Source organism: Dendropsophus ebraccatus, chromosome 10, assembly GCF_027789765.1.
Source record: "Dendropsophus ebraccatus isolate aDenEbr1 chromosome 10, aDenEbr1.pat, whole genome shotgun sequence".
Lineage (NCBI taxonomy): Eukaryota > Metazoa > Chordata > Amphibia > Anura > Hylidae > Dendropsophus > Dendropsophus ebraccatus.
In genome coordinates, this window is record NC_091463.1 from 23,282,193 (window position 1) to 23,394,469 (window position 112,277).

General features: G+C 44.4%; 4 protein-coding genes across 5 annotated transcripts; 1 reads left to right on the top strand and 3 right to left on the bottom strand.

Annotated features, from left to right (window-relative positions):
- Positions 1-5,931: 5,931 nt before the first annotated feature.
- On the bottom strand, positions 5,932-62,569 carry F8 (coagulation factor VIII). The gene is made up of 26 exons (XM_069986570.1): positions 62,384-62,569; positions 60,437-60,528; positions 59,240-59,362; positions 57,839-58,051; positions 57,038-57,109; positions 55,988-56,065; positions 48,725-48,946; positions 48,358-48,613; positions 47,206-47,335; positions 45,874-45,961; positions 43,625-43,836; positions 42,468-42,603; positions 40,771-40,977; positions 39,439-40,099; positions 38,402-38,558; positions 36,903-37,091; positions 36,149-36,419; positions 34,053-34,232; positions 33,574-33,687; positions 31,764-31,835; positions 29,711-29,796; positions 27,706-27,861; positions 27,470-27,614; positions 25,455-25,603; positions 12,649-12,828; positions 5,932-7,697 (listed from the first exon to the last, which is right to left on the bottom strand). Exons 1-26 carry the CDS (start codon positions 62,515-62,517, stop codon positions 7,554-7,556), a joined length of 4,467 nt encoding a protein of 1,488 aa, XP_069842671.1. The 5' UTR covers positions 62,518-62,569; the 3' UTR covers positions 5,932-7,553.
- An 8,775-nt stretch (positions 62,570-71,344) lies between these two features.
- AIFM1 (apoptosis inducing factor mitochondria associated 1) lies at positions 71,345-89,573 on the bottom strand. The gene is made up of 18 exons (XM_069986128.1): positions 89,445-89,573; positions 88,529-88,665; positions 87,390-87,468; positions 86,106-86,132; positions 85,972-86,004; positions 85,741-85,868; positions 84,398-84,528; positions 84,208-84,298; positions 83,319-83,403; positions 81,686-81,762; positions 81,490-81,598; positions 81,292-81,399; positions 79,303-79,391; positions 77,540-77,680; positions 74,399-74,541; positions 73,639-73,763; positions 72,306-72,505; positions 71,345-71,728 (listed from the first exon to the last, which is right to left on the bottom strand). The coding sequence occupies exons 1-18, from the start codon at positions 89,527-89,529 to the stop codon at positions 71,657-71,659; spliced, it is 1,860 nt and encodes a 619-aa protein (XP_069842229.1). The 5' UTR covers positions 89,530-89,573; the 3' UTR covers positions 71,345-71,656.
- Positions 89,574-89,597: 24 nt separating this feature from the next.
- MARS2 (methionyl-tRNA synthetase 2, mitochondrial) lies at positions 89,598-93,285 on the top strand. 2 transcript variants are annotated; one of them, XM_069986129.1, is made up of 3 exons: positions 89,598-90,000; positions 91,645-91,979; positions 92,085-93,285. In XM_069986129.1, the coding sequence occupies exons 1-3, from the start codon at positions 89,784-89,786 to the stop codon at positions 93,198-93,200; spliced, it is 1,668 nt and encodes a 555-aa protein (XP_069842230.1). In that variant the 5' UTR covers positions 89,598-89,783; the 3' UTR covers positions 93,201-93,285. The 2 variants fall into 2 exon arrangements, with proteins under 2 accessions (XP_069842230.1, XP_069842231.1); XM_069986130.1 differs by lacking the exon at positions 89,598-90,000 and adding an exon at positions 90,031-90,201.
- Positions 93,286-95,004: 1,719 nt separating this feature from the next.
- RBMX2 (RNA binding motif protein X-linked 2) lies at positions 95,005-100,369 on the bottom strand. The gene is made up of 6 exons (XM_069986236.1): positions 100,298-100,369; positions 98,073-98,188; positions 97,384-97,435; positions 96,209-96,338; positions 95,960-96,131; positions 95,005-95,676 (listed from the first exon to the last, which is right to left on the bottom strand). Exons 1-6 carry the CDS (start codon positions 100,300-100,302, stop codon positions 95,339-95,341), a joined length of 813 nt encoding a protein of 270 aa, XP_069842337.1. The 5' UTR covers positions 100,303-100,369; the 3' UTR covers positions 95,005-95,338.
- Positions 100,370-112,277: the final 11,908 nt, after the last annotated feature.

Sequence of the window (112,277 nt, forward strand, 5' to 3'; positions counted from 1 at the left end):
TATAGTATATATAGTATTTTTTTTTTTCTTAGAACTACCATCTGGGCCTATATTTTTTTTTCACCAGTACCGTATGTGCCTATAAATGATAGAATAAATATTGGATGTCTTAAAAGAAGACGAGTGCTTGAAACGCCCTTTTTTTCCTGCTATTGTTGACCTGGTCCGTCCGGTTTTCTGGCTCCTGCGCTTCGTCCTATTAAGGGGAAGATCCTCTCCACAGTGATTTGTGGCTAAGCTGAATATTGAACTTTGCCTTTCTTATAGAAAAGTATAAACAGGCTTTTCGTGCTCTGATATGATGATATCCAAACAATAGACAAAGTAACTCTGGCAGCGTTGTACATTTAAGAAGAGATAGAGATCCGCTGGCACGTGTTGTGCAATCTCCAACGCATTTCGAGCTTTTGATCACAGCATAATTGCAACTTGGGGGAGAACCCAAATCCCAAATCCTTCCCATTAAGATAGCAACACCTGTGCGCACAAATTTATTCAATTAATCAAATAAAACATCAGCAGTCTATCATATGTGTAGGGGTCCATTTACACAGAAAGATTATCTGCTCGCAGCCGGGCCCCCCGCTCATCTGCAGCCCGGCCCCACGGTCAACCGCAGCCCCCTGAGCCGCCCCCGCCGCTGCTCTGATTGCCACCCCCGCCGCTGCCGCTACGATCGCCACCCCCCCGTCGCCGCCACCCGGCCGTGAGCATAGGTTACGCGTAGCAGGTCTTCGAAATCCCCGACTCCACTCTTCAGTGCATTGATTGGCTGAAGAGGTGAGCCGGGACCGGGTGGGGGGGGGCGATCGGAGCGGTGGCGATCGAGCCGGCACAGGGGACTGCGAGCGGAGGGCCGGGCGGCCGGACTATCGCGCGATGACTGTTTACACGGAACGATCGGCGAATTTTTTGCGAACGATGATTTAAGAACATGTTAAAAGATCAAAATGAACGATTTATCGATCGTTCGCTGCGTTTACACGTACGATTATCGTTCAAATTCGATCGTTATCGCGAAAATTCACCCGATAATCGTTCCGTGTAAACGTAGAATAAGGCTGTGTTTACACACACAGATAATTTACCAATTTATATGATGGATTTTTTAAGTCAAAGCCAGGAACAGACTATATACAGGGAACAGGTCATAAAGGAAAGACTGAGAATTCTCTTCAAATCCAGTCCTGGCTTTGGCTTAAATAATCTGTCAGATATAAATTGGTCAATTATCTGTGTGTGTAAACGCAGCCTAATCGTTTATTTTGATCTTTCAACATGTTCTCAAATTGTCGCTCATCGTTCGCTAAAAATTCACAGATCGCTTCGTGTAAACAGTCTTTCAAAGATTCACCCTATGTAAAAGATGGGTATAAGCGATCTTAAAAACGATTGCATTAACGATTTTATCTTATGAATTTTCTTACAATTTTTCTAACGATTTATTCGTCTAAATGCTGATCGTTATAAAAACCAAATCGTTGCTTTAAAATCGTTAAACAATCGATTGGGCGAATTATCGCTTCGTGTAAACGTAGCATAAGGGTGCGTTTACACAGAAAGATTATTTTACAGATTATAAACCAAAGACAGGAATGGATTGAAACAGAGGAGAAATCTCAGGCTTTACTTTATGACCTGATCTCTGTTTATAGTTTGTTTCTGGCTTTGGCTTCAAATCTTTGGCAGATAATCTGTCAAATAATCTTTGCGTAAATTGACCCTTAGGCCTTGTTCACATGCTGCAAAAACAACGGCTGTTTTGTGACACGACCAATACAGCATCACTTCATGTTAATTGGAATGCGAGCACATTCGGGTGACCATATTAAACCATGTATAGTACAGCCGTGAGCCGCACTTACATTGTGTGCACTGCTGATTTTGTGCGGCCACTATTCACTGAATAGCAGCCACAAAAAAGGAACGCCTGTTTTCTGTGTTGCCGCACAGAACATTGGCTGCAGTGTATACAGAGTGTATACATTGCGGCCGTTTTTCCATAGGAAACAATGTTATTTCAGACTTTCAATAAATATCCTCCTGTGTTGCAATCTGCAAGAACGGACGTTATTTATTGAAAAAATTCAGTGTGTGATCAGGGCTTTAGGCTGTGACAGTACTGCGCCTTTCTTTTCTGCAGTACTGCAGTCATTTCTGTGAAGACGCTGCAGTACCGCAACTGTAGTGCAATGAAACCACAATGTGTGTGAACACAACCTCACTACAGATTAAAAACCCTATTACACAAAGCGATTATCGTCCGTTACAGCTGATAATCGCTTTATGTAATAGAAGACAACAATGCTGAAACAGCAACAATTATAACAGTTATAGAGAGACATGCGTATAGATAATAAAGCAGCTATAAACAGATCCACATGTTCTTTATCACATTAATATTCTTAATAGCCACACATTATATTTATTCGATATTACATTGCCACAAGAGCCTATACCTCTGCATTGTTATTATCTATACATGTTACAGGCGTCACACTGACACTGCCTAGGCTATACTGACACTTGCTTTTATTTGTACAATTTACAGACATGACACACATTATGTTTGTTATACTTTCCTATACTAACACGTTATAGGCTTTTGTGGCAATGTAATATCTCGTAAATCTAATGTGTAGCTATTAGAGGACTATTAGCATGGAAAAGAACATGTAGATGTGATTATAGCTTTGTGTTATCGTCTATACTGACGTCTGGCCTGTGTGTACAGAGAGAGAGAAGGTGTTTTGTGTAATAACACATTGACCTCTGCCATTTCTATTATCACACTACAATAGTCTGTATGGATACATATACACTGACTGAGAAAATACAATGAACCTGTCAGAACTGTAGGTGGAGTGTGATAGAGAAGGGACGGGGAGAGGACACAGACAGAGAGCCTGAGCCTGGTCCCGCCCTGCTGACCCGGCCTACTTCCCTCAAACAGCCCTAGGCAACTGCGGACAACCACGGAGGCTATAGTGAGAAAACTGAGACAAGACAGACCAACACCAAAGGATAGTCGTACAGGACGGGGTCAAACCAAAGGGACAATGCAGCACAAAATCAGAAGCCAAAAGGAAGCCAGATAATAAGGCATAGAAGGATATGGCGCTAGTAAACTAGTCTGAGGGTACTATTACACAAAGCGATTTTTCGACCAATTAATGATAAACAAATTCAAACTAACGCGATGGCGAACGACCTCAAATCGTTAACCCAAATAAACAGAACGATGATCGTTACTTATGATGTTATTGCGTTCGTCCTGTCGTTGCCACTGCGTTTGCCGCTACTGCGAATGACCAAACAACGTCTTATTACGTGCAAATGATTTGCGAACGGCCGACAATAAAAATAGGTCCAAATTCTATGAAACGATTTCTTGGTCGTTTAATCGTTGTCTGCTATTACACTAAATATTTATTGTTCAAATCCAAACGATTTAACGATTTTTCTAAACCATAATCGTTCCGTGTAATACCACCCTAAAAGCCAGTGAGTATTGGGAAAACGAGGGGACGTTATGTAGGAGGTCATGGACTCGGTCCAGAACATGATTGGAACGCCCCCTGATCCTCACTACAATCACCTGTATAGACCTATATTGTCTGCCAGTCACAGACACCTAACCACAGCACAGCTGCAGCATTCAAACCTGCCCGACGGGTGACGCGGACCCGCGGTGCCGATAGTTAGGGGCGCTGGCGGGTATCCTAGATGCCAAGTGTCCAAGAGTGCTGCATGGAAAACCCAGAGCACGCTCATTGTAAAGCTGCCGGAGGAAGGAGGATGTCCCTGACACGTTGGAATGTAAGCATCTGACAGTACCTAGATGTTGGATTACTGACATTATACACTGGGATTTGCCACAAGACGGCATACAAGTGCCTCTTAGAGGCTACTTTTGGGTAGTGTACTTGGTGAGAGATTGGTGACTGCTACACATGCCCCTGTGACATACTCAAAAGACATTTTGCCCAGTTAACAGACTTTGAGAGGCAGACATCATTGTATACAGAGAAGCATGATGGTGGTTTCAATTACTTCCGCTATTGGTAACATGAGGCCATGCACACGTGGTGAACAGACCACCGGTAGAGCTAATCGGTCCATGTGTATTCTTGCTGTTTGGATGATCTGATCTTTTATTTAATTAAAATCATTGTTATCGTCTGCACATGGCTCCATTTAAACGGGGGACGTGCGGCCAACAGAGATGGAATGAAGGGGCTTCATAAGGATCCAACTGATTGAGCCATGTAAAGTCGCCGATCATTGAGCTCAATACTCAATAGGCCACACGCCCAGAAGTGCAGGGGGAAAAAACATGGGGGAAGATTTATCAAACTGCTGTAAAGTGAAACTGGCTCAGTTGCCCCTAGCAACCAATCAGAATCCACCTTTCATTTTCCAAGGAAGTGGAATCTGATTGGTTGCTAGGGGCAACTGAGCCAATTCTACTTTACACCAGTTTGATAAATCTCCTCCCCATGTGCAGACATTTTTTACATTGTGCTTTATAAGCAGCAACTGGAAAACAATATAACAGGCCAATCACATTGCAGAGACTGGACAGACGGGGATCCAAACATGTAACGAAAGAAATGCTGCAAATGTGGGAAGACGTCCTGATCAATCAAATAGCATAAAACAGCAACGGCCAAGGCTTAAATTACACAGAGAACACTGCCTAATCTTCATCCCACAGCGAGGGGCATACAATAAATCATCTGTGCTGTGGATGAGCGGCCTACTATGCTAAGGAGAGGGCGGTCTATGGGTGAGCCCACACCGCAGCCAGGCGGACTAATAGTGCCCAACACAATTCTTCCATGCAGACTGGATTTGGTGCATTTGTGATTATTGAGAACATATAAAACACAGTTTTTTTGTGTGGTAAAAACATTATTATTACCCATACAGGAAAAAAATGGATTAGCCTCTGTTTGGACTTAAAAGAAAAAAAAAAAAATCTTTTAAATCAACTGGTGTCAGAAACTTATATAGGTTTGTAATTTACTTGTTTTTAAAAATCTCAAGTCTTCCAGTACTTATCAGCTGCTGTATGTCCGGCAGGAAGTGGTGTATTTTTTCCAGTCTGACAGTGCAAGCAGAGTTATTATGGGGCTATATGTATAAATCATTGATACCGATGGAGTCACTGTCTTTCATAGTCCTTTCTGTATATAGTGATCTACTAAATAAAGTAAAAGCAAAATAAAAATAATAACTTTATTTCTATAGCGCCAACATATTCTGCAGCACTTTACATGTTAGAGAGTCCATGTACAGACAAAATAACATGTAACAAAACCTTAAAAATTATATATATATTTAGAATCTATAATTAGTTATGAACAAATGAAACAACCAAACAGACTATTCAGTGTGAAAAATGCCAAGTGCTAGTACAAGGATCCTACAGTGCCGACTGTAGTGTGAAGTACCGGTTATGTCCCCCTGACCCAGCAGCCAACTACAGTGATATGGGTCTGACGTTAGTGGCAAGATTTATATACTAGTTTATATGTTACTATAATAAAGAGGAGAGCCTTAAAGGGGTACATTGGAGAATTTTTTTTTATTTTTTTTAATCAGTTGGATGTTAGAAACTTATAAAGATTTGCAAATGACTTCTACTTAGAAATCTCCAGTCTTCCAGTACTTATTAGCTGCTGTATGACCTGCAGGAAGTGGTTTATTCTCTCCAGTCTGACTTGGTGTTCTCTGCTGCCACCTCTGTCCGTGTCAGGAACTGTCCAGAGTAGTAGCAAATCCCCATAGAAAACTCATATGTTAGCTTGTTGTACAAACATGTTTACTGTTGGCACTAAATTCAGTGCTTATAGATTTTCTCTTTTGTAATATGTTCTTAAAAAATCTAATAAAAAACATTGAACCAGAAAACCTCTCCTTCTGATGCACTTGTGTGTAATCCGTTTTCGGGTACATTCACACTTACCGGATCCGCAGCGTATTTTCTGCTGCGGATCATCAGCAGATCCGCAGCAGATTTCATTTAAATAACTGAACGCAGCATCAAATCTGCACCATCAAATCTGCTGCAGATCTGCTGCGGATCCTGTAGGTGTAAACGCACCCTTCATCTGTTTTTCCATTGATTTCCATTATAAAAAAGGATCAAAAAACGGTTTAAAACGCATCTGTTTTTTTTAGCCTACACAAAAAACCTGGTTGACCACGTTTTTGTCTCTGCTGAAAATAAGGATGTGTTTTCATCCATTTTTTTTTCTGTTTTTTTTCTATAATGGAAGTCAATGGAAAAACGGATCAAAACCAATTGAACACAAATGCATGTTTTTTCCATTGTTTTTTCATAGTTTTTTGTATAAAAGAGACAGGAAAAAAAACGGATTACAAAAACGCAGTCTGAACCCAGCCTAACCAATTTCCATAGGAAAATTTTAAGGGGCTTTCCAAGTTATCGAAATAAATTTTCTGTTCTGCAATTTTGGGGCAGTTGTTTACTCATAGTGAGACTACACGTTCCATAAACAACATGATAGGCCACGAGAAAGAAGAACAGGGGCACGTTCCAGATTGTAAATAATAAGGACAGCAAGTTAAGTTTGTAACAGTTAAAAAAAAAAAGGGAAGGTACACACATGGCAGATTCTCCACCTACGTGCATATTTTACTATGGGTTACCCGTGACCTTTGTAACTTCTACATGAAAAGAGGTGAAGACTTTGATGAAAATCTGCTGTAAAAATGTACTTTTTGCAGATTTAAAAAAATTTTCACGGCATGTCGATGAGAATTGTGAAATCTGTATATCCTGCTGTGTGTAAATCCATAGTACAGAGAGTGTTAAAGGCGTTATCCAGACTTACAAGAACATGGCCGCTTTCTCCCAGAAACAGCACCTGTCCTCAGTATGGGTGTGGGTTTTGCAGCTCAGTTCAATTAAACTGCATGGATCTGAATTGTAATACCACACACAACCTGAGGACAAGGGTGGCACTCTTTTGGAAGAAAGTAGCCGTGCATTTTTTAATCCTGGATAACCCCTTTATTGTTTCATGTTAGAAATTGAGATACAATTATTTCCTGTAACCACATATAACCCGTTTAACACCTACCACATGCCAAGAAAAACAGTAAGAAAATTGCACATAACATCAAGAAACAATACAATACTGTGTATTATAACCAATATAATCAGCCATGAAGCCTGGTCATGGAAAGTGTTTTGTACATTCATGCCACACACATTATAATGCAGTAAAATTTAAAATATAACTTGTGCTTTGAACATAGGGGACAGGTAGGTATCTGTGATATGTTTTCTGTTACAGTGGATGTAATATACATTACAGGCAGCACACATATACCAGCTGTGCTGCCTTCGGACTCGAGGAAAGCAAAATTACAGATAAGACAAATTTTCTGATTCCTCTTCGTCCTCAGGCAGCACAGCTGGTATATGTGTGCTGCCTTCGGACTTGAGGAAAGCTAAAAAACAGGTGAGAAAAATTTTCTCTATAATGGGGAGATGTAACATTATATATTCCGGTATCATGTTATATGTCACATCCTATGACCTCCATCCGCAGGGCAATGCCGCCCTTCCACTTCTCAGGGTGCAGTCTTATAAAGCGAGATAGAATTGGGGCATCGAAGGTGATCCACGTCGGCGTGTCGGTATCTGTACTCCCCTGAAATATCTGAAGAAGAAAACATCCATTGAAGAGTTAATAAAACAGTGAAGTAGGTTGAGTTTTATTGATTGTCACCATTGTATACTATAGACACCATAGTGGTGTGGGCGTGCAGGGAATTCCAGATACAGTTCAACTCTTTTACATTGCAAATAATAATTCTGAGGGAACGTCATAAATATTCATAGTGTTGGGGGAAGCTTTGGGTGGTCACTCATCGGCAACCGCTGCTGGGAAAATATAGTGTTATATGGCAGCCTATAGTACTTGAGACAGTGGCTCTATTGCTGAGACTGTAAAGTCCCCCATATGTCTTTAAAGTGTCTCTGTCGTTTAAATTTTAAGAAACTTTGGGTTTATTAGCCGAAAATGCATTTTTATCATAAAAAGCAGTTTGAAGCTCTTTCCGCTGTCTTTATTGTTCTCTATGGAGAGGGGAGGGGGTGGAGGGAGATGAGGCACCAAAACAGGACAACAAAGAGTTAATTTACAGCTACATCACCAGGCTATCTCCTCTGAAGTCAGCACTGACCTCTATGACCTCTTAATACAGGTAACACTGTGTAATCCTTTGTTCTCTGCTGGCGACTAATCTCCCTCCTCCCCCCCTCTCCATAGGTTACACAGGGCTCAACTGATGTAAAAGAGTCGAGATTTCCTGATAATGAGCAGTGGATGAGAGAGAGGAGGGGGGGGGGGGGGGCTGGGGAAAGTCTTTTTGAATGCAGATAATGACTTATTTGCCTAATAAACCCAATTACAAAGTTTCTTAAAATCGTCTGTACTATTGATTTCTGCAAAAAAAAAAAAAAAATAAAAAAAATAAATATGACAGTGACACTTTAAGGTTAAAGCTTTGGCTGTCCAGGCATGATGGGAGTTGTAGTTTTGCAACAGCTAGAGGGCCAAGGTTCCCTACCCCAGGCCTTAGGGGTTTCTGACACAGCCGGACCCTTGCCCGACATGATCGCCTAGATCTGTACTTATTTACTGAAAGGGCTTGTTTTTGGCCAGACAGGGCAGTATCACTGATTCGTTCATTCGGCTTTATACTTCCATCATTTGTCAGCCTCATATCTCCTATTGTAGAAGGTGGATGCAGCCATCAAAGGAGAATTTTTCAACAGATTAAACCCAATCGTTCTGCGTGAGAATAAGACACAAATGAGATGAAGGCAGAGCGATGGTCGGGGCAATATTCTCCTGGGTTCTGGCTTCATATGGATGGGTACCATCTACCTAAACACTGTCCAACGTCCCCCCTCCCTAATGTCAGTAAGTGGCCTCTTTCATTAGGATAATGCCGAGTCGTCTGAATAGGTTTTACAGAAATCAATGGGATTGCCAGAATAACCCTATTCACATACATTGATTTTCACTCCCAGAAATGTCTGCGTGAAGTCTTCCCCATGTGAATCTACTCCTCAGCTTTATGGTTGGACCAGGACTGGAAAGCTCCAGTAAAAGATGAAAACCATATATACAATCCTAATTGTAAGGGCTTTGGCCTCCCTGTCTTTGTAAGACATTGTCCCAGTACTGACATTGTATCAGCCAATGGGCGCCGTTTCCCCAGTAATGTGTCAGGCGGATATTGTGTCAGGCGGATATTGATTTCCTGTCCCCAGCGGGGTCACAGCGTCCAATGTTCAATGTAAACTCCACCCAGAAAAAATAATAATGAGGTTGTATTCCTTTCCATCCGATGATTATCAGGCCAGATGCTGACTGCTATCCCATAAGGGTGCATAAGGGATGGATCTTAGTGCAATGAATGCGGCCATGCTACGGTAATTGTCCTGTGATGCGTACAGGCACATGGCGTGTAATTACTTGCAGTGAATGTGTGTGATCTGCTGTGTTTTTCCTGTCCTCCCACTCCTTCCAGGGTTTCTTTAGAAACAGGCTAAATAAAACTCAATCATTTCAATGCATGCACAGCCACTGTGTTCTGTGCTGGATTTACAGAGAGGAGCAGGATTCCCAATACACGCTGCCCGATCTGGAGCTGACATAGATTTCTGCTGCCACTTGACCCTGCAATAAATGTTAGGGTTGTCAGGGCCACGCCCCTTCTGCTTGAAGCCTCTCCTCTTCCCGCCTCTTTTGTATGTGCACTGCAGAATGTCAAAGTCACAACATTTTTGGGCAAAATAAAGGCTTGCAACTTTTGATCACTTTATAACCATTATATACTTATATGTGCTACTACAGTGGTCCCTCAAGTTACACTATGAAAGGGTTCCAGGACGACCATTTTAAAATGAAAACTCTATCGAAAACTGGTAATTGGTACTGAAGCAATGGGGGGAGGGGGGATTCCTCAGGGTTTGACTTAGGGTCTTATTACATGGCTGATTAAGGCCCGATCAATATTGTAAACGAGTGCCGATCTGCTAGATTTACTTGGTCTATTACACGGCCCGATAATTGTTTAGCAAGGACTGCACTGACATCGTTAGTGATGTCTGTGCACCCCCTGCCCAAACAGTTAAAGCGACTCTGTACCCACAATCTGACCCCCCCAAACCACTTGTACCTTCGGATAGCTGCTTTTAATCCAAGATCTGTCCTGCGGTCCGTTTGCAGGTGATGCAGTTATTATGATAAAAAAATTACTTTTAAAATTGCAGCCTCGTGCCCTACGGGCGCATCTGTGTCCTAACTTTGCACCACCCCTCCGTCCCTCCTCCCCACCCTCTTCATCATTAGTAATGCCACTGGAACATTTACTTCTGATTAAACATTGCACAGGTGTCTTAATGATCCAGCCCATGGGCCGTGCTAACACAGGTGGTGAATAGGAGGCAATCTGCCTGGAGCATTCCTAATGATGAGAAGGGTGGGGAGGAGGGACAGAGGGGTGGTGCAAAGTTAGGGCACAGATACACCCGTAGGGCACGGGGCTGCAGTTTTAAAAGTAATTTTTTATGACAATAACTGTATCACCTGCCGAACGGACCGCAGGACAGATTGTGGGTACAGAGTCGCTTTAATACTTGTCTATGTCCATGCTCCCGTTCTTCTCCTGCGCTCTGTATGCGTCCTGGCACTGCATGCTGTGTCCGATGGTCCCGGGCAGTAATTGGCTGAGGGGCCTGTCAGCTCAGACAGGCTGCTCTGAAGCCACAGGGCGCAGTGCCGGGACGGATACAGCGTGCAGGAGAAGACCGGGAGCATGGACAAAAGTATTAACTGTTTGGGCAATCGTTGGCGGCAAATCACTATTACATGTAGCAGTGCACATCGGCAGCCGATAATTTTTGGTCTGGGCCTAAAGAAACGATCAGCTGATAATCGTTTCATCGGCTGATCACTGTCTCTATTACAAGGTGTGATAATCGGCCAATTCAATAATCGCTCCATGTAATAGGGCCCTTAGCTACATAGTTTGGGTTCAGCCCTTTTGTTTTCCTGCAGGACTAAATTTGACTAACCAACCTAACCTCAACCCCATCCAAAAACCCTTGGGATGAACAAAAAATAGAGATAGTGGGCCCAGCTCTACCACCCAACATTAGTGTGTGACATCACAGAATAGATTCTTTTTGATAAATGAGCAAGAATTCTCACAGACACCTCCAACATCTTCAATGATGTCTTCCCAGAGGAGTGGAAGCTGTAAAGCGAGGAGCAAATATATATTAAGGCTTATGTATTTAGAATATGATAACCCCTGTAGATTTAACATAGAGGGAGCAGAGTACTTTTATCCATCTAGTATATCTGTGCATAGACCTAGTTGGGAGCATACCGTACCCTGCCTGCTAGAAGAAAGAATTATCTGGCTATAATACATATATTACATTCAAATGAAGAGAGCTTATTCCTAGGTGAAGCCTTCAGATGTATTTCTAACAGCCAAACCTCCCAATGGTTACCATCTGGGTCAAGTGAGTAATTCTGTTGATGGAGAAAACATTACACACAGATGTTGTCAAACTAAATAAAGCGTTCTGCCTCCTATTTCCTGCAACAACCCATTTCCTTTATACACGTAAAAAAGTTATCCCGATAAAAATATTATATTTAAAGGGTACCTGTCGTAACTCCCCATAAGAGTGCAGTCTCTCGAGTCACTTTAATTCCAAATTCCCAGCCTTATTTTAATTATTAGGGCTTGTGCACGGAATTTGGCTGGCGTGGGATGTCTACAAAGAAAACCTGATAATTTACAACAGCAGCGCCCCCTAGTTTAACTCTCTCTTTTTAGCTCCTAGAGTAAGGGCCCTATTGCACAGAACGATATATCAGCCGATTACCGCTCCGTGTAATAGAGACAACGATCAGCAGATGGACACGATCATTGGCTGATCATTGGTTAAGGTTTGGACCTGAAATCGTTGGGCGCCGACCACACATCCATACGTGTAATTGCGATGCACAGACGACGGCTGTTGATTGCCCAAACACCTGATACCTTACCTTTCCCCGCTCCCACTCTCCTCTCCTGTGCTCTGCAGCTTCCCCATCCCGGCAGCTGCAGAGTGTGAGCTGCCTGTCAACTGACAGGTCTGCCGCTGGGTCTGGGGCAGCAGAGTACAGGAGAGAAGAGCGGGGAAAGGTAAGGTATCAGGTGTTTGGGCAAGGGCAGCATGGACATCGCTAATGATGTCCATGCAGCCCTTACTGTCTGATTATTGGGCCGTCTAATAAGCCCGTCTGATTGCAAGAATATGAATTACAGTGAACGCCAACATTTTGACCCTGACATGTGGGTCTTCTACAGTTGGCTGCATCACTAGATGCCGAGCAGGAAATTAGGAATCTCATCACACATGTCTTCATCTACCTTGCTGGTAAACATGGACATAGGATTAAGGTTCTTTTGAAAATCTGGGGGGCGCCACCACTAAAATCAATGTAAGTCATGTAGGCAAATAAAATATTTTAATACCCATAATATATATATATATATATATATATATATATATATATAATGTGATCGGCGACATACCTTTCGTTCAGCATTTGGTTCACGTACAAATGTCCAGGTTTTGCTATCTTTACTGAAGCTCACAAGGAAGTGTGTGATGTACATAGCAGTGAAGGATGAGCGAGCGCCCTGTATGACAAGTCCCGTCACCTTCATCTCATTCGTGAGATCTACTTGAAGCCATTCGCCACGTGTATCTGCCTGTAATTATACAATATATAAATAACCATTTAATATAAAGGATATCCAGCTATATGGATTAGTTGAATTATTAGTGTTAACATTTCGTAGTTCTTCAAATTGGTCTCTTGGGGAACATCTCTGCAGATCTTACAAGGAAATGTTTGTTATTATGACATGGCACTTTCTAAGTTTAGAGTCCCAGTAGACAAATCTAGAATGGGCACTCCAGCGTACATAGCTGATACAGTAGAAGAAAACACAAGAGGCCATCTAGGGGTCTGACCAGTGGAAACCCTACCATTCATGAGAATGTGTGTCCCATGCCCTCTGAGTGAATGGAGCGCTGGTGGAGCATGAGCCTTGCTACGCCATGCACTCTCTATAGGATTGTTGCACGAGGCTCTGACAGTCCTATAGTAAGTGAATGAGGCAGCAGCATGAAAGCTTGATCGCTCCTCCATTTTCATTGCGGGTCCCAGCAATCAGAACGCCAACGATCAGATACTTTGCCCCTGTTCTGTACCCCTTTAAGTGTAGGTTAAAGGGATTGTGCAGGGAGCTGAAGACAGCTCAAGCTTTCTGCTTCCTAGTGTCACGTCCTATATTTCCAGGTCTCAGAAGTATATCCTCCCGGATGGAAGCGGGCAGGTGTATATCCCAATAGTTGCATGGTGCTAAAGGTGTAGTTACAGCCAGAGACCATGACATGGGGGTGTATGTTCTATGCAAGAACCCACCCGGCCGGTCTCAGAAAAGATCATCCCAGCCGTTACTCCATCTTTGCCTCCGCTGAATTCGGATGCGGGAGCATCCGTGCATGCCTGCATCCGAATTCCCCACTGCTCACAATGGAGCGTGCGATCGGAGGCGCACACTCCATTGTGTGAACTGACAGGGTTTTCTGCGACATGTCAGTTATTCGCGCGGCCACTGGGGATCCCGGCCGGAGTGTATACTATGGGGGACACTTATTAAGTCCGGCGTTTTTTACGCCGGACTTTTAAATGTCCCCGCATCTCCAGCGCCACGGAGATTTATGTAGAGGCGGATTGCCTCTACATAAATCCCGTGCGCATCAGTGAAAGGTGGAGTAGGTTTTCAGCGTATCTTTTAGTTGAAAAAATGATAAATCGAGCAGACTCTGAGTCCGCGCCCCCCGTTCCGCCCCCTCCACACCCCCTCCCCGCCCCCCGGCGTACCCGGCGTAAAGTGCCGATAATTTTTTTTTTGTACGAAGCAGAACATTCACTTTAATAGAGTACTTTATACTTATAATACATTTGTAACCTTTAATTGTTTAGTTGGTTACAGATGGTGATGAAATCACTAAACCATTACATGTTATTAGCTGAGGAAGCTGCAAGGTCAGACGGAATGGGTGGTGACGTAAACGTTCCACAGAATGCCACCTGCCTTATTACTCATGGAATGCACAGACCCACCTTAAAGGACTAAAATAGACGAGTCACCAGGTATCACGTCACAGGGAGTGATAGGGACACTAAAGGGTAAAATTTACATGGTAAAGGACTTAAGCTGCCCATTCTGTGTCTCTTAAGCCGCCCATCATTCAGTTTAGACAGCTGTTGCCTGAAGGCAGCGAATACCCCGGCTCCACCTGGGAACTTCAGTGTGGGAGGGGAACAAGGAGTAAGCTAAAATTATTATGTTAATTTGTTTTCCCTAAGACCCATTGGCATCACAACATATGGGGTAAATTCGCCCCTGCGAGCCCCTGGGACGAAGGAATATTTAATGAAAAAATAACAATTAAATTTTAATCCCCTCCTCCATGAGGTATAAATAGGCTCCACCTCCCCCTAGACCTCAGTCTAATTATAAAGAAACATAAAACACAGGGAGGGAGTCTTGTGATGCCAATGGGTCTTAGGGAAAACAAATTAACATAATAATTTTAGCTTCCCTTACGTCCCATTGGCATCACAACATATGGGGAATTAGCAAGCATTATCCCCAATGGGCGGGTTATTTATTACGTCCGCATTAAGAACAGATCTTGCAAAGGTTGTTCTTGACAAGAAAGAAGTATCCAGCCTGAAATATCTCACAAAGGTTGTCAAAGACGACCAGGTAGCTGCCTGGCATATGTCCTCAAGTGGCACAGCGGCACGCTCTGCCCAAGTGGAGGCCACAGCTCTAGTAGAGTGAGCCCTGGTAAATTCTGGTGGATCCAGATCAGCAGAAGAGTAACATAAGGCAATGGAGTCACAGATCCATCTGGATATTAAAGGTTTTGAAGCCTTTCTCCCCTTGTTCTTTCCTGCGAAAGGGATAAAGAAATTCTCGTCTTTACGAAAATCACCTACTCTATGTAGATAGATCTTGATAGCTCTGGATACGTCCAATAAAGAAAGATCCAAGTCTTCTTTAGATGATCCAGTAGGAGAAAATACAGGCAATACTATTGGCTGGTTGATGTTGGCAAATGAAGCCACCATAGGCAGGAATCCTGGAAGGAACCTAAGGATAACTTTGTCTTGGGAAAAAGTCACGTATGGAGGTGCGGAGCCAAGGGCTTGAAGTTCTCCAACTCTCTTAGCAGAGGTAATGGCTAGTAAAAGAGAAACTTTCAATGTTAACTTGAAGTCTACTTCCTCCCAAGGCTTAAAGGGAGGAAGACACAGGCGTCTCAACACAAAGGATAAGTCCCATGGGTCTACCTGCTTTACCAGGTTAGGCCTAGTCTAGCCTTAACAAAATTCTTTACCTCCAAGATCTGAAAGAAACGTGAGTTTAGGTGTGCAGAGAGGGCTGCTATCTGCACCTTGATGGAACTAGGTTTTAATCCTTTATAGAAGCCTTCCTGTAAAAACTCCAATGACTGTGGAGTAGAAGGTTTAAGTCCATCAATACTCCTGCTTACACACCAATCTTGAAAATCTTCCAAATCCGTGCATAAGATTTATTTGTAGTGCAACTACGAGCGTGAGAAAGGGTATACTATACCTTCTCAGAAAAACTAGAGTCCAATACGGTCCTCTCAGTCTCCGAGCTGTCAAGCTGAGGCTGGAAAGATTCCTGCACAGATGTTGACCTTGGAATATTAGATCCGGATGCAGAGGTAATCTCCAAAATTCCCCTCTGCTCATATTCATGGGCAGGGTGAACCATGCCCTCTTCGGCCAGAAGGAAGTTATTATTATCACTGACAACTGATCTTCATCAAACTCTGGGAATCATGGCTATGAGAGGAAAGATATACGCCAGCTGGTATGTCCACGGTATTGTCATTGAGTCCACTACCGTGGGATTGTCTGCCCTGTAAAGGGAACAGAAATTCCTCAGTTTGGCATTGCTTGCTGATGCCATGAGGTCTCTCTGAGGAAGCCCCCACCTCTGGGTTAACTGAATGAACACTCTCCTTGAGAGAGACCATTCCCCCGGTAATGTCAGGCCTCGACTCAGTCAATCCGCCAATATATTGTCGACACCCCTGATATGAATCGCAGAGAGTCTGGTTATTTTGGTTTCTGCCCAACAGAAAAATCTTCTCTACTTCCCTGAGGAGAGAAGGGGATCTGGTACCTCCCTGTTTAGGTACGCCACACAGGTCATGTCGTTCATCCGGATTCTGACTGCTCTCTGTAAAATAGGAGGAGAAAAATTAAGAAGAGCTAGGTAAATCGCTCTAAGCTCCCTCACGTTGGAGGGCAGAGCGGATTCCTGTTGACTCCAAGATCCTGCAGTCGTGATGACTGTCAGATGAGCCCAACCTGTTCCTGAAGCATCTGTCGTGATGGTTATCCAGTGTGGTTCTGAAAATAAACTCCATGTTTGACTTGTCTCCACCACATTAGAGAATGTCTTGTTTGAGTCGATAGAACATGCATCGCATCCAAGTCCTTCAGTCCTCGGTTCCATACTGTTAGTGCTTCTCTCTGAAGAAATCTCATGTGCCATAACGCCCATGGCACCGCGTCCGCAGCTGAGGCAAGGAGCCCTAAAAAGCGCATTTATGTTCTTATGGATACCTGACGAGGAGGAATTAGGAATTAAGTCTGATTTCTCTATGTTGATAAGCCAACCTAATTGTTGAAGTATGTCCTGGACATAGTTCAACTTAACTCTCAGAAGATCCTGAGTCTGAGTCATAATCAACCAATCATCCAGGTAAGGGATAACTTTATCCCCTGTAAACGGAAGCGAACCATCATGGTGACACTACCTTTGTGAAAACAAAGGGTGCGGAGGTATTCCGGGTGGAAGGACTTTGAATTGTAAGTGTCTTACCTTCCCCTGGATTTGGATGGCGAAGGCTCTCCTGTGAGCCTTCAGAATCGGTACCTGAAGATATGCATCCGGTAGATCTATGGTGACCATAAAATCTCCCTCCTGGAGGATAGATTTTACCGATCTTATGTTCTCCATGTGGAAAGTCTTCTTTACGATGCATCTGTTGAGATATCGCAAATCTATAATAAGCCTACAATTTCCGGATGGCTTCAGCACTAGTAACACTGGGGAGTAAACTCCCTGACCGATCTCAGATAGAGGAACATCCTCTAGAGCCTCAATGGAAAGGAGGCGAAGAATTTCTGTCTCTAGGACTAAGTGTCTTTCTGGCTTAAGATTTCTTGACAGAAGAAATCTTGGAGGAGGAAGAGATGATAAATGAAGGACATAACCATTTTGAATAATATTTAACACCCAGTGATCTTTTCTTAATTCTTCCCAGGCAGGGAGAAACAAACTCAGACGTGTTCCCACTGGACAGCTTCTGCGTCAGAAGTCTGGTTTCTTGTTGGTGTCCTTATTCTGCTGCTTCCCGGAACCTCTTCTGGAATAGTTTCTTCCTCGACCTCTGTACTGGTATCTCCCTTTGCCTCGCTGAGGAGATTTTGCTCTGCGAAAGGAATCACCGCTCTTATAGGACAATGGTAGGGACTTCCCCTCCTTGTCAGACAATTCCTCCATTAATTTATCCAGCTCAGAGCCAAACAGCCTACCTGGCTGGAACTCCATATTACAGAGCTGAATTTTGGAGTTAGCATCTCCAACCCAGGGTTTTAACCATAGCGCCCTTCGGCAGCGGTTGAGAGCGTACTAGTTTTTTTACGCTAACCTGGTTCCCTGAGATGCATCATCGCAGAGGAAGTCAATGGCCATAATGACCTTTTTTAAGGAGCGAAGGACCTTGTCCCTGCTAGCTCTACCTTCCAATTTTCCTGGACCTTGGTCAGCCATCTTCTTAGGCTTCTAGAAACCTCAAAAGAAGAAATGGAGACTGCCCCTTGGGCTGCCGCTGCCGTATATGATCTCTTGAGGGCTACCTCCACCCTTCTATCCATCGGATCCTTAAGATTGGATCCGTCCTCCGCAGGCAGCACAGTACATTTTGACAGTTTGGCTATGGCCGGGTCCACCTTTGGAGGCTCAATCCAGTCCTTACATTGTTCTTCCTTGAGAACATATAAGGTCTTAAACCTCTTGCTCAAACCCGGAGCCTTTTCCGGTTCCTTCCATTCCGCCTGTAACATAGACACTGAAGTCTTACCCACAGAAAAAGCCCTAGGCTTTTTTGAGGAGGACCAATCCTATCCTCTTCTATTTCCTCAGGGTGTATTTCAGCTTGCACAGCTTAGCAGAGCTTGTGAATTCTATCAGCTGTGAAATACCCCCTGAATAATTCTTTCTCATTTTCAGAAGTAGAAGAGGTTTCAGAAGAAGATGATGAGTTAACTTCATCAATCACAGTAAAACTGAAAATGACCATAATCCTACAGCCATAAAGTAATATACTCAAAGGCTGGGAGTAGAGAGGGAAATACTCCATTTGGTCTTTAACTTAGGACACGGGCGGCGATTCTCATTAGCCGCTAAAGTCTTTTGCACATAGTCCTTGACCCATACAGCTACATCCTGAACATCAGGCTCCTCATAGGTTTAGGTCTGCATGAAGGACAGCGTACTTAGGCATTATAAATATTTTTAGGCATTCATAAATATTTTTATGAAAGAAAGGATGAATCTTATCTGGAAAAAATGATCCTCCTAGGGTATCCATAGCCGTCAGGTAGAGGAGTCTCACACTCGGTACATGAAGTGCTTCCTTAGAAGGTCTTTTGCCAGCAGCAGGACTGGTCTCCATTTCAGACATCTGCAAATAATCAATGTATTACAATACATATAAACCACTAGCCTGGCTAGAGTGATATCGGAAAGAGACACTAGGTGGCAGCAACACTTACTTTTAAGTCTATAGAAGAGAGATCACAGCACTTTGCACTCAGATGTTTTCTATTAGATCCAAATGAGCCACAGAAAATCCTTCCAGAGGAAGACAGCCAGACCTAGAGGTAGCAACAGCTTACCTTCTGCCTTAAACACACAGCTAATCCGGCATGCAGAGAGCGCGCGCCGCTGCCGGGCGCCGGAAGTGACATGACGCCGACGCCGCAGTGCTGAGATGCACGCAGCGCCGATGCGTTCCACAGTCGAACGCGACTGGAAGAAAAGCCAGCGGCTCGGGTGACACGCAGAGTGCGTTCCAAGAAGCACTAGGTAAGAAAAACTTAAAAGCTAAGACCTGCAGAAGCAAATATCAGGATACTACCTGGACACCGGCTCCAGCGGCATCCCAGCAATCATTACCTGGAGAGAAAACCTGAATGCAACAGGTTAACAAAGCATAAAAATGGAGGAGGGACAAAGTCCCCTAGGGCTAACAGCAACGAAGTAAAAAAAGACTGAGGTCTAGGGGGAGGTGGAGCCTATTTATACCTCATGGAGGAGGGGATTAAAATTTAATTGTTATTTTTTCATTAAATATTCCTTCGTCCCAGGGGCTCGCAGGGGCGAATTTACCCCATATGTTGTGATGCCAATGGGACGTAAGGGAACCCAATATACTCAACTTTCTTTTCTTCAACATCTACTTAAACATCTAGGGAAACCATCAGCAGGTTTGTACATATGAGACCTACTCATAGGTACCTGTGGCAGCGTCGATCTTCTTATTCTTCTATATATGTACAAACCCCTCCTTAAAGGGGTACTCCGGCAAGTTTTTTAAATCAACTGGTTTCAAAAAGTTGTATAGATTTGTAATTTACTTCTATTTAAAAGTCTCAAGTCTTCCAGTACTTATCAGCTGCTTTATGCCCTGCAGGAAGTGGTGTATTCTTTCCAGTCTGAAACAGTGCTTTCTGCTGTCACTCCTGTCCATGTCAGGTACTGTCCAAAGTAGCAGCAAATCTCCATAGAACTTCTCTCCTCCTCAGGACATGGACATAGACAGGGGTGGCAGCAGAAGCACCGTGTCAGACTGAAGAGAATCCACAGCTTCCTGCAGGATATACAGCAGCTGATAAGTACTGGAAGACTGGAGATTTTAATAGAAGTAAATTACAAATCTATATAACTTTCTGAAACCAGTTGATATGAAAGAAAAATATTTTTGTTGGAGAATCCCTTTAAGAGTTGGGCGATCCTCATACAAGCTAGTGGTCCTATCCTGGCAAAAACAGTGTGAATGGTCGGCTTTAGGGGATAGTAAGTTGAAGTGCAGCAACCTGTACCAGGCGACTACTGCCAAGGCAAATCACTTTATGACAAAGGGAAATAAATGCAAATGATAGAACCTTAGTTTTACCTTTCTTCTTCTTCTTCTCCTTTGGCTAGTTTCATGTGAGACCAACTAGGAGCCTGTGATACTGGTAGTGCAGATCATTAGACTTGTGACCATCAGTTCATTTTAATTGGCATGCAGGCACATTCAGGTGTGCCTGCGCTCCAATTAGACATAGAGCACAATGTAAGGTACGGCCGGGAGACGTACTTTACATTGTGTGCACAGGTTATTTTGTGCGGCTGCTGTTCAACGAATAGCGGCTGCACAAAATAGACCTGTCAGTTAGTTTGTACGGCCACAGAAAACCCCAGCCGTAGTGTATACAGTGTGTATACACTACGGTCTTGATTCCATAGGCAGCAATGTAATTGTCCGCTGTCATTAAACAACGCCCGTTGTGTAATGATAAAATACATAATGTGAACATGGCCTCAAAGTGTTACCATACAAGCCAAGTTTTGTTCGGTTGGGGTCTTAGTGTTTAGACTCTCACTGATGTTTAGATAGAGATGAGAGAAGCACTTGGCAAAGCACTTCACTCCCTGGCTCTCCATATCCCATTGCAGAAGTTGGGTACTCTAGTAGGTGTATGGAACCCCGCTCCTGCATAATGATGGGGAAAGCAGAGAGCTGGGGAGAGAAGCGCTAAGCAGTGCACTTCTTCTTAGGCAGTATGGCCTGGGTGCATCTATAACCAGTACCCCCCTATAGCTCTGCCCCTGCTCCCTATAGCTATGCCCCTGCCCCCCTATAGCTATGCCCCTGCTCCCTATAGCTATGCCCCTGCCCCCCTATAGCTATGCCCCTGCTCTTACCTTTGCTCCAATAGGATCCACACTAGCACTCGAAACACAAAAGAGCATAACTGTTATGCTAACTGTGAGTTGGGTCATAAAGAAGCATATAAAATAAGTAGTTGTAGTGTGTATGTGTTATAACCTGTAATCTCTGTGACTATAAATGTGACGTACTCCCTGTATAATCCAGAAGACCAGACAGATCTAGGTAATATTTCCGCCGTAATTAGTTTCCTATAATTATCTTATCCATCTCTGTAGCAACCAATATTTATTAACAACAAGGGCACGGCCGAATGCAAACCAGGCTGAGTAAGCAGCGAGAGGCGAAAGGGAAGCGCCAGCCCGTGTGTGTGTTATCTGCACAGGATTATAGAACACGAATGATATGTATTATCAGCCACTACTTATAATAACCTGACCTGTCCTTATAATAAACAGCCCAATAGAGAAGAGATACAGCAGCAGCTCCACACGCACCAGCTTGTTATATAATATAGGAGACCTGTATGAGGTGCGAATACCCCTTTAATAAATAAATTGACAAGTGGGTGTAAACCTTCCCTGCTCTGACATTGGCCAATCAGAGAGGACAGGGAGATGGCAAGGACTGGCAAGAAGGCCGGCTGATAAAGTGAGCAGCAAGAGCGACAAACCGCGGGATTATGTGATGTCATGCAGATATCATGTGATCTCACTAGTAAGGCGGCTCCAGCCGTCTCCTTATTATGCAGGAGGTTCAGCCCTGAGTGACATACCTATTTGACAGCCCTGAGTGACATACTGTACCTATTTATCATCTCATTCATTATGTTCACATGATGCTGCTTATTTATATACTGGCAGTCAGAAATAATACGTCATATCAAAGGAATGGACCTAAGGAGCAATAGAAGCTGCATAACATGAGGATGTAATACATATATATATATATATATATATATACATTGAATTTAAAGGGTGATTTGACCGAGGTGGGCTCACAATGTAAGTCTATGGGATCATCTCAGTTGCATACATACAGAGCGAGTGTTTAGTCGCACACATCTCCCCCTGATCATTCTAGGAATCAGTTGAGGTCTGAACGCTCAGAACCCTACCGATCAAAACTTTTGATATGTCTCTATGGCTATATCTAAAGTCTTTTAAACGGATTATCCAGGATTAGAAAAAGCACAGCTACTTTCTTCCAAAAACAGCGCCACCCCTGTCCTCAGGTTGTGTGTGGGATTACAATTCATCTCTATCCACATTAATAGAGCTGATCTGAAACACTCACACCCAAAATGATGACAGGAAAAAGTGGTGTTACCTTGCAGCACGTTTTTATGTTTGTTATGAAATAAAGCATTGGATTTTAACTTCATTGAAGTGCCGGAACCGCTACTATTTGCACATACTATGTACCTCACGACTGGCTTTCGTTGGAACCGTGCACCCTCCCAAAATAGACTGTGGCCAACACACATTTAGGCTATGTTCCCACTACGTATGAGAGCAGCCGTTCCGTGACTTAAGTACCGTCCGGATGATCTTTCCAGCCGCAGAGCTCTGATGCGAGTGCATCGTCGCGCGCCCGCATCAGAGCTTCCTATAGCACACAGTGAAGCGAGCGGCCAGAGCCGCTCCCTTCACTGTGTAGACTGACAGGGTTTCCTACGGCCGCTATTCATTGAATTGCGCCCGCAGAAAACTGACATGTCAGTTCTTTGCGGCGCCGCACGGGATCCCGGACGGAGCGTGTACGATGTGTATACGCTCCGGCCGGGATCCCATTGAAGCAGAGGCAATTTTCCACTCCGCAGAAAGTACGGCTATTGTTGCCGTAACAACGGCCGTACCTTTACGTAGTGTGAACATATGTAGCCTTATAGAGGTGAGCTGACTACAACTGCTACTTTCTCTTGATGACAGGAGAGGTGCTGTTTTTCGACGAAAGCGGCCATGTTTTTCTAAGGATGGATCACTCCTTTAAAGTGATGGGAACTTTTTCAAATGTTCCAGTGAATTCAGCACTTTTTTTGAGTAAAAGATTTCTTTCTTATTCTTTCTTGCAGATCCAAAACACAATACACACAATGGCATGAAATAATAATAATAATAATAATAATAATAACAACAGTTCTGTGGTGCTGTTTTTGGAAGAAAGCTAGATTTTTCCTATCCTTAAAAAACCCTTGAAATACACAGAGCATGCCCACTACATGTGACCACACCCAATTTTCCCCATTTTCAATTTCTGGTGAGAAAGTGGTGTAAAAAAGTGCAATTTTGGTGCAACGCTGGCATCGATAAACAGGAGCTTATGTGTCAGGGTTACAAAGTGAACCGGAGAGAGAATCCCTGAGAAAGCTGCCTCCACTGCGTTCCATGTGAACCCGCTCATCTCCATCTCTACAAACAATGCGGCCATTATTATCTCCCGAAATGCCCAATGAGTCTGAGCGAGTGTGGGAGCTGTGGCATTTAGAGGACAGAACTTGTGAGCTCCGCTGGTTCTCGCTTTATCTGCAGTACAGCACAGCGGTGGCTTTGTCTTCCTATGACTTCTGCCTCCAATGACTCAGAAAAGGCGTTGTGTTAAAGAATGAGCGAGCGCGCTCTCTATTTCTGTACATTATGCTATGTCCTTTGATAGGAGTCAAAACAATGAGCTCAGACTTTCCACCATACTGAAGATCTGCCATGTGCGATTACATGGACACTTATCTTCTTTACTTTCTTCCCACCCATCCCTGCAGGACCCAGTCATGTTTTTTTTCCATTTTAAGTATCTCACTAGTAACCTTTTATATAGTGAAGGGTCTGGTGATACAATGCAACTTGACTATTAAGATCTATAGGTTTTGTAAAATATTACCAGGGTTATCCAGGTTTAGAAAAATCACAGCTACTTTCTTGCAAAGACAGCGCCGCCCTTGTCCACAGGTTGTGCATGTTATTACAATTCAGCGCTATCTCCTTTAATGGACCTGAGCTTTGATGCCACGGCCAAACTGGGGACAGAGGTGGTGCTGTGTCTGGAAGAAAGTGCCCATGTTTTTTCTAAGTCTGGAGAACCCCTTTAATGTTTATGTTTCACAAGTACTATAATAGGTCCAAGGGTCTCCGCACATGGGAGTATTACGGTTACATTTTTTGTTCCTATATTACAGCTGTACTTCCCGGCCAGATCACAGGACTGGTGTCTAGTGTTGAGCGGACTTGCCGAAGTGTTCGGGTTCTGCAACGTTCTCCAAACCGGAACACTTGGCTTTTGGCCAAGGTTTAGGTTTGTACGAACCTGAACTGTCGGTTTCTGATTCCCGCTGTCTGCCCACTCCGTGAAGAGAGTAGGTTACGGCCTGAGGACTGCCTGGAAAACTGTGATACAGCCATAGGTCATGGGCTGTATCCAGGCGGCCCTCAGGCTGTATCCACCCTCTCCATGGAGCGGGCAGACAGCGGGAATCAGAAGCCGATAGTTCAGGTTCGTACAAACCTGAACCTCAGCCGGCTTGCTCATCTCTACTGATAACCCAAACTGACAGCTGTCATTTCAGCTTATTAGACCCATGGTCAAAGCAATAAGTCCCGTATCCCAATCACCCTGTTGTCTCTGCTGCCTGGTCCATTTGTGAATTTCTTTATGGCAGCTCGTGCTGTCATTCCAAGACCCCCCCCCCCCCCCCCCCCCCCCCCCCAATAAGTGAAAGGATTCCAGAACTTGACTTTATCCACCAAATGGAATCACTAGTGGAAGACAACACTGATAGCAGCGAGAAAGTGTTCCTGGCTCTCTTGGACCTCATACATGTCCGACCCACTCTTTGCTAACCATCCCAAAACATTACAAATAACAGCTACAACAACGCTACTACATAGTTAACACATATTCGCTATATTTAAAAAGGGCACTGTTACTTTAAAAAAAATTTACATGATGGGGTCTGGGTGTTAAAACCCTAACCAATCACTAGAACAGGGGTGTCAAACTCAGGCCCCCCAGCTGTTGCAGAACTACAACTCACATCATGCATGGTGGGAGTTGTAGTTTTGCAACAGCTGGAGGGTCTGATTTTTGACATCCCTGCACTAGAACAAGCTGAGAAAAGTGTGCGCTAAGTCAGCCACCTGTTCTAGTCACTGGTCACGGTCTGAACACTGGGACTTCGCAACTGATTAAAACGGCTGACCACTCTATGACAAGTCAAAAGTTTTTTTACATTAACAGGTAGACTTTATTGAAGCACTGTGAAATGTCACCTGTAATGTACCTTTGGTCTCCATGCATTAACGCGGCCTCGCAGGTTAAGTCTTGCTAAATTTGGAGCCCATGAAGAAAATATGGAATGAGAATAAGAGGAAGCAGATATATGATAAGAAGAAATGGCCCCAGACTGCATACCGAGGGGCAAGGAGCAACCTGCAAAATAAGACATAACATAAAATTATACATGAATCCTGCAATGTCCATGGGACTAAGCTCAGCTACATAGAGAGACGTAGTTTGTGAGGCTGAGAAAAGGCGATGTCCATCAAGTTCAGCTATTGTTTTGTTGATCATGACAAAGGCAAAATATTCTGAGGAGTTAGAGAGCGATTTTCCTTATGTCAGGGGAAGAAAATTCCTGACTCCAAGTATTATGAGGAGATGTGCAGAGTGGCTTCCACCCCCAGGTTCTGCAGGAATTAAGTACCAGGATAAGCAAAGATATTTATTTTTAATATTATAAGAAGGACTCCTACGTGTTTTTTTGCCCATATAACGCACATCCACCACTGCTATTCCTCCAGTGTCATCTGTTCCATTGCAGCTCTGATGCATCTAGACATTTCATTACTGTATTTGGGTCATGTGACCTCCAATCAGTCTTAAAGTGATACTGTCACCCCAGGTTTTCAGTGGGCTTTTGTCATTGTGAAAGTGCCACTAAGGCGGGGCTTAGCGTCCTTTGAACCTCCTCTCCCTGCCTCATCCCTGAGAGAATGTGGCTAACAGCACTGGACCGAGGCGGTGAGAGGGGGCTCAATGGATGCTAAGCCCTGCCTTAGTGACAATGATAAAAGCACACAGGAAAACTGGGGTGACGGTATCACTTTAAGGTGGCCATACATATTGGATAAAAGAAGGTTGCTGGCTGAATAAACAGTCCTTTTTATAGACACTACCTTACACATCTTAGGGCCGTATTACACGCTAGATCGGCGCTCGCTTACTGAGTCTATTACACAGCTTGATGATCATGCAGCAGCAAGGGCTAAATAAATAAATATATATATATATATATATATATATATATATATATATATATATTTAGCGACGGACATGCAGCCCTTGACTTAAGTGTAAAATAATAAACGTTATACATTTAATAAATGTGTTCCTCTAGCTTCTGTCTGCTCCTCGCAACCACCGGTGGAGCCTTTGAGACAATCTCTAAAGCGAAAGGCCGCTCAACCAATCACTGGCCGCGACTCTGTCCCATATCGCCCAATGATTAGCTGAGCAGTCTGTCACTTTAGTTTCGGTGGTGGGCGCGGGGAGCGGGCAGAAGCTACAGGAACACCTGGGAGTGTGGACTGGTATGTATAACGTTTTCTTTTTTTTTTTTTTTTACACATTTATCAGCCGTCGCTATTACACAAAGCAGTGTGCACCCAGCGGCCAATCATTTTTAGGCAGAATTGTTTCATCTGCTGAACATTGACTTAATTACACAGGTCAATAATCTGCCAAATCTGCCTGATTCAGCTTATCACTCCGTGTTATAGGGCCCTTAGTCTATGTTGACCATTAAACTTTTATATAAGGTGTATGTACACTTTAAGGGTTTTGCCTTTATCTGGATTAACATAAGAGGAAATGAAGCTGAACTGGACTTCCGTTTTCTTTAACCGTGGCCTACGCACCTTCAATAACTGTGGCAGAACGATTCTAGGTCCCACAGTTATCTCACCCAATATCCCCATGCACCTGAATGTTTGGCATAGATGGACATTCCTGTGTTCTCTATTGGGAGGGGTAAACTGTGGACATGCAGCCCTGGTGGCACCATACAGTCATGGTGGGGCAGTGATATTCATTCCAACACGCCCGATCCCTATCTCCACCAACACTGTCAGTGGAGCCTCGGGAGATCCCCATATATTTTATACTGACAGTTTAGCTGACATGAGTATAAAGTGTATGGGAATCTTTCCTATGATGGAAGATAGATAGATCTTCTATAAATACATATCTATTAGGTGTATACAGCACAAAAGAAGGTCACTATATTTAGTCTCTTACTCGTAAGGTCACAGCCGAAAAGTTCCATTCTCAGTCCAGCTCTTGCTCCTGTATGTGTTGGGTGGAGTCGTAGGAAACGAGCAATAATCGGAGGATGAAAGTGGTTGTCTCGGATAGTAGATGCATCCACATTCCCAAAAAACACCTAAAATGTCACAGGAACTAGGTAATATTTATCATTTGTACCTATGTATTTTGCCCTGCTGTAATCTTATTCTCATCCGCTGATCACGTACCATCTGATTATTGCTGGTGTTACCCTGGTATGGGCTCCACTTCTGCCCATTTATGCTGTAGGATATAAGGAACTGGGAAATGTATATAGAAAGGAGACGTTGGCGAGCGCCTTGCGTTTGGATGCTGTGGACCAGCATAGGTGTTAGGAGGTCAACCTGAAAAACAGATCATATCATTTCACTAATTAAGAAAAGAAAAGGGTTATTTGTACTATTCAGCCCAGGTTTTATATGTACTTTATATGGCAGAATACACAGGCTTTAGAAAGGTACTCCCATCTGAATGATTCCCTATCTGCAGGAAGCTGATCAATGGGGGTCCGACATCTGAGAATACCCCATTAAGGAAATATACATATACTGGAGTGTCACTTTAAATTATAAGAGTATTTAATGGGAACTTTCATGCTGCCTTAACCACAAGTCGACAGGCGGTCTCTGGTGGCTTCTGCCTATACTGTCAGCCATAATTGATAGATCTCTGCCTATACCCAAACAGGGAAAGATCCATCAATCAAGTCTGGTGCGGGTGATAAGAAGTCACCAGGGACAGTATCAATGACTCGCAGTTTAGGTGGCATAATAGTGGAAAATGTTGAATTAATGAACTTATTGATGCCCTATACACAGGAAAAAAAAAATAAAAAAAAAATATATATATATATACTTATCTACCCCGGTCCCCCCAGCTGCATCACTGCAGCCTGTGATTGGCTAAGCAGAAAGGTCCTGGCATCACTGCAGCCTGTGATTGGCTAAACAGACAGGTCCTGGCATCACTGCAGCCTGTGATTGGCTTAGCAGACAGGTCCTGGCATCACTGCAGGCTGTGATTGGCTGAACAGAAAGGTCCTGGCATCACTGCGGCCAGTGATTGGCTTAGCAGACAGGTCCTGGCATCACTGCAGGCTGTGATTGGCTGAGCAGACAGGTCCTGGCATCACTGCAGCCTGTGATTGGCTTAGCAGACAGGTCCTGGCATCACTGCAGCCTGTGATTGGCTTAGCAGGCAGGTCTTGGCATCACTGCGACCAGTGATTGCCTGAGCAGACAGGTCCTGGCATTACTGCAGGCTGTGATTGGCTGAGCAGACAGGTCCTGGCATCACTGCAGCCTGTGATTGGCTGAGCAGACAGGTCCTGGCATCACTGTGGCCTGTCATTGGCTGGGCAGGCAAGTCTTGCTCTAACATGTAGTGTCAGAAGTAGGGAAGAGCACAGCCCGGCGAGGGACTGAAAGTTGCTGGACCAGTTCCTGTGGGGGACCCAGGTAGTATAATTTATTTTTGTTTTTTTACCAATCGCCCAGCAACATATTAAAAATGTTGCATTCTGGAATACCCCTTTATTGTTATGACTAATCCTGTCTATGGTCACACTGAGCACCACCACCATCTTTATTAGTCATTCATGTTACTAAATGTCAGGTCAAACCTCTTTCTAGTTAGTGTAAACGGTAGCCTCGATGGAGAAGCTTCTGCTACATTTTATCTTATCTTCAGCACACACAAACCTCCTGCCAAAAACCGAACTTTGTTCCCCCGCTGCCTGACAGTATTTTCTCTACTCCCAAGATTCTCTATCTGCAGCAACCATACTCGTTTTTTCCATGACTCTAATTCAAAGCCACTCTACATTCATTCTTAGTATAGACAGTATCATTCCCTCTGCCTCACGCTGCCCCATGTCTTCCCGGTATAAATCCTGATTTCAAAATAGATATTGAACAAATCCAAAAGAAGGAGAAAAAAAATAACAGGACTACCGCACTAAGTGCTCCAATCCGTCCCCAAGCTGGCCAACCCCTTCTAATGAATATTCAAAAAGAGTTGTATTTATGAGAGAACCACTTTAAGTAAGACTGAACCTTTCATGAATAAGTGATGTAATAGATGATCATTATATTTCAATACAGATTTTAGCCCTGTAGAGTTTTGCAATAAATAAAAAAACAAATATCATGTAGGAAAATAAATAAGTGCTGCAAAGATGGTGTCACCTCTTACCTGGATCCAGGAGTCCACGCTGTCTACGCTCCATGCATTAATAGATCCAGTGTTTCCCAATCTGGCCAGTGATGGTAACCAGTGACCTTTGGAAATAAAACATTAGTTTTGATTTTATAACTGAAATTATATTTATTGAACGGCCTAAAATGACTCACAAACCACTGTTTTTATCAGGGTTGTTTGACAAAAAAAAAGTGTGTCTGTGATGGACTCAAAATTAAAGAAAACTTCTACTCACCTGCTCACCATCCCCCTTCACATCTGTCCCACAGTGCCCAGACCTGGCTAAACAGCACTTCCTGCTTCTCTTTTAAAGGACAACTCCGGCCAATATGAATTACATAAGCAAAGTTAGACAAATTTCTAACATATTTTTATATGTAATTCCTACATATACCACGCCCCCTGCTGGACCCTTCAGGTATAGACCGGATCGTGACATCACATTTTTTTTTAGAGAAATTGAAGCCTGTCTGATCTACTAAATTGAGAGAAATTATTGCACAAATTATTGTACATTAGGAATTTGTCTAAGGCTATGTTCACATCAGCGTTTTTCTTTTTTTCTAACGGATCCGTCTATATTAATTAAACATAATGAGCATAAACTGATGAGCAGACTGATGCAAACTGATTGCAAAATGTTCATCTTTTTTTAGTGGTCCGTTTGTATTTTGGCTTAAAAAAAACTGACTTTTGTACATCAGTCAGCATCCGTTTGCATCAGTCAGCATCCGTTTTTTTTTCTGTCCGTTTATTTTTCTTCTTTGGTTTCTTGCTGCTTCTGCACATGCTCAGTGCATAAACAGATGAAAACAAACGGATGTGAACGGAAATACCTTCCGTTTTAGATCCGTCCTCATTGACTACAATGTAAAAAAAAAAACGGAAGTGCACTTTCCGTTTGTGATCCGTTTTTTGAAACGGAAAGAAAAATACTGCAAACACTATTTTTTCCTCCGTTCAAAAAAAAAACGGATCTTGAACGGATTGCATGCAAACGGAGCACAATTAGGGCAAACGGAGCACACTAATATATCATGGGAATATATGGGGATTTTAATGGATCCGACAGTTTCCGTTTTGCTTACTCCAAAACAGAAAAGGTAGACGGAATGGTGCCGGATGGTCAAACACTGATGTGAACGTAGCCTAACTTTGCTTATGTAATAACATATTAAAAAATACATTTTGGCCGGAGTTGTCCTTTAACACACAGAGTCTATTGAGGGTGGGGGTGGGGGGTTGGAATCTATCTCCCAGTTCCTGTGACATCACTGCCCCACAGGAGCTGCCCACCACTGCTTTCACTGGGAAGTTCCTGTGGTGTTATGATGTCACAGGAACTGGGGACAAGTGGGAGACAGAGGGTGGCGGCGTGGCTGCTGCACAGAACCGGGACAGGTGGGAGTCACTTATTTATTGTGTTTACACCACCCCCTTCTACCCTGTATTTTTAATTTGTCCCGAAAACCCTCTTAGGACATCTTTTTTGCCCTCATGGTGGGTTTGCCTTCTTGTCATTTTAGGCAAAAGTTTTTAGCCGTATTTAATCTACTATTTACATACACATTTATCAGGTCTCCTTAGACATCACTTCTCGTGACTAAAATAGATCTTTGCTCATAGCTAAGATTCCCTGTGCCTCTGTGTTTTATGGCTCTTTTCCAACTCTGCAGCATACCGGTAATAATTCTAAGATCTACAAGTACAAACAGATCCTTCTCTAGAATGAAGTAGGCAGATTATAGTTTTTTTTCTCGTTTAGTCACAGTCCCTCCCCCCATCTAAGTCAACCTGTAAGGTATAAACCTTTTTCATAGATATACAGTATATAATAAATGGTGGTAATAATATTGGTTTCAGGACTGAACATTGGGGTACAGCACCTATAAATGAGGACCAGGCTAAAAATGTCCAATACACATAATAAAGTTGGTGCACGTCGTGTACTCTCATTTTTGGTGCATTTTTTTCTCCAAGAACTCTGATTTGGAAGCAGTTAATGGAAATGGACACAGACAACAATGGTAATATCAGACTCCCTTACCATAGTGCCCCGATGCAGAAATTTGAGGGTCTTTAATTCTCTGAGTTTCTAAACCGAGAGGTTGGTGACACTCTGTGGAGAAAGCATGTATTACAAGAGGTACAACTAAAATCTCCTTCATGGCTTACAGGAAACTACAAGCAAAGTTACTAATAGAAATATAATATGAGGATTAAAATAGCTAAGGTAACTGCCTAAGGGATCATTAAAAGGGGGGGGGGGGGGGTTGGGCATGACACCTCTCAAGGGAAATGTAACCCTGACCCTAGTAGGAACAGGGACAAAATAGGGCAAAAATATTGCTAAATGAAAAAGTTTCATTTATTCATATTCTTCCAGAAATGATCTTTTTATCCAGGGTATAATTGGTTTACCTGCTGGAGGTTCTAGAATATCTTAGGTGCTACCAACAGTAGCCATATTTGCATTCTTCTACAAGTGGCTACCTGATTAAACTCTTTTTTTTTTTTTGCTTTTTTTCAACATTTTTAAAAAATCTAATATGGTCTACTTTGTTTTTTTTTTATTGAAATTCAGGGAACTTCTTTCTGTTTTCCGGAGAACATCAATATCATCTGCTATGCAGTATTCACCATCTTGAGCAGCAGAATTTTCTGCTCCCCTCTTCTCCCGAGATTCTTATTGAGAGGTTTTGGACTCCATCTCTGAATTTGATTCCAACACGACCAGAGTTCTCGTCAGTTCATGCTCCTCAGAATTAAGTGGCTGGTTTTGTACAAATAGCACCAGTGAGGTGACTGGGAGCTGTGCTGCAGTGACCCCTTACCACCACTACACAATGGATGGCGCTATCTTCTTCTTGTATGATGGAACTGTAGATCTGCTGAACATGTGTATGGAGGCCTCTCATCTAAGGGTCCAGGCATATGTCTGTGGCCATTTCTATGGTCAGGAAGCCTTTCAGGAGGCTTCAGGGAACCATTGATATTTCCTGACCGTAAAACCCAAGTAAAAAAAAAAGTCATACTCACCTGCTGCAGTGATTCCCTCCTCTGGCTTCTTCCTCTCTCTTCCTTCTCAGCAAGTGTACGAGTGATGTCACTTGTGCGCAGAGCAGCCTCTTGTGGCCGGAGGCATAATGCAGTCAGGAGCCACTTGCTCCCGGCCCAAACACAGCGCTGCATTTTACTGTATGCGCTACTGATTAGGAGCGTGTACAGTTAAAGGTCCCCGGTAGCCCAGATGCTGACCCACACTGGTAAGCACAACATCCAGAATACCAGACAGTATCAGGATGCCCATCCGGAGCTGTTCGGAACCCTGGTTGCTCCTGTAGGGTCCTATGTGCCATCCGTGCTGGAATTCTGGACACAAATAGGAAATGTCCTATAGTGTGTGGACCTATTTTCTGGCACAGACGCCCTTCAGGAATAAATCCAGGGAATCCATGCCCGATAGAACCCAGTGGGTCAGGAAATCTATACAGATTTACTGATAAGAAATGCAGATAGCTTTTTATTTGCACGTTACCTAACCGATGATGTCAGGGAAGAAAAGAATTGGAAGTGAATTTCAAAGCCTTATCCTTTTGTTATACCTAGAGATAAGTCACTGGCAGAGGAGTCCGGCAGTGGCCTTCTCTATTCTTTTTACATAAACCCTAAGTTAAGCCGAGTATTCGTGTGCATGGTGGAAACAGGACGAACAGGTATTTGACTAAACGTGAGGTACAGTATATAATTACTTCCATATAATAAGCCAACTATGTATGATCTCTTGTATGAATGTGAAATATCTGCATGTTACCGCTATCAGCTAATTTTATATATTGTTGCTAGTATGGACTCACGTGGATCATATACAAGGTAAAGCGCTTTCAATTTATAGTCTTCAAGTACGGCTTCCGATTCTATGTGCCACAGACCAGTTGTATGAGCCTCCATCTCCAGGGTAACACCCACACCTGCGGTAAATCAGAGATTTATTGACGATCATATCCATTTTAAGGTGAAAACTTATACACACAAACTACCTATATAAATGGGTCCATACAATATAAAGCTAAATCAAAAATCCCATCATACATACATAGGGGGAGATTTATCAAACATGGTGTAAAGTGAAACTGGCTCAGTTGCCCCTAGCAACCAATCAGATTCCACTTTTCATTCCTCACAGACTCTTTGGGAAATGAAAGGAAGAATCTGATTGGTTGCTAGGGGCAACTGAGCCAGTTTCACTTTACACCATGTTTGATAAATCTCCCCCACAGTGTTTAAAAAAAAAAATTAAAAAAAATTTGGACTAAAAAGAAGTTTTCCCGCTTACCAGGGTATAGGTTTACTATATTGATGGGATGATCTTTGTGACTCCGTTGTGTAAGGATATTCCCATGAAACTGAATAGCAATAATTTCTTTCCTTCCTATACTTAGTAGATGCCATCGTACTTTTCTGTGCAAAGACAGGACCAGGCCGGGTGTTGTGTCACCAATATATCCATTGATAGCTGCAATGCAAAGATACCATTAAGATATACCATAGTTTAGTTGTTAATTTTGGTAAAAACAATAATAATAACTCACAAAGTATCCCAGGTTTTCTGACTAAGTTTTCCCATTATAGAACTGTATTTCCATGGTTAGAACAATAAAAGCTAAAATGTGGCTAGATGTCTTAAAGGGGTACTTCAGTGAAAAAAAAAATTATTTCAGATCAACTGGTGTCAGTAAAGTAAATAGACGTGTAATTTACTGAAAATCTCCAGTCTTCCAGCACTTATCAGCTGCTGTATGTTCTGCAGGAAGTGGTGTATTCTTTCCAGTCTGACACAGTGCTCTCTGCTGCCACCTCTGTCCAGAGCAGGAGAGGTATTGTGTGGTGAATTGCTACTGCTCTGGACAGTTCCTAACATAGACAGAGGTGGCAGCAGAGAGCACTGTGTCAGACTGGAAAGAATACACCACTTCCAGGATATACAGCAGCTGATAAGTACTGGAAGTACTTTTTAAATAGAAAATCTTTTAAATAGATTTTTAAATAGAAGTAATTTACAAATCTATATATCTTTCTGACACCAGTTGATTTGAAAGATTTTTTTTTTTCCAAAGTTCTCTGTACTCTGGGCATTTGTGTTTTTCATATATTAATGAAATATATTGAATAAATATTATATGAAAATGAGGTCTTCTGGTGCCCCAAGGGCAGTCCTAAGTCTCAAGTACAACACTACTGCCAGTGCCGCCTGCTGTGCTCGCCTCCTCAATAACATTCATGATGGGTTGTGCTACTGACATTGTAGAGGAGAGAACCTAAACTTCAGGAGCGGTGGCCATATTCATCCATGTAAGTGATCTCAATACAAACTACACGATCAGATGACAAATGGGCACCATTACAGCACACATAAGGCTGGGTTCACACTACATTTTTTTCATCCATTTTTTGCAAAAAACTGATGCATTTGTGTGCATCTGTTTTGATCCGTTTTTTCCATTAACTTCAATTATAAAAAAAAAAAAACGGATCAGTTTTTTTTGACGCACACAAAAACGTAGCTGACCCTCCGTTTGTGTCCGTTAAAAAAATGGATCCATTTTGATCCCTTTTTTTTTTACAATGGAAATCAATTGAAAAACGGATCAAAATGGATGCACACAAATGAATCCGTTTTTCATCATTTTTTTGCGAAAAATGGATGAAAAAAATGGATTGCAAAAACCTAGTGTGAATCCAGTCTAACAGAGTTCGCAAGACTGGCACCAACATAAGCAGCAGAGCCCGTCATGCATATTTATGAGACAGGTGCAGCGGGCAGCAGTAGCAGTGTACCAGGGGCTTGGGACCACCCTCAATGCACCAAAGGACCTAATGTGAATACAAACCTTTTTCAGAATATCTTGAGAACAGAATGTCGGATTACAAAAACATAAACGTCAATGTCTTCAGGATCGAGGCTACTACATCATACCAAAATGCCAGGAAACGGCACAATACAGCATTACAACCTTTTTATATATTATGGCTGAATTGTTTGCTCGTTTTTTTATTGTTTTTTATTTTTTGAATAGAAAGAATTGTTAACAGTGAATCAGTAACTTACATAAAGCCTAATATGTTAGCATTGATAGATTCAACTTATCCCGCAAAAAACAAGCCTTCATACAGCAACATCAATGATGGAATAAAATGTGGCAATTAATAAGTAAAAATTACAATTAGACTATATGTACTAACACAGCTACTGAAGTATAAAAGTGTTGAGTGAATTACTTATAAAGAAAGAATCCTATAACCCACTATACATATAATAGCATATATTGGATAACCGCAGATTTTTTTTTTATGAATATGACCCAATACTGGACATATGCAGTGAACAATGGCGACCATTCATGTATATAAAGAATTGCTCATTTTACATACCATGAAAGATGTGTTCATCCCTGGAATCCTTTGACTCTGTGTCCGTTTTACAGGCTGCGGGGCAGGAAGCTGTTGAACTCGGTTTAGAAGTGCAAGCCAAAGGGCAATTGTTCTGCCGGTTGTCACTGAAATACCAGCTCTCTGTCTCATCGATGTCCATAAATACAAGAGAGAAGTCCTGCATTGATAGCTGAAGGACATTGGATCGCTTTAAGACTTTAGGTCGACAGACAAGTAGAGGCCCGAAGAGTCCAGAATGGAAGTCCTTGTACTTGGAGAAGGGAAAATAAATTAAATTAGGCCACAAGACATGTTGAGACATGAACTGTCCAGAGCAGGAAAGGTTTCCTATGGGCATTTGCTGCTGCTCTGGACAGTTCCTGTCTCAGACTGAAGTGGCAGCAGAGAGCACTGTGTCAGACTGAAAAGAAAATAGCATTTCCTGCAAAACATACAGCAGCTGATACGTATGGGAAGTATGGGAAGATTTTTTTTTAAATACAATTAAATTACAAATCTATATAACTTTCTGAAACCAGTTCATTTTAAAGAAAAAGAGAAGGGGAACCTGCAGCTCTCCAGCTGTTGCAAAACTACAATTCCCATCATGCCCTGGGAAGGCAAAGCTAAAGCTTAGAATTTATAGTAGGATTGTTGCCAGTAGGACTTGTTATAGTAGTTTTTATATAAGAACGTTGAACTCTTTTGCTAGACAGTAAATACATTTAAGAAAATGTAAGACTAAAGTGATTACCGGGTGAGCATTAGAGGTGTAAAACCAGGTTCTGCATTCTTCTTCAGTATCTGTGGGTCCAAACTGAGCGCTGACTTTCCCTGTATATGTGCGAGTCTGTTGTGGGGGGACGTTATCTTCTCTCCATGGTACTGCTAGAACGTTGGAGTAGAAGGAGTATGGACGAGAGGCCATGTTCTTAAATTGTACCTATAGGAGAGAAGCATAAGTATATACATTGGAGGAGGAGTAATGCATGTGTATAAAGAAATAAAAACATGTGTCTGTATTCTGGTGATCTTGTCATTGCTCTTGTATCTATCAGGTAATATCCAGTACTTAAAGTGAATGATCTTTTTCTTGTTCTTTCTTGATCTGTTTTTATAATTATATATATATATATATATATATATATATATATATATATATATATATATATACACAGTGGTACCTTGGTTTAAGAGTAACTTGGTTTAAGAGCGTTTTGGTTTAAGAGCTCACAGTTTTTCAAAATTATAACTTGGTTTAAGAGCATTGCTTTGGTTTAAGAGCTCCCTGTACTGGGTGGGAGCGCGAGTGGGGGAGGGTCATGGTCTGCTTAATGTGGTCTACAGCACTGTACTCTGACCCAAAAGACTCCCTCACCTTCCAAATCATAGCATATCCACATCAGGCTGGGGCTTGCATCAGGGGACAGGACTGTGGAGGTAATCTCTCCATAGCTGTAACCCCTCTCTCCCCGGACAGAGAGCGCTGCATGTATGTGCCCACATCTGTCCTGCTCATTTCTTCATGCTCCCCGCAGTCTCTGTCAGTCCTTGTGTTTCCTATCCTCTCCATTACTGTACAGTAACTTATAATATCACAGATTCTGCTGTTTCTGAATGTTTGTTTCATCTATTTTACATGTTATTCAGAATAATAAATCATTACTTTTGGGGTGTGCAACCAATTGTTTGAATATCAATGATTTCTTATGGGAAAATTTGCTTTGGTTTAAGAGTGGATTTGGATTACAAGCACGGTCCTGGAACGAATTATGCTCGTAATGTATATATAAATCTAAGTGATTTATTCACCTGGATGGCAAGATGGCCGCACTATAATAATAAGCAAGAAAAATAATATATATAATTTAAAAGAAGAAATTTTGCCTATTATTATAGGGCAGCCATTTTGCCTGACCTATTTTTTTAACAGCGCTCAGAATCTGAGAATAATTGTCATAATCATTACTTTGATGTCTGCACAAACAACGTCCGTTATTCAATACACTTTGAGCATTGGGCGGCCGTCATTCCATTGAGGTCAATTAAAATGCTGTAGTAACAGACGTCATTTTAAAAAGAAAAAGCGGACGCCTTTTCTCTCTTTTTTTTTATTTTAACTTAGTGTGAACATAGCCTGATATATACTTTACAACAAGCCCCATAGACATAGCCGCAATAGTCTGAACCAGATCCTATTCACTCTCCATTATTAAATTACTATTCTGTTAGACTATATAGTCTTTCACTTACTATGATTTCGTCATTTACTTCTGCCCGGATACAAGGCCCCAGCAGCCCCAGGTGAGCATCTCTCTCTCCGCGAAGTGCCGGCTCTTTAAAACTGCTGTCTAAATACTCACGAAATACCACTTTCTTATACTCTTTGAATCCATGAGAATTTACATTTCTAAAAAGTAAGTGTAGTTTTTTTTAGCCAAGCTGTTTAAAAAAAAAAGTGCACAAAAAGAGCAAGAATATGCACAGTGTGTAATAAGTGACACCATCATTGATACATTCCTCTCATTAGGAACAGATGGAATGTAATGCTGGCGTATGTTCCTATACTGTCCTCAGTAGGGGCCCCACACAGGGCGAACACTCTGTGTAACAGACGATTGGTCGAAAACCATTGCTCATTGGCCGCTAAAATCGCTCCGTGTAGTAGGGAATAGGCGGCCTACGAATGATGGCAACGCAGGGCCACATGAATGATGCAGCGATCGCTTGAGCAGCCCTGCCCGCACAGTGGTTGATCTTTGTAATAGGTTTGGATCAGCCTATACTATCCTACTTTTCATATTGTAGTCTTTTTTTTTAACATAGCATATTAAAGGCGTACTTCAGCATAAAAAACCTTTCAAATCAAAGGTTTTATAGAGTTATAATTTACTTCTATTTATGCAGGAAGGGGTGTATTCTTTTCATGCTGCCACCACTGTTTATGACAAGAACTGTCTAGAGCAGCAGCAAATTCCCATAGAAAACCTCTCCTGCTCTGCACAGTTCCTGACATGGACAGAGGTGGCAGCAGAGAGCACTTGAAAGTAAACACCACTTGCTGCAGGACATGCAGTAGCTGATAAGTACTGAAAGATTTGAGAGTTTTAAAATAACTTTATATAACTTTCTGAATTCCCTGGAGCGCCCCTTTAAGCTCAATAAGCCTCAGGCTACAAGTGATTCTGCCTGCCACAGGGGCCACACAACCTGTCACACTGCAGTCATGTGACACAAGTGACCCATTTAATTCCAGATAACCAAATTTAAGTAAACATTATGGGACTCACTTTTCTTTTATAAAGTACGGTGAGCTTCCAGCTCCATAGTCCCAGGTGACTTCCACAGCTGCAATGAAATACGTCCGCAGTTGGCCTTCAGAACTACGAGGGTCTTTTTCTGGCAGGTCTCCATACATATCAATGTCTTCTATATCACTGTTGTTGTAATCATAATCGTAAAAGTCTGAATGAGCTCCGATCGTCTTAATAAATTCGGATTTATTCTGTAATTTTTTATGTGAGAGTTTGCCGTCCTCTTTTTCATCTTTATGTGATTTATTTGTATCCGGAAATTCCTCTTCTTTTTTTATTCCTGTTATCTCTTTTTCATGTGTTGTACTGTGCGCTATTGTAGCTGGACTGGATAAGTTTATAAAGAGTCCTAGAGCGTCGTCCTCATCATAATCAACATCATCATCACCGCTTGGAGCTTCCAAAGGTCCGCCATTTTTCTTTTCACTAGACAAGCTCCGCAGACCGAAGGGATACATCCTGTGAGACGCCTCCAGAAAAGTATCTTGATACGATGGAGAATCTTGCTGAAAATCCTTCAGATCCTCGTGATCATAGTCAAAGTAATCATCTTGGATATTTTCACAGTGGGAAACACTCAAGGTTGCTCTAATACCTAAATCTGCCAATGATGATCTAGAGGTCACAGGCCAATACCCTGCATTGAGAAAAAAAATCAATAATTTACAATATATGTCAATATCTATTTAAAAAAATATCAAGTCCTCCAGTACTTATCAGCTGCTGTATGCCCTGCAGGAAGTGATGTATTCTTTCCTGTCTAACATACCGCTCTCTGCTGCCACCTCTGTCCATGTCAGGAACTGTCCGGAGCATGAGAGATTTAATTTTTTTCTGGCAGGTCTCCATACATATCAATGTCTTCTATATCAGTGTTGTTGTAATCATAATCTTTCCTGTCTGACACAGTGCTCTCTGCTGCTACCTCTGTCCATGTCAGGAACTGTCCAGAGCATAAGAGGTTTGCTATGAGGATTTTTTACTGCTCTGGACAGTTCCTGACATGGACAGAGGTGGCAGCAGAGAGCACTGTGTCAGACTGGAAAGAATACACCACTTCCTGCAGGACATACAGCAGCTGATAAGTACTGGAAGACTTGAAATTTTAAGATAGAAGTAATTTACAGATCTGTATAACTTTCTGGCACCAGTTGATCTGAAACAAATAATGTTTTGCCGGAGTACCCCTTTAACATGAAATTGTCCCCCTTTTAATTGTGGATTGTGTATGAACACCACAGTATATATTATCATATTTTATGCTAGACCCACATAACACATGTTGTTGAACACGCTACCTCTACTGACCTGTTTTCTCCATGACAATAATAATAGTCTTCCCGTTCATCGGGAAAAGCGTCAGAGTTTCTTCATAGCTCGAGTCCACAAAAAATGTATTGCCTCCAAAGTAAATGGATAGCAGTTCTGTGTCCTGAACTAGATTCAAGACGTGCCATACGCTGACCTCATTCTGGCAGATATCGAGGCGGAGAGAACTCACAAAGCCATTAATCGCTGGGAAAGAGGAATACTGGTTACTATAACATATAGGAATATATGACATTCATTATATCTAACACATAGAGCAATGCCTGATGGTACGCTATGTTGTCGTATGGGCTATAAAGTTACATACATGAAGGTGGTTTGGTGTAACCCCTCTATCTTCATGGTTAAAACAGGTAAGTATTGGATGGACAAGGACATTTTATGATTAGATTGTTGAATTAAGGCATTTACATGGCTGTCTCTCTCTAATGGAAATGTACACTTTACATTTCTTTAACAGTTATATGTAATAATATTAATAAAAAAATATAATAAAATATTCTATCTATATATCTTCGTATAACTTTATTTTAAAGAAAAGTATATTTTCTTAAATTATTATTATTTTTTTACATTTTAACATTGTCAAAGCAGAAAGGGCCCTATTACATGGAGCCAATCGGCCGATTCAGGCCGATACGGATGATTATTGCTTCGTGTAATAGAGAGAACGATCAGCTCCTGTAACGATCATCAAGTCATTGGGCGCACATGGCTATGTGTAATAGCGATGCGCAGCCGATGGCTGATGATTGTGGTATAAAATAATATAGTATTAACACACCTTACCATGTTCCCTGGTGTGCTTGGGCCCTCCCCAGTGTCCTCGGGGGACTTCCACGGTGTCTGCAGCTCTACCTTCTGTTCCGGTCCCTGTACTGACTGGCAGCAGCTGCTCAACCAATCACTGGCCAAGACAGGCTGGAACAGAAGGCAGAGTGGCAGACATCGGGGATGGCCTCTGAGGACACCAGGAAAGGCCAGGGCACACCAGGGTACGTAGTAGGTAAGTTAATACTTTATTATTTTACACTAAAGGCAAGGGCTGCACGGACATTGCTAATGATTACCATGCAGCCCTTGTTGCCCGATAGTAGCAGATCTAGCAGATCGGCGCTCGTTTATGATTAGGCTGTCTAATAGGACCGTAAGAGGGAGCACAGCCTCTCTGCTGCCACCAACGGCTGTGCTGGCAACTGCAGAGCTGCTCAAGCCCTGATCCCAGAACATATCTATCACATAAAGCACTAGTGACACCGGGCCTTCCCTGATGTGTATTCTAAGGGTGCCTTTACACAGAGAGATTTATCTGACTAGATAAGAGGACTAATTACAAAAGAGGAGGAATTTCAGTCTTTCCGTTATGACCTGTTCTCTGTTTTTAGTCTGTTCCTGGCTTTGGCTTCAAAAATCTGTCAGATAAATGTCTCTGGGGAAGCTGTCTGTGTCATGAGAGCTGCAGCAGGCACTGCACCCTGTATCAGGCTGACAGTTATAGCAGAAATCAGGGGAGGCTGACTATCACTTACACTGCAAGCAGCTGTGCAGCCCTTCAATTCCTGGCACAGCCGTGTTAAGCCCCCCCACCCCCTACCGCTAAAGGAGATCTCTGTCTTCAATCAGTGAGAAGTTACAGGGAGAACGACCTGAGGGCTATGACATTACAGGATACTTACTGTACAGCAGACTTTCTCTCGGAGCCGCATCACTTGTGATTTTATTCTCCGAGCTTTGGATGTTCTGCTCTCGGTACCAGCTCAGCCTCTCATCAAATACAGAGAAGAAAAGGATGTGTTCCTTATCTGTAACTATCTAAATTGAAAAGTGAATTGTGGTTACATGACTGACACTATATACAATAGATCTAAAGCCTGTTGCATTGCTGCTTAGTGGATTTAGCTGGGTAGGGTCCTATGAGGTAGGCAGACTGCTGCCCGATAAAATTATAGATTTTATACAATCTATAAAAAGGAGCTTATTTACAACTCAATTATAGTCAGTGCATTATGGGATCTTGGCCACTGGGTGTCTCTTATTGCTGCAATCTGCTGTTCACTGTCTGTTGTTAGGAGAAATCTGTCTCTAGTGTCAGAAAGACAGCAAGACAGATACAGAAAGTTGGGATGGGTCTTAGTTACTGCTATGTGCAGGAGTGAAAGGGAGAAAACGTGATAGTGTTTGTCCACATTATATTGTTTAGTGTACAGTGTATTCAATGCACTTACTGACAGCTGCTCCCTGTGTACTTCATAGAGCTAAAATCAGGCTCCCCACCTCCAGCCTGTGCTGTCCTGCTCTGTGGGGAGTCTGTCCATAAGATGGCCGACATGGAAGAATTTGTGACCATGACCCGCCCCCGGTGTCCTCTACTGAGCTTCTATAGGCCAATAGTGGGCATCAAGGGCGGAGCATGGTCACATGATCCTCCATGTCAGACATCTTATGGACAGACTCCCCACAGAGCAGGACAGCACAGGCTGGAGAAGGGGAGCCTGATTTCAGCTCTATGAGGTACATAGGGAGCTGCTGTCAGTAAGTAATGTGAATATACTTACTTATACTACACGCAAAACAATTTTACTATTGTGCAGCTGTGCTGCTGCTTGCAAAGGCACCTTGAAAAGCCAGTGTACTGGTAACCCCCTTCTCCCCCCACATGCCATTGATAATAGTGTACTCCAGATCATCAGTGCAGCTGGTTCAGTCCAGTGCACTTATACCAGAACTATATTATGACATAGCAGAGAGGAGTAGGTGCTATGCTGTGATTGGCTAGGCAACTAAGGGTGTGTATATATAATAGTTGTGTCTCCGCAGTGTGTCTCCCAAGTACCTGATTTCCCCTCTGATCCAAAGTCTGTTTAGAACAGATGAGAAGTGGTCCAATGAGTCCCGATGCCAGATCTCTCTGCGGGTTGTGGAAACTACCATAATATCTGGTAAGGCATCGTGGATCGGAAGAGGCAGGGCTGTCGTATTTGGTCACTGGCCATATATATGTTATGGACTGATTTGGCTGGATAGGATAATCCTTCAGCTGTTCTCCTGAAAAAAAAAAGAAGAGATGATCATTTATGCAGTAGTCAAAGTCCGAGATGATTTACTAGTGTTTAGGGTCACAGTCATGGCCATTGGTGGGTCACAATGCAACCCCATTTACTTATAAGGGTCGCAACCAGAAATAACTGTGTAGCCCTAGCAGTTTGGCTTAAAGAGACTCTGTCAGTAGGTTTAGGCTGTACTATCTCAGGGTAGCATAATCTAGTGACAGAAAAGCTGAACAGAATGATATATCACTTACATTGTTCTGTGCAGTTGATCCAGAGATATCCTCCTGAACAGGGCCGGCGTCAGCACCCGGCATACTCGGGCAAGTGCCAGGGCCCGCGGCCGCCCAAGGGGCCCCCGACACTTGCCTGAGCAGTGAGCCAGGCGCCCGCCACATCACCGACCCCCGGACACCCGGGGGGGGGGGGCGGGTGCTGCCGGCCCCAAGTCCGGGGGAGGGCTGGATGGGCTGGGGAAGGACCTGCTGTGTTTGCTGCACTGGGGAAGGACCTGCGGTGACGTCATAAGGGGGCGGGGCTGAGAACGGGAGAGGATGCAGGTGGATGAAGGACCTGTGATCATTGTCACGTGTCAGGAGGAGGCGGGGCTCACTTATACCTTCTTTCTGTGAGTTTTAGTCCTACTCTTATATCTCCTTTTGTAATATCCTCTGATCTCCCATAATAACAGGCTGTCCATGATGGGAGTTGTAGTCCTCTTATATCTCCTTTTGTAATATCCTCTGATCTCCCATAATAACAGGCTGTCCATGATGGGAGTTGTAGTCCTCTTATATCTCCTTCTGTAATGTCCTCTGATCTCCCATAATAACAGGCTGTCCATGCTGGGAGTTGTAGTACTCCTCTTAAATCTCCTCCTGTGATGTCCTCTGATCTCCCATAATAACAGGCTGTCCATGATGGGAGTTGTAGTACTCCTCTTATATCTCCTCCTGTGATGTCCTCTGATTTCCCATAATAACAGGCTGGGTATGCTGGGAGTTGTAGTCCTATTATATCTCCTCCTGTAATGTCCTTTGATCTCCCATAATAACAGGCTGGATATGCTGGGAGTTGTAGTACTCCTCTTAAATCTCCTCCTGTAATGTCCTCTGATCTCCCATAACAGGCTGGACACGCTGGGAGTTGTAGTTCCCCCTTGTATACCTCATGTAATGCCTCCTGATTGTAACTCCATTCTAGCCTGCTCTATGGTGAACAAGCTAGAATACAGACTCCAGGGGGACGACCTCCTTCTAGCACCTCCATTCTAGTTTCTGCATGGATCCGATCTCACCAGCAGGCACACAGCGATTACGTCATCACGCCTGCTGGTGGATCCACAAGGCGCACACAAGGGAGAAGATCCCCGCCCGGATTAGTGAGTGTGATTTTATTTTTTTATTTTCTTGTGCTGAGGGAGATCAGGGGGCATTTCTATGGGGACAGAGCAGGGGGCATTTCTATGGGGGCAGGGGACATTCCCCGAGGTGTGCTACGTGTGCCCCGAGGTGAGCTATACAAAGGGGCCCGCTGAGGCTTTCTCGCCCAAGGGCCCACAAAAACCTGGAGCCGGCCCTGCTCCTGAATAACCTGGACAATAGGTAGTCCTCTCAATTATGTGCATGAGCCCAGTAGTCCTTGATATTCATTAGAAGCAGAAAACTCCGCCCACCCGCTGCTGGTTGGCAGCTATCTATCTGTGTATGGCAGTCAACTGTCAATCAGCAGCTAGAGGGCGGAGGGAGGGGTGTGGTAAGAATTCTATTCTCCTGCATATTAGGTGAATGGCAGAACAGGATGATGTAAGAAATACATCGATCTGTTCAGCATTTCTGTCACTAGTTTATGCTGCCCTCATTTAAGGTGGAATAAACCTAGTGACACATTTCCTTTAATGACTGATATTATAACAATATTTTTGCTTTCATCAATAGTGCCGCTGTATTTCATGGCTGTTTCCTTGTTCGTACCCTTCAGCAAGCATTTGCCTTGTTACCATTGATACATTGGTGTCATAAAACTACTATAATACCTGTCATAAACCGATGAGTAGAGCTCACATTACTCAGTCCTTGGGGATATATATTGAAGGGATGACGCGCCATATTCTTGAACACAATCTGGAATCACAGACATAGCAGCCTCAGACTTTTATTATATGTCATCATTTTATAATTTGAAGCGAGTCTCATAGTGTCCCATATAACTTGCATTTTACCGTTTTTTAAGTCTAGCCATATAACGCACAGCATACGTTTAGGATACTAATAACATGGAATGAAATGCAAGTGGTGTCAATGGTTATTGCCCCTGTCTGAGTTACTGATCACTGCGTGTAAATGGTCTGTAAAGATGTAGAAATAAGCAACATTTTCGACAGTTGTCCTTCGGGAAGGATAAAACAGATACTGGCAAATGGTGAGTATACATCTAATGCATACAAATAATGCAGACGTTGTTAAAGGGGTTGGCCACTTTATAGTAAAATTGTTCAGTGTACTGTTCTAATAAGTGTACTCACTGTATATACTGACAGCAGCTCCCTATGTGTCCCATAGAACTAAGATCAGACTCCCCTTCTCCAGGCTGCGCTGTACTGCTCTGTGAGTCTGTCCATAAGATGGCCGACATGGAGGAGCATGTGACCATGCCCCAATTCCAGTGTCCTCTATAGACATGTACAGGCTCAGTGGGGGACACAGGAGGCGGGGCATGGTCACATACTCCTCCATTTCGGCCATCTTATGGACAGACTCACCACAGAGCAGGACAGCACAGTCTGGAGGAGGAGAGTCTGAGTTTAGCTCTATGAGGTACACAGGGAGCTGCTGTCAGTAGGTGCAGTGAATACATTTACTTATATTAGACACAAGACAATTTTACAAGTGGCCAACCCCTTTAACAATAAAAAAAAAGATGCAGACAGCTGAGAAACCAGATGAGAGCACAAACAGTGTATTGGGGTCCTAGTATGCCAAAAGTCGATCTAGGGGTCTAACTCTACAGCACAGTCTTATTAGAAGACCGTTTCGCTACTCTCTGAACTATTTAAGGCCCTTGGGGCCAATAGGGACTGGGTAACAAGCAATGTTATCACTGATTGGCCAGTCATCGGGAAACAAAGGTTTCATTGAGCGGCCAAAAGTCAAAAATTGGTAACATCGTGCTTCCAGAGGAGCGAGGTTACTGCTTGTACCATGAGCTAATGTACTAAATATACAATATCTTTTCTTATTTCACCTTCTTGTAGACAGATACAATTTTGCCATGTGTTAGCATTACACCTGGATCACCACACAGCTGTAATCTAGCTTAGAGCTCCAAGGAGCTGACACACAGGATAATGTATAAGTGTATTATGTACCCGGATCTGATCTCCAACTTCTCCTCTGAGGACGGGTCCAAGGATCCCTGTGCCGGCCATTTCTGGTGCTTTGGGTTTGGTGAATCTCGAGTCGGTAAACTCTTTGTACACTGCTTTAGTGAAATGTGTCCTGAATGAGATGAAAAGAAAAAATGAAATGAAATATATCAAATTAAAGGGGTATTCTACCCAAACATTACTTTTGATGTGTTGCTGCTAGAGATGAGTGAACCCCGAGCATGCTCGCGTCCCGAACGTTCGGCATTTGATTAGTGGTGGCTGCTGAAGTTGGATAAAGCTCTAAGGCTATGTGGAAAACATGGATATAGTCATTGGCTGTATCCATGTTTTCCAGACAACCTTAGAGCTTTATCCAAGTTCAGCAGCCCCAGCTAATCAACTGCCGATCGTTCGGGTTCGGATGGACTCGAACCCGAACCCGGTTCGCTCATCTCTAATTGCTGCCCATGGTGAGACTAACAATTCATTCCATACTTGTTATTAGCTATTCAGTCTCCTTCCCCCAGTTCTGAGCTGTGGCTTTCTGCTGTAGACACAAAAATCTGTGCATGAGCCTTTCTCTCTGTCTCCTCCTCCTCCCCCCTCCCTTCTGAGACCGCTGATGTAAACAAGTCCCTGACTGGCTGTATCTGGAACATTGAAGTTTCTTCATAATGCCGGGAGGGTTAATCACAGTGAGTTCATCAGCAACTTGACCTCAGAATAACCCTCCCACCATTACAAAGAAGCTACAATGTTGCAGATACAGCCTGCCAGGGAATAGTTTACATCAGCCGTCTCAGAAGGGAGGGGGATAAGACACAGAGAAAAGCTCACACATAGATTTTTGTGTTTTCAGCACAAAGCAGCAGCTTAGAACTGGAGGAAGGAGACTGAATAGGTAATAACAAGTATGAAAGGAATTGTTAGTCTCACCATGGGCAGCAACATATGAAAAGTTATGTTTGAGTGGAATACCCCTTTATGGTGCGTTCACACCTACAGGATCTGCAGCTGATTTTCTGCAGCAGATTTCATTCAAATAACTGAACACAGCATCAAATCTGCTGCAGATCTGCTGCAGATCCTGTAGGTGTGAACGCACCCTTAAACATGTAATTCATAGGACAGTATGTGTACTTCCCAACTAACCTTGTGTCACTTCGTTCTTGGTGATAGTCCCACTCCATCTCAATGGCTGCAATATAATGTGTCCATGTGACTGGTTTATGTTTCCCATGAGATCTTATATCAAGACGAGGTTGATCATTATCCCCATCTATATCAAATACAGTGGACTCGTAATATTCATCTTCATAATCATCATCCTCGTCGTTATCTAATACGCGCATGCGTTTTTCAGACTCGGTTACGCAGTCTTCTACTTTGATCAGAGACATCAGCTTTCCTGTTGAGCACAGTTACCATCACTTTATTAGCTGACTATGCCATATATATTGTATATACAGTATGTATTTTGCACAGTCATGTATATAGTACAGCATAAGCGTACAGGTACCTTCTGGATGTGTCCACGTCTGGCAGGATAGCTTGTAGACGCCTTTGTCTCCTGGGTGCACTATGGCTGTCTGAAAGCTAAAGGCAGTAACAGGAAGGACAGGGACACGTTGGTCTCTGATCACAAAGCTGTGTCTCTCCAGAGATATGCTGTGAACCTCGAAATGGGTCCCAAACCCGATGACATGAAAATGTATAGGCTTCTTATGACATATGTTCTGCTCTACAGAGTGGAAAGGGGAGAAAACTTTTTCAGAGGCTCCTATTAAAAAGTTTGATCACACAGGAAAAAACACTCAAACCTAATAAAATCTAATTTTCTCATTTTCTTTTTAAACAAACAGCAATATAAAAATTGCCAAAAACTCCTATCATTTTAAGGTACGGACACATATAATATTTAGATGCATGGATTAGGCTAAGTTCACACTATGGGGGAGATTTATCAAACTAGTGTAAAGTAGAATTGTCTTAGTTGCCCCTAGCAACCAATCAGATTCCACCTTTCATTTTCCAAGGAATCTGTGGGGTAAGAGAAGGGGAATCTGGTTGGTTGCTAGGGGCAACTGAGCCAATTCTACTTTACACCAGTTTGATAAATCTCCCTCTAAGTTTGTTTCATCTGTTTTTACAAAGAACGGATGGAAAAACAGATGCATTTGTTTTCTATTGACTTCCATTATAAAAAAAATGGATCAAAATGCACCTGTTTTTAATGTAACTGTAAATGTTTGAAAAAGGACGCGTTTTGATCCGTTTTTTTTCTTTATAATGGGAGTCAATGGAAGAAACGGAACTCAAATGCATTCGTTTTTCCATCCGTTTTTTTGTAAAAATGGATTTAAAAAATGGATTGCAAAAACGTAGTGTGATCCCAGCCTTATTCCAAGATTAAAACATTAAAGTGACTCTGTACCCACAATCTGATTCCCCCAAACCACGTGTACCTTCAGATAGCTGCTTTTAATCCAAGATCTGTCCTGGGCTCCGTTTGGCAAGGGATGCAGTTATTGTCCTAAAAAACTACTTTTAAACTGGCATCCCCGTGCCCAATGGGCGTGGCCTACATTGTGTATGCATTAGGCTGGCACAACCTCTTTGTCCCTCCTCCCCACCCTCCTCATCATTAGGAATGCTCCAGGCAGATTGTCTCCTATTCATCATCTGTGAGAGGACGGCACATGGGCTGGATTGTTAAGGACCTGTGCAATGTTCAGCATGGAGAAAATGTTCCAGTGGCATTCCTAATGATAAAGAGGGTGGGGAGGAGGGGGTGGTGCAAAGTTAGGGCACAGATACTCCCGTAGGGCACGGGGCTGCCAGTTTAAAAGTAGTTTTTGAGCACAATAACTGCATCACCTGCCACAGATCTTGGATTAAAAGCAGCTATCCAAAGGTACAAGTGGTTTGAGGGGGGGGGGGGGGGTCAGATTGTGGGTACAGAGTCACTTTAAGATATTGTGGGGGTTCACCCTCTGGGATCCCCACTGATCACAAGAACGGGATCCTATGTCCTCTGGTGTGCATGGAGTGGTGGTCAAGCATGTGCACTGCTGCCCCGTTCACTCTGGGGGAAGTGAACCCCCTTCTCATCACAGGTTGGGGTCCGAGCAGTCAGATCCTACAGACACACCTATCTTGAGCATAAAGGGCACCAGCTTTAGGCCATGTTCCCACTCTGTAAGGGAGTACTGGCTGGATGATCTTCTCTGCCGCTGAATTCTGTGCCTGCATTTGAACTCCCCCCTGCTCACAATGGTGTGTGCGACCGGAGCATGCTCCATTGTGTGAACTGACAGGTTTTCTGTGGCCTCTATACCATGTGTAAACACTCCGGCCGGGATCCCATAGACGCCAGCACTACGTCAGCTACAACGTCTTGTAATGCCTGGAGTCGTGGATCCACTGAACTGTCACTAGCGATGGTGGTAACCGCACCAGGGAGCGGAGTCTAAGGGGCCGCTGGTTTTCACCAGAGCCCGCTGCAAGGCGGGATGGACTTGCTGCGGCAGGCGACCCCCAGGTCGCTACCCATGGCTTGGTTGCTAGTGACAGCAGGCGAGGCGTGGCAGGAGCAGTAGGCAGATGGTAATGCAGGCAGAGGTCTGTAGGCGTAACCGCAGGTGGCAGGCAGAGCTCAGGAACAATGGTAAAGCAGCGGACAGGGACCAGGGACCAGGACAGTGGACAGGGACTAGGAACAAGGACTGAGGTCAGGAAAAACAGGGAGCTGGGCCAAACGCTATGGGAAGCATGTAGAGGCTCCAACACCTGTAGTGGGGCAGGGCTGGAATTATAGGAGAGTGTGATGTGCAGCAACCAATTAGGGGCGGACTGCCCCTTTAAATCTGAGACAGCCGGCGCACGAGCGCCCTAGGAGGCGGGGACGCACGCGCCGGCCGGCACAGCGGGTGACAGGAGTGGGGCGAGGTAAGGCGCCCCCCGGGGCCGAACTAGTAGCAGCGCCGTGTCCCTGCACATGGACCCCGGCGGCTGCATGGAGAGGTCGCGGCGGCGGCCCGGAGCACGGGACGCCGCCGTGGCCGTGACAGTACCCCCCCCTTTGGCCTCCCTCTCTTTCTTGCCTGCAGATGGAGGCAAATCAGTGATGAAGTCCATCCCTATGTGGCGAGGGGATGTGGATTTGCGGATGAAACCCTTCTGTAAGTTCTCCCGGATGGAAGAGGACATGGCCTCAGTCTCGGGTACTGAGAGAGGGTACACCCGACCTTGTGGAGGAGAAGTTCCAGGAAGGAGGTCTATGGGGCATGATGAGGTGGTAGAGAGTCCGCCTCCGTGGCAGAGAAGGCATCAGGTAAGTCTTGGTATTCCGCCGGTAGGACGGATAGAGGCTTGGCGGGGTCGGGTGACAACATAGAGTACTTGGGCTGAGGTGACCTCAGACACCGGTTGGAACAGTCCTGACCCCAACTGAGAATCTTCCCAGTTCTCCAGTCCAGCTTAGGGGCATGTAATCGCAGCCAAGGGAGTCCCAGGAGGATGGTGGAAGAATGGGGCAGGACGTAGAAGGAGATCTTTTTCTGATGTGAAGTGCCCACCTGGAGGACTAGAGGTGCGGTCTGGTAGTGCACATGGTCGGTAAGAATCTCGCCCGTGACCAAGGAGATAGTCAGGGGTCTGGCTAGTTGGGTCACGGGTAACCGCCATCTTTGGACCAATGTAGCTGCAATAAAACTGCCTGCTGACCCAGAATCGAGAAAGGCAGTAGTCTGGTGATTTTGTCCCGTGGGTGTCTGGATGGAGACTGGCACAGACAACCTTGGAGAGGTGGCATTCACACTTAGGGAGGCCTCTCCCAGCGGACCTAGGTGCTGGCGTTTCCCGGACGCTTGAGGACGTTGAGGACATCTCAGCCGAAAGTGATCCGGACCACCGCAGTAGAGGCAGAGATTCAGCTCCAGACGACGAATTCTCTCATCAGGCGTCAGGTGAGCCCGTTCCACCTGCATAGGAACCTCAGGAGTCGGCTGGGACACCGGAACGACAGGATTCTGGAAGACCGGCACCAGCTGGTGATGGCGACGGGACAGGCTTAGTCGCCGTTCATGCCAGACCTCCTCCTCTCTCTCAGAAAAACGAGTATCGACCCTGGTGGCCAGTAGGATGAGTTCGTTCAGGGAGGTAGGTAGGTCTCGGGCGGAAAGCACGTCTCTCACCCGTCTGGACAGGCCCTTCTTGAAGGTGGCTATTAGAGCGGCCTCATTCCAGTCTAATTCTGCTGACAGGGTGCGGAACTGGATGGCGTAGTCGCCAACGGAGTAGAGCAGTCTCAGCCGAAGACGCACGGGCAGGTTCCTCAAAGACGGAGCGAAACTCGGCCAGGAAGGTTTGGAGATTGGCAGCAGCAGGGTCATCTCGGTCCCACAGCGGCGTGGCCCAAGCCAGAGCTCTACCCTCCAATAGGCTGATGATGAAAGCCACTTTAGAGCGCTCGGTGGGAAACTGACTACTTAAGAGTTCAATATGCATGGTGCATTGAGTCAGGAATCCTCTGCACAACTTGGAGTCACCACCGTATTTGCTTGGGAGAGCCAGTCGAAGTGTCAAAGAAGCAGCAGGAGGTGGTGTGCGCTGGGCTATAGTATGCTGCTGTAAGACGGCAGTGAGTTGCTGGATCTGCTGCGACTGTTGCTGGATTTGTTGAGCCTGTTGGGCGACCACTCGGGCTATGTCGCGGATATCAGGCACCTCGCCGGGATCCATGGTTGGAGCCTACTGTAATGCCTGGAGTCGTGGATCCACTGAACTGTCACTAGCGATGGCACTAACCTCACCAGGGAGCGGAGTCTAAGGGGACGCTGGTTTTCACCAGAGCCCGCTGCAAGGCGGGATGGACTTGCTGCGGCAGGCGACCCCCAGGTCGCAACCCCTGGCTTGGTTGCTAGTGACAGCAGGCGAGGCGTGGCAGGAGCAGTAGGCAGATGGTAATGCAGGCAGAGGTCTGTAGGCGTAACCGCAGGTGGCAGGCAGAGCTCAGGAACAATGGTAAAGCAGCGGACAGGGACTAGGAACAAGGACTGAGGTCAGGAAAAACAGGGAGCTGGGCCAAACGCTATGGGAAGCATGTAGAGGCTCCAACACCTGTAGTGGGGCAGGGCTGGAATTATAGGAGAGTGTGATGTGCAGCAACCAATTAGGGGCGGACTGCCCCTTTAAATCTGAGACAGCCGGCGCACGAGCGCCCTAGGAGGCGGGGACGCACGCGCCGGCCGGCACAGCGGGTGACAGGAGTGGGGCGAGGTAAGGCGCCCCCCGGGGCCGAACTAGTAGCAGCGCCGTGTCCCTGCACATGGACCCCGGCGGCTGCATGGAGAGGTCGCGGCGGCGGCCCGGAGCACGGGACGCCGCCGTGGCCGTGACAGTACCCCCCCCTTTGGCCTCCCTCTCTTTCTTGCCTGCAGATGGAGGCAAATCAGTGATGAAGTCCATCCCTATGTGGCGAGGGGATGTGGATTTGCGGATGAAACCCTTCTGTAAGTTCTCCCGGATGGAAGAGGACATGGCCTCAGTCTCGGGTACTGAGAGAGGGTACACCCGACCTTGTGGAGGAGAAGTTCCAGGAAGGAGGTCTATGGGGCATGATGAGGTGGTAGAGAGTCCGCCTCCGTGGCAGAGAAGGCATCAGGTAAGTCTTGGTATTCCGCCGGTAGGACGGATAGAGGCTTGGCGGGGTCGGGTGACAACATAGAGTACTTGGGCTGAGGTGACCTCAGACACCGGTTGGAACAGTCCTGACCCCAACTGAGAATCTTCCCAGTTCTCCAGTCCAGCTTAGGGGCATGTAATCGCAGCCAAGGGAGTCCCAGGAGGATGGTGGAAGAATGGGGCAGGACGTAGAAGGAGATCTTTTTCTGATGTGAAGTGCCCACCTGGAGGACTAGAGGTGCGGTCTGGTAGTGCACATGGTCGGTAAGAATCTCGCCCGTGACCAAGGAGATAGTCAGGGGTCTGGCTAGTTGGGTCACGGGTAACCGCCATCTTTGGACCAATGTAGCTGCAATAAAACTGCCTGCTGACCCAGAATCGAGAAAGGCAGTAGTCTGGTGATTTTGTCCCGTGGGTGTCTGGATGGAGACTGGCACAGACAACCTTGGAGAGGTGGCATTCACACTTAGGGAGGCCTCTCCCAGCGGACCTAGGTGCTGGCGTTTCCCGGACGCTTGAGGACGTTGAGGACATCTCAGCCGAAAGTGATCCGGACCACCGCAGTAGAGGCAGAGATTCAGCTCCAGACGACGAATTCTCTCATCAGGCGTCAGGTGAGCCCGTTCCACCTGCATAGGAACCTCAGGAGTCGGCTGGGACACCGGAACGACAGGATTCTGGAAGACCGGCACCAGCTGGTGATGGCGACGGGACAGGCTTAGTCGCCGTTCATGCCAGACCTCCTCCTCTCTCTCAGAAAAACGAGTATCGACCCTGGTGGCCAGTAGGATGAGTTCGTTCAGGGAGGTAGGTAGGTCTCGGGCGGAAAGCACGTCTCTCACCCGTCTGGACAGGCCCTTCTTGAAGGTGGCTATTAGAGCGGCCTCATTCCAGTCTAATTCTGCTGACAGGGTGCGGAACTGGATGGCGTAGTCGCCAACGGAGTAGAGCAGTCTCAGCCGAAGACGCACGGGCAGGTTCCTCAAAGACGGAGCGAAACTCGGCCAGGAAGGTTTGGAGATTGGCAGCAGCAGGGTCATCTCGGTCCCACAGCGGCGTGGCCCAAGCCAGAGCTCTACCCTCCAATAGGCTGATGATGAAAGCCACTTTAGAGCGCTCGGTGGGAAACTGACTACTTAAGAGTTCAATATGCATGGTGCATTGAGTCAGGAATCCTCTGCACAACTTGGAGTCACCACCGTATTTGCTTGGGAGAGCCAGTCGAAGTGTCAAAGAAGCAGCAGGAGGTGGTGTGCGCTGGGCTATAGTATGCTGCTGTAAGACGGCAGTGAGTTGCTGGATCTGCTGCGACTGTTGCTGGATTTGTTGAGCCTGTTGGGCGACCACTCGGGCTATGTCGCGGATATCAGGCACCTCGCCGGGATCCATGGTTGGAGCCTACTGTAATGCCTGGAGTCGTGGATCCACTGAACTGTCACTAGCGATGGCACTAACCTCACCAGGGAGCGGAGTCTAAGGGGACGCTGGTTTTCACCAGAGCCCGCTGCAAGGCGGGATGGACTTGCTGCGGCAGGCGACCCCCAGGTCGCAACCCCTGGCTTGGTTGCTAGTGACAGCAGGCGAGGCGTGGCAGGAGCAGTAGGCAGATGGTAATGCAGGCAGAGGTCTGTAGGCGTAACCGCAGGTGGCAGGCAGAGCTCAGGAACAATGGTAAAGCAGTGGACAGGGACTAGGAACAAGGACTGAGGTGAGGAACAACAGGGATCTGGGCAAAACGCTATGGGAAGCATGTAGAGGCTCCAACACCTGTAGTGTAGGCGGGGACGCGCGCGCCGGCCGGCACAGCGGGTGACAGGAGCGGGGCGAGGTAAGGCGCCCCCCGGGGCCGAACTAGTAGCAGCACTGGGTCCCTGCACATGGACCCCGGCGGCTGCATGGAGAGGTCGCGGTGGACCGGAGCACGGGACGCCGCCGCGTCTGTGACACGTCTGTGATTATTAGGAAGCTTACGAAGTGAGAACATGGCCTTAAGGAGTATTAATCAAGAAATAACTCATTGATACATTAAGAGAATGAAGCGAGAGAAGAGTAAGGGGATCATAAATGTGTTATATTCTGTCCATTCGTTTTCACTTACCTGGAATGGAGCCATTTATATGTCCGTTTATAGTATGCAGCGGCTCCATAGGTGTATTATCTGCATAGTGGCTGTGTCCTGGATGGAGAGACCATTTTTAGAGTTAATTTCTTGCTGGGAGTTGTGAGATCTACATGCCATGAAGAAGGCCAAAGGATTGTGGCTATCCCAGCCGACTACCCAATGTGTATGAGGGCATAAACAGGAGTTTATGCAGACAACAAACTTTATGCAAACTTTGTATAGATCTCCCTATCTGTGTCTGCAGCTCTGAGTAACGTATAGAGCTGGGCGATTTCCTATAAAGAGGACCTATGGTCGGTATTAAAACATTAACATTTTGATATCATTCGTAGCCTTGGATGCCCTTGGAGTCCAATGCTGACTTTACTTTGTTGATACACCCCCATGTCCCCAAGTTATTGGGATTTTAAAGGGTTACTCCTGCAAAAGTATTTTGCTTTTAAATCAACTGGTTTCAGAAAGTTATATAGATTTGTAATTTGCTTAATTTATTTTAAAATCTCAAGTCTTCCCATACTTATCAGCTGCTGTATGTCCTGTGGTGTATTCTTTTCAGTATGACACAGTGTTCTCTGCTGCCACCTCTGTCTATGTCAGGAATTGTCCAGAGCTGGAGGGGTTTTCTATAGGGATTTGCTACTGCCTTGGATAAGTATGGGAAGACTTGAGATTTTTCAATAGAAGTAAATTACAAATCTATATAACTTTCAGAAACCAGTTGAAAGAAAAAGATTTTTACCGGCGTACCTCCTTAATAATTTGTTAGGCTATGCACACATTTCCCTGAGTAGTCAGGTGGGTAGGAACTTCAGTTAAAAAAAAAACGGGTGTAAATGCTAGGCTTTAAGGGAAAGGGGGGGTTGAGCCTGATTTCCCTCCTTCCCATGAACCTAGCACTCATAGCCCCTTTTTTAAAAAAAGTTTTCATCCACCTGACTATTCAGGTGCATATATATATATATATATATATATATATATATATATATATATATATATATATTATTACAATTCCTATTATTTTTTTACCCTCATCAAACACAGCCAGAGCAATGATCTTTTCCTGCACTCCATGTTGCTGTCCATCCTCTGTGAGGGATCCTATAAATGTAAAAATACAAGCGTTACTTCATAAGCTTGTAGTTATATCAGTCCAGTGTATAACTATTATTTAAGCACTGTTTGGCAGCAGTATTTGCACAGCGTATTGTGATATTACATGTTTGTATTATATATTGTATTTCGGACAATACCGTTTCCAGACAATTTTTTTCAGAAACAGCACCACTCTTGTGCTCAGTTTGGGTGTGGGTATTGCAGCTCAGTTCTATTGAAGTTAATGGAGCTGAATTGTAATACCACCCAAAACCAAGTCTGGATAATCCCTAAAGTTTTTATGACTTATAATAAAATATATTTGCTTTTTTTTGTAGCATATTTTACTTTTTTTTTTACCTTATTATAAGGGATGGAAACCGGTTGGACACATGGTGCATAAAATAATATTTTACCATTTCCAAACATTGACATGATCTTTTTGGGCTCTGGGAATCTGACCCCATGAATGGTAGCACATTCTCTTTACCAGCAAGGGCACACACTATTGGCAAACCCTTAAAGGGGTTATCCAGGGTTAGAAAAACATGGCCACTTTCTTCCAGAGATAGTACCGCTCTTGTCTCCAGTTCAGGTGTGGTTTGCAATTAAGCTCCATTCACGTCAATGGAACTGAGTTGCAAACCTGGACCCTAACTGGAGACAAGAGAGGTACTATCTCTGGAAGAAAGTGGCCATGTTTTACTAACGCTGGATAACAAATACCCATCTTACCTGGTTTACATATAAGGATTGCTCCCACCAAACCAGAATTAATGTCATAGGAGGAGTTACTGTGAGAGTAATAAGCAGAGGTTATACAAATGGGGTCAGATTCAGCTGGTCCATAATTTTCTGGAATTTTCCAAAAGTAAGTGTATGCTTGTCCAGGTGGAACAGCATCATCCACCTTTTCCAGTTTGCCTGTTCCATCACTGTATCCTGCACCTTAAGAGAGGAAAGTTGGAAATTATTAACTCTGGTTACTATTGTAGCAGAAGCTAAGTGACTTATAAAAGGAGCTGTCACCAGGAAGTGTGTCAGAGTGTGGCTGAAGCTACACGGCATGCAGAAGCCCCCTGTACTGAACAGAGAAAAGAACAAGGCTGAGAAATGGTGCAATTCCCAAAAAGTGGCCCTAACAAAGAGAAAGCTTTGAAGTAGGTGTCACAGGCACTGGTGGAGACCTGCATACATGCCAAGTATTAGTTCAACCCCCAGAGGCAGAGGCAATTTAGTGAGGTACTGTCAGGATGTTACTGACAAGCAGATGGTATGATGACTAGTGGAATAGCTGCCACTTTAGGAATAGTGGAAAAGCTACCACTTTACTGGTGGCTGGGAGAGTACTAGCAGTACTTTTTGGGTTGTTGTTGCAGTGGTGTGGGCACCAAGGTTAACCAAGGCTAAAACTATGAGAGACTGGTGTCTTGCAAGAATATGGCTGCCGTAAGGACTTCGACTTGGTCTGTTCGGTTTAGTTCTCTGATACAGTGTACTGGCCAGATGTGGGGTATGGATTGACACAAGGAGGATTATCATTAAAAAATCATATTTGGAGAGTTCCCCCTTTGTTCTCTTCTGGAAATAATCATTTGCTGTGTATGACCAGTTTATGTTAACTTAGGCCGGACTGAGCTTAGAGGTTTGTGTGTGAAAGACTGCCGAAGATGGATCCTGGCGTGAAGTTAACACTGTGTGAAAGCAACACTGCCCGAGGCTCCTGTGAAGTCAACAGTCATCAGTTCAAGTAATGTTCTGGAACATTCAAGGAATATTACCATCTAGAGATATCTCTAAGCATTACACATAAAGTGCAGTGTCAGGAGCTGTTGTGTGAAAAAGTACTGTTACAGTCAGTAAATATTTCTTAAAGGGGAACTTCACAATTCCGACACCCTTTTACAGGATTACAGATTGAAAGTCACACTTCAGAATTAATGGCCTTAAATGAAGAACACTGCTGAGAAAGTGATGCGGGAGGAAACCCAGGGGCATAAGCTAGAAGACTGAAAAAGTGAGAACAGATTCACACGGAGCACCCACTAAGCGCAAAGCTTGAATCCATCGATTTACTGTATACAATATAGAAAAAAAGTAAAGAACAATACAGGTGCTATACAATAGCTAGCTCACCTTCTGACCGTTTACTATATGATACCCCAATGCCATGTAGACTGTATGGAATACTTGCACTATTCTTAAAGTGAATAACAACATTATCAAATGTTTCAACACGAATTGTGGGACCCAATAGACCTATCAAAAATAGAAAGAATAGAAATTGTAGAATAATTCATTTGGGAAAAGAAAGTTAATATGAATTCACTAATAATATCGCTGAATCAGACAACGCTGAATCAGAGCAGGGGAGTGGGAACCAGGGCTTAGTCAGCCCTGCAGTTCCTGACACAAAAATTGGTGGCGGCAGAGAGGCTTGTGTCTAGGGATACTTGGTGTCTAGGGATACTTGATGTCTAGGGATACTTGGTGTCTAGGGATACTTGGTATCTAGAGATACTTGGTGTCTTGGGATACTTGGTGTCTTGGGATACTTGGTGTCTAGTGATACTTGGTGTCTAGGGATACTTGATGTTTTGGGATACTTCGTGTCTAGGGAAACTTGATGTTTTGGGATACTTGGTGTCTTGGGATACTTGGTGTCTTGGGATACTTGGTGTCTAGGGATACTTGGTGTCTAAGGATACTTGATGTCTTGGGATACTTGATGTCTTGGGATACTTGGTATCTTGGGATACTTGGTGTCTAGGGATACTTGGTGTCTTGGGATACTTGGTGTCTAGGGATACTTGGTGTCTTAAGATACTTGATGTCTTGGGATACTTGGTGTCTAGGGATACTTGATGTTTTGGGATACTTGGTGTCTAGGGAAACTTGATGTTTTGGGATACTTGATGTCTTGGGATACTTGATGTCTTGGGATACTTGGTGTCTTGGGATACTTGGTGTCTAGGGATACTTGGTGTCTTAAGATACTTGATGTCTTGGGATACTTGGTGTCTTGGGATACTTGGTGTCTTGGGATACTTGGTGTCTAGGGATACTTGATGTCTTGGGATACTTGGTGTCTAGGGATACTTGGTGTCTTGGGATACTTGATGTCTAGGGATACTTGGTGTCTTGGGATACTTGATGTCTAGGGAGACTTGGTGTCTAGGGATACTTGATGAGGTTTACCACAGGAGCATTTTCCTTAGAATACAGCAGATTTACAGCACAACAGTGAGTAGAGCATACCTGTGTATAGTATAATAACCTGGATTTACAGCATATGAATTATTTACATGCAGTACATATACTGAACATTCATACCTGTCCACTGCTCCTGCTGTTTCACGTCTATGAACGTTTCATCTGTGTACTCCACATAGAGGGCTTTTTTATATACCTGAGAATCAGGTGGTCTGCAATATACAATGAGAATGCACACCTTAGACATACATGTATACTTACACAGGCACTGTTCTCTCTCCCCAATACCATTCATTTAATATCACTTAAATATCAGTAACCGCTAACACAACATTATATACGTGCAAGATTAGCCCCTTCACTATTTATGTTACTGCTGATAGTAATTTTACACTCATCTATGATATTTAGGGTGAACAACTGACATTGGCTTGCACCAGTTTATTGCACAAGATGGGGGCTGTAATGGACAGTCATAGCATTTTATGTAATTTATAATTCTTTGTATTATAGTATTCTAATGTAAAGCTCAATTAGCTTAGTCAATGATGTTCCTGTGACGTTCTATTCCTAACACTATAATGGCGGCGAGTAGTCTGATGATGTCACAGGAAGTTTATTCAGTCAGTGATACTCAAGGTTTATAGTAGCACTTACTATGTAAGGATTGTATAGTCTGCAATGTCTTTATAACCTGGTTGATTGCATGTTAGTGTTCACAGCCAGACATACAGCCATATAAAGATACGTTAATACAGCCATATAAAGGTTCATGTATACAGCCATATATAGGTTAGTGTATATTTACACACGACTAATACAGAGCTCCAAATTTCCTGTTTCCTGTTAAAAAGCCACAGGCTACATTCACGCACCATCTTATTCAGCCATCTTTTAGGACACTCAATCCAATTATTGTATAATAACCACTATGCATTTTAAATAACGGCCAGTATTTGACCTAAAAAAGACGGCCTTTAAAGGGCCAAATAAGACATAGTGGGAACATAACCACAGAGTGAAAAAATAAAACAATAAACTCCTAGCACCACTAGGTTTACAGAAGATACATGTTTAAAGGGAATATGTCATGAGAAAATTATCTTCTGTTGTCTATCTAAAGTTTTATGTCAAAACATTTTGAGTCTTTTTTTTTTTGGCATTTCTTCTTCTTTTTTTTTTACTATCTACAGTATGTTATAAAATAATCCTGAAAACATGCAGCTTTTACTCTGGCCACTAGGCCTAATATTAGGCAAATACTTCCTGTTCTGTTTGTGATGATAAGGAGGAGAATGCTGGATAGTGATCTGTACAGAATTACAGCAAAATATGACACCACTGTATAGAGAAAACAAAAGGGGCTCAGCCTCTCCTTCTCTGTGTAATGACCCTTGCACAGCTCATACAGGTCACACAGCATGCTTACAAACCTGCCCCATACAAAGAATAGGGTCTGGAGAGGTTCGTTGCGTCTATGTCCATGAGGCTTGCTGTAAAGCATATCACTAAATGACGTTAAAAACAGCACAGGTAGCTCGGCCATTTTTTTGGAAGGCTAACATTTAACGGCAAATAACAACCAGGTTAGGGTAAGGATTTTTTTGCCGATGTATTCTCTAATTTTCCATTTTACTATCTATATTACATAGCTAAAAGACTAATCATAACTTGAAATACTTCCTATTCCCCAAAAGAAAAAAAAACAACAAAAACTTTTGCCATGCATGCTGACACCAGTGTATAGATAAAATAGGGTCAGGCCATTCACAATAGGTAATGGTCACAGCTTACATCTCACTGTATAAGGCCCAGATGATGTCTAGAATCAGAAGATTGACATCCAAGCAATCATATATAAATAAAATAAAAAGTATAAGCAGTAAACTGTAGGATATTTCATCTACTCCATATTTATTAGAGGTTTGCATGAAAACAATTGGCAGCGGATGACTTTCATAATTGTTGATCCAAAAACTTTTGGCACCATAGCAAAATTGTAATCTTATAAATCAAAATAAAAAAAATTAAGTAAAAAAATCTAAACATATTTTAGAAAGGTTTTACCTTGGTTCTCCAGAAAACACTGTCCCATCCCTGTAGTTCCACAACTGCTCCACTGCAGCAATATAGAAGATTCTTGTGATGGCCTCACATGTGTGCCAGAAGACTGACAGCTGGAGGAAGGTCACCGGCCTCATTGTGGCCACCAGCAGACAGAGAAGAAGGTCGCACTTCTGGATGAGCCTTAATGTTCCTTTCATAAGTAGATGCGCTTCCTAGAATTTTTTTTTTTTTCACAGCCTTGAAAAGGAAGGAAATTTCACAGCAGGAAACCAAGGGTGTGACATAAAATTACTTTGCACTTTGATGTCTACAGTGGGGAAAGTGACATTGGTTTATTTAAAGAAAAAACTTCCAATAAATACTGATAAATAACCAAGAATGAATGTTGGAAGATTAACGTCACAACTTCCCCCAGTGATAATGCAGAAATTGCATGTTAAGCTCCATTCACTTCAAGGGAACTAAGTTGCAAAACCTGCACCCAAACTGGAGACAAGAGTGGCGCTGTCTCTGGAGGAAAGTGGCCATGTTCTTCTACCACTGGATAACCCCTTTAAAAATCATGTTTTCCACCCAGAGTTTCCAATACAAATTAATATGTGCCTCTATGGAAAGAGACTGCAAAAAATCTGGAGTAGTCTGTCCCTACACTTATAATATCTGGCTGGTTTGGCTTGTTGGCTGCACATCTATCATACAGAGATGCATGGCCAATGAATAATTGCTCAGTCGTCTACTGATCACTGGATGATGAGAGTAGGGCTCTGTGCGGACCTTAGTATCACTTTTAAGGACTCCTCCTTCTTCTTCTTAAAGTTCTTAAAGGGGTACTCAGGTAAAAAAATCTTTCAAATGAACATGGTGTCAAAAAGTTATATCGAGTTGTAATTTACTTCAATTTAAAAACCTCAAGTCTTCCAGTACTTATCAGCTGCTGTATGTCCTGCAGGAGTAGGAGAGGTTTTCTATGGTTATTTGCTACTGCTCTAGACAGTTCCTGTCACAGACAGAGGTGGCAGCAGAGAGTTCTGTGTCAGACTGGAAAGAATACACCACTTCCTGCAGGACATACAGCAGCTAGTAAATACTGGAAGACTTGAAATTTTTAAAAAGGACTAAAGTTCAAATCTATATACATTTTTATAGCCAGTTGATTTGAAAGATTTTTTTTTTACCCCTTTAATGACATTATTGGTGTCTTTGGGGCTGTTGTCCTGCTGCTGCAAAAAGATTGAAGCCAATCAGATGCCTCATATAATTTTTTTTTCTACTACAGCACTAATAAAATTCTTATCCGTCTATTTATGCGTATGCATATCTTATGTATCTGCTTTGGATTGTATGGCTGGTAATACTGCTTGTATAAGGGAATGAATAACTATATAATATATTGATATCTAATCCTCCATGTCAAGTCTCTATCCTAGACCCCCCCATAGTCATATGGTTCTTTTTTCTTTTATCAATGGAGAACCCCTTTAAATGTGTTGCCTTAATGATTCAACATTTTGATGCGTTTTAAACAGTTTTGAGGAATGATCCTAGGAAGAAAGTAACAATTCTCCTTCATATTAGCAAACTGATTATTGTATAGTACAAATTTACAGTACTAGCGAAGAGAAGTGATTGCTAGGCTCGGTGCTCGGCTTGTCAGCCTGCTGCCTTTGATCTCTGTGCCGCTCCTTTCCAGGTGTTTGGAAAAGCTGGATCCAGTCCTGGGAAACTTCTTCCAGTTTCCCAAGATCCCAGGACTGGATCCAGCTTTTCCTTGCATGCGGAGAGGAGCGGCATGGAGCGCCACCGAGTTCAAAGGCAGACAGAAGACAAGAAGACTGAGCCTAGAAATTCGCTTTTCTTCGCTAGTACTGTAAATTTTCTCATCCCTAATAGTCACCTCTCAAGTCATCATTTTACAGGTAATGAATGTAATGTGTCACAGCAGCACAGAGGACATGTTATAATGCAGCGATAGGGAACCTCTCTCCCTTCAGCTGTTGCAAAACTACAGTTCTCATCATGCCTGGACAACCGAAGCTTTAGCTTGATGGAAATTGTTGTTCTGCAACAGCTGGAGAGTCGAAGGTTCCCCATCCCTGATCTAATGTGATAGGGAGCTGTGCGGATTTTTTTTTCTAGTTACTCATAAATAGCATATTAATCCAGCGGATAAGCAGTCTGGGTGACAAGATGGGATTAGTCATAATCTGTGGTCTGACATTTACTATAAAAAATACTCAGATCATCACATTTATACATTTGTGAAATAAACCTTTATGAATGGTAAATATTTATAGAATGATATTCTATCTCCATGGAAACCGACTTTACATTCTATGATATTCAGGTCTATTGTAGAACTTGTTCCTATTATTTCTATATGGATCCGAAACCTTCATGTGCTAAAGTTGTGATTATCATTATTATATGATTATTTATCTACAGTTATATGATCATTTACTATTAACTGTTGCTATACTATTTATCTGCTTGTATGAACCATATTCTAATCAGCCTTTATGTTTCCTTATGTTTCATGCATGAACTACATATTCTCAGGCAGTATCTGGTGCCACCTCCTTAGCTGAATCACGGAGACCTATATATTACAATGCACATCATCATTCAGCCAAGGTTGCACTATCCAAAAGGCAAGATGAGAACGTTGCCTCGGGCAGCAATTATTCCCTGGCTGCACGGGACAGCAGCAGATTTCCCATCACATTTCTTCTCAGGCAGCAAAAAAGTTGGTACAGGACCTTGCTTACTTTTATTTTATCTGAACAGGATATTCTACCTTATTCTTGTCCCCTTTAGAGGAAAAAGAGCGAAGTTGATCTTAATAAGGGTGGGAGGAAAAATAAATAAAATAAAATTGTATCAGCCTTTGTGAGCTGTCCTCCAAGGTTTCTCTCCCTTCTGTCTACTACTGTGTTTCTCTGAAAATAGGACCCACCCCAAAATAGGCCCTAGCCTCATTTTGCAGCCTTTTTGGAATAAGTTTTAAAGCGACTGTACCATCAGTACACATGGATAGAACGGCACCAGTGTGGGGAAGCCGATGCTGCGGTCCTTTTTTGAATCGTGGCCCGATTCCCACGTATGTCCCCCTTCTATTCCCAGGCACCAGCCAGGTGTGAAGCACTGGAGGCGGGCTGTCCCGCCTCTAAGGGAGAAAACCCACACTCCTCTATGATGCGGCTCCATTAGAATCTGTACTAATGGTACATTTGTTTTAAATATAAGCCCTACTCGAAAAATAAGCCCTAGTTACAGTCAGCTGACCAGATCCCTGACACTGGGTGGCTGAGCATCGGTCAATCAGTGCTAGACTTGTTATGCTCCACCAGTAGGGGACATTGAATATGGGTGGACAGACGCTACACGGGCCAACTTCAGAGGGGGGAGGGAGGTATAAAGTTTGGGTATAATGTTAAATCTTCTTCCCCTGATTTGGATGAAGCACCCGGTTTATCCTGCACAGCTCATAGACTGACAGATGCCCATGTCACTGGGTACAGGACTGTCACCCTGCCTCCATTGCTGCAGCGCCACTGAGGGGACCACCGATGGAGTGCGGACAAGTAAATGTGTGACATTAGCATTTCTATTGCAAACTCCATAAAGTTGCCAGAAATTGTACCCACGACCCCACTGCTGGAAAGGAACAGTGCTGACCACTAAGCCACCGTGCCAGCCACATTTCTAGAGAAACTGTAAGACTGCAGAATGCCTATAGAGGAACACATTCTCTTTCATGGAATTTTATTATTGCAAATGCATCCTGAGATTTTATCATGTTTCTCTTTCACACCAAAAAGAACATGCAGGTATTCTTTACTGTAAGAGCAGTGAGACTGTGGAACTCTTTGCCACATGAGGCGGTCATGGCTGATTCATTAAATAAGTTCAAGGGAGGCCTGGATGCTTTTCTTGAAAAATATAATATTAAAAATTATGGGCACTTGACATTTGGGAGTCGGGAAGGAATTTAGCATCTGCCTCATGGGGGTTTCTGCCTTTCTCTGGATCAACACAGTAGGGTTTCTATAGGTTATACTTGATGGACTCTTGTCTTCTTTCAGCCTTATTAACTATGTTACTATATGCGCTTCCTCATCTCCAGTCTCTTCCCTATTCATCTTACAACTCAGACATTTGTCACTGATTTCACGGTCTATGACCTTGCCCCCCTCTGTGAAGGGAATGTGTCATCCAAAAGTGACCTTTGGTTTAGCTCTTTAGTTCTTATGTTAAACATAAAATGCATTTGGAACATCTTCAGACCTTTTGACTTCTTTTTTTTTTCACATTTTGTTATGTTGCAGCCTTGTGCTAAATAAAGAAAACTTTCTCGAAAAAATCTACACTGAGTATTTCCATAATGATAAAGTAATTTTACAGAATATATATTTTTTTTACAATCAGAATTTTTTATTGAAAGTTAATGTATAATAAAACAACATTGAGCAGTATAAAATCTTATAATCAGGAACACGCAGGTCCATGCACAAACTAGTTTGATGTATGATGCTCAAACAGTAAATATTATATATATTTTTTACTTTTATGCCAAAAAACACTTCAACAGATATTGCACTCAAATCTTTGCTTAATCTTTTATTAAAAGGAAAAACTAATATGGCATTGTCATAAGTATCCAGAGACGTTATTCAATACTTAGTTGAACGCCTCTGTCTGTGCTGTATCCATGTTTTCTAGGGCTGCATCCAACTTCTTCAGCCACCAATATTAAAATGCCGAACAATGGGAGTTAAAGGGGTTATCAGTGCTACAGAAACATGGCCACTTTTGCACCACTCTTGTCTTGGGTGGGGTTTGAAACTCAGTTCCATTGAAGTAAATGGAGCTTAATTGCAAACCACACCTGAACTGGAGACGAGAGGGGGAAAAGTGGCCATGTTTTTGTAGCGCTGTATAACCCCTTTAACCCCTTAACGACGCATGACGGGTATACCCGTCATGCGGCCGTTAAGGGGAATCAGAGAGGGCTCCCGGCGTAAGCCCTCTCTGCAGCCCGCGGCCCCCGATTGCTATGTGCAGCCAGGGACCGCGTGCATTAGCCGCCGTGGCTGGCTAATTAACTATTCAAATGCTTTTGAATAGCAGCTGTGCCCCGTCCCTGGTGTCTAGTGGCAGATCTCCCCCCGTGATGCGATCGTGGAGGGGAGATCCCTTGTACTGAACCAGCTGGGGCTCAGCGTCGCTCTGAAGCTGATCCCAGCTCAGCACTCCATGTATGTGGTCTGCAGCAGACCAGTATAATGGAGCAATGATCTGATGGATCATTGCTCTATTATATACACAGCATTGATCTCAATGGGAGATCAGTGCTGTGTATATAGAAGTCCCCCAGGGGGCTTCATATTAGTGTGAGTCAGAATAAAATAAAGTGTTTCTATTAATAAAAAATCCCCTCCACTAATAAAAGTTTAAATCACCCCACTTTTCCCATTTTATAAATAAAAATAAATAAATAAACATATTTGGTATCGCCTCGTGCATAATCGCCCAAACTATTATTTTATCACATTCCTGATCTCGCAAGGTAAACAGTGTTAGCGCAAAAACCCGCCAAAGTGAAAAATTGCGCATCTTTGTTTACATCAAATCCAGGAAAAATGTAATAAAAAGTGATCAAAAAGTCGCATATATGCAGAAGTTGCAATCAAGGTACGGAAAGAAAGAACAGATCATGGCGCAAAAAATGACACCTCAGTCGGCCGCATAGACCAAAGAATGAAAGCGTTATAAGCCTGGGAGGTTGCCATTGTCAGTTAATTGTGTATGTGACTCAATGCATATGTTTTTGCCACCTGCTTGAGTCAGTTTATTCCTAGGTCAACCCACCACAGTCTTCTCAAGTCTTCCAAGACACCACAATGAATTCCAAGGTTGTCAGGACCCCTTACAGAAAACTACAGTACCAAAGGGACAGTGCCCTTGTCCCCAATGCTAAAACCTCACCTAAAGTCTATTTAAGTCACAAGTCTATTTCTCAAATCCAGTCCACCTGCTAACGCAGTTATATATGTATCCTTAAAGGGATTATCCAATGCTACAAAAACAGCACCACTCTTGTCTCCAGTTTTGGTGCAGGTTTTGTAACTCAGTTCCATTGAAGTGAATAGAGCTTAATTGTAAACCACACCTGAACTGGAGACAAGAGTGGTGCTGTCTCTGGAAGAAAGTGGCCATGTTTTTGTAGCACTGGGTAACCCTTTTAAAGAGAATTGCTGACAGACCAAATCTCAAGCTTACCGCACCTACAAGGACTAACTGCACCTGGGACTTTGCCTACATATTACACTGTGAACTTGAAAGACTGTTAAGTAAAATTCATTGTTCTGCAACTACTCCTAAACTCTATGTTTGAGTATCGCACCATGACAGCGCTGGAGTGTGTGTTGGGACCTAGGGAGAGCTAGCTACCTATGGACAAGTGCCACAGCAGTACCACAACATCTTTAGCTCCTCCATTTAACCCCCTGCAGCCCTTTGGGTTACTTTTCTTCCTTCTGGCCACTCTGCGCTAAAACCCAAATTGGTGCAGTGACGGTAAACCACAAAAGCCAACAACCTCCACCCCCTATCCATGCCCTACGCTTTACCTTTGACTTGTGTTGCCAAATATTTATTTCACTAGGGCTATTAATTTTCTGATAGTCTTATAAATATACAGATTGCTAGAATATAGCAGAGGGCATATTGTATCTACACCTCCCAAATCATCTTACCAGCTTTAGATGGTTCGGACACTACAAGTATACGAGTACATGTGACTATTGTTTCAAATCTGTTTAAATATAACAATAAATCGCAGGCAATAAAAAGAGAAAATAGGAGGAAACAGAAAGGTAAACATCACATTACAAAGCAAATAAACGGCAACTAATTCCTTAGAATAAAAAAAGGGAAGGAAGGTGATTTTGTCACGTCTCGGCCCGCTATAATAAACGACAATGTTATCTTCACATCTTGGCGGTCTTTGGTCTTGTTATGAGTTATTGAAATTAATTGGACTATTGGTTTGTCCCGTTGGACACAAGCGGGTCTGAACTTAAGAATAGGATTGGCGGCAGCAGACCGCTGCTATATGCTATCAAGATCAAGCGATCATGCGGGCAGCACCCCCTGCTCTCACCCGCTTGCTGCCTTCGCGCGTAATGGCCGTCGCTCTGGTTTGCTTCGGGGGTTCCCGGTTTCTGCTTGTCCCGCTTAGCCATTCAGTTGCTGTGGCGGGGCACCACAGATTGGCTGAGCGGGACGAGCAGACGCCGAGAACCCCCAAAGCAAGCCAGAGCAGGGAGGAGGTGATGTATGCTCCGACCGCTGGGGGTTAACTTACATACACGCAGCGGAATATCAATCCCGCTGCGAGTATGTATTCTCATAGAGATGCACTGACACTGGATCCGCTTCAGATTTAGCTCCGAATCCGTAATGATATAAACAGGCACCCGTAATAATATAAACTTCTCTCTCTCTACCCAACCATTGCTTAAACGTTCAACAAACCTCTTACTTAGAGGCATATTGTTTGTTTTAATTTATGGGGGATCTGGGTTTTTAGACCCCGCCAATCACTGGATGAAAGGGGAAATGGTGTTTGGAAAGCCAACACCACTCACTATGGATTCCGTGAAAGTTCACTTTTTTTGAGTACTCAGCTTTTTTATGGGACCCAAACAAAAATGAATGGGAACACTGCTCAGCCGAGCCCTTTGTTCTAGCGATTGGTGGGGGTCTTAGCACCCAGCTCTGTATCTAATATATGAGATGAACTGCAAAATACAATGTATTGTGTAATGATTATAAATACATTCACTATATTTAGTTATAATTTTTTGATTTACTTCCTATGAATCATCATATAATCAAGTATTTAGGCAACTGAAATTAAAACTAAACGTTCATCTGTAGGTCAGGAGGACCCCGGCCACGAAGCAGAAGCATCATCCTTCTTTTTAGACTTGTACAGCAGGAAGTAGAAAAGGGTCATTGTGCAACTATAATCTAAGAAATCTTGTGTGAGGTCTTACTCAAAACTTGTGAAATTAAACTGTGCTGCTAAGTAAAAGTTATATAAATAATATAGAAACCCCACTGTGACAAAATAAAAACTATACATAAAAACAATATGAGTATGTTAAATGTGGTTTGTAACAGACATTCCCAGTAAATCTATTACAGAAAACAGCAGGCTGACGTTCTCAATTAGCTATATAGCAACATGTAAGGCGTTACACACCAGCTAAAAGAATGGACAAAGGGAGAGAAACCTTGGAGGGCAGCTCCCACAGGGTGGAGGGAGAGAGAGAAAGCAAAGGACACAAAAAGCAGTTTGCAGGGTGGTGGAGCAATTTCATTAAACCACAATGTACCAAAAACCGGTGGTTTCAAATAATCTCGGGGTATTTTAGTCGCCTACCTGAGGCAATTGAGTGATTTTGAACTGTACTTACTATTGTGTAGTACTAACTGTTTTCCCATCTTCCTTTTTTTTTTTTTTTTTTTTTTGTATCCTTTCTTCAGCCAATTTTTCTACCCAGTTCTCCCCCTTGATTCTTCTAGTAACTGTTCTTTGTAAGTACGGAGAGAGTTATTGCCATTCACTCGGCATACTTATACTGGTTCAGTTTGTTGTGAGGGTACCCAGTGTGGCGTTAACACTGACTGAGAATGGGAAATCTGTTGAACAGCACCACTCCAGTCCTCAGGTTGTGTGTTGTATTACAACTCAGCTCCATTCAATTCAATGGAACTGAGCTGCAATACCACCTAAAAACTAAGGACATGGGTGGTGCTGTTCTAGAAGTAACCAGATGAGGTTATCAAAGGTTACAGATAAATGTTTTAATGGTAAGTCCTCAGAAAAGGCTAAACAAGTAAGATACCCTACAATTTTACTCTTGCTAAAGAAACTGGACACCATCCTGCTGATATTTTCCAAAACATTTATTACAAATGATCAAGATTTTATACAGTCCTCAACAAGAACGTTTCCAAATTTCTTAACTTAAGCCACAGACGTTGAACCTTACAGAACATGTACACCTACAGTATGTGCCGCTTTATTCTTGTATTGCACCTGAGCAGATTTACTCCTTCCAAGGTCACAATGGCTTATCTCGATTTTCTACAGACGTCAGGACCGATTCCGATGACACGACCGGATTGAAATTTAAGTCCAAAGAGCCAATTATTTCCATTAAGTGCTTTTCATTATTTATAAATTAACATTCATTGAACCATTTACTCATCATGGATGTTAAAGAGCTTGGCCACCTCACTCAGGTCTGCGTGCTCCTCTCCGTCCTTTATTATCTGTGGAGTAAATCAGACAGATAAGAAGTCAATGATAGATGGTCGACGATCTAGTGGTGTATGTGTATAGGTCTAATCTTGACCCTGTTTTAGTGATTAGTGCCAGTCCAATCAGCATGTTATCACCCTTTTCAGCTGCTGAATGTCCTGCAGGAAGTAATGTATTATTTTCAGTCTGACACAGTGCTCTCTGCTACCATCTCTGTCTGAGACAGGAACTGTCCAGAGCAGGAGAGGTTTTTTATGGGGATTTGCTACTGCTCTGGACAGTTCCTGTCTCGGACAGATGTGGCAGCAGAGAGCACTGTGTCAGACTGGAAAGAGAGTACACCACTTCCTGCAGGAAATAAAGCAGCTGATAAGTGCTGAAAGACTTAAGATTTTTGAATAGCAGTAAATTACAAATCTACATAACTTTCTGAAACCAGCTGATGTGAAGGAAAAAGCTTTCTCTAGAGTACCCCTTTAGAGGGGTATTCCCAGGAACCCACAGGGCCAGACTGCTGACACACCTAAAGATCATGAGAAATATTGTAATCTTACTATCTTTTTCATAACCTATAAATAAATGTCTTACCTTGCGTGCGATCGGCATGCGGTTGAAGATGTTCCACAGCACAATTCCTACCACCACATTATCTCGAAGGTAGAACACTACTCCCTTCCCATAGGACTCTCCCTGTTGTGCTGGAGCGGGCGCTGATGGTGTAACATCCGGGCTGTCACTGGCTGGTTGTATCTCACCATGATCAGTAGTCTCAGAGCGGATCCCTGTACCTAGTTTGTTAACGGAAAAAACAACACACACAAAGTGACCAACTCCAATCATGTGATCAAATTTTTACATAAATATACACAGGATATATTTGCCATGATTTTAGACTTCAGAGATTTGCAGTATTGCTCTGAATATACATGAGAATATGAAATATATATTTTATTTTTTTCTTTCTTATGAAGTCCTTTTCTCTTTATACTGCACTGTAGCTCTCTTTCTAATGTCTATAGTTATATGAATGGAGGAGACAGGAAGCTGAACCACTAGTATCCAGCTTCCTGATGCAGGCAGTGGAACCTAGAAGTGGTCACATGATAAACCACTGGGATGACATGTGAAAGTAGGTGGTGCTTAGGGATAAGTTAGAGGGTGGAGCAGTTCATGATAAAGGTAGCATAAGGAGCAGACTGTGTGAGAGTGGAGACCTTGAGGAGGATTCTGTGAGAGTCTGTGTAGCCAAAGGAGTTTTGGAGAGCATTTTGTGTAAGTGAAGGGAGATATTGAGCAATCTGTGTAACAGGGAGGAATCAGGAGCAATCTGTAAAAAACTGGGGTATTGGAAGCAATGTGTGACATAGGTAAGGGTATTGGTCTAAATAAGATACTGGGAACAAAGGGGGACATAGGGATCAGTCTATGTAAGGGAAGGGGGCATGGGAATCAATCTGTCTAAGATGAGGGCAGTCTGAGATTTAAAGCGAATGTACCATTAAGTATGTACGGAGGCGGGCCTGCCTTCAGTTGGAGGAAACCCCCGCCCCTCTACGATGCAGCTCCATTAGAATCAATGGAGCTGCATCATAGAGGTGCGGGGCCTGCCCACCTCCAGTGCTTCACTCCCAGCCGCTGCTCATGAATAGAACAGCGCCGTACACAGGAACCGGTCCGTGGTTCAAAAAAAGGACCGCGGCACCAGCTTTCCCGCACCGTCGCTGTTCTATCCATGGGACAGCCTAAAGCGAATGTACCTGGTAGTACATTCGCTTTTAAAAAAGCCATTAATATGCTATTTCCAACTTTTAATGGGAAGTGACTTCCATTGGTTAGCTTTCTTCTTTTTTTTTTTTTTTTTTTTTTACTTGGATTCTATAAAACTATGTTCATTATTTGAACCTTTTTATCTCTTCCTTACCGCTTTCCTCGGCTGCTCTTTTCGGGGTGTCTTTCTCAGTTGCCTTGCCAAACACGCCAACCGTTATAAGTGTACTGTCAACAATGCCAATGGCCTCATAACCAATCTCAGGACCCAGGTCGCTCCTGAAGAGAAATGCATGGTGACAAATATCAAGGCTGGATTTTATTATATAATATATATATATATATATATATATATATATATATATATATATATATATATATATAAAATTATTTTTTTATTTTTTTCAACTCACATAGTGGTGTAGACTACAGTTGAGTGGAACTTACAGTAAAATTCACTGAAACTAAATCTAATCGATTGGTCATCGCCTCATTTAGCCTTGTAAATTTCTTTCCAGACTTCTCTACATAATCAAAACATTTGGAAAATGGGACAACAACTATTACAAGACTAAAGTCATCTTTGGCCGATTTCTTCTCGCAGATTCATTTAACATGAAGGCTCTATTACACAGCCTGATCACACTGTAAATTTTATTTATAGACTAAATCTGCCCCCTGAATACATGTTCCACCAGATCACTGCCTGTAATATGACATAATGGAAGAACGGACGCTAATACTTATCTTGATCACCCGAAAGTCATTAATAAGAAAGCGTAGTAACAAAGATAGTAACAAGAAACGCCGCATCACTGTGGTTTCCCGCTGCCGGCTTTAGCTCTACGTTCTCCACTTATCTTCTCATGAACACACTTTCCTTAGCCTCAGATATGTTACACATGAAATATTACCAGAACATTGACTGGTGCCAGTAAGGTTTAGCTGCTCCCGTCATGTTTTCTCCCGCAAGACGTCCACTAACTACAGCGTGATCGTGGTGCTCCACTCTCCTCCGGCCGAGCTTTATGTCATAAAAGCAGGCGGCATCCCCTGCCTAATGAAAAGCAAAGAGACAACTAAACACGAGGGGGAGATTTATTAAGCATAGTGTGAAGTGAAACTGGCCCAGTTGCCCCTAGCAACCAATCAGATTCCACCTTTCATTTTCCGAAGGGTCTGTGAGGAATAAAAAGTGGAATCTGATTGGTTGCTAGGGGCAACTGAGCCAGATTCACTTGATAAATCTCCCCCAAGATGTGTAAATCATACCTAGAAACATCAATGTATATAAATCAGTAGTAGTAACTAGAGATGAGCAAACCTTGGGTGAGCCTGAGCGCTGCCCAGAGAAGTTGGTTTTCAAAGAGTTTTCTTAGAAGTTTTTTATATAAGTACGCATACAAATAGCCTAACATAGGCGTAACAACAAGGCCTAACATAAGGCCAACAACAGGCAGAAGCCATAACAGTGTCAACAAGAATAATCACATCATGCCCCGTAATAGACATAATCTAACAGTCTCATTAAGGTCTAACGGTACCCCAGAACCAAAATAAAGGGAGGAAGACTCTTCCACCCTTGGCAGACACAATAATATGGATCCAACACAGAACATGTATCGAGCATCCACACACACACACACACACCGACAAACACAAGACGAGAGACACAAGAAAAAGGGAGAGGCAAAAGGGACGCGGAAGACCCTCACGACTTCCTCCACCTAAATAAACCTGCTTCCAGTAGATGTGGGATCTAAATAGGACATCCAGGGCTGCCAAACCTTGGGGAATAGTTCTTCTTTATTATTAAGAATAGCATGGAGTCGGTCATTAACCATTATCCAGTGTAGTTTAGATTTAACCAAGTCTATTGGCACCGTCGCCTTTTTCCTTGAAGTGGCAATGGCTATTTTGGCAGCCAAAAATAGGAAGGAGGCAAACCTTGAGAGGTTATCGGCAGACCTGGAATCTTCACATTTAGCAAAGCATAGGTGGGTGACATTCGTACATTACATTAGGTCAATGAGTATAACATGTTAAAAATCCTATTACAGAACCGTTTAACTTTCAAACAAGTCCACCATGTATGATACATCATTCCTTCTGCTCTGCAATGCCTGAAACAATAAGAGGGCTATTCCGGCACCACCTTAGCTACACGTGCGGGAACCAGGTACCATCTTAGGAGGATTTTATAATTGGGTTCTACTAGGGCTGCATTTGTAGATATTTTAGCTGTATGAAAAGCTATATCTTGCCATTCATGAGTGGAACAGATACCGATAGATCACGTTCCCATTGCATCATGTAGCTCAGTTTGCCCAGTGGAGATATTATGCCCAGAGAAGTTGGATGCAGCCCTAGGATACAGTCTATGGTTGTATCCATGTTTTCCAGGACATTGTACTGTTCCTCAGTTACTCCTCTTGAAAATTTCAATGGATGAATAAGCTACCAAATTGGAAACTGCCCATTCAAGACTGACAGTGCCCGCACAATGGTTGTAACACCCAACTGGTCACACATTTCCAGGAGGAACAACCGAGGAAAAGCTAACCCAGGATTGCTATTTCATTTAGAGAACCTAGACATTTAGAATTGGTCTCACTGTGTACATAGACTTCTAAACAGTTCACACTCAGGCAAGTAAGATTACGACAATGGAGTGCTGCATGTCAGCACAGTATGCACTTATTTAATATTGGCAAAGATTGCAGAAAAACATCAGGTGGTGTCCAACAAAAGCAAGAAAAGGAAAGGTGGCTGTGTAATGGTGCTGGAATGTTCTGCTGTTTTGTAGCTCCTGATAAAACTGGCCTTAATGGCAGGATAAACCTATATTGTTAAAGCCATTGTAGCTATTAGGAAAAGGCTGTAAATCCGACAATCCCCTAATGCCTATAAAATTGAGAATTTATATAACCAAGTCCTGTTTATACTGTATCCGTTCTTTTACATGCATAGTTATGTTAGATAACCCTTTAGAGTGGTGACAGGTGACTTTACGACTCTCTATAACTGAACCCCTAAGAGTCCCCTCCATGGTGCACAGCTATTCCATATTCCCTCCAATTCAGGGGATGGGAACAAAGCCGGTAGTACTCACATCTTGTCAACTTGTCAATCACAGGATGACACAGTACCTACTCCTCTCTGCTATACCATGACATAGTGCTGGTGAGAGTGCCCTGGACTGAACAGGCTGGCACTGTGCTGGGGGTGATTAGTACACTACTATAGATGGCATAAGGGGCGAGAAGGCATTACTGATATTTGTAAGATACTATGTGAACAGAAAATAAATGGCAAGAAAGGGGTTACACTAAGCACTGAGTGGTGTCTGTGGTGCGACTCCCTACTTACCACTTTGGTGCCCGAGGACTTACCCGCTTAGAGGGATAAGTCTCTGCCTTCTCCCGTAGTGGATTTATTGACAGATATGTAATACTGTGTAATTGGGCCTTTATATTGATGTAGTTCTGTATGTATAGTAAAGCTTGTGTAAATGGAAAAATGCAACTGACTTGTTTACAACGCCTTTTATGCCGTAAAGCAACTCAATTTACTGTGTACATATTGTTATTTGTATGCCTTCTAACATTTTAATAAAACCAAGTTAAAAGCATCACAGAGTTATCACTGCATAAAGTCAGACAGGTCATTAAGGCCCAAACTATCTGCAGCACCAAGAGGTTAATTCCGTCACGTCTTGTCTGTCTGATTCGAGTAGCCTGAAAATATTACGTTTATGTAGAACTGCAGTTTAGCACATAGGAGGAGGGTGAGATGTTTAATAACAGAATAACACAAAGGTTATGGGCTATAAATAACAAGAAAACTTATTGTCGTGTATACATGTTCTATATGTTTCAACATATTGGAACAATTAGAGGAAGACATTACAATAGACTATGAAAGAAAATTCATCATATCTGTAGACTAACAAAAAAAAACCATCATCCGTGAGGCCGCACAATGGTAAAACCCCATCTTAGCGTTACATAAACACTACATGCTATTCAGAGATATAAAAAGAACGTGACACTCACCACCCACACGTTGTTGCGCGCCTGTAGCTCTGCGTTAACCCTATACCCTCCAAAATCCCGATCTAGCTCCAAACCAGCTGATTTTGCCAATTCTGTGTTTGGTTCCAAACCAACAGCTGCCACAATGTGATCTGTTTCAACCTACAAAAAATAAAACGTGAAAGTGAAGGTACATGAATATAGTACATTAACATTCTGAAATGTACGTTCACATACTATATGGTTTTGTACTATTAGACCTGCTGGGAGTACTGGTGATTCTGCCACCTTTTCATGTATTTTAAAGTCTGAAATACTATTCGTGCGGTCACACAGAGGATCCCCAATGTACCTCTATTAAAGCCAGTGTAGGCCATCAGAGCCCTGCATTTACATCACTGTAGGCTGCACATCCCTGTTTATATAGGCAGATGTGTGCTCTGCCAATGATGGGTTTTAGGGCTTCTTCGATGGTTGATCACACACAGGGCAAATGAATTTTGCACCATGTTTATTAACCTGCTCACAACCATGTACCACACATGTAAAACCTGTGGTCTTGCCTTTAAGGGTACCTGTCAAGAAGTACGCTGACCTGATTGGTGTGAAATCCATTCAGCTGCCAGAAGTTTGGCTATCCACCGACAACGCCAGGTTGGTACCGTACCCAGCCCCCATTCTGATGCAAAAGGGCATGTGCACAGTACTGACCTGGTGTGGTCATGTCTATGGATACCTGAACTTCCAGGAGCTGAATGGATTTCATGCTGATTGGGTCAGTGTACTTCATGACAGGTACGCTTTAAACCCATGCCATTTTAAAGACAATCTGGCAGGAGAAGGTCAGACACTTGTCAGTAAGAGACATCTGGGGACCCAGAGGAGAAGACTGGTTACAAAGACTGTTACTCTCTTTTACAATGAACATAGTAGAAATATCACCCAGTGGCGAACACTTTAACACTATACTTTCTACAAACAACAAAAAAAACCGTAATACTTTTAGAGTCAAGTTGCACATTTCGAAGAAAAAATAATTTTTTGTACATACTGAAACAAAAAAAACAAAAGAAAAACAAAAAAACAAAAACAAAAAACTTTTCTATTAAAAATTGTATAATTTTTTTTTTTTTATAGCCCAAGAAAATAAAATCAGGCTTTTAAACACTGTGGCAAACATTTATGAAGGCTGGGCCACTGGTGTACATCAGGGAGAGGGCACAGATTTGGCCCTTCTCCCTGGTATATGCCAGCTGTATACCCTGTTCACCTGATGGGCAGGCAGCGAGGAGGCATAATTCATGGTAGAAATCTACCATTAATTAGGCCCCACCCCAACCGCCTACCAGATTCACTAAGAAGTGCACGCCTCTTAGTGAATCCAGCGGGACAATTGGGGACGGAGCCTAACATACGACCAGCGCACGAGTATGCCAGTCTTCATAAATGTCTCCCTGCATGTACGTGATCGCTAGAAAGCACCCAGTCATTTAGGACTGAAAGGGAATATCTGGGAAGCAGAAAATGTTTCTGTTCCGCCCCCCGGTGCCCCATTTCCCCCCACTGGCAGTCTCTGAAGTATACCTTTCAGGGCAGGTGACAGTGTTGTTTCATCTGCACACAATGCTCACCACATGCACCTGCCCCAAAAGGTATACTTCACAGATGGCCAGAGGGAGAAAGTGGTACACAGAGGAGCTGAACAGGTAGGACCTTTCCTGCTCCCCAGATAATCCTTTTAAGTAGAAGAATATGTTTTCTATATCAAAATCAAAGGCCATTACCCGTCTTCCATCCTTTAAAGTAATATGAAGCTTCCCTTTTTCGTAGGTGACAGACTTGACAACAGCATCAGTTATTACATTTACACCCTCTAGATAGGAGACAAAAAAGAAATATGGAGGTTTGTGGAGGTTTTAGAGGGGTTTGTCCAGGATAATTTGACACTTATGGATCCTGCTGGAGCTGCGGGGGACACGTCAGTATATACTATACAGACATGGAAATGGCTGGTCAGCATAGACAGTAAAGGGTCTATGCTCCCCAGAGGGAGCGGGACGTCACCGGAGGATTCCAAAACACTGACCGCAGCGGAGAACGGACGGCGAGATCCGGCAGCTGCGGGGGGAGCGGGACAGATAAGTATAAATTATTGACATGTCTCCTGCAGAAGGATCCACATGTATCAAATTAGCCAGAAACATCCCAAAATATCTTAATGCCACGATGATGTAAAGATTATGATCAAAACATTCTTTTAATTTCAAGTAAAATTTGACATTCTCTCAGTTCATCATGTGTTACCATGTAATCATAGCTATGTAAATACAAAGTATAAGATGTGTGCCTAATCCGCACTGTGTGCACTCAGTCCTGCACAAAGTCGCTTCCACTTGGACTTTATAACCTGGTGGTGATTACTATAACAAAGGTGAATAATTCAATATGAAAGTAATATATAGTGGCCATCACTATTAGTGTGAAACTTCTCATTTGTATCTGATTGTTTTTATAGTGAAATGATATGCAAATGATCTACTAGTATAAATTGGTGAAGGGTGCACTATCCAACTATGCTTGAGAAAGGGGGTGGACCCCGAAATGTAGCGGCACGTTTAGTCGTCATTATCCAACATTCTGCTGAGAGTGAGAGTCTCAAAGAAGGAATGGAGCCTGACAGCATGTTGGCGTAACCATCTTTATCTCCCGATTCCTGAGCACTGTGTTGACGTTTTTTGTTATATTTTTATTTTGTAAGAAAATTTTTGTAATGCATAAGAAAAACTAACAAAGAAAAGATTGAATGAAGAATACATTGTGTCCTGATTATTTACTATTGAGATTATAGCTTTGTAATCTTGGAACTAAGCCCTCTCCCTGGCTGACATTCTGAAACTTACACTGCGCACCCATGTACCATCCGCCATGGCTACTGGTCAATCTCATGATTGGTCTGATTCTCTGAAGCGCCATCTTTATGTAACTTCCTCTGCTAATACTAGATGCTAATAAATACTAATATTTCTGTCATCCCTAATGGATGCAGTGATTCCTTTATAGTCCCCGCCTGCCTATTCGGATGGTGGATGCAGAATTATAGTGACACCATATCACAGCAGGCACTGTCACTCTATAAAGCTTTTGACATGTTCCAATGACATGTGGAAAAGTTTGATCAGTCTGGATGACCGACATTGATTATCTGATCGCTGCAGGACGGTCTGAATTATAGGTCAATAAACACTGTATTCCACTTGAACAGCACTGGCTGTGATACAAAAAATTACAATGGGGTGCACGCCTCATTAAACCACTCCATCAGAGCACAATATAAAAAAATAGCTCAAAAGACAGCACCTCAAGTGAAAACACGTGATTCTTTTATCTACATCTTACTCCGCCAAAATGTTGCGGAGTAAAATGTGAACAAAGGAATCCCGTTGAGGTGCTGTTTTCTGGGCTACTTTTTTGTATTCTGCATCAGACAGGTGGTAAAGCGCTTAGCCAAGTGCTTCTCCTGGCTCTATGTAATGATCAACGAGAGTTCCACCCGGGTTTAACTAAACAAATGTTTTAAATATTGCAACATTTCAACCTATATTGAGGGTGTTTATCGGGCATGCTTAATAAAGATCCTCATCTAGGTTGAAACGTTGCATTATTCTGCATATGCCATGGAGTACTGAAGGTCACATTATTCCCAGTGATACATATGTCTCCCCTTTTGTATCACTAGGTGTACATGCATTCTATCAGATTCAGTAGAAACTCACCTCTCTTAACTTTTTCAGTAGTCCAATTACTTAGATATCCTGGGAGAACCTTGCCCATGTTCCCACTTTCAGGGAACATCTGGATCACCTCAAGATTTGTCCTCTGTGCTGTAAATATATTACATATTAAGCATCTGTAAAATCTTCTATCACTTCTGACAATTCGCCAAAAAGCACAAAATCTTCTTTCTAACTCACCTCTCTTTCCCAGGGCACAAGCCAATTCACTTCCCAGGAAGCCGCCCCCTATAATTGTAATGGAGCCAACCATGGAGGAGAGGCGATCCAGAGAGCGAAAATCAGATACCTACCGGGAGAGACATTTCACAATGTGTCAGAGTCTGGTAGGATAGATGCATTACATGCTAGTGTATAAGTACATTGAACCGCATACCCGTCTGAATAACGTGGTCCTCTGCTTCACCTCCTCACTAGCCCGTTCTATAGCAGATAGATTACGAGGTGTTCCTCCTGGAAGAATGAAAGACAGACAATATATTGGAGGTGGCCCTATGGTTGTTTCCATTTTTCCAGGACTCCCTAGGGCCAGATACAACGCTCATCAAATGCAGCACATTCAGGTTTGGACCCAAGCCTGCTCCAAGTTCCTTCAACTCTACTCTCCATGTATTATTGATCTTTAATCACAGTCACTTATCTCCCTTGATCATTTCTCTACCCAACCGTAAAATCCATATACTGTCTGTATGTATGTATGTGTAGAGATTATATATATACATATATATATATTTTTTTTGTTAATTGTGTGCAGTGTATCTTTAGCAGTTACATAGCAGTTAGAGCATGATGCATCTACTGGATCTGCTGAATTTAGTCACATCACCCAAATTTTTTTGCTTTTATCATTTTATTAAACTTTTAAAGCGACTCTGTACCCACAATCTGACCTCCCCCCCAAAAAACACTTGTACCTTCGGATAGCTGCTTTTAATCCAAGATCTGTCCTGGGGTCCGTTCGGCAGCCCTGTGTCAAACTGGCGTGGCCTACTGTGTGTGTGCTAAAGCCTTGCACCGCCTCTCCATCCCTCCTCCCCACCCTCTCCATCATTAGAAATGCCCTGGGCAGTATTTTTCCTATTCATCACTCGTGTGAACATACATGTGCCGTGTTTACACAGGTGACGAATAGGAAAAATCCTGCCCAGGGCATTCCTAATGATGAGGAGGGTGGGGAGGAGGGACGGTGCAATGTTTGATCACACACACACAGACACTCTAGGCCACCCCAATTTGACACAGGGCTGCAAGTTTAAAATTTATTTTTTAGGACAATAACTATCACCTGCAGAATAGACCCCAGGACAGATCTTGGATTAAAAGCAGCTATCCGAAGGTACAAGCAGTTGGGGGGGGGTCAGGTTGTGGGTACAAAGCCACTTTAAAGCAATATATACTTTCTATGTGTGGAGTAGAAACCAAGAGTAAAGTTTTTTTCTGTATACAGCAGTTTTCCTTTTTATCTTGGTTCTATTTCTCGTAGAGTCTAAGCTCTTTCAAGCAATGCTCTTATTTCTCGTTTCAGTTGATAAAACTATTGTATATAGCAAAAAAAGCATATATGTTGCAATCAGTTTTTTTATACTGTACACGAAAGGGATATGGATTCTTCAGCAGAATCAGTTTTACCATCCTTTATTGCGGGGATAGGGAACCGTGACTCTCCATCTGTTGAAAAACTACAACTCCCATCATGCCTGGACAGCCAAAGCTTTAGCTATCAATCATCCTGTGGAGAACCCTGACAGGCAAAGTGCGGTGACTAGATATGGACCGCCTTTGCCTGTCACCTACCGGAGAATAAAACTCTTTTTTCCCAATATAAAGCCCCTGCTGCAGCTGCGGCTGCTGCAGGAGCTTTATACAGCGATCCTGGGAACCATAACAGCCCAATTGGGCTGATCGGTTCCCTTGAAACTAACTTACTACTTAGCCCACACTGGCACCTTCCCTTGTAAGTGAATATGCACTAAAACACAAAAGTGACAGATGAACACCATGAACATTACCTGTGGCGATCAAGCACTTCTCATAGGAGATATGGGTCCCATCATCCAGTCTCACCTTATTCTCTCGTACATCTAAATGTATAACCTAAACAAGAAAACATCTCAGCTGTCAGAAATCAGGGCAGCTCATCTCTATTATCATTCATGTCAGGGTGGATAGTAAGGCTATGATGGTATCCAACCCCCCTCCCCCCCCACAAAAAAAAGTCTCTCCTATACTATCACTACTTAATCAAGGATATTTTGACTTCTGTCAGCCTCTAGGAACATCTATATATTAGCAGCTCAAATTTCTGACATGAAGTAAAACTAAACAAGAAACTGCTTACTGTGTAAGGTGTATGGGGGCGTCCCGACTTCTCCGACAGATACAGTCAGGGGAGAAGACGATTGGGCATGTTGGATTTTTACTGCCCCATCTATTGCCTGGCTTACCTGCTCACTTCTCATTCACAACACATGAACTTTTGTGTGTAAGGAGGAATCAGAAGAAATAGCTGTCAGACACACAAATGTATGGCTGATGGTGACTGAATAGGTATGGTCAGCTCTAGGACTAGTGTAGATTAAGTTTACTTTAACATTTAGTTCCCTTTCAGTGTGGCATCTGACTAACAATAAATAAGTAATCCATCTATCTATTGGTACCTCTAAATATTAATGGGGTTATCCAGTGCTAAAAAAACATGGCCACTTTTCCCCCTCTCGTCTCCAGTTCAGGAATGGTTTGCAATTAATCTTTATTTACTTCAATGGAACTGAGTTTGAAACCCCCCCCCCCCCCCCAAATCTGGAGACAAGAGAGGAGAAAAGTGGAAAAGTGACCATGTTTTTGTAGCGCTGGATAACTCCTTTAATGGTTTTCCTTTCTAAAAGCTATAGACCTTACCTTCTTCCCAGTAAGAACCGAAACACCTCCATGCTCTGTAGACATCAGTTCCTCTGGGGCCACATAGAAAGAGGGTGGCTGGAAAAAGATGCTGTGCAGAGGAAGGAGGTTATACAGCGATCATATAGCGCTCTACAACCGTCTATACCTGCACTGTATACACATGTGCCAGATAATATAGTCTCCTTACCTCCTTTCTTTGCCATTCCACTGTTTAAAGCGCAGGGTTTCTGTAACATTAGGATCATCTGAGAACCAGAGTTCTTTGGAAAGAGGTGGTCGCATATAAGGAAGGTCCGACTCATCCGACACAATCAGGACCTGGAGTGGCGATTACATAGATCAATACTGTACATATGTATTGCATTAATTCCTATGAGCAATCAGTGCATTGCTCTTAGGAGTTCTTTAGCAGGGTCTACAATTAAGTGTGTCATTGCAAAGTACAATTGGCATTGTTAAAAATAAGGGTTCCTATGGGTCTGTAGGTGAAAAATGCAAGTGCTATGGCCGTTTAAACACGAGGAGGAAAACAATAAAGTGCAAAAACAAAAATTGGCTCAGTTCTTAAGGAGTTAAAAAATAAACAAATAAAAAAAAAACACATGTTAAAGGGAACCATTCACCCCGTGGCCCCAGGCAGAAACTGACATACAGTGACATAAAGGTCGATATACTTACCACATCGCTCCCGGTCCCGTCCCGGATCCCGTTGTTGACACGGAGAAATCGCTGAATCTTCTTCTTGCGCCCATTATGGTAATGAGCCGAGATGAGTCCAACGCCCATAGGAAACGACGGACGAGTCCAACTTATTCATGAGGTCCTCTTCTCGACGACGCCCATACACGCCTCCTGGAACTTGATTGACGTCTTCAGTCTACTGACGAATTCCCGTGCAGGCGCCGTTGCGATGGTCTCGTCACCTCTTCTGCGCCTGCGCGGTAAACAGAATACGTGCTCGAGACAATCCGCGCACGCGCAGGGATCCGGCGAGAAGAAAGAAGACGAGGAGGAAGAAGACCCGGCGTCAATCAAGTGTCGGAGGCGGGGAGAAGCCTGGACTTCGGGCCCGGCGGCGCTCATTACCATAATGGGCGCGAGAAGAAGAATCAGAGATTTCTCCGTGTCAACAACGGGATCCGGGACGGGACCGGGAGCGATGTGGTAAGTATATCGACCTTTATGTCACTGTATGTCAGTTTCTGCCTGGGGCCACGGGGTGAATGGTTCCCTTTAAAAGTTTTGATCAGTTGGCATCAGACCCCCACTCACTGCTAGAATAAGGGCTTCTCTTTCTGCACAACACAAGATGGTCCCATAGAATTAGATTAGGATTCCCTCTTGGTCACCTGCACAAAGCTGGAGAGACAACGCACTTCTTACAGCTCATTCTAGCAATTACTTGAGGTCTTAACATTCAGACCCTAACTGATCAAAACTGTTGACATGTCAAAAGTTTTAGTTTTTTTCAAGAGACTCAGGCAAATATCCAAACATAACACACTTGCTGAAAAGTCTGAGCACACTCACCTTTGCACCTGGATCTCTTGCACGTATGGATCGTGCAGCAGCAAATGAAGCGGTACCTCCACCAATGAGGAGAAATGGTACATGGGATGGCAGAGCAGCGGGAGGTGGAACTTTCTCTGTTTGCTTTTCTGATAATAAATAAAAAAAGGTTGTTAATCATACAAATGTAATACAGGCAAATAGTAAAATGCAACACCCAGGACAGATAAATGCCATAGCCCTATGTCTTACCTTCCTTTTCAACAGCAGCTTCTTTGGATTCCGCTATTGGAGCAAAAGGAAATAATTAATAAGGTGTCAAAAAATATAAACATGAAAAAAAAAATTATATATAATGTGTATATATACCCATACACACTGCTTACCTGTGCTACTAGGACTCTCCTGTTTCTCTGCAGTAACAAAAAAATTAAGTCAATAAAATGATATAGAGGGAAATAAACTACACAGCGACACAACCACACATCTTAGGCTGCGTTCACACTACGTATATTTCAGTCAGTATTGCAACCAAAACCAGGAGTGGATTAAAAACACAGAAAGGATCTGTCCACACAATAGTGAAATTGAGTGGATGGCCGCCATATAACAGTAAATAACGGCCATTATTTCAATATAACAGCCGTTGTTCTAAAATAACAGCAAATATTTGCCATTAAATGCCGGCCATCCAATCAATTACACCATTGTGTGAACAGAGCCTTTCTGTGTTTTCAATCCACTCCTGGTTTTGGTTTCAATACTGACTGAAATATACGTATTGTGAACGCAGCCTAAAGATGTATTGCCATATTCAATATGTATTGTACAACAATAGGATGTTCTACAAGCCCCCAAAAGGCGGGTGGTCTCGGAATCTTGCATGACTGAGAAAACTCCTTTTTGATCATGAAGTGTCAAAGAGGCGGGATCTTTATCTTTAATGCGCTGCTTTCCACACAATAGCCACGCTGGCACCATGTAGCAGATATGACTGATAGCTCTTGCAGTTTTTTAACTTGCCATTAAGGCTGTCAACCATAGCTGAGAGGCAGGCAGCTCAGAGAACAGTAGATCCCGCCCCTTTGTCATTTCTGGCTGACGGGACATTAAAAAGCAGGTATGGATGCCTTTGCCTTCCTGATGACTATTTCGAGCTGTCAGCAGTTTTGCTTATACCTATGTACCTATTGTTTCAGAAGATTTTTAAATCCTGTGGTTTTGTTGGATTAACCCTTCATAGTTGTGGCAACGTGATGTTAGTGCTACCACTGCTGTTACTGAGCCCCTGAGAGTCCCCCATGCTGCTCAAGGGCCCAGACCAGAACTAGAATTTGCCAGTAGTTCACAGTTACTTCCTTTTCCCTACTTACCCGTCCAGGCTCTCACCTGCACACAGCAGTAACAAAACCCCACCCCAACTTCTTGTGATCTGTCCTGGTTTCATCATTACTAGAGACAGATGCAGCCTAACAACAGGAAGCGGACAGCAGACTGCATGGAAGCGAGACACCTAGGGGCCAAGACATTAGAACGTGCTCACTGGGGTAATTAGCCATTTTATGGTAAATAAAGTGATTTACAAATATGTACAAATTGACACAGGAAGTGGTTTATAACAACAGCTTCCATTCAAATATAAAACTAATTTGTAGGTTAAACATACAAACCTATGTTCTCTTTAATGGTCTGGATAGTCAAAATCCTTTCCTTATATCGTGTTTTATCTCTGCTTAACGTTCTGTACAACTAGAAAAGACAGAAATTCTTTAGATAAAACTACACAGAACTTTTTAACAAACAGAAAAGGTTCTAAACTCAGTTTTCTTTTTTTTAGAGTTAGAGGCGTATACCCGTCATTTCACATTTATTTACTGTATATTGAATAGAACATGTACTATTGATTAGGGCTCTGTGCCCCCCGAGGGAGATTGGCGCCCCGGCCCATTTGTTTTGAATGGAGCCGCAGGTCTGAGCCTGACCCACAACTCTATTTATTCTCTATGGAGCCACCGGACAGAACTAAGCACAGCACTGTACTCTTTCCAACGGCTCCTTAGAGAATAAATGGAGCTGCGAGTCAGACGCTAGCCAGCGTATCCATTAAAAAAAAAAAAGTCAGGGGGTTGATCTAGAAATCCCCAGGGGGCACAAAGGTTCAGACCCCCCAATAATCTCACCGCTTTAATTATGATACTCTTCGTATAGATTGTAAAAAATAGTGTTCATCATTGATTGTATGAAGAATTTTGACATTGACTTATATAGTATAGTGCCCCACGGTGGTCAAAGTATATAGCAGTGTTTATGTCCCTACTGAGCTGAATGCTGGTGGTCACACACATGCTCAGTCATCCAAGTCCTCTATTCACTGCAGAACAGCCAACAATATGGTATAGCTTTCTGCACGTCAGATGGAGCAGAATCTCTGTAGAAGCATGGCCTCTCTGCTATACGTGGTTCTTTTTGTCTATTCCTGAGCACCAGCCCAACATGAAGCACCCCCCTCTGTGACGCAGCTCCATTTATTCTAATGGAGCCGCATTACAGAGGGGAGTTCGTCACACTGGGGGCAGGCCGGCCCGTCTCCAGAGCTTCATGCCGGACCAGTGCTCGGTAATAGACCAGCACCGTGTGCGGAAACCAGGCTGTGGTTCAAAAAACGACCACAGCAACGGCATCCCTGCACCATCGCCGGTCCTTTTATGTAAAAAACAAAAAAGTGGTGTACCTAGCGGTACATTTACTTTAATAAAACCTATTGCCTTATGATGTGATTGCGCAAATCATCCACCTAGCTTATACTTACATATATTCCACCTCCTAGTGCAGTGAATCCAACCAATATCCCATAGGCGGCGCCACCGGGGGACGGGACATTAGGGGCGCCACTGGCGTTTCTCAATGCTTGGTTATAGGGTGAGGTAAAGCGCTGTAACAAACAGTCTGTAATGAGAGGTGACAGGTTAGAAAGACAGACAGAGAGCGGAATTCTCTCAGTTACTAAATAAGCAGATGCCAAGGATGTTCTGTAGGTTTAAGAAGCTGCTTAAAGTGTTTCTGTTATTTATAGTCATGTCTGATATGTTATTAAACATGTCAAAAGTTACTGATCACACCCAAGATACAGCAGGGGGAAGTGCACAGCAGTTCTCTTCACTTTTTTTTTTTTTTTTTTTAAAAAGACAGTGACCATTTAAAGGATTTTTTTTTCCTACAAAGAACACTTGTCACTCATACATACAATAGGTGACAAGTGTCTGACTGATGGGGGTCTGACCAATGGGATCTTCCCAATGATTATAAGAACCCCACTTCTAGGTCGCTGCAGTATTGCTGGATGGAAAGTGCCCCACTATCTTACTGTACATGGATACCTGAGTTTCAGGTGTCCGGATCTCCATACTGGTGGCTATCCCACCAGTCAGACCCCCTTCTATCATACATTGATCCCATATCCTGCCATAGCTGTGGGTCTACAGTTTGTGACAATGCCCCTTTAAGGGCCTGACTGCTCAGTGATCTATAGGTAGCTATATCCAGCACTGTGTTCTGTTATTCCTCAGGTGATGTTACTCACTGATCTCCTATATAACACTGCTCTCTTATAATTCACTTGCAGCAGCTGGCAGCCCTTGAAGGACACATAGGGCACCATAGCCTGCTGACCAGTTACCAGTTATACAATGCATATGGAGGCCGTGCCCATGCCCTCCGCCACTCACTGCTGCCGGACTGTAACTTCTGCCTCGCCTGTGCCCCGCCATGAGCCGCTCTCAGCCCTAGGGCAACCGCTCTGGACAGCGCCATGACAGGTCCTGACTGGCGGTGACGTCACGGCGCCGCTCTATGTGTTCCGGCCGGAGGACGAAAGAAGCTGGCGCCGCCATGTTTAGTGAGGGCAAGGAGTTTAGCAAAACTGCAAAATTCACGCAGTTCTTGCAATTGTGTCAGTCGCATGTAATGTGCGACATCTCTGCCAGCTGCTCTGGGTGATAATTCGCTGTAATGACAGGACTATAACGTGACCGGCTATCTCTGGAAGGTCGCCGCTGTGTGCCTCCATGGTGCCGGCTACAATGTGGCGCCTCTGTAGGTGGCGGCTCCTCGTCAGGGCGGCGCAGCGCGGCTATAGAGAAGCGCGGGGCCCTCAGCTCCTCACCACCCCCATATTCTACGTCAACGCGGCTCCGCACCTCGGCCACGTGTACTCCGCCCTGCTGGCTGATGTGCAGCACAGACATGCCGCACTGTGTGGACGGAACACGCGGCTCAGCACCGGTAAGAGCGCCGGGCACTCATAGAGGAAGTAAGGGTATAACCCTAAACCGGTGAATGGAAGTGTGGAGGTGTTGTTGCCCATAGTAACCAAAAAATGTCACCTCAGTATTAGAGACCAGGGGGCAACATCTCCGCACCTGAAACATGAGTGAGAGGAGAGGAGCGGCCATTAAAGAAAGCGGAATCCACCGCACCGACTCTGTAAATTCTGCCTCTTTTGCTTAGTGTGCAGGGGCCCCTACATGGAACAGACTGCGCCAACCGGAGAAGCCCCTAGGCCTGATGGCACCGCTGTGGGCAGCTCTGCGCCCTGGAGCCTGGGGGGTTCTTGTCACTGTCGGCCGCCTGCAATACAGTAACCTTGTGGGGTTTTATAACACGTCACACGCTATTAATATTAAAATTAATTATCTTAGTGAAAAAGACAGACCAGGCAAAACTGCCTCACACCCCTAAAATTTAGCCAAATCCAAGACCAGCCTCTAGAGCTAACTCAGACCCCAGACTACACCCCTAAAACTACCTCAGACCCCAGACTACACCCCTAAAACTACCTCAGACCCCAGACTACACCCCTAAAACTACCTCAGACTACACCCCTAAAACTACCTCAGACCCCAGACTACACCCCTAAAACTACCTCAGACCCCAGACTACACCCCTAAAACTACCTCAGACCCCAATCTACACCGCTACGACTACCTCAGACCCCAGACTACACCCCTAAAACTACCTCAGACCCCAGACTACACCCCTAAAACTACCTCAGACCCCAGACTACACCCCTAAAACTACCTCAGACTCCAGACTACACCCCAAAAACTACCTCAGACCCCAGACTACACCCCTAAAACTACCTCAGACCCCAGACTACACCCCTTAAACTACCTCAGACCCCAGACTACACCCCTAAAACTACCTCAGACCCCAATCTACACCGCTACGACTACCTCAGACCCCAGACTACACCGCAAAAGCTACCTTAGACCCCAGACTACACCGCTAAAGCTACTTCAGACCCCAGACAACACACCGCTAAAGCTACCTCAGACCCCAGACTATACCGCCAATGCTACCTCAGACCCCAGACTACACTACTAAAACTACCCCAAAACCCAGACTACACTACTAAAACTACCTCAGACACCAGACTACACCACTAAAGCTACCTCAGACCCCAGACTACACCACAAGTACCTCAGACTACACCACTAAAACTACCTCAAACCCCAGACTACACCACTAAAACTACCCCAGAACACAGACCAGACACCTAAAACTACCTCAGACTCCTGACAAGACCACTAAAACTAAATCAGACCCCAAACCAGCCCCTAACACTAACTTAGACCCCAGACTAGACCACTAAAACTAACAAATAAATTCACACTCCAGACTGGACCTCTAAAAATACTATAGATTTTTAGGCCAGACTCCCAAAATTAACTCTAATAAGTCCTGCTGAATTATTAGAATAGACCCCATCCTCCTCCAGAGCATCTGTGGTGTCAGGTGCCCAGATTCTTGGTCGGAAGTCACACTAGCAGGTGTTCCTAGCAGGAGAATCTGTCTTGTCCTAACAGGGTCACGAGTTTGACACCTCTTCTCTCCAGTAAAGATAATATGTATGTGTGTTATTTCCAGGCACTGATGAACATGGCATCAAGGTACAGCAAGCTGCCTCTACGGTGGGTTCGGACCCCTCTGACTTCTGTGCCGCCGTTTCCCAGCAGTTCCGCATGATGTTTGACACCATGGCCATCTCTTACACAGACTTTGTGCGCACCACAGAGCATCGTCACGCACAAGCAGTTTGTCACTTCTGGAAGAAGCTGGAGGAGGAAGGATATATCTATAAGGGGACGTATCAGGGCTGGTACTGCACCTCCGATGAAGCCTTCCTAAGTGAGGATCAAACGGTGGAGAGCAGAGATGTAGACGGCAACAAGATCCGAGTGTCTGCCGATAGTGGACATCAGGTACTGGATGGAGGATAGACCTGAAGATTATAAGCCAGACCAAACAATGTAAATTTGGTCAGATTTCTATGTAGTCAATTCTATTTGACTTTTATCTTTTTTTAGGTCCACTGGATGAGTGAGGAAAATTACATGTTCAGACTCTCTCAGCTACGTCCTAAGCTCCTTGACTGGCTTCAGACTGAGCCAATCCATCCGGCGCCTTTCCTTCGTATTGTCCGCCAGTGGCTGGAGGAGGAGTTACCAGATCTTTCTGTGTCTCGACAACGTAATCGGGTATCGTGGGGAATCCCTGTTCCATCTGACCCATCCCATACTATCTATGTCTGGCTGGACGCCTTGATTAACTATCTAACTGTTGCAGGATATCCAGATCAAAACATGGCTTCCTGGGGACCCTCAACGCATTTGCTGGGTAAAGATATTTTGCGCTTTCACGCCATCTATTGGCCAGCTTTCTTATTAGCGGCAGGTCTTCCCCCACCCAACAAATTACTTGTCCACTCTCACTGGACCTGCAATGGCGTTAAGATGTCCAAGAGCCTCCAGAATGTTGTGGACCCTACAGAATGCATTAAGCAGTATACAAGAGATGGGCTGCGGTATTTCTTGTTACGTCACGGTTCCCCCGAGCGAGACTGTGACTTCACGCACCATACTGTTCGCAAATTGTTAAATTCTGAGCTTGCGGATGCACTTGGTGGACTTCTAAACCGCTGCACTGCACGCACCATAAATCCTGGACAATGCTGGCCATATTATCAGATCAATAGTGTGCCCCCTGCTGCACACAGTGAGCTGCAGAGGCTGCTGGGAGCTGTACAAGAGCTGCCTAGGCTGGTAGACCAGTACATGACTAGATTCCAAGCAAACAAAGCCTTAGAGGCAATAGACAGCAGTGTGCGGTGCTCTAATGCTTTCTTCCAGAGTCAGGCACCATGGAAGCTGAGTAAGGGAGAGGAGAAAGATAAGGCATGGGGACAATGTGTACTGTATATTACCCTGGAATCATTGCGCCTCTACGCTACTCTTCTCCAGCCTGCAGTGCCTGGTCTAGCCAAAACAATACTAGATCGACTTGGTGTTCCCGATATGTACAGGACATTGAAAGGAAATCACTTCTTTGCAGCAACTTTGGGTGAAAACTGTTCTTTTCAGGGTCAGACGCTGGGGACTGAATGTGGTCTCCTGTATCCAAGGCTGGAGGCGGATAAGGAATAATGCATGCTGACTTTAATAAAATACAGTTATAAAAAAAAATGCATATGATTGAAATGTAGCCAAATATGAGAGAAAGAAGTATGACAAAAAAATAACACTTAATGCTAAAACTTCTTGTTAGGGTATGTCCTCACAGAATCCCAGCGGGTCGCCCTTTGTGGATTCCGAAGCCTGACACTGCTTGCATCTCCGCTGGTCCCATAGCTTTCATTCTATGGTTTGGCAGTTTGTCATCTGCCCGAAGAATGGACCTGCTCATTCTTCGGGCCGACGGCGGAATCTGCCAAACCATAGAATGAAGCCTATGGGACCAGCGGAGATGCGAGAAGGGTTGAGCTTGGTGATCCCCCTGGATTCCATAGTGTGGACATACCCTTACATAGTAAAAACCTATCATTTTAACACAAGGCAAAACAAAATTACACCAGGTTTCTTATCTGCACCATACAGAAGACATCTTAGAGTCTTTTTACACAGCCAGTCATGAGGCCGTGCAAGGACGCAAAACGCAAGATTGGTGCCCATTTGCAAAGCCTTTACACAGCGTGATTAATAGAGCTTTCAGGCTGCACAAACGATCCTTGGATCATTCATGCAGCCATGGAAATTGATATATGCACATATATCCCTGCTGCCAGATCACACCGCAGAATTAGTTGCTCCTCTGTATAGCTATAGCAAACATTTTAAATGGTTAGAGTACCCCTCTAAGGTGGAACTAAAGAAGTTTTCTTCATACCATACCATTTTACACAGGTAGTGACATCAAAAAAATTCTTATATTCCGAAGACAAAACACTTGATGAACTGCAAACTTAGCAGACACAAGTAGAGATGACATGAGTGCAGAGCTCATTTTTATAATAATTTAGGAAAAAAATATTTGGCCCTTACAGCCCATGTGACTTTACAAAATGTTATTGTATCTTCCCTTGGATAAAAAGTTCTACAAGGTTTGTTATCATGTAAAGTCTCCAAACTGCCAGCAACTGGTTATTTAAAGAGTCACTGTCGTATTTATTATTATTATTTTTTTTTTTTTTTTTTTTTTGCAGAAATCAATAGTCCAGGCGATTTTAAGAAACTTTGTAATTGGGTTTATTAGCCAAATCTGCCATTATCTGCATTTAAAAAGCCTTTTCCCAGGTCCCCCCCTCCCTCCTCTTTTCCATCCACTGCAAAAAAATCAGGAAATTGTGACTTGTTGCATCAGACGTACCCTGTCTGCTCTAGGGAGGGGGGAGGGGGGAGGGGGGGAGTTAGCCGACAGCAGAAAGCAGATAACTGAGGATTACAGGCACAAGGTCAGTGGTGACTGTAAGAGCAGATAAAGGGTGAGGTATTTGTAGGTTAACTCTTTGTTGTCCTGTTTTGGTCTTTTATTTAGCTCTCTCCATAGGAGAACAATGAAGACAGGGGGGGCAGCTTCAAACTGCTTTTTCATTATAAAAATGCATTTTTAAAAACCCCAATTACAAAGTTTCTTAAAATCGCCTGGACTATTGATTTCTGCAATAAAAAAATTTCACGACAGTGACACTTTAACGTGGTTAGAGATGAGTGAATTTACAGTAGGAATGAAGTGAATTGCTGCATTCCTATCGGCATTCTGCTCATCAGGCTGCGGGCTTTGAAGTCTGCTTTGCTTCCTGCCGCTCCTCCCCAGGTGCTGGGAAAAGATGCATCCAGTCCTGGGAAACTGGGAGAAGTTTCCCAGGACTGGATGCAGCTTTTCCCAGCACGCGGGGAGAAGCAGCACAAAGCCTGCAGCCTGATGAACAGAATGCCGATAGGAATTCGCTTCATTCCTACTGTAAATTTGCTCATCTGTAAAGGTGGTAACAGAGTCACAATGAAGCCCTTTTGTGCAGCGTAACATAGACGAAGAACTGAGTGTCCTTAGAGTCATGGGTGGATGCTGCTAGTGATGGCTTATGATGACATTTCCCTGAAATAAAAACGGGAGGACCAGCCAATGTGACTCTTCAGCTTCACCCACCAACATGACTCTACAGTATCCTGCACCAGCCAAAAGGTATCACCGTCAGCCTCTTATTGCCCTGAATAAGAGGTTGGTGGCAGTTTAGTGGCCTAAATCCCCCTGATTGGTCCCCTTTAATCTTAAATCTAAGTTACAGTCATTTTCTTCTCTTGTCGTGTTCCCTTTTCTCATAATCTTTCGGTCTTTTTGATCCGTCTTCTCTGTGTCTGTTTTCTGGTAACTTGTGTCTCTGTTCGCTGTGTCTATCGGATGCGCTGTGATGACCTCTGTGCTTGTCATAATGAGGCGGATCAGAAACACTTCTGGAACTAGTCTCTGTTGGGGAAGCATTCCGACTGTCTCTGGAACTTGGCTGCTTATTGTATTTTTCATACCCCGGATCGTTGCGTTCTTGCTTAATCACTTTCATCACCTTTTTGCTGCTTCTTTCCCTTGAATGGTCCCTGCTTTCCTTTTTTCTCTTTTTCTTTTTCTCTGTTGGGACATGAGCTGCGTTTAATTTCCCATTGCTGACAAAGTATATTAAAGGGGTTGTCCAGGATTAGAAAAAACATGGCTGCTTTCTTCCAAAAACAACGCCACCCCTGTGCTCAGAAATTATAACTTGGCTCCATTTACTTTGATGGAATCTAACTGCAATATCACCCCCAAACTGAGGACAAGAGTGGCACTGCTTCTGAGAGAAAGCTGCCATATTTTCCTAATCATGAATAACACCTCTTTGCCTGACCGGTGATGACAAGAACAAAAATAATACCTTTCTTTGGCCTTTCTACTTCCTCCACCTCTTCCTCTGATGCAGATGGGGAAGGCGTCCTCGCACCACAGCCTTTCTCCCTCAGGGCTTGCGTCACTTCATCGACCTCTTCACCATCTTTAGGTGGACGGTAGTTGGAGACGTGATCCACGCGGATTGTACGTCCTTTCAGCTAACAGAAAAGGACACAGGTAAAACACCATGTATATAGGCTATGACCAGCAAAGTCGCTATAGGCCGTTTACTAACCTTGATGCCGTTAAAGTTATCCACAGCCAGCACTGTACTTCTCTGATCTTCATAGCATAAAAAGCAGAACCCACGAGAGCGGCCTGTCACTTTATCGCGCACCAGATTAATATTTACTATTTCTCCATATCTACATAAAAAAGACAAAAAATGACAATATAAAACTGCTAGCAGTTTATAAGACATTGACATATGTAACGGTGGATAACACAATCTTATTTTTATGCCTATGGGACCATTCTTTGCTGTGGGCGTCTATTCCACCATCAGTAACTTGTACCTGCACATTTGATTGTTCAAGATTGAAAGTGAATCTATTTGTGGTGTATGATGAGACCATATATAAAAACGAGAGTCTTATTTTATACTTAGAAGCTTAGGAGTTTTATTGCAGTGCGCGAGAGGGGCAGCAACTAGGCATCTGGAGGGGGGGGGGGGGGGGGGGAAGTTTTCCATGGCTAGTCCCGGCCTGTGATTGGCTGAGCGCTCCGTCAGCTGACCGGCCATTCAGAAGATAGAGCGTGCGGGACTCGGGGATGAAGACAGCGTGGAGAAAAAGCCCTGCAGCCAGGTAATGTATGATGCTGCTTCTTCTCAAATCGTCGGTCGCCCGCCGCGCACTGTTATTCAACCATAGCGATGTGGGGTGGGGGAACGATGATTTTAGGTCTGGCCCTAAATGAACGATCAGCCGATGACACGATCATCGGCTGATCGTTCTCTCCATTTCACCGAACGATAATCGGCCAAATGGGCCCGATCCGGCCGATTATCGTTACTGTGGAATAGGGCCCTTAGTGGTCTCTCTGCTTGTCAATCATGCCTGCAGAGTGCGCCGACAGGCAGAGAGGCGTGACTAGTCACAGGAAGATGACTAGTTGCAGAAATGATCCCATTCCTGTGTATGGTGCAGACTTTCAATAACAGGTTTATGTAACAAATATATCATTGGTGTACTATTGGTGAGAGAGAAGTCAAAGATTTCTGTTGCCCAGTCAAAAAAAAAATCACGTCAATGTGCTGACACCTATCCACTAAGATAACCATAAGATGGCAGCTGACAATAAGCAGATGTATTACATGCATAGCATATATACTGAGCTGTGGCATATGATTATATATCATTCAGTAACATGAGGAGGAAGGAGAACAATGTAGGGCAATAATAAACTCACTGTGAGAAGACACAGATAACGTCGCCTTCTGTCAGCTCATACGGCAGCCCACCTAGAAACAAGAGAAACCAAACTGTTATATGTCCATAGGGTAAGCAATTAATGTATGATAGTAGAAAGTATAGTGCACGTTTATCAAAGGGTACGAAACAGACATTTGTGTAAACCGCCCACAGTAACCAATCACAGCTCAGCTTTCAGCTGTGATAGAATGAAAGCCGAGCTGTGATTGGATTATAGGGGCAGTTTACACCCTTTGGGTGTAAACTGGGCATATGTGTCTACATATTCCCTCCACTGGAGCGAACTCCGCAAAAAAAAAAAAAAGGCAGAGGCTGTGTAAGTGCGTGTCTCCTATTGAAAGCGATAGAATTTATGAATATGTATGAGAAGGGTGCACAGTTGTAGCAGGACACCAAGACACCTGAGGCGCTAACAATGTAGCGGCGGTCCACCATATTTGTCCTGATAACTCAAGCATGCTCAAGTCTGATCATTCGGACTGACGTAGGCCATATCCATGTTTTCCAGGACTCCCTAGGGCCGCATCCAACTTCTTCAGCCACCAGTAATCATATGGCGCACAATCGGACTGGAGCATGCTGGAGTTGCGCTCGTCTCTAGTCCTGATGTAAAGGTTTCCGTCACCTCCGTAGATTCCATGATCACACCTATGCTGTGTAACTGACCCATAAAGATCCAAGCGCTGTCTTTGTAGTCTTGATGCCAGGACACGGAGTCCTTCACACCGAGTTTGGCTTCGCGAGCATTGAGCTCATTGATCAGCTTGACTTTTGTTAAAGGACTAAAAAGAGTAAAGAAAAGTTATAAAACGTCTCCGATACTTATCATATATACATGAACAACCCTTATCTGTTCACACAGTATACTACATGTATACAACTAATGTCCTTTTATGCTGATGTATGTTATCTAGCTGCCTGTCACACAGCAGGCACAATGGGCCGTTGTAGAATATTAGGGCATTGTGACCAAGGATTGGCAATGCCACCATAACACACTCCAACTCTGGGCTTTTGGGTATTTTGTTCATTGTCATTTGGTGATAAGGCACATCATCATTTATCCCTCCCAGGGTGACACACATAAGAGTTACCTGCCTATTAAATAAGTATTCCTATCTCTATCCATAGAGAATAACTAGCTGATTATGAGGGGGCTGACTGCTAGGACTCCAGCAGTCATGAGAATGGGGGTCAGCTGTTACTAGAGCAGAAGTGCGCAGGCTCAGCCACCATGCCATTAAAGGGGTTATCCGGCGAAATATATTTCTTTCAAATTAACTGGTGTCAGAAAGTTATATAGATTTGTAATTTACTTCTATTAAAAAAAAAAAATCTCAAGTCTTCCCATACTTATCAACCACTGTATGTCCCGCAGGAAGTATTTTGTTTCCAGACACAGTGCTCTCTGGCCGAGACAGGAACTGTCCAGAGCAGGAGAGGTTTTCTATGCGGATTTGCTGCTGCTCTGCACAGTGTCACACTGGAAAGAATACACCACTTCCTGCAGGACATACAGCAGCTGATAAGTATGGGAACACTTGAGATTTTTTTAATAGAACTAATTTACAAATCTATATAACTTTCTGAAACCAGTTTTTTTTTTTAAAGAAAAAGATTTTTGCTGGACAACCCCTTCAATTCTCTATGGGGCTTTTGAACTCAGCTGTAGACAGTGACTGGAGCGAAGGCTTAGTACAAAAGCTACCACTCTAAGAGAGCTCAGCTCTGGTGATGGGTGAGGGTCCAGCGGTCAGACCCCCAGCTAGTTATTACCTACACTGTGGATTAAAGGGGTGCTCCAGAATGGGGGCACTTTCTGGGGGGGACCGGGGAGGAGGTGGCTGAAATAAAAGACGTCCACTCACCTCCCCGGTTCCAGCGGCGGGTCACTCATCGCGGCGCTCCGGTCCTTGGTCCCCGGCCGCTTCCTGGTGTCTGACGCCGCCCGAGACGCTACGTCTGAGGGCCGCTCAGCCAGTCAGTGAAGGAGGCGGGATCCGAGCGGACTTCAAACGGATCCCGCCTCCTTCACTGAGTGGCTGAGCGGCCCTGAGACGTAGTGTCTCGGGCGGCGTCAGACACCAGGAAGCGGCCGGGGACCAAGGACCGGAGCGCCGCGATCAGTGACCCGCCGCTGGAACCGGGGAGGTGAGTGGACGTCTTTTATTTCAGCCACCTCCTCCCCGGTCCCCCCAAAAAAGTGCCCCCATGCTGGAGCACCCCTTTAAGGCCCTATTCCACGGAACGATTATCGGCCGATAATCGTCCCGTGGAATAAAAGGCAACGATCAGCCCACATCGTTCATGTCGGCCGATCGTTGGAAGTTGTTTGTCTTTCAACATGTTGAAAGACAAATGACTTATATAGCAGCGATCTGCTGCCGCCGCTTCATGTAATGGGGTCTAGCAGATTGGCGCTCGTTTACTGTTATTACTGGGCCCCCATCGGCCCGTCTAAATAGTACCCTAAGATATCACACAACAGCACCACCCCTGTGCTCAGTGTGTGTGCGGTACTGCAGCTCAATTCCACTAAACAGAGTCTAGTTGTAATACCGCACACAGCCAGAGGACACGGGTGGCGCTGTTGTAATATAAAAGCTGCTATGCTTTTCTAATCCATGACTTCTACTAATATGAAGCCCTGCAGGTTATTATAGGGTCAGTCCCTGCAGTAACACTATATAATGGATATAACATGGAGCTGCTTCCCCCTCTCGTGTCTGTCAGTACCGACAACCTTCATAAGGGACTGTGTTACGATAATATCACACGTATAAACGACAGAACCGCACATACTACTAGAGACGTGTACACATTAAGGCCATAAATAATCGCGTACGGTCACCCACACTGTAAAGAGCACAGACGCATCGAAATAAACTTACTTCATTTCCCGTCCTGTCCGTCGCACGTAATTGACGTCACTGCGTGACCAGTGAAGCCGTAAGTGGGAGGAGCCTATAAGTAATTGCCTTGTGGGCCGGCCAGCTTCTTACGTCATCACGCCACGTGATCCAGCGCAGGAAAAAAATGTAGTGACTGAGGAAGACGCTAGAGGGCAAGTAGTCAGTGTGCTCGCTGATGTTTACGCCGTACTGTGAGAGAAGCCAGAGCAGCCCTTCCCGCCAAATGTGACATTAGTGTATCTCTATGTTACAGAGCTCTGTCATATCTATGTATGCGTTTGTGGTCTCACTAAATTACACGCATGCTCCCTAAGGCCGGTTTCACACTTTGCTGACACGTCAATGCGGTTTCAGCAGTGAGTCCTGCCCTGTGACACTGTGGTTTAATTCTTCATTGCTTTACATCAGGAATGGGGAACCTGTCGCCCTTCAGCTGTCGCAAAACTACAATTCCCATCGTGTCTGGACAGCCAAAGCCTTTGGCTTTGGCTGTCCAGACATGATGGGAATTGTAGTTTTGCGACAGCTGGAGGGCGACAGGCTCCCCATCCCTGCTATACATGATGACAATGACATTTACTTTAAAATGTTTCCATACTTTTACAGACATGGAGAGTATGGCTGCCACATACCGCCATGGTTTCTGGCAGCGTCCAGGTCGCTCTGTAAGGTGGGGTGCGTAAACACTGTACTACTGGTGGCTGTGGTGCAAAGTACTAAATGTGGGGAACTACAATTCCCATCATGCCTCAATGGCCAAAGCTGTTGCTTTGGTTCTCCAGGCATAATGGGAATTGTAGTTTTTCTACAGGTTATCCCAGCCCTGTATTAATGGGTTTATCCAGCGCTACAAAAACATGGCCACTTTTCCCCCTCTCGTCTCCAGTTCAGGTGCGGTTTGCAATTAAGTTCCATTTACTTCAATGGAACTGAGTTTCAAAACCCCACCCAATCTGGAGACAAGAGAGGGGAAAAGTGGCCATGTTTTTGTAGCGCTGCATAACCCCTTTAAGGCCATATGCAGTACCCAGCACTGCTGCTGGTAATAATAGCTTATCCTGCGGCTGAATCGCTCATACAGGACTTGCTTACTGTCATGTGTGCACGGGGTCCTCCTGACTTCTCACTGACACGTGATAGAGGGAGGCAATAGGCCATGTTGGAGTTCAATAACCTGATCCTTTTGTTCTTGCACAGGTAAGCCGCCTCCAGTGGAATACCCACACTGATTCTATTCAGAGCACATGAGCCCAATTGAACAGATTGATCACGCGTATGGACGGATCGTAAGCCGTAACTGTTGGCAGGATGATCATTTATCTTACAGGTATCTTCTATATAGGATTCCTTTATATGGTTTTCACACTTTTTTTCTGCACCCGTATTTGTGATGCATCGGGCTCACAGCTGTCATCATACCTGCTGCAGATGTAGAAATGCCTCCATATTGCTACCACATGAAACCATTGAGATGTTACACAGCAACATTTGCTTCTTGGCAGTGACCTGAATGGAAAAAACAGGGTCACATATCATAGGATGCAGGTCCTGTTCTTTTGTCTGGTTCTTTAGTCTTGCACACATTGTCCTCCTCCAGGAAGAGGTTGTAAAGTTCATATTAAAGGGGTACTCTAGCAAAAAATTATTTCAAATCAACTGCTGCCAGAAAGTGCCAGAGATTTGTTATTTACTTCTATTAAAAGATCTCAAGTCTTCAAGTACTTATCAGCTGTTGTATGTCATGCAGGAAATGTTTTATTTTCAGTCTGACACAGTGCTCTGTCCATGTCAGGAACTGTCCAAATCCCCATAGAAAACCTTTCCGGCTCTGGACAGCTCCTGACATGCACAGAGGTGGCAGCAGAGAGCACTGTGTCAGACTGGAAAGAATACACCACTTCCTGAAGGACATACAGCAGCTGATAAGTACTGGAAGACTAGAGGGATTATTTTAACAGAAGTAAATTGCAAATTTCTGATACCGGCTGCTTTGAAAAAAAAAAAACACTTTTAGCTGGAGTTCCCCTTAAAGGCTAGGTTCACACTGCGTTTTTCCATCCATTTCACTTTTTCTGTTTCAGTACGTTTTATTTTAATGTACAGAAAAGTGTGGTCATGCACGTCTTTGAGTACATCAGTAACAATGGGTCTGTTTTTATTTTTTTTATAATGTAAGTAAGGGTGCCTTCACACCTACCGGATCCGCAGCGAATTTCACGCTGCGGATCCAGTCCCATTCATTTCTATAGAGCACATATGCTAATCCGCAGCATGAGATCTGCTGCGGATCTGGTAGGTGTGAAGGCACCATAAATGCGAAACTGATTCTGCTGCGTATTATGACGTCTAGCAGCGCACGTTTTTACTATGTTTTTCAAGTCTCCGGGTCCCTTCTCACTGACAGCCCACTTAGCCAATCACTGATGAGATGAGATAGTGCTGAGGCTGATTGGCTCGGCGGGCTGTCACTCTTGAGACAAGTCTATCTCAGTATTGGCTGCAGCTGCAGTCAACAGAGGAACATGGAGAGGTAAGCATATGAGGTTTATTATGCTGCCCAACAGAGCAGTATAATGGTGCATTTACACAGAGAGATTTATCTGACAGATCTTTAAAGCCAAAGCCAGGGACAGACTATAAACAGAGAACAGGTCATAAAGGAAAGACTGAGAGTTCTCCTCTTTTCAAATCCATTCCTTTCTTTGGCTTCCAAAATCTGTCAGATAAATCTCTCTGTGTAAACACACCCTAAGGGTCAGTTCACAGGAATCAGCACAGACATGTTAATTCTTTAAGCGGAGGCGCCCAATACCTTCCATTGAGGCGCTGAGGCACGTGAAATTCCAAGCGATTCCGCTCGGAATTTCAGCGCTGATTCCTCAGTGTGAACTAATCCTTACATAAAAAAATTTCTAATGCCAAGCAACCCCTTTAATGTGTGCGTTAAGCGCAGAGTTGTGGAGTCGGAAAAAAATTTACCAACTCCAGCTTTAAAAAAAATAAAAAAATCTATCAATCTAAGGACCTTTCCTCCATATCTCAGTTATAAAGCACTGGCCCTATTAGATAAGGGTGGTCGGGGAGATGTTTTCGGTCACTATTTGGCAGTTTGTTTCTGAGTTAGAAGAGTCGTGTGTGTGTGTGTGTGTGTGTGTGTGTGTGTGTGTGTGTGGGGGGGGGGGGGGGGGGGTTCTGATCTGTGCTGTTCTTTCTGGATGCTGGATGATTGTATGTGAGCAGCAGTCTAATATGAGGATATCCTGTGTAATATAGAGGAGGAGGAGGAGGAGAAGCCATAAGTAGTGCAGCAGTAAACTACTGAAGTCAATATGGTGTTTTCTCTCTGGGAGAAGATTCTGTTTTTCTTTAGTGTGCTATGGCTGCAGCAGGCTGCATGTGTGTACGTACTATGGCTGCAGCAGGCTGTGTGTGTGTGTGTGTGTGCGCTATAGCTGCAGCTGGCTGTGTGCGTGCGCGCTATAGCTGCCGCTGGCTGTGTGCGTGCGCGCTATAGCTGCCGCTGGCTGTGTGCGTGCGCGCTATGGCTGCAGCTGGCTGTGTGCGTGCGCGCTATGGCTGCAGCTGGCTGTGTGCGTGCGCGCTATGGCTGCAGCTGGCTGTGTGCGTGCGCGCTATGGCTGCAGCTGGCTGTGTGCGTGCGCGCTATAGCTGCAGCTGGCTGTGTGCGTGCGCGCTATGGCTGCAGCTGGCTGTGTGCGTGCGCGCTATGGCTGCAGCTGGCTGTGTGCGTGCGCGCTATGGCTGCAGCTGGCTGTGTGCGTGCGCGCTATGGCTGCAGCTAGCTGTGTGCGTGCGCGCTATGGCTGCAGCTGGCTGTGTGCGTGCGCGCTATGGCTGCAGCTGGCTGTGTGCACGCGCGCTATGGCTGCAGCTGGCTGTGTGCGCGCGCGCTATGGCTGCAGCTGGCTGTGTGCGCGCGCGCTATGGCTGCAGCTGGCTGTGTGCGCGCGCGCTATGGCTGCAGCTGGCTGTGTGCGCGCGCGCTATGGCTGCAGCAGGCTGTGTGTGTGTTTGTGCTATGGCTGCGGCAGGCTGTGTGTATGAGTGCTATGGCTGCAGCAGGCTGTGTGTATGAGTGCTATGGCTGCAGCAGGCTGTGTTTGTGCTATGACTGCAGCAGGCTGTGTGTGTGTGTATGTGCTATGGCTGCAGCAGGCTGTGTGTATGTGCAATAGCTGCAGCACAGGCTGTGTGTGTGTGTATGTGGGTGCGTGCTTTGGCTGCACCAGCCTGTGTGTGTATGTAGTATGTCTGCAGCAGGCTGTGTGTGTGCTATGGCTGCAGCAGGCTGTGTGTGTGTGTGTGTGTGTGTGTGTGTGTGTGTGCGCGCGCTATGGCTGCAACAGGCTGTGTGTGCGCGCGCGATGGCTGCAGCAGGCTGTGTGTGCGCTATGGCTGCAGCAGGCAGTGTTTGTGTGTGCTATGGCTGCAGCAGGCTGTGTGTGTTTTATGGCTGCAGCAGGCTGTGTGTGTGTGTGTTTTATGGCTGCAGCAGGCTGTGTATGTGCTATGGCTGCAGCAGGCTGTGTGTGTGTGTGCTATGGCTGCAGCAGGTTGTGTGTGTATGTGCTACGGCTGCAGCAGGCTGTGTGTGTGTGTGTGTATATGTGCGCTATGGCTGGAGCTGGCTATGTGTGTATGTGCTATGGCTGCAGCAGGCTGTGTTTGTGTGTGCTATGGCCGCAGCAGGCTGTGTTTGTGTGTGCTATGGCCGCAGCAGGCTGTGTTTGTGTGTGCTATGGCCGCAGCAGGCTGTGTGTGTGTGTGCTATGGCTGCAGCAGGCTGTGTGTGTGTGCTATGGCTGCAGCAGGCTGTGTGTGTGTGCGCTATGGCTGCAGCAGGCTGTGTGTGTGTGTGTGCTATGGCTGCAGCAGGCAGTGTGTGTGTGCGCTATGGCTGCAGCAGGCTGTGTTTGTGTGTGCTATTGCTGCAGCAGGCTGTGTGTGTGTTTTATGGCCGCAGCAGGCTGTGTTTGTGTGTGCTATGGCCGCAGCAGGCTGTGTTTGTGTGTGCGCTATGGCCGCAGCAGGCTGTGTTTGTGTGTGCTATGGCCGCAGCAGGCTGTGTGTGTGTGTGTGCGCGCTATGGCTGCAGCAGGCTGTGTGTGTGTGTGCGCGCTATGGCTGCAGCAGGCTGTGTGTGTGTGTGCTATGGCTGCAGCAGGCTGTGTGTGTGTGTGTGTGTGTGTGTGCGTGCTATGGCTGCAGCAGGCTGTGTGTGTGTGCTATGGCTGCAGCAGGCTGTGTGTGTGTGTGCTATGGCTGCAGCAGGCTGTGTGTGTGTGTGTGCTATGGCTGCAGCAGGCTGTGTGTGTGCTATGGCTGCAGCAGGCTGTGTGTGTGTGTGCTATGGCTGCAGCAGGCTGTGTGTGTGTGCTATGGCTGCAGCAGGCTGTGTGTGTGTGTGTGTGCTATGGCTGCAGCAGGCTGTGTGTGTGTGTGCTATGGCTGCAGCAGGCTGTGTGTGTGTGTGTGCGCTATGGCTGCAGCAGGCTGTGTGTGTGTGTGCGCTATGGCTGCAGCAGGCTGTGTGTGTGTGTGCTATGGCTGCAGCAGGCAGTGTGTGTGTGCGCTATGGCTGCAGCAGGCTGTGTGTGTGTGTGTGCTATGGCTGCAGCAGGCAGTGTATGTGTGCGCTATGGCTGCAGCAGGCTGTGTGTGTGTGTGTGTGTGTGCTATGGCTGCAGCAGGCTGTGTGTGTGTGCGCGCTATGGCTGCAGCAGGCTTTGTGTGTGCGCTATGGCTGCAGCAGGCTGTGTCTGTGTGCTATTGCTGCAGCAGGCTGTGTGTGTGTGTGCTATGGCTGCAGCAGGCTGTGTGTGTGTGTGTGTGTGTGTGTGCGCTATGGCTGCAGCAGGCAGTGTGTGTGTGTGTGTGTGTGCGCTATGGCTGCAGTAGGCTGTGTGTGTGCTATGGCTGCAGCAGGCAGTGTGTGTGTGTGTGCGCTATGGCTGCAGTAGGCTGTGTGTGTGCTATGGCTGCAGCAGGCTGTGTATGTGTGTGCTATGGCTGCAGCAGGCTGTGTGTGTGTGCGCGCTATGGCTGCAGCAGGCTGTGTGTGTGTGTGTGTGTGTGTGTGTGTGTGTGTGTGTGTGTGTGTGTGCGCTATGGCTGCAGCAGGCCGTGTGCGTATGTGTTAGAGAGAGAGAGAGGCAGAAATTAAAGAGGTATTCTGCGCAACAGTGAAAAATCCATGGGGGACAGGGGGTGGGGGGATCATAATAAAGAAGTCCTATTTACCTGCCGCCGTAGTGCAGCATCATGCCTCATGGTCCCCGGCGGACTCCTGATCCTGTGATGTTACGGCCAGTGATGCAGTCACTGACTGGCTGAGTAGGTAGTTCCTGTGGGGCTGCGATGATCCAGGACCACAGACGCTGACAGAGAGCTGATAAATCAGGGCCTATGGCTGACCCCTCTATATTACAGGGATCTGGCATTGTTAGCAGTGTGTCTTTGTGTACGGTGAATATTTAGTTAGAAACATAGAAGACTGTCAGCAGAAAAGGTCACCTGCTCCATCTAGTCTAGTTCTGAGTTGTTCAGGACATTGAGGCTGAAGACTAGTTGCATCCCTTGCACACACGCAGGAGAACCTGCTTTATTCCCTTATTCTCTCAGATGGTGCCCCAAGATCATGTAGGACATTACACAAAAGCTGCTGAGCCAGATCTGCTGTACACCAGTGTGAGAAATAACTCCCCTGGTTTCTGACTGGCCATTTATGAAGGAGTCTGAGCTGCAACTTACCGACTCCCCAGCCCTGATTAAACGGACAGAAAAACGTAGTGTGAACCCAGCCTTATCAAGATATATCAACCTTTCCATGGCGGGGGAGATGGCAACGTGTAGAGCTGCTGGACATAGGGCATCACTCACTAGGTGACTCTATTAGGAGTAATATCCAGCATTATTTTATTTGATTTATTTTCTCTGATGACTTCGTGATATAAGGCATACCCTGCGCACTCCATAACTCTTATTGCTTGTCCTAGCACAAATTCTCTGGTGGTTTATGCATACTCGGCAAAAAAAAGTGAAACCTCATTCAGTTCTCAGAATAGTTTTGTGTTATGTCTGTGTTATTCATCACTGTATGAGCACCTGGGAGCTGGAACCAGACCTCTCCTGTCCTGTGTCACTAAATCCCTTGGATTCCCTCCCATCTATACTCATTGATCCTAATATTAAGTAACTATTTGTACAATGTGTCTTCTACCCCCTCCCAGTATCTATAGAAGGAGCAGGGAACCTTGGCTCTCCAGCTGTTGCAAAACTACATCTCCCATCATGCCCGGACAGCTAAAGCTTTATCCACAGATTCACCTCTTCCCTCCTCTGTTCTCCTTTCATCACCTCCTCGCCAGGATTCCTCTTTGATTTACTCCACTTGCAGCAATTCATTCAGTGACTTTTTTCTAAATCAATAACATTTTAAGCAAACCCTGATGTCGCCCTCCTGATCAGTGTCGTCCCCTTCCTGCCGTCCTGATCAGTGCTGTCCCCCTCGTGCCGCCCCGATCAGTGCTCTCCCCTCTCCTGCCGCCCCGATCAGCGCTCTCCCCTCTCCTGCCGCCCCGATCAGCGCTCTCCCCTCTCCTGCCGCCCCGATCAGCGCTCTCCCCTCTCCTGCCGCCCCGATCAGCGCTCTCCCCTCTCCTGCCGCCCCGATCAGCGCTCTCCCCTCTCCTGCCGCCCCGATCAGCGCTCTCCCCTCTCCTGACGCCCCGATCAGCGCTCTCCCCTCTCCTGACGCCCCGATCAGCGCTCTCCCCTCTCCTGACGCCCCGATCAGCGCTCTCCCCTCTCCTGCCGCCCCGATCAGCGCTCTCCCCTCTCCTGCCGCCCCGATCAGCGCTCTCCCCTCTCCTGCCGCCCCGATCAGCGCTCTCCCCTCTCCTGCCGCCCCGATCAGCGCTCTCCCCTCTCCTGCCGCCCCGATCAGCGCTCTCCCCTCTCCTGCCGCTGGTGTTTGCCTCTTATCTACCATATCCTGCTTGTGCTTTCTTAAGCTTATCTTGAGCCGGGCTCTTTGTTTCCTGTATATCCTTGTATACTTTCTGCTTTCCTTTGTGTTCTGTTGTAACATTCAGGTTTATAATTGCAATAAACGAAAACAAAAGCCAGAAATGGATTTGAAAAGGAGATCTCCAGGCTTCCTTTTAGCTCTAATAATTGCAATGACAAACCTGACAATGTGAACAATCCGCTATTATATTTTATATCGCCGATAAACCTAAAAAAAGGGGTTTTCCAGAACTTTTTTTTTTTTTTTTTTATTGGTGGCCTATACTCTGGATATCTGATCAGTGGAGTCCGACACCTGACACCTAATCAGAAGGAGTGATATGGATAGCCTATTCTTAGCGAAGGACGTCAGTAATAAAGGAAAAGAGTTCAGAAAGCCCCTTCAGTACTGTAGATATTCATTTCATCAGATATCTTGCTTGTTAGGGTGAGGTCAGACGTCACATAGCAGAATTTAAGGTGCAGATTCCACAGATCCGCAGAAATGTACACGACCACCGCATCTATATAGTGGTAATTTTCAGCATAGTAGGAAAGCGAGCATGTTATGGATTCTCAGATTCATAGCGTCTTTACTCTGTGGCAGATACGCCTTTGGTTTTGGCCCAATAGACCCCAGAATATTCTCCTTCCCTTCATACAGCCATGGACAGCAATGATGCTATGTGGTTATAGGTGATGTGTGGATTTGCCATAGATTCCATAAATTGTAGCGATGTGCGTGTGTATTTACGCGCTGTGTCACAATGGTGCGGAGTTATACTCTAAATGAGGACAGAGTACATTTTATTATGTGATTTTGCATTTTGGATTTGACAATAATCAGAAACCTCTCGTGCATGTGATTGTGGGATTGAAGGCTGCGCTGTGTTGTATCTTATGAGTCGCCCAGCTCCAGTAATCTAGTCCAGTTTATATGTGTAATTCCCATCTACAACATCTGTGGCATATAGCTATTGGCAAACTGGGATGCCAACATTTATGTGCATGTACTAGCACTTGCACTTTGACTTTAATGGCCCGAACGTGTACATGTATTGACTCTGACCTGCCACATCAGTCTAATGGTGCATGTATATGCCTGTGTTGACACATTGTTGACATATATGTGCAGTATTTTTTGGGCAGCCCTGGGGTACCTGTGAGCACGCTGGGTGCATTGTCCTGTATCACGGGTACAAGGGGTCCCCACAGATTATCTCTGCCACAAGAAGGCTGCAATATGCAGAAACTCCGCTTACTTAAAAGTGAATCCGTGACCCCCCCTAACCTCTTGCGGAGCTGTGGACACTGTTGGATAGATATCAGTAAAAGCATTCAGAACATATCTTTGTTGCCTGAAAAAAATATTTATTTGGGCTGTGAATAGAGTCAGAGGCGGAGCCTATTTTCCATACGCTTCACTGTGCCGTATGCCGGCCCCTTGCATAATCAGGGACATACACCGTGCATACAACGCAGTGAGGTATGGCAGTGCTAGGCCTCAGGGAACAATCGGCTCCGCCTCTTTGACACTTTTTACATGAAAAATAAAGTTTTGTTTTTTTTATTGGAATAAAAACACAGACACTGACAACAAAGACATATTCTGAAGGCTTTCACTTCTCTCTTCAGCGGTGCCACTAGTTTGGTAATCTGTCAGGGGACCACAGATTCACTTTAAGGGTGCCTTCACATGTGACAGATCCGCAGCAGATTTCACACTGCAAGTTCTCAGCAAAATCCGCTGCAAATCCTTTACTGTCATTCTGAATAGGATTACATACTTGCAGCGGAATTTTCATCCTGGTCCCTGGTCCCCTTAAAGGAGAGCTGTTACCCCCAGTTCCGGGGTGACAGGCTCCCGACCCCCAGCTCCCGACCCCTTATACTGACCTTATCCCGCCGACTTCCGCTCCCAGAGCCGGTCCCGGGACAGAGATATCCTGGTCAGAAGCCGGCGCGCTGTGGAGATAGGTCCGGCGTCCATAGAGAATGAATGGAGCCTGACTCATCTCTGCAGCGTGCGCACGGCTCCATTCATTCACTATGGACGCCGGACCTATCTCCACAGCGCGCGCGCCAGCTTCTGACCAGGATGTCTCTGTCCCGGGAGCGGGACTCGGCGAGATGAGGTCAGTATAAGGGGATCTAGCTGGGGGTCGGGAGCCTGTCACCCCGGCACGGGCGCGGGGGGGGGGGGGGTGGGTGGGACAGGTCTCCTTTAACCTGCGGTGGCCTGGGGCATACATTACCTGGTTCATGCTCTGGCTTGCTTCGGGGGTCCCGGCATCCTGACGTCCTGATCAGTGGCTGCGGTATGGCAGAGCATGGCACAAACAACTCCTCTTTGACACTTCATTACAGTAGGATTGTGCATTACAAAAAGGCCTGATTGCCTATGTAAGTCTATGGAGTGTGACTGATATCATGTGACACAGAGCAGGGAGCTGCAGCGTGGTCCTATCCCCACTCATTCTCCTGATCGGGATGGGTCTGACCTGGACGATCCAAACTTTTAAAACCAAACCACAGTGACACTTTAAGAATATGTAGGTAGGAGCTTCTTGGATAGGACTGGTTCTCTCTTGGCATGTATAATGGGGTATGTGCCCTTGTGACACAGGTCTCCTCTTGTATAGGTGTTGTGCCATACTTACAGGATTCAGTGTCTCAGCTGTACATTGTGTTCTAGGTCTCTATACTGAACTCTACACAATGGGCAGATCTCTCTATACTGAACTCTACACAATGGGCAGAGCTCTCTATACTGAACTCTACACAATGGGCAGATCTCTCTATACTGAACTCTACACAATGGGCAGATCTCTCTATACTGAACTCTACACTATGGGCTGATCACTCTATACTGGACTCTACACAATGGGCTGACCTCTCTATACTGAACTCTACACAATGGGCTGACCTCTCTATACTGGACTCTACACAATGGGCAGAGCTCTCTATACTGAACTCTACACTATGGGCTGATCACTCTATACTGGACTCTACACTATGGGCTGATCACTCTATACTGGACTCTACACAATGGGCTGACCTCTCTATACTGAACTCTACACAATGGGCTGACCTCTCTATACTGGACTCTACACAATGGGCAGATCACTCTATACTGAACTCTACACAATGGGCCGACCTCTCTATACTGAACTCTACATAATGGGCCGACCTCTCTATACTGAACTCTACATAATGGGCTGACCTCTCTATACTGAACTCTACACAATGGGCTGAACTCTACACTATGGGCTGACCTCTCTATACTGAACTCTACATAATGGGCCGACCTCTCTATACTGAACTCTACATAATGGGCTGACCTCTCTATACTGGACTCTACACAATGGGCTGACCTCTCTATACTGAACTCTACACAATGGGCTGACCTCTCTATACTGGACTCTACACAATGGGCTGAACTCTACACAATGGGCTGAACTCTACACAATGGGCCGACCTCTCTATACTGAACTCTACACTATGGGCTGACCTCTCTATACTGAACTCTACACTATGGGCTGACCTCTCTATACTGAACTCTACACAATGGGCTGACCTCTCTATACTGAACTCTACACAATGGGCTGACCTCTCTATACTGGACTCTACACTATGGGCTGACCTCTCTATACTGAACCAGACCCCCTCCTCTTGGCTAGAGACGGGGTTGGCATTAGATATACACAGGATAATAGATAACAAGTGGGACCCTCCCTGATCCAGAGGGGGGGGGGGCATCATTGTCTAGGGGTGATTGCAGTGCCCCAACCATTGTCTATGGCAGGGATGGGGAACCTGCGGCCCTCCGGCTTAGCTTTGGCTGTCCAGGCATGATGGGAATTGTAGCTTTGCAACAGCTGGAGGGCGGCAGGTTTCCCCATCCCGTCTATGGGGTCGCTGTCTGTGGCTC

What these genes read in the sequence shown, in the direction of transcription:
- F8 (XM_069986570.1), bottom strand. Translation starts at nt 62,517, where the DNA reads ATGAGGCCGGTGACCTTCCTCCAGCTGTCAGTCTTCTGGCACACATGT. An exon ending in GGATGAACACATCTTTCATG is followed by an intron (nt 34,233 to 36,148) that starts GTATGTAAAATG and finishes TTTGCATTGCAG; the next exon opens with CTATCAATGGATATATTGGT. An exon ending in TTCTGCATCGGGGCACTATG is followed by an intron (nt 29,797 to 31,763) that starts GTAAGGGAGTCT and finishes TTATTTCCAAAG; the next exon opens with GTCACTGGTTACCATCACTG.
- AIFM1 (XM_069986128.1), bottom strand. Translation starts at nt 89,529, where the DNA reads ATGGCGCTGTCCAGAGCGGTTGCCCTAGGGCTGAGAGCGGCTCATGGC. An exon ending in GGAGAGTCCTAGTAGCACAG is followed by an intron (nt 86,005 to 86,105) that starts GTAAGCAGTGTG and finishes TTGCTCCAATAG; the next exon opens with CGGAATCCAAAGAAGCTGCT. An exon ending in CGCGCAACAACGTGTGGGTG is followed by an intron (nt 74,542 to 77,539) that starts GTGAGTGTCACG and finishes GCTTTTCATTAG; the next exon opens with GCAGGGGATGCCGCCTGCTT.
- MARS2 (XM_069986129.1), top strand. Translation starts at nt 89,784, where the DNA reads ATGGTGCCGGCTACAATGTGGCGCCTCTGTAGGTGGCGGCTCCTCGTC. An exon ending in GAACACGCGGCTCAGCACCG is followed by an intron (nt 90,001 to 91,644) that starts GTAAGAGCGCCG and finishes TGTTATTTCCAG; the next exon opens with GCACTGATGAACATGGCATC. An exon ending in CTGCCGATAGTGGACATCAG is followed by an intron (nt 91,980 to 92,084) that starts GTACTGGATGGA and finishes ATCTTTTTTTAG; the next exon opens with GTCCACTGGATGAGTGAGGA.
- RBMX2 (XM_069986236.1), bottom strand. An exon ending in GTTATCTGTGTCTTCTCACA is followed by an intron (nt 96,339 to 97,383) that starts GTGAGTTTATTA and finishes TTTTTTATGTAG; the next exon opens with ATATGGAGAAATAGTAAATA. An exon ending in ATAACTTTAACGGCATCAAG is followed by an intron (nt 96,132 to 96,208) that starts GTTAGTAAACGG and finishes CTTTTCTGTTAG; the next exon opens with CTGAAAGGACGTACAATCCG.